At 32.0% G+C, this 142,107-nt stretch overlaps 19 protein-coding genes and 3 long non-coding RNA genes across 41 annotated transcripts; 12 read left to right on the forward strand and 10 right to left on the reverse strand.

Annotated features, from left to right (window-relative positions):
• Positions 1-1,523: 1,523 nt before the first annotated feature.
• LOC123891427 (ACT domain-containing protein ACR6-like) lies at positions 1,524-5,685 on the forward strand. Its single transcript, XM_045941301.1, has 7 exons — positions 1,524-1,798; positions 2,635-2,680; positions 2,784-2,898; positions 2,994-3,061; positions 3,462-4,067; positions 4,296-4,400; positions 4,971-5,685. The coding sequence occupies exons 1-7, from the start codon at positions 1,752-1,754 to the stop codon at positions 5,310-5,312; spliced, it is 1,329 nt and encodes a 442-aa protein (XP_045797257.1). The 5' UTR covers positions 1,524-1,751; the 3' UTR covers positions 5,313-5,685.
• An 18,042-nt stretch (positions 5,686-23,727) lies between these two features.
• Positions 23,728-25,555, forward strand: LOC123891428 (licodione synthase-like). Its single transcript, XM_045941302.1, has 2 exons — positions 23,728-24,670; positions 24,760-25,555. Exons 1-2 carry the CDS (start codon positions 23,777-23,779, stop codon positions 25,426-25,428), a joined length of 1,563 nt encoding a protein of 520 aa, XP_045797258.1. The 5' UTR covers positions 23,728-23,776; the 3' UTR covers positions 25,429-25,555.
• Positions 25,556-27,335: 1,780 nt separating this feature from the next.
• Positions 27,336-29,557, forward strand: LOC123891430 (protein FORGETTER 1-like). 3 transcript variants are annotated; one of them, XM_045941305.1, is made up of 6 exons: positions 27,336-27,540; positions 27,636-27,713; positions 27,796-27,914; positions 28,036-28,089; positions 29,094-29,146; positions 29,233-29,557. In XM_045941305.1, exons 1-5 carry the CDS (start codon positions 27,358-27,360, stop codon positions 29,128-29,130), a joined length of 471 nt encoding a protein of 156 aa, XP_045797261.1. In that variant the 5' UTR covers positions 27,336-27,357; the 3' UTR covers positions 29,131-29,146; positions 29,233-29,557. The 3 variants fall into 3 exon arrangements, with proteins under 3 accessions (XP_045797261.1, XP_045797260.1, XP_045797259.1); XM_045941304.1 differs by having other exon boundaries at positions 29,094-29,134; XM_045941303.1 differs by lacking the exons at positions 29,094-29,146; positions 29,233-29,557 and adding an exon at positions 28,162-28,816.
• A 4,937-nt stretch (positions 29,558-34,494) lies between these two features.
• LOC123891431 (cytosolic sulfotransferase 5-like) lies at positions 34,495-35,496 on the forward strand. Its single transcript, XM_045941306.1, has one exon. It carries the CDS (start codon positions 34,495-34,497, stop codon positions 35,494-35,496), a length of 1,002 nt encoding a protein of 333 aa, XP_045797262.1.
• Positions 35,497-37,179: 1,683 nt separating this feature from the next.
• On the reverse strand, positions 37,180-43,579 carry LOC123891433. Of its 15 annotated transcripts, XR_006803121.1 has the most exons (17): positions 43,105-43,489; positions 42,900-42,989; positions 42,713-42,793; positions 42,553-42,610; positions 42,285-42,362; positions 41,583-42,172; positions 41,396-41,508; positions 41,281-41,315; positions 41,134-41,174; positions 40,333-41,053; positions 39,520-39,657; positions 39,213-39,341; positions 38,758-39,088; positions 38,575-38,675; positions 38,343-38,485; positions 38,140-38,253; positions 37,180-37,950 (listed from the first exon to the last, which is right to left on the reverse strand). It is a non-coding gene; the product is annotated as an uncharacterized LOC123891433 (long non-coding RNA). The 15 variants fall into 15 exon arrangements; XR_006803108.1 differs by having other exon boundaries at positions 37,180-37,627; positions 39,213-41,053; positions 41,134-41,508; ... (1 more) ...; positions 42,039-42,172; positions 43,105-43,508; XR_006803112.1 differs by having other exon boundaries at positions 37,180-37,627; positions 37,763-37,950; positions 38,758-41,053; ... (2 more) ...; positions 42,039-42,172; positions 43,105-43,498.
• Positions 43,508-47,095, forward strand: LOC123891432 (pentatricopeptide repeat-containing protein At5g14080). Of its 2 annotated transcripts, XM_045941309.1 has the most exons (4): positions 43,508-45,287; positions 45,840-46,085; positions 46,299-46,430; positions 46,633-47,095. In XM_045941309.1, the coding sequence occupies exons 1-3, from the start codon at positions 43,604-43,606 to the stop codon at positions 46,301-46,303; spliced, it is 1,935 nt and encodes a 644-aa protein (XP_045797265.1). In that variant the 5' UTR covers positions 43,508-43,603; the 3' UTR covers positions 46,304-46,430; positions 46,633-47,095. The 2 variants fall into 2 exon arrangements, with proteins under 2 accessions (XP_045797265.1, XP_045797264.1); XM_045941308.1 differs by having other exon boundaries at positions 43,533-45,287; positions 45,840-46,430; positions 46,643-47,095.
• A 2,088-nt stretch (positions 47,096-49,183) lies between these two features.
• Positions 49,184-50,673, reverse strand: LOC123892083 (protein ENHANCED PSEUDOMONAS SUSCEPTIBILITY 1-like). Its single transcript, XM_045941929.1, has one exon. The coding sequence runs from the start codon at positions 50,671-50,673 to the stop codon at positions 49,285-49,287; it is 1,389 nt and encodes a 462-aa protein (XP_045797885.1). The 3' UTR covers positions 49,184-49,284.
• A 2,784-nt stretch (positions 50,674-53,457) lies between these two features.
• On the reverse strand, positions 53,458-61,892 carry LOC123891435. The gene is made up of 11 exons (XM_045941310.1): positions 61,523-61,892; positions 60,726-60,785; positions 60,545-60,636; positions 58,827-59,645; positions 58,606-58,705; positions 58,376-58,522; positions 57,505-58,287; positions 54,824-57,178; positions 54,673-54,745; positions 54,175-54,323; positions 53,458-54,090 (listed from the first exon to the last, which is right to left on the reverse strand). The coding sequence occupies exons 1-11, from the start codon at positions 61,602-61,604 to the stop codon at positions 53,759-53,761; spliced, it is 4,992 nt and encodes a 1,663-aa protein (XP_045797266.1). The 5' UTR covers positions 61,605-61,892; the 3' UTR covers positions 53,458-53,758.
• Positions 61,893-63,167: 1,275 nt separating this feature from the next.
• LOC123892084 (potassium transporter 11-like) lies at positions 63,168-67,819 on the forward strand. Its single transcript, XM_045941930.1, has 8 exons — positions 63,168-63,182; positions 63,294-63,507; positions 64,545-64,790; positions 65,074-65,124; positions 65,249-65,509; positions 65,611-65,778; positions 66,447-66,701; positions 66,786-67,819. The coding sequence occupies exons 1-8, from the start codon at positions 63,168-63,170 to the stop codon at positions 67,817-67,819; spliced, it is 2,244 nt and encodes a 747-aa protein (XP_045797886.1).
• A 1,247-nt stretch (positions 67,820-69,066) lies between these two features.
• On the reverse strand, positions 69,067-71,510 carry LOC123891436 (60S ribosomal protein L7a-2). Its single transcript, XM_045941311.1, has 6 exons — positions 71,371-71,510; positions 71,027-71,282; positions 69,929-70,098; positions 69,700-69,828; positions 69,525-69,617; positions 69,067-69,416 (listed from the first exon to the last, which is right to left on the reverse strand). The coding sequence occupies exons 1-6, from the start codon at positions 71,371-71,373 to the stop codon at positions 69,285-69,287; spliced, it is 783 nt and encodes a 260-aa protein (XP_045797267.1). The 5' UTR covers positions 71,374-71,510; the 3' UTR covers positions 69,067-69,284.
• Positions 71,511-71,776: 266 nt separating this feature from the next.
• On the forward strand, positions 71,777-73,719 carry LOC123892085. The gene is made up of 4 exons (XM_045941931.1): positions 71,777-71,889; positions 72,312-72,862; positions 72,923-73,208; positions 73,347-73,719. The coding sequence occupies exons 1-4, from the start codon at positions 71,777-71,779 to the stop codon at positions 73,717-73,719; spliced, it is 1,323 nt and encodes a 440-aa protein (XP_045797887.1).
• Positions 73,720-74,836: 1,117 nt separating this feature from the next.
• Positions 74,837-82,014, forward strand: LOC123891437 (actin-related protein 2). The gene is made up of 15 exons (XM_045941312.1): positions 74,837-74,998; positions 75,237-75,347; positions 76,352-76,486; positions 76,575-76,646; positions 76,738-76,816; positions 77,205-77,254; positions 77,727-77,830; positions 77,935-78,003; positions 78,083-78,146; positions 78,836-78,904; positions 79,105-79,188; positions 79,801-79,859; positions 80,762-80,828; positions 81,073-81,156; positions 81,570-82,014. Exons 1-15 carry the CDS (start codon positions 74,957-74,959, stop codon positions 81,648-81,650), a joined length of 1,170 nt encoding a protein of 389 aa, XP_045797268.1. The 5' UTR covers positions 74,837-74,956; the 3' UTR covers positions 81,651-82,014.
• Positions 82,015-83,380: 1,366 nt separating this feature from the next.
• Positions 83,381-86,055, forward strand: LOC123891438 (omega-hydroxypalmitate O-feruloyl transferase). Its single transcript, XM_045941314.1, has 3 exons — positions 83,381-83,599; positions 83,722-84,196; positions 85,010-86,055. Exons 2-3 carry the CDS (start codon positions 83,747-83,749, stop codon positions 85,874-85,876), a joined length of 1,317 nt encoding a protein of 438 aa, XP_045797270.1. The 5' UTR covers positions 83,381-83,599; positions 83,722-83,746; the 3' UTR covers positions 85,877-86,055.
• Positions 86,056-87,704: 1,649 nt separating this feature from the next.
• Positions 87,705-88,101, reverse strand: LOC123891439 (protein GLUTAMINE DUMPER 6-like). The gene has a single exon (XM_045941315.1). The coding sequence runs from the start codon at positions 88,086-88,088 to the stop codon at positions 87,705-87,707; it is 384 nt and encodes a 127-aa protein (XP_045797271.1). The 5' UTR covers positions 88,089-88,101.
• A 3,521-nt stretch (positions 88,102-91,622) lies between these two features.
• On the reverse strand, positions 91,623-93,940 carry LOC123891440 (major pollen allergen Ole e 1). Its single transcript, XM_045941316.1, has 2 exons — positions 93,517-93,940; positions 91,623-92,230 (listed from the first exon to the last, which is right to left on the reverse strand). Exons 1-2 carry the CDS (start codon positions 93,698-93,700, stop codon positions 91,893-91,895), a joined length of 522 nt encoding a protein of 173 aa, XP_045797272.1. The 5' UTR covers positions 93,701-93,940; the 3' UTR covers positions 91,623-91,892.
• An 8,090-nt stretch (positions 93,941-102,030) lies between these two features.
• On the reverse strand, positions 102,031-102,796 carry LOC123892086 (zinc finger protein 3-like). Its single transcript, XM_045941932.1, has one exon. It carries the CDS (start codon positions 102,794-102,796, stop codon positions 102,059-102,061), a length of 738 nt encoding a protein of 245 aa, XP_045797888.1. The 3' UTR covers positions 102,031-102,058.
• Positions 102,797-106,547: 3,751 nt separating this feature from the next.
• LOC123892087 lies at positions 106,548-107,393 on the reverse strand. The gene has a single exon (XM_045941933.1). It carries the CDS (start codon positions 107,391-107,393, stop codon positions 106,548-106,550), a length of 846 nt encoding a protein of 281 aa, XP_045797889.1.
• A 3,160-nt stretch (positions 107,394-110,553) lies between these two features.
• LOC123892088 (zinc finger protein 3-like) lies at positions 110,554-111,285 on the reverse strand. Its single transcript, XM_045941934.1, has 2 exons — positions 111,156-111,285; positions 110,554-111,071 (listed from the first exon to the last, which is right to left on the reverse strand). The coding sequence occupies exons 1-2, from the start codon at positions 111,283-111,285 to the stop codon at positions 110,554-110,556; spliced, it is 648 nt and encodes a 215-aa protein (XP_045797890.1).
• Positions 111,286-116,388: 5,103 nt separating this feature from the next.
• LOC123891441 lies at positions 116,389-117,305 on the forward strand. Its single transcript, XR_006803122.1, has 2 exons — positions 116,389-116,928; positions 117,074-117,305. It is a non-coding gene; the product is annotated as an uncharacterized LOC123891441 (long non-coding RNA).
• Positions 117,306-118,199: 894 nt separating this feature from the next.
• On the forward strand, positions 118,200-120,380 carry LOC123891442. 3 transcript variants are annotated; one of them, XR_006803125.1, is made up of 4 exons: positions 118,200-118,575; positions 118,792-119,762; positions 119,888-119,964; positions 120,047-120,380. It is a non-coding gene; the product is annotated as an uncharacterized LOC123891442 (long non-coding RNA). The 3 variants fall into 3 exon arrangements; XR_006803124.1 differs by lacking the exon at positions 118,200-118,575 and having other exon boundaries at positions 118,582-119,424; positions 119,693-119,762; XR_006803123.1 differs by having other exon boundaries at positions 118,204-119,762.
• Positions 120,381-126,621: 6,241 nt separating this feature from the next.
• On the reverse strand, positions 126,622-127,461 carry LOC123892089 (zinc finger protein 7-like). Its single transcript, XM_045941935.1, has one exon. The coding sequence runs from the start codon at positions 127,459-127,461 to the stop codon at positions 126,622-126,624; it is 840 nt and encodes a 279-aa protein (XP_045797891.1).
• An 8,100-nt stretch (positions 127,462-135,561) lies between these two features.
• Positions 135,562-138,169, forward strand: LOC123891443 (GRAS family protein RAM1). The gene is made up of 2 exons (XM_045941317.1): positions 135,562-136,443; positions 137,012-138,169. The coding sequence occupies exons 1-2, from the start codon at positions 135,562-135,564 to the stop codon at positions 138,167-138,169; spliced, it is 2,040 nt and encodes a 679-aa protein (XP_045797273.1).
• The last annotated feature ends 3,938 nt before the right edge of the window (positions 138,170-142,107 follow it).

Below are 142,107 nucleotides of genomic sequence, written 5' to 3' on the forward strand. Positions count from 1 at the left end.
TTTTTTTTTTCGTATTATCAATAGGTCTTAGTTCATTTGACAATACCAATATAATTAGGTTGGACGTCTTCACACGAGTTAGAACTCGAAACCTCACAATATATGTGAATTTCAATGTTATTTATCATTCGTCTACAAATAAAATATAATATCTTTCGTAACTCAACTCATAAATGTCAAAATTGTTAAGGCAGAATATGTCATTTTTCAAATTTGAATTCTTTCCAATAAAATTTTCTCAAAGTACAAAAATTAATGATCAAATATCTAATCACTAACTCAGTTAATGATCGAATATTTAATCATTTGCTCAAATTTCTTACCACTTGTACTAATCCATTAATAATAAACTTTAGGAAAATGTTAAACAGTGTCCTATGACACTAGTTAAGTATAGCAATATAAATTTTTTATCTTGAAACTTGTGTATGCAACTAGGGTTGGGAACAGGCCAGGCCAGGCCAGGCCTTGACAGGCCTAAGCCTGGCCTACGATTTTTTTTCAGGCCTGAGCCTGGCCTGCGGCCTATCAAATGTTATTTTTTTGGCCTGGCCTAAGCCTTTTAAAAGCCTGGCCTGGCCTTATAGCCTGTTTAAAAGCCTGTGTTACATTAAAGCTTCTCTATATAGTTTTTTTAAATAGGCTAAACAGGCCTTAAAAAGTTTACATTTAAATTTTTATAATTTCTACAACATTAAGAAAAAGCTAATAATATGATTAACACAATAATTAAAAACTAATAAAATAAAAAATACGATTACGAAAAATAATAATTATTATAAATAATATTTTTTATAAGATATAAATAATAATATTATATAAATAATAATTATTATAAACAGGCAGGCCTATCAGGCTTCGTAGGCCTTTTTAGAAGCCTAAGCCTGGCCTATTTATGTAAACAGGCCGTTTTCAAAGCCTAAGCCTGACATTTTTAATAATCAGGCCAGACCAGGCTTATACAGGCCAGGCCGAAGGCCCCTGTAGGCCACCTGACCTATTCCCAACCCTATATGCAACAAATTAAATATGTGAAAAGTACTACATCCGTCCTTAATTATAAGACGGTGTTTGACCACTGCACGTACGTCAATGCGCAATTTTGATTACTAATATCTTTAATTGTCTATTAGTAAAATTTATAAAAATGTAATATTTTGAAAATACCCACAAAAACATATTGAACAAAATCTTATAAAAATAAGGTCAAAATAAAGTAAATGAATAATATATTTTTATCAAACGGTGTCTTATAATTAGGGACAAAGGTAATAATATTTTCCTACCATTAATTTTATCTTTTTATTTCTTTTTTAATATGTATGCTCCAGAAATACTGTTTAGCATGACCTAAAGTCTCTTAGCAAAGGAAAAAAAGCTTATGGTTATTATTATCCACATTTTAGAGGAGTGGAATATAACCAATAATAATAGCATAAAGTTGAAATTTTTATTGGGAAAGGTATCTTTTAGATCTATTTTTGAAGCATAAATTATTACCATTACCTTTACCTTACCACTCTATGCATGATGCACTTTCCCATCCCCACAAACCGCCAATTAAATTCTAATTCTGAAAATAGATTCAAAGTACCACTCACCTACTTCACTTTTTATTCTTCTCTCTCTCTTTCTCTTTCCTTGCTTGTTGGAGAATTTCAGAATTTTCTTCTTCAATAAATACCACTCACTCCAAATTTATTGCCTCTACATATATTTCTTCACTTTCTCTAATTTGTAAATACATAAATATGGATGATGAATATGCTAAGCTTATTAGGAGGATGAACCCACCTAGGTAATTCAATTCATTCATGTTTCTATTTTTTTGTGTGCTTCTGTTTTGTTTCAATTTTTTTTTTTATCTTTTAAATCATTATTTTATTGTTATGGTTTATTAGAATTGTAGTTATTTTATTTTTGGTTTTGGAAGTTTTAATCAAGTTGGGCATGAAATTAAACAGGTTATTAGCAGTATTGTAGTCTTCAATTTTTCTCTGACTGTGTAGATCTTTGCTCGATTCTGATTATTTTTTGCTCAATCTTTCTACTTTCTACTATTTTCCTATCTGGAAAGAGTCAACCTTGAGAAGTAAGTAAATCTAGCTAAGAATTGTTCCAGCTAAATTTGAACTCGGATACTCCTGAACGATTATTTATGTGGGTTTGTTACTTTTATTTGGTGGAGATTTTTGCTTGTAATTAGATCTTATTATATGACGTTCTCCCTGGGAGGAATTGTTCGGAAGAACCCGAGTTCGATTCCTGGTGGAAACAATTATTGACCAGACTTTACTGGATTTACCAGAGCCCCATTCCCCGGAAACCAGAGGGTTAATACCAAAAAAAAGATCTCACTCTCCATATATGAATATGTGTAAACAACTTGTTGCAGTCAAGTAGTTAATGAGATTCGGTTAAGGGTTGAATTGATTGGGAGTGTCGGAGTTCAAACCTAGCTGGAACAATTCTTAGCTAGGTTAACTTATGTGTCACAGACTCTCAGCTGAACTCGGGATTACCAGCCTCTTTTCCATGAGAATCACGGGGTTAATTAAAGACGAACGAAAATATATGAATATGTTTGTGTGTTATAATGATATTGTTTTGTCTAAATATCTTCTTTCCATGTAGGGTTGTGATTGACAATAATGCATGCGAAAACGCCACTGTTATTCAGGTATGCCTTGTGCTTCTATTTTTTCTTTTGATTTTGTAATGATATTCTTGATTGTAATTTACTCTTTTTCTATCTTAATTCAATAAGATTGTTTGTTTTGTAGGTTGACAGTGTAAACAAACACGGGATACTCCTCGATGTCGTTCAAGTTATTTCAGATATGAACCTTGTGATAAAAAAGGCCTATATCTCCTCTGATGGAGTTTGGTTCATGGACGGTAATTTCCTCTCTTTAATATTGCTAATCTAAATTAGGGAAACAAAAAAATTATTAGTGTTATCCGAGTATTGATTTGATTTTTGTTTTTTTCAGTGTTTAATGTGACGGATCGTAATGGAAACAAGATCAAAGATAAAGAAGTCATTGATTATATTCAGAGGGTAGGAAGTTGTCTATTTGCAATTTCTAGAATGCTTCAATTGACGCTTATTTTTGTTGCTCCATCCATCTCTGTGGAAGGGTGATTTTACCGTTCTTTGCTAGAAATCTTCAAGTTAAGTAAGCAGGACAACAGTATTAGCATATATGCCAATCTGAATTTGGTTTTGATAACATAATCACACGTGAACTTTAGCATCGTTTTACCCTCGTTTTCTACATGTTGATTGCATGATAGCTTTCGACTAATTCATCGAAGTGGATGGTTGGAGGAGATCATGCTCATATATAATTGATGTTCAAATTTTGGAGGAGAACTAATGTGTAGTTCTGTAATTATAGATTATTAAAAATCCTTGTAGGTTCTGATTTTTTTATTTACCTTTCTTTCAAATTTTGTAGAGACTTGAAAAGAACCCGAGCTTTGCAACTTCAATGAGAGAATCTGTTGGAGTCGTACCTACTGAAGAGCACACTGTTATTGAACTTACTGGCACAGACAGACCTGGTTTACTATCTGAAATCTGTGCAGTTCTCGCAGACCTTCGCTGTAATGTTGTTACTGCCGAGATTTGGACGCATAATACTCGAGCTGCAGCAGTAGTTCATGTAACAGATGATTCCAGTGGTTGTGCTATCGAGGATCCGTCCCGTCTCTCCACAATAAGGGATTTGCTATGTAACGTCCTAAGGGGGAGTGATGACCCGAAGACAGCAAGAACTGCACTTTCACATCCTGGAGTTACGTATAGGGATAGAAGATTACATCAGATTATGTTTGCTGATAGGGACTATGAAAGGGTTGAAAGGGCAGGGCTCAGAGAGAGAGATAAAAGTCCGTTTCCTCATGTAACTGTGTTAGATTGTGTTGAAAGGGATTACACTGTGGTTACCATGAGAGCAAAAGATCGACCGAAGCTGTTGTTCGATATTGTTTGCACTTTAACTGACATGCAGTATGTAGTTTTTCATGGTGTGGTTCAGACAGAAAGGACAGGTGCTTATCAGGTTAGTAGAACATATACTGTTGAGTTTCATTTGGGTAGAACGTGGCTTTAAGTTGTGGTTACGCTGCAAACCTTTATACTGCGGCTGATGCGGTTGAAACTGCCATTGAAGTTGCGATGCCGCACTTTAAACCCATCAGGGCATGAATTGGTCTCTTACAGTTTGGATATCTAATTTACATTTACTGCATAAGTTTTTATCTGATTGAGAATTGTTCATGTTTTCTAGGAGTTTTATATTCGGCACGTTGATGGCTTTCCCATTAGCTCAGAGGCTGAGAGAGAACGACTTATTCAGTGTCTTGAAGCTGCGATTGAGAGGCGAGCATGTGAGGTATGATAGTAACTTGCCTAGAGGCTGTTTGGCCTATTTATTTATTTCTGGCATTAAAAGCTACTGTAAAAGTAAAGCTAAAAATAACAACTTCAGAAATAAGGCTAAACTTGTTTGGTAATTATTGTTATTTTGTAGCTTAAAATATTTTTTTAAACAATAATAGAATGAGTTAAATACTAATAGAATTTGAGTATTATAAAAGGTCTCCTACTTTATTTGAAAAGTTCATCTCAACTACTTAATTTGAAAAGTTCCTTATATCAAGTTTTTATACATGAAAGGTAAGCTCATCTCAACAACTTTTTGAAATTATAAATCAATTTTTTATAGAATTTAAATCAAATAATAAAATTGATGAAATTATAAAATGCCCCCTACTTGATTTGAAAAGCTCATCTCAACAACTTTTTGAAAAGTTCTGTATATATTTTTTATACATTAAAATAAGCTCATTTTTTAATTAATATATTTTTTAAAATACTGTTTGGCCTGACTTTTTCTCTTAACGAGAAGAGGCCAAACACACCCTTATTCTTCAATGGTATACTAAGATATGTTCGTATGCAGGGGATGGAGCTGGAGTTATGCACAGAAGATCGTATAGGACTCCTCTCAGATATCACAAGGATTTTCCGAGAGAACAGTTTATGTATCAAAAGAGCTGAAATATCAACAGAAAATGGGAAGGCAAAAGATACATTTTACGTCACAGATGTAACCGGTAATCCAGTTGATCCAAAGATTATTGATTCAATCCGCAGACAGATAGGTGACACGGTACTGCAGGTGAAACATAACTCTAGTCTTTCACCAAAGCCTCATGAAGGAACAACATTCGGATTTCTCCTTGGAAGTTTTTTCAAAAATCGATCTTTTCAGAATTTTAAGTTGATCAGATCCTATTCTTAAGTGTCCTCTCGTGTATATTCTCGCTACTTTCATCTTATTTTAAGTCAAACAGAAAATCGATACATGTAAAAGAAACTGTAAGTAGGAACCTCCCTTCAGCAAGAGGGGCTTGGAATTCATACTGCACAGTAGGAACATGAAATATCTATGTATTAGTTTAGTGTAAGTAAGTTTGTACAGTAACTTATTACTTAGGTTGTGTGTGGTGTAAATAGTCCTAGATTATCAAATCCAGAAGGGTAAAATGGTACTTTTAGTTTGTGTTTGTATATGGTGTAAATAAATAGTCCTGGATTATGAAAATCCATGAAAGTGAATAATACTTTTAGGTGGTGTAATTTGGAGTCTTGTAAATTTGAATCTATGTTGTAGATTTAAATTTTAGTATGTACATGAAATTGAATAGGAAAAATGTAATTATGTATAATTATAATTGTACAGTAAGCAATGTTATATGAATAAACGTTGTAAGAATGTTAATCAATAATTTTCTAGCAATGTTATATGTGTTAACTGTTAAAGATTCAAATGAGGCTGAATTTGAATTTCTAGCAATAGTTTCTAGACTGCTATTTGGCGAAGATTAGCTTAAACAATGTGAAATAATCTTTGAATCGGATTCAATGAATGCTCTAGCGCGGGCGAACAAAGTGGACTATTGTCTATGCAGGAAAGAAGGTTCAAGGATTGATGGATACTATGGAGCTGATTATATGATCCTTTTCGTCTATGCAGGAAAGAAGGTTCCAGGATTGATGGATGCTATGGAGCTGATTATATGATCCTTTTCGTCTATGCAGGAAAGAAGGTTCCAGGATTGATGGATGCTATGGAGCTGATTATATGATCCTTTTCGAGCGCTGGTCGAGCTATGTACATGGAATGAGGGTTCTGTATTGGGACAATGTTCAGAGGGCGATGCCTAAAGAACCTGCATTAGGATAATTTAGTGCAGCAAGATGGCCGAAGAATTCACCCAAGAAAACCGTCGGATGCAGATCGATTTTTAAGATCAAACACCTTGTTGCTGGAACAGTTGAGAAACATAAAACTTGTTTAGAAAACTTGTTTAGTCGCAAAAGGATTCACTCAAACTGAAGACCTCGACTATATGGAAACTTTTAGCTTTGTGGTTAAAATGACAACCATCACATTGTTGTTGTCTTTTTTTTTTTTTGGACTGATACTGTTGTTGTCTTCTACTGTCTTCACTTTATGGTTCTTACACCGGTGGATGGTAATACAATACCTAAACAGAATTAACACATATACACCAGACACGACAGTGACACAACTTTGATAATAATTTGAGAAAATAAGTCGATAGTTAATGGAATGTTAAACAAACTGCCACCATTATATCTTCTTGTCTTGTTTCATCCAATCTAAATCAAATTATTCTCTATTCACCAAATCTGTTCTTCCTCGTTCACCATGATATTGCAGAGAATGATTTGAATGAAATCACTAATGTAAAACATGCCATGCATCATAAATTTAGTATCAAATATTTTGTATCTCTGAAATATTTCATTGGGATCAAATCAAACAAATTATATAATTACCCTCGATTAAAGAAAATTAATATGCATCATTCCGCTTGGTATGGACATTGCTTATTCACATTATAGCCACTAAACTATTTGATTAAATATGCATTATCTTACTTAATGCAAGCATGATTGAATCAAAACAATGCTACATTCCTATTGATCCAAACAGGGGCGGCCTGCACACATGTGCGGGATGTGCGACGGCATCGGATCTCAAAATTTTGAGGACCTCAACTCAAAATTTTGAGGTCTATAATATTCCTTATAATCTTATATATTATTTATACCTATAAAATATCAGGGGTATATTAATAGATTAATTTTTAGGCTCTAAAATAATAGTTATATATTGTTAATATCCATAAAATATCATATAAGTATCAATAGATTAGTTATCTATACTCGTAAATATAGTTCTAGTCCATTTTAATCATTGCATAAAATTTAATCTTAGATTATGATGTTTCTTTTTTGACGTTATATACAAAGATGATTATTTTGTATTTTTTGTCCGATTTAATTTAATGCAATTGGTTTAATATTGATAATTTATATGTTTACAAGAATAAGAATGATTTTTTTTATATATATTATATGCGATTTAAATCGACAATTAATTTTTAAAAAAATTATATTTTTTTATTAAGGGGTCACTTTTATATTTTGCACAGAGCCTCCTAAAACTCGGAGACGCCCCTGAATCCAAATTAGAAAATCAGTAAAAAGTCGGGAACAAAGTTGATGAGTCTCTTTCATACTGAAGACACTTGGTTCAATTGTTGTATCTAACTCATAGTAGACCAAATATTTGTTATTAGCAAACTTAATTCTTTGATTGTTCCACAAACATTCATCAATAAAAGAGAATGGAGTCTTCAAATACTTCAAAATTTCCTAAGGACACCGATTATTTTTTCCTAAACATCATTCTTCCATCATCCTGAAAAGGTTTTGTAGATTCTAATTGTGGTGCTTGCTCATACTCCAATTAATTCGCTATCTCTATAAGTAATTACTACCACTAACCACATATTTATATATTATATATATACAAAAGTATTGTAACCAACCACGGTTCGATCACAAGCATTGTAACTCATACAATATTGTAACTGGTGGTGAAAGCCGGATATTTTGGGTTAGCGGTGAAAGCAAACAAAAAAAATATTGTAGCTTATAATGATTTGATTAAGTCTTTTATATTTTGGATTAGTGGAAATTTGTTGTAGCGTTTAGATGCTTCGGTCATTCTTAGATTACATATTCTTAATTATATAATGTTAAACCATTTCGTTTGTAAAAAAAAAAATGTTAAACCATTTCGGTTATCCTTATGTGAAATGTAGAGAAATACTTGCATGAACCATTAATATTTGGTCACAATTTGGTCACACTCACAAAATTGAGAAAAATGTACAAAGAAAAAATAATTAAATAATATGTATGTTTTGTTATGTGTGCGTGACCAAATGAGACCAAGACCATACAAGTATTTCTCGTGAAATGTAAGTATTTAACATTTATGAATTTGTTTTTTCCCATTGGATTCAATTTATGCATTATTAAAGCTTAGTGTTTCTTATACTATTATAATAACAAATAATGCTTTTATAAATAGTTGATTTTTTTCATTCATGATTCTTATATTGGAAGAAAGTTGATGTATTTGCTTAAAAATTTGGGCTAAATACATCATCTTTGTTTGATCAATTTTTCCTTATATTTTGGGACAGAAGGAATATTTATATTGAGAATACCCAATAATGGGTTGGGCTATTCTCATAAATAAACCCATTGAGAGGTCTATTCCTCCACTTATGAGGATATATATATTAATCATCTCATTATGTTAATATATATTCCGGAAGAAACATGTATCTTTTATATATGCTATAATATAATTTTGTATTTAACTGCCAAATTTTTCACTATATTCAACTTCAGTTGATGATCATGCAACCGTAGGTTGCTTTTTGCATTGTTAAATATGTCTTGATCTCAATCCCAAAAGCTAGCTCAAAAGATGAGGTTGTTCTCACATATTTATACACTTAACCGCCTGAAATTTAAGTAATGTGAGACTTCAAACAAACTCCGACAACACAACTACATATTCCAAGACACTCACGCCGTTCTGATACCATATAAAAGGTTTCAAAGTAATAATTCTCATGTTTACTAATTTCTCTCCCTATATATTGCTCTAAAATAGTTATTATTGGTAGTGTGATCCTGTAACCCTCGTTATCAATACATATATGATGTTCTATTTGTTTCCACTTGTATCTCTGTTAGTAGATTAACTTTTTATAATTGAGTATTGAGTCTAACTTATCCTTACAAAATCAGTCTGTAAGGTGAGGATTGTCCTCACTTTATAAACACATATTTAGATTATCTCGTAACCGATGTGAGACTTCTTAAGTATGCACTAGTGAATTTCCTGTTAAACGAATCTCCAGCCCATTCTGCATCATAAAAGCTGGCGAGACTTATCACTTATATTATGAAACTTGGTGAGAGGAACTCCATGTGATAAGTGGACTTTTTCAAGGGGTTTGCATATAACGATCACCTGAGTAATTACTCCTGTACTAGGAACTTTTCTAGTTTAACATAAATTCTATGATTAAGCAGCCAGACCAGATCTATGGAACCTAAATTTTTAAATCAAAACCATGTGGAGTATGCAAATTAAAAAAAAAATAAAAAATTACAAAATCTAACTTGAAGTCGTCTCTGTATCAAAATAATTAAAAATTCGACGACTTGGAGTATGATTGTTGAATTATTGTTGGCCAGCTCTAGCGTAGATGGTACTCTATGTTGAATAACGAAATTTTTTCATTCATATGTAATACTACGGATATTGAACTTCTATAATTGATGAAATGTATAAGTTCATTTCCAAAAAAAAATAAAAATTCCACCGTTAAGAATATTTTATTCTATAGGTTATATTAAAAACTGTCTTTACAGTAATAATTGTTAAAAAAAAATAGAAAGAACGACCACTAGTATTTGGTCTATCGGACTATCTAATCTGATTTGGGGTCAGTTATGGCGTCAAGTGTTTCAACTTTCTTTCGATTATAATTACGGGATGATCCTCCCTACCAAGTCCAACGCTCATCACCACTGAAACTACCAACAATTAATACAAAGATTTATTTTTAAACTTTTAAGACATTGAATGCACTATTTTCATAATTATATTATTATATTTTTATTTTCTTAATCATTGTCCACCGTAGTCTTTAGCATTACCCTTATTCTATTAATATCTATGGGTTTCGGACTCAGCCAAGTACAATCTAATAACAGATCGGATCATCCGTAATGATCGTGTCATCGTCCTTATCAATACATGATGTTCTATTTGTTCGCACTTTGATTTGTAATCTTATCTTTGTCAGTAAATTAACATCTTAGAATTGGATATTATGTCTAATTCATCCTGATAAAATTGACTTGTAAGACACAAATTACCTTTACTTTATAAACACACATTCAAGTCATCTCGTAACCGATATGTGACTTCTTAATATACATGACCAAGAGATAACATTAGACCCAAAATAAATTACGCATGAACCAGTGAATTTGCTTTTAACGAATCTCCAACCCATTCTAGATCACAAAATCCGGTGAGACTTTTATTATGGGCAAAATTACAGGTTCTTTATCTTAATTTTTTGTAACATTTTGGTCTTTTATAATTTTTTTTAACATTTTGGTCCTTTATCTTTTTTTTTGTAATACTATGCTCCTTTATTATTTTTTATTTGTAACATTTAGGTCCTTTATTTTTATAAATAAATAAGATAAGGATCAAAGTGTTATAAAAAAAGCGCTAAAGTGTTACAAATAAAAAAGATAAAGGCCCAAAGTGTTACAAATAAAAGATAAAGGAGCAAAATATTACAAAAAAAATAAAAATAAAGCACCAAAATATTACAGAAAAATAAGATAAAGAACCTGCGGTATAATTTTGTCTTTATTACGAAACTTGGTGAGAGGAACTCCATGTGATAAGTGGACTTTTTCAAGGGGCTTGCATATAACGATCACTTGAATAATTACTCCTATACTAGGGAACTTTTCTAGGTTAACATAAATTCTAGTTTTTATGATTAAGCAGCCAGACCAGATCTATGGAACCTAAATTTTTAAATCAAAACCATGTGGTGAGCGAGTAACCATACAGTGTAATTGGTTAAGAAGAATAATAAATGTAACTACCTTAAAATATTGGGTGATGTTAACTTGTGTCCTAATAGCACATGTTAAGCTAACTAAGAATAGAAATATAATATTTAATTATACAAAGAATTTAATGTTTAGAGAATTGAATACATCACAAGTTCAATAAATTCATTTCATATTTATCTTCTTAACATGTGCCCTTAAGGGCACATGTTAACATTCTCCATTATTTATAATATTATTTTTGAAAATTTAATTTATCTCTAGATTCCTACCCTGCCCGATGCAAATTAAAAAGGAAAGCTTAAATATATTTTGGTCCCTATAGTTTTTCAGAATTTTTATTTTAGTCCCTGAATTTTTTTTCACAATTTTTAGTCCTTTTAGTTTTTTCTGACAATGTTTTTAGTCCATACTTTTCATTCAACTCGTGTATACTTTCACATTTTTGAATGATATTTTGTATTCATGTTTATAATATTATAAGAATATCTCCGATAAAAATTTAGAATTTTTTAACATAAGATGAATTATTTATGAATTTTTATGTGCAAAAAACTAAAAAAATTCATATTTAATTCGTCTTGTTAAAAAAATTTAAACTTTGGTAATAGAGATTCATATAATGTACTATACACGGCCGCAGAAAAAAAATTTTAAAATGACATGCACGAGTTAAATGAAAAGTAAGGATTAAAAAAATTGGCAGAAAAAATTTTAGGGACTAAAAAGTGTAAATAGAATCTTCGGAGATTAAAATGAAAATTCTGAAAAACTATACAGACCAAAATCATTTTTAACTCTTAAAAAAAATAAGGGTCATGCTAACCGGTGTCCCGAGACAGTGGTTAAGGAAACTAAAAAAAGAAACTTTTAAGCTAAAAATAAAACTTTTTAAATTTTCGAGGAGTTGACTGCACAAGTTTTGATGTCATACTATATTTGCTTCCTTAAACAGTATCTGGGGATACCGTTTAGCATTTTTCAAAAAATAATTAGAAAATCTAACTTGAAGTCGTCTTTGTGTCAAAATAATTAAAAAATACGACGACTTGGAGTATGATCATTGAATTATCGTTGGCCAGTGTAGATGGTACTCTATGTTGAATAAAGAAATTTTTGCATTCATCTATACTATATATAAACTATATATAAAGAGGATCAGGGCCGGTCCCGAGTATTTGGAGGTCCTGTTTGAAAATTAAAAATGAATCTTTAATAAAAATATAATTTTTTTAAAATAAAGTCATTCTCTATTTAAATTATAAATAACATAAAAAATAGTCATCATAGTAAATAACATGTAAAACCAACATATTTTAATCAAGGGTAAATGATCATTTACCCCCCTGCAAAATAAGCAAATTTTCGTTTACCCCCCTACGCAGATTTTTTTTCTGTTTACCCCCCTGCAAAAAATAGATTCACTCATTTTGCCCCCCGTGTGTACAGCAGGACATGTGAATGTGCAAATATGCTGACATGGCTTGTACACGTGGAAAAAATAATTAATATTTATTTTTTAAATTCCACGTCAGATAATATATTTTTTTTTTAAAAAAAATTCTACAAAATAAAAAAACGGATTTTCTTTTTTTTTTTTCCCAAAAAAATCCTACAAATAAATTTTTTTTCCTACAAAATTTTTTAAAACATTTCCTGCAAAAAAAGTAATTTTTTTTCCTACAAAGAATTTAAAAAAATTTCCAACAAAAAAAAAATGAATTTTCTTATTTTGCTCCCAAAATAAATATTTACTCCAAAATAAAGTTTATTTTCAAAATAAAAATTTTAAAGATTTATTTTCAAATCTTTTTGAATTAAAAAAACATGATCTTTATTTTTTAAAAACAAAACATTATTTTTTTGTTAATCTCTTTGAATTAAAAAAAATAGAAAAAGAAGTTTATTCGTATTTTCCTCTTATACCAAAATCATTTGTCCTAGAACTAGAAAAATAGAAGGAAGCAGAAGACAATAACGAAGTAGAAGACGATTCCGGTGATTGAAGAAGATGACGACGAATATGATCACGACGGTGGAAGCAAACCGGCGAAGATTCTGTTTTTTTTAAATAAAAAAGATTTGAAAATAATTTTTTAATATCTTAAAAATAAACTTTATTTGGGAGAAAAATATGAAAATTCGTTTTTTTATTTTAGGAAAAAAATAATAATTTTGTACGAAAAAAACTATTTGTAGGAATTTTTTAAAATTTTGTAGGGAAAAAAATTCGTTTTATTAATTTTGTAGGAAAAAAAAATTTAAATTTTTTTTTTGAAAAAAATATTATCTGACGTGGAAGTTAAAAATAAATATAAATGTTTTTTCCACGTGTACAAGCCACGTCAGCAAATTTGCACAATCACATGTCCTGCTGTACACATAGGGGGCAAAATGAGTGAATCTATTTTTTGCTGGGGGGTAAACAGAAAAAAAATTTGCATAGGGGGGTAAACGAAAATTTGCTTATTTTGCAGGGGGGTAAATGATCATTTACCCTTTAATCAATAACATTAAAATACATCTTCAATATAATATCATTATCAACTTTACATTTCCTTCGGAAAAAAAAAAAAAAAAACTTTCTTGTAATGTTGCTTCGTTTTTTACAATCAACCGCAAGTTACTTATAAAATTAAAAGTGTATCTATTAAATTTTCTTTTTCTTGAGTAATAAAATATTTTTTTGTAGTAACAAAGTCATTAATTTTTTTTACATATATAAATTTTTTAATAAACCGATATAAACAATCGGAGGTCCCTAAATGTTTGAGGCCCTGCGTGGTGGCACACCTTGCACACCCACAGGGCCGGCCCTGAAGAGGATACATAAGTTTTGGTGTTAACTTTTCATAATACCAACAATACCCTTTATTTTTTTTTAGTAGTAACAAAAATCTTTTATTAACAAACTCATCATAACATAAAACATATTTTTTTAGCCACAAAATTTTTTTATTAACAAACTGGCTCTAACATAAGATATTTTTTTTTTACATAAGTTAGACACAGGTAGGCGCGGAACGCGCATATCTGGCCCGCTAATATATAATAAACAAAAAAATGTAGTCTATGTGGAATACACGTATATTGAACTTCTATAATCGATGAAATGTATAAGTTCATGGTCCGCCTCCGCCGTACTTTTTAGAATTTTCCTTATTTTATTTATGTGTAGTCAGCCAAGTACAATCTAATAACAGATCGGATCATCCGAAAGTCACTAATTGTTGTTGTTGATTTTAATATTATTGAAATAAAAATATCTATCAGCAAATTGTCAACAAATAAGATGTTTAAATTGGAGTCTTCAGTCCAGGGACGGATCTATGAGGGACAAGTAGGGGCTTCTCCATGCCAAGCATTTTTATTTTTATTTTTATAATATTGACAATGAGTTTTGAATCTAGGACCATGTATACTATCTAAATTCTCCTCCAAGCATTTTAATATTATAGTATATATGTATCATATTATTTGTACGTAGTATAATATATGTCATATTATTATTTGTACTATAATATATATACAAGTTTTATTTTATTAGTCATTTTAGTTTTTAAATATATTATTAAATAATAAATTTAATCTTTAAATGTGTTTTTCATTGGCCAGTTTAATCCATAAATTTAATAACAAAAGACACACTATGAATGTGTTTATAATTTTAATATATTTAAAAACTTTTATGACAGCATCTCATACTCAGAGACCAAACTTTTAATTTGTTCTTTATCTTTCTCCTTGAGCTACCACCGCACATGTAATTTGACATGCTCATTAGTTGTTTCAAGCTTTCGGTATGCATCTCAATATTATGAAAAATAAAATTATTACACACTTTCAAAATAAATCAAATCTTAGTCAAACAAACAATGGTTTGAAAACAATCCTTAACTTTTAGAAATCAAATATGGAACGTCCTAAATTGTTAAGCGTGAACATTAGCATTATTCGATGAAGCATTTTAAATACCCAACCATTTTAAAATACCACTTCACACCTTACAGAAAACTGGACGTTCAAAAAGAGAGTGAGATGTAGGTTCCTCATCACCACAACTTGGAGAACAAAAATGTGAATCATTTCGCAAAATTCCTTTTTCAAGGAGATTACCCTTCACCATATATAAATCGATTATCCTTCACAATAGACAATGAGATATATAGTTAACTTTCAAACCACGAAAATAATTTTCAAATTGACCCGTTCCCCGCCTCCCAATACCACCCCCGCCCCCGCCCCAAAACCTTGCGGGGGATATTAATTTACCTCCCACCACCAACCCTAGCGAGGAACAGGTCCCGCCCCATGCCCACCAAACAATCATTTACAAATTTTTTTATTTTTTATTTTAAAAAAATCATGTTTCAAAGCTCCTTCTTTAAAAAAAAGTGAAAAAAAAAACAAAAAATTATGTTTCAAAACTCATTTTCTTTGCAACAAAAAAAGCTCACTTTATTTTTATATATATTACTACCTTAAGAATAATAAGTAAGTAAAAATGTTATTAAATATAAGGATAATATGGTAATTTTATGTAGGACGGGGGCGGACTAGGGTGGGTGTAAGCACACCCCGCCCCCCACACCCACACACATTTAAAATTAAAATTAAATAACAAAAAAATATTTTTGAAAAAAAGACAACATTTCATTTTTATTTTTAATGTTTAAATTAAAATTTGCTATATTTTCATAATAAAAATTATTGGCTTAAATGCAGTTTTGACCCCTCAGGTTTAACAATTTTGTGATTTTGACTCGAAGTTTCAATTGTGCAATTTTAACCCCCTAAGTTTCACAATTGTTTAACCTTATTATTAATAGGGATATCAACTAGGCGGGAAATAAGCAGGGAGTATTTTACCACACAATTCCCCGCCATTTAAAATGACTCTCATCTCCGTCTCCATTCCCAGCAACGAAGAGTATTGTTCCTCCATCCATGAGGATCCCCATAGTTCCTGCGAGGATCTATCAACATTAAAAAACTATCAAATTTATATTATTTGCAATCAAACTAGTTGTAAAAAAAGTTTAATCATAAAACAAATAATTAAGATTTTTTTTTTGTGAGTCTTGTGAGTTGTAACAATAATAAACATCGCATATAAAAATAAATTTAGGCACAAATAAAAATTATTTTAATAAGGTGTTCAAGTACGAAGTCTACGCGGTACGGATCCCCAAACATCTTTGGAGGGACTTTTTTCCTTCATCCACATCTCGCAGCCGTCTTTGGATCATCAAACGAGACGATTCCCACAAAAATCTTCATTTACGGATCAAATTGATATTTTATTAATTATTAATAATGGAGAGGGGTATGTTGACTCAAAGTATATGACTCTATTTTTTTTTTTTGACAATTATATGACTCTATTGTTTTTTTTTTTTTACAAATATATGACTCTATTGTTGAGTAGTAAGGCTTTGTTTGGCAAAAATAGCTTATGGCTGATAAGCTAGCTGATAGCTTATGTCTGATGACTGATGGCTTCTAGCTTCTAGCTGATTGAAATGTTTCGTAAAATTAGCGGTTCAACTGACTGATAAATATAAAATGACATAAAAGGACATCTTTAATTAATAATTTTTTTTTATCAAATTAATACTGTTTAAGATATTTAGAATTTAATATTTGAAGTTTATTTTATTTTTTTGTACATTATTTTAAATTTATTAATTCAATGAATATATCTTTCAAATATTATTATTAAACTAATTTTTATATGCTGAATTTTTTTTAAAAAAAATTATTTTCCTTTCTGTTGATATACTTTATGAAAAAATAACAACAAAATATATTCACAATATAGTATAATGGATAATTATAGTAAGGAACGTTGTTTAAAAAAAAATTATAGTAAGTTACGTACCTATGAATTGATAAAAAAAAATAATTTGTTTTAGCCTTCATATTTGAAAATAGATAATAAGACAACGTTAAAACATACTATATACATGTGATTTTAAAAGAAGCAACGTTAAAACATGCATTTACTTATTTTATTTTAAATTATAATGATAATGAATTATAAAGGGTAAATATGGATTTTAGTTAAAATAATAAGGGTAAAAGAGGAAGAAAAAATGAAAAGCTAGAAGCTAGAAGCTCAGAAGCTACTTGAAATAGCTTCTGAAAAAGAAGCTACAAGTCAGTAAAATAAACTAAAAGCTCTTTCTGAAAAGACTGTTACCAAACAGATTTTTTAGCTTATAAGTCATAAGACAAAAGTTAAAAGTTAGCTTTTTTGGCTTGCCAAACAAACCTAGAATTTCACGGAAATACATCAAAATTTCTCATCGGTTGAAAAATTGCTTATTTATTCTTTTTTAATTAGTACTTTTCCTCTTTGGCGTCTGTTCCTCCTAAACACATGTTTTTGAAAAATCTTTGGTTGAATGAAATTGCCCTAATTTCCACCTCATTTAGTTCATGAATAAGACGTGTGAGAAGACTGAGGTGTTCTTGTTTGATCGATAAATTTAATTTCAGAATTAAGTGATTATGATTGATTGGTTAGTTTTTGCTAATTTGGGTTTAGTAAGAAAGTTTGGAGCATTGTTCTTAATTGGTTAGGGAAGACTTTACTATTGGGAGCTGAAGGATGCTATCATTTTACTCTTGGTGATCTGTTTGTAAAAGATAAAGGGTGTTTCAGTTACTTGGTTTGGTTGGCAACCACTTGGAACATATGGAAGTTCCGTAATCTAGTTATTTTCAAAGGAGTAATTCCGGATGCATAGTCGGTTGTGGATGCAATCAAGCTTTCTTCTTGGGTGTGGTTTACTAATCGTTATGGTCGTAAATCTTGTTATCCATTTTCTAGTTGGTGTTTAGATCCTTTGTCTTGTATTCAAAACTCTTGATTTTGTGTGTTTTATTGTAAGGGTTTTAGTATCCCATGTACTCCCTTATAATATATTTTGCTTATAAAAAAAAAAGTAGCGTAGTTTTTGCTAATTTGGGTTTAGTAGCGATGTTTGTCAAATGAGTTTAATTGATATGCACCGTTACACCATCGTCCAATAAATAACCATCATTTTGCCATGTCATGTAAAGAAAGTGGGATAAAATAGAGTGATGTGGCGAAAAACATGATTGGTATTGGTTGACAGTGTAAAAAGTGGAGTAAAAATCAAATAAATCAAAGTTTAGCCAAACAAGTTTTAGTTTTGAAACTGAATTTCAAAAGCAAAAATCTAACATTGACAACCACCGCAAACGAGTCTTAAATTTTAATTTTAATTTGACTTTAAATATTTTTTTTGACTAATTTGACTTTAAATATTGTTATGTATCATTAGTGTAAAAGTTATTTTACACATGCATATAATATTATATTGCCACATTCTTTAATGAATATGATATCTCATGTGTTTTAAAATATATTATATGATCTGTCATTATATTATTGAATACACATGTAAAATAATTTTACACTGATAGTGTACATAAATTAAATTCTTTCAATTTTTGATAAAATTTTAAATTTTTGCTGTTTTTAATTATTTAATAACACCAGTCTTATTCTTAAGACGGTTTTTTCTAACATGAAAGAGTTGATCAAGTGGTTTTCTGCACACCACTTGTCAATATCTCTATAACGAATACAAATTTTTCAAAATTCAACGTTGGATTAAAAGTTTATATTATATAAATTATTCATACAAATTTTTTAAACAATTGAAAATCATTTGATATGTTATTGAGACACACCGTTAATCTTGATGAGTTTCAATAACATATCAAATGATTTTCAATTTTTTTTAAAATTTGTATGGATGATGAGATGATCTATATGATATAAATTTTAATTCAACGGTAAATAAATTTTATAAAATTCATATTCGTTATAAGTTACTCCCTCCGGAATCCGGATACAATTATAAGCAAAAACCACTTTTTAGGTTCATTGAAAAAGTAATGTATCCAGTCTATATTATTGACCAGATACATTACTTTTTCAATGAACCTAAAAAGTGATTTTTGCTTATAATTGTGTTCGAAGGGAGTATTGACAAATACATTGAATAACTAATGTATTTAGTCTACTTTTTTGATTAGATACATTAGTTATTCAATATATCCAAAAAGTGATATTTGTTTATAATTAAGACCGGAGAGAGTACATGATATGATATGTGGGATATGTGGATCACTTAATTATCTCTTTCATGTTAGCCTTCACCTCTTTAAGACTTACTAGTAAGAGCTTAATACCGGTCACGAACGTCAAATATACAGCCACATCAGCAGCATGCATAAATCAATTTGATTTTGAAATAAAGGACTTTTTTGTCTTTGACAAAAAGGTAGTAAACCAATTTGTTAAATACCTCTGATATCTATGTTGGATTATTAATTAATAACCATATTTTTTTGGGGTTAACCTTTCAATTTTTAGGAAGCATCATGGCACTTGTTAGAATATTCAAAAATAGAAAATTTCATTAAATAATACAAGAGAATTCGGGAAATTAGGCCAATCCTCGAGTAGAAGCGAAAAAATACAACTATCTCATTAAAAATCTTACTTGAAGCATCTTTGACCATATCTTTAATTTTCTTACCTTTTAGTATGAAGCTTAGAGTCCGGATTTTTTTATTACTATGATATTGATGTAAGGTTGTTGGAACATGATGTGAAATTGAAGGAAGAAACTCGGTAGAGTATAAACATAAGCTATGAACTAAGTGGAGTGTGAATTTGAAAAAAGCAATTTTAAGTCCTACATTTGAGGGAACACAACCCTTAGTAGTGTTTATATATTAAAAAATGCCCTCTTAGGGTGTGCCCCAAGGGGTATCCAGTTTTGTAAACGGGTAACCACACACTCCTTGTCGAATATCATACACACACGCGCCGCTGTCGGGCCGGGCTTGAGCTTGGGTCCTGGTGATATATTAATTTTTTAAGAAAAAGAAAACAATTATTTTTTCTTTACGTGAGTGAGCTTTTATTTTTCGCACATGTTAATTGTGCGTGAGACCAAGTCATCGATGCTGTGTCAGCAAATATCTTTTGCTCAATTTGTATTTTGATAAGTTTTTTGAAATTCAACTGATTCCTAAAATTCGGCCGAAAACCCAAAAAATCGGCCGAAAACCTAAAATCGGCCAAAATCCAAAAAATTGACTATAAACCCTAAAATCGACCAGAAACCCGAAAAATCGGCAGAAAAACTTAAAATCGGCCAAAATTCCAAAAATCGACTATAAACCCTAAAATCGTCCGAAAACCCAAAAAATCGACTGAAAAACCAAAAATCGAGTGAAAACCCAAAATCGGCCAACATCCAAAAAATTGGCCGAAGAATCTAAAATCGTCCCTGAACCCAAAAAACTCGGCCGAAAACCTAAAATCGACCCAAAATCCTGAAATCGGCTATAAAACCCAAAATCAGCGGAAAAACCTAAAATCGACTAAACACCCATTTTTCGGCCGATATTAGGGTTTATAGTCGATTTTTGGGTTTTTCGGTCGATTTTTCGTTTTTCGGTCGATTTTATGGTTTATAGTTGATTTTTGGGTTTTTCACTGATTTTAGGTTTTCGGCCAATTTTTTTGGTTTAGGGACGATTTTTGGGTTTTCGATTAATTTTTTGGGTTTTCAGCCGATTTTAGAGTTTATAGTCGATTTTAGGGCTTTTGGTCGATTTTAGGTTTTTCAGCCGATTTTGTGTTTACTGTCGATTTTAGGGTTTTTGGCCGATTTTATGTTTTTCGGTTTTTCGGCCGATTTTATGGTTTATAGTTGATTTTAGGTTTTTTTAGCCGATTTTAGGTTTTTCCGCCGATTTTTTTGATTTTTCGGCCAATTTTTGGGTTTAAGGTCGATTTTAGTAAAATAAATAAAATTAAATGAAGGAAATTCAATTACATTACCCAAATAATTTTTTTTACAATTGATGGAATTTCAACACTTTATCCAAACACTGGAATTTGAAAATCAAGGGAATTCAATTAAATCAATTGAATTGCCTAATATTTAAAATTCCTTAAATTTCTAGAATCTCTCCTCCAAACACACTCTTAGAGAATGGAGATGCTATAGGACAAGACAAATGGGCACTTACGTAGGGGTTGAGTGGGATTGGGACCTCAAATGGAGGACTAGGACAAAAGCCAAGGATGAAATCCAGTGGCGGAACTAGGGGAGGGCTGAGGCGGGCCGCGGCCCTCCCCCAAAAAATAGGAAATTACTAATATACCCTTGGTATTTTCATAAAATTACATATTTATAATACTTTATATATTTGTGAAGGTAAATTGGAACAGAAGCGCAAGGTTAGCCTAGATGGTAGAGGTTTCAATTCCTAATGCATTTGGAGGTGATGGTCATGGGTTTGAACCATGCCTTCCTTGGTTTTGCTTTTTTTTTTTTTTCCCCTTTCAAAAATCAACTTTAACACACACCCTTGAGGATAAATGTCGTCTTAAACATGTAAAGACATAATTTTGAGATTAATGTTTTTCTTATGATATATCAATTCACAATTTTTATTTTTACCAAAAAAATAAAACACAATTATTTTTAATTTATTTAATCCGTGTCTAATTATTATCTTATATTTATTAATGAATAAATTTCAATCTAAATTTTTTTTATTGTCTAATTAAGCAAGCATTAGTTCAAAGTCAATTATTGATGATTTCAAGTCACTTGACATACGCAGTGTATTATTTTCTGGTATGTAATTTAATTTTTTAATTATCAAATTATTGCTTATTATGACTTAAATTTTTATACGCAATATAATTTTTTTTATTTAATTTATATATTATAAATTTTTTTAACGGCCCACCCAAAAAAAAATTCCTGGTTCCGCCACTGATGAAATCCCTACCCATAATTAAAGGGTCAAGCACTTAGACAATAATTTTTTATCAATAATTTTTTTTTTTCGGTATATTTCTTTTCACAATTTTATTTTTGGTCAAGTAACTTAGTGGTTAGAAATTCCACCTTAAAGGTTAATAAATGAAATGTTTGTTGTTCGAACTCCGACTCCTGTACATATAATACGATATTCCTAACACATACGTTAAGCTCACGAAGACTCTTTAATTTGCACAATTTTTTTCCTTGGCAACAAAATGTCAATTGATTAAAAACATAAGTAGAGATATAAAGTAGGGGAAAAAAATACGGCATATTTTTTTTAGATTACTCTTAAAGAATTTTGGATAGTTTACCCAACAATCAATAACAATTAATCACATAAGTAAATTTATAAATGGAATAAAAATTAATTTATGGATATCATATGGTCATGCTCTTGTTTGGATAAATTACCCTCAATTTTATTTTTTATTTTTCATTTTTATGAAACCAAGCTTAATTCATTTCATTCATAACAATAGTTTCAATACAAAATGGACAAAACTCAAAAATTTGGGAATTAACATATAAACGAGCTCTTTTAGCTAATTCATGAGCCACTCGATTACCCTCAATTTTTTAAGGAGTAATTAATGTATGTCTCACTAAATAAAAAATAATTATTTTTTTTTTTGGAAAAGGCCAAGAATACTTTATTAATAAGCATCAGAAAAAATCAAATTAAAACTCACTAAAAAAATTTAAGATCAGATGCAACTTTACAAATAATTTTTAATTTTTTTTCTCAATTATTTTCATTTTTTTAATTAAAAAGGAACTGATGATCGAACTCGAAACCTCACGTATATTACTTAAACTCCTCAATACTAAACTAAATCTAATCACTTAATTTTTTCCTTATCCACGTATTGTCTATACTATAACACCAAACTGAACGGAAATTTAATTTTAAGACTGTCGTCAACTTTTGATATCACATGCATGCACGCCGCCTCATAGACGAATTCCACAACACCTTCACTAAAATCATAATAGCAAATGCTATAAGACGCTAAATACATGGCATATCATATGGAATAAGGAAATGGATGTTCCACTATATACCAGGTCAAATATTAATCTCATAATAAACTCAAATGATCTTAGTACCACATGATACTTATAATAATACACTTATAATAATATAGGCGACATACAATGACAAAGATGGTTTGTAGCTTTGAAATTTCTATCTCATTAATGACATGCATGTAAAAAAATCAAACGAAGTTATTAAAATATTTATTTCTTGAACCAAGTGGAGAACTCAATTCACCAACTACGGCAGCTATAAACAGTGACGTCTCCGAGTTTTAGGAGACTAAGTGCAAAATATAAAAGTGGCCCCTTAATAAAAAAAATTTAAAAAATTATCGATTTAAAATGCATATGATATAAAAAAAAAACATTCTTGTAAACATATAAATTATCAATATTAAATCTTACATTAAATTAAATGGTACAAGAAATACAAAATAATTATCTTTGAATATAACGTCAAAAAGAAACATCATAATCTAAGATTAAATTTTATGCAAAGATTAAAATGGACTAGAACTATATTGATACTCATGATATTTATGAACATTAACAATATACATCTGATATTTTATAGGTATAAATAATATATAAGTAATATTATAGGACCTCAAAATTTTAAGTTGAGGCCTTCAAAATTTTGAGGCCCTATGCCGTCGCACACCTCACACATGCATGCCAGCCTCCTCTGGCTATAAATAGCAAGCCAATTTGAGAAATGTTATGAACTAATAATTTGATTGTAACACATTCTTAGCTCCAAAACCAAATCATGGAACATCTACTATTAGCCTTCACTTTCTTTCTTTCATCACTCATTTGCTACATAATTTTCCGGCCAATGTTAAGCCGGCACAAAAACCTCCCTCCATCTCCGTTTTTTAAATTGCCGCTCATCGGCCACATGCACATTTTAAGTCCCCATCTTCACCAATCATTTGACCGTCTCTCTCGCAAATACGGACCATTATTCTCTGTTGATTTTGGTTCCGTTCCTTGTGTTGTTGCTTCCACTCCTCACTTTGCAAAACTAATCCTTCAAACAAACGAACAATCTTTTAATTGTCGATATGAATCAGTGGCCATTAAACGTCTCACATATGATGCATCTCTAGCATTTTCGCCCTACGGAGACTATTGGAGATTTGTTAAAAAGCTTAGCATGAGCGAGCTTTTAAGCTCTCGTAACATTAACAACTTCCAACAATTACGTTTACAAGAGAATCACGTCATCCTTAAACTTTTTGCTAATAAAGCTAAAAGCTATGAGACTGTGAATGTGACACAAGAGTTTCTTAAGGTGACAAACAGTGTTATTTCTAAAATGATGTTGGGGGAAGCTGAGGAAGCTAGGGATGTTATACGAGATGTGACCGAGATGTTTGGAGAGTTTAATGTGTCAGATTTTATTTGGTTGTTTAAGAAACTTGATATACAAGGGCTTGGAAAGAGGATAGAGGATTTGTTTGTAAGATTTGACACATTGGTGGAAAGAATTATTAGTAAAAGAGAAGAGATGAGAAAGAACAAACGAATTGTGAAAAATAAGAGTGAGGAGGAGGATGGCACTGAATCTAGAGACTTTCTTGATATCTTGCTTGATTGTATCGACAATAAGAACTCTGAAGTAAAAATTGAAAGGGTTCACATTAAGGCACTGGTTATGGTAAAATTCAATTCCTTCTATACTTCATTCTTTTATTTAAATTTCATTTATCAATGCTCAAATCTCATACTTTTTCTCATTCTTGGCAGGATTTCTTCACAGCTGCAACAGACACAACAGCAATTTCAACAGAATGGGCATTAGTAGAACTAATGAATAACCCTTCATTGCTCCAAAAAGCTCGTGAAGAAATAAACAAAGTAGTTGGGAAAAACAAACTAGTAGATGAATCTGACAGTCCAAATCTTCCTTATCTCCAAGCAATAGTAATGGAAGCATATCGTCTCCACCCACCAGTACCAATGGTTGCTAGAAGATGTATCAAAGATTGCAAAATTGAAAACTATATGATCCCAAAAAATAGTTTAATCTTTGTCAATACTTGGTCTATTTGTAGAAATCCAAAATATTGGGATAATCCATTGAAGTTTGATCCTGAAAGATTTTTACAAAATTCAACAGATTCATATATTGATGTGAGAGGACAAAATTTTTCACTTTTGCCATTTGGGTCAGGAGCAAGGATGTGCCCTGGAATTAATTTAACTATGCGATTAGTGCCAGCTTTGCTTGGTGCTATAATTCAGTGCTTTGATTTTCATGTTTTGGATTCTAAGGGTCAGATTATGAAGGGTGGTGATATTGCTATTGATGTCAATGAAAGGCCAGGATTGACTGCTCCTAGGGCTCATGATTTGGTTTGTATTCCTGTTGAAAGGATTGGTTACCGTGGACCTCTTGAAACCCTTGGATGTTGATTGTTCCCTCCTCATTTCATCGGTTGATTATGGATTTCAATTTCAATAATCTTGTTTTATGTTGTCCTTTTCATTTACTAATTACTACAAATTATAATAATTTCGACAAACGAACATCTTCTGTTCATGTTTTGTTGTTCGAGTAGTGATCATGTAATTTTGTCTTTTGTATTGTTTTACTATTTAATAATATAATAATATACTGTGGTCACCTCTCTCTCTCCACCTTCTCTCGTAAAGGATTACTTTAGGCTTAATTAGTAAAATGGTCCCTTTACCAAAAAAAAAAAAAAGTAAAATGGTCCCTTAAAGATATTTTTGCACATTGGTCCTTAAAGAAAAAAAGGTCTGAATAGGTCCCTTAAAGAGAAAAAAGGTCTGAATAGGTCCCTTAAAGACATATTCGTTAATCAATTTGTCCTATTCAGACCTCTTTTTAGAGATAAAACTGATTAACGGAGATGTCTTTAAGGGACCTATTCGGACTTTTTTTTCTTTAAGGGACCTATTGGGACCTTTTTTTCTTTAAGGGACCAATCTAAAACCAAAAATGTCTTTAAAGGACCATTTTAGTAATTAAGCTATTACTTTACTAACAATTCTTTCCTTTTTCTTTTTATGACACTACAAGAAAATATCAGATTAGCTACCAAAATCTTGCTATAGATATCTTTTCAAGTTAACTTGTAGTTGCTTAGCCACAAATTTTCCTTCATCCATTCATTCCTTCTGGAATGACAGTTTCCAATAATAAAAAAACATTGTAATGTATTTTTTTGGCAAAATAAATTAAAAAAAATAACATTTCCTCAAAATAAATAATAAATAATAAAATACATATTTTCATTAATTTAATTCCCTTTTCCCCAAATTTCTCTCTCTCTCTCTCTCTCTAACCGTTTTCGATTCCACCAACATTGCGCTCGCTCTCCATCGTCATTCGTCACCGCCGTCGCCGATTGCTCTCCGTTGTCACCGCCGTCGCCGATTGCTCTCCGTTGTCACCGCCATATCCGATTGCTCTCCGTTGTCACCGCCGTCGTCGATTACTCTCCGTTGTCGCCGTCGTCGTCTCTCATCTCACCACCGTTGTGAATCGTGCACCACCGTTGTGGCTCATCTCACCGGATTTAAAAGTGTTCTCGATCTAATCTAGCTTTCGATCTACACTGTATCATCGTCAAGCTCTCAAATCTCACATTGACGTTCTCATTCTTCCTTTCTCCATAGCTTCCGTGGTAAATCTCACTGGTATTGACGTTCTCATTCTTCCTTTCTCGTACTTTTGATTCACAAAATTGGATAAATTTGCCCAATTATGAACCCTAATTTCATATTATCATTTTTAACTTGATACTTTTCTTTGATTGAACATGTTTTTGGTACTTTCTTAGCTTGAACTCTTTTAATTTTCGGATTTCTATTTCCAATTTGATTAATATCGTGCTTTTTTATTCGATTCAGGTTTGGGAAATTGTCAGTATTACTGTATTACTTTATTTTGTTCTTGGTTGTTGATCATTGTTAGGAGAATCATACGACGAAGATATGGCGGAGACAACTTCTGTTGAAGAGATAACCTAGCTAAGGTTGCAACCATAAAATAAACTTGTGCTTTAATTTTCATTTAATTTTTCAATTGTGCTCTAATAGTTTTGTAGTTTTTCTAATTGTGCAATAAATTATTTTCTAGCATTTGAAATAACTTGTAACATGACATGGTATTGAAGCTTGCACTTCAGCTTGTGTCATCTATCATATCTAATAAACATACTATTAGAATACATTTAGTTTAGATTATGTGAAGCATGCCATAGTTCACATTGCATAATTTTTGTTTCTATGCAATAGTTCACTCTTCTCAACCGGATTTTGGGAATAGCTCCTGAGACTCAGAATAGGTTTGTATTTTGTGAATGAAATGATTTGATGCTTCTATTCTACTTTCAGCATTTTGTTCTATACACTATCTTTTGCTGTATCAACAGGCTATTTGAGTTATTTGTGAATATCTTGGATCTTCTTGTTCAAAAAGCTCGGATTGAAGGTAACCTTGACACAGACATTATTGACTTGAAAGCTAATGTCATTAAACTGAAAGAGACTCCAAAAGTATGTATTTATGTCCTAAACTTCTTGCTGCCACTTATTTTCATATGTTACTGTATAGAATATTTAAGACTGAAGATAACTTTCCTTTGGTGCAGAATGTCTATGTTGATCAAATGTACGGGGCTTCAACTGTTCTGTACACATTCATCTTGGATCGTGGGGTTTCATGGGAGGTGTATATGCTTTCTCAGATGTCCTAACTAAGTTTTGCTTTACTCTTACATACATATTTTGCTGATATCATTTATGCTTCAGTTGGAAAATACCATGCTGAATGAGAAGCAGAAAGCTGGATTTGGCTCATATGGTGATGGCTTCTACAAGTCCAAGAGGGAATGGTTGGGAAAACGTCATGTAATTTTATCATTTCAAAGGTATTGTTTATGGTTTTAGAGAAATTAAAGTTATTTTTATGTGTATTTTGCATCTGCGATTTATTTAGTCTCTCGATTTCTGAATCTGTAGATATCATTATGTTTGTTGTTTCTGTTCCAGTTCTGCCCCGGCTATGTATAAGATAGTTCGTCCCACTACCAAAGAATCACCTCGGTATGTGTTTCAATTACTTGGCCTTCTTTTAGTTTAATTTTCTTGTTTACCTATTTTCACCTGCAATTGTAGGGATATGCATCTGACAGAATTAACTAGAAAATATTCAAAAGTTTCATCTTTAGAGGCGGCCAATTTACTAAGTTTGTATATATTTAGTGTAGTTTTAAAATGTTATCTTTGACATAGTTGTTAATAGTTTTTAATTTGAGAAAATAAGAATTATCTAGTTAGATGTTTTTGTTGTGTTATTTTTAGAGATGTGGGAACTGTGGCATCACCTAATAATTCCTTGCATATGACTTATCTTGTGTTTTTTATTTTGCAATTACTCTAACCATAGATAAGATGAGAGCAGTGAAATTATTCATGCAAGTGATACTATTAGAAAAAACTGAACTAATAATAAAACAAGCATAAGGTTCCTTTGCAAATCTAATTATGCTAGTCCTAGATATTAGAAATTGGTCAGAATTGAATAAGGGCAAATGGGATAAGATTCCACTTTTACACTCTCTTATTAATCGAAATAGGTCCTTAATTAAGATGGTTGATTCTGTTTCTCTTATTGGTAATTTACCCTTAATCGAAATTGGTCATGATTGAATAGGGGCATGAATTCTGAGTAAATATGTGCTTTTAGGTTCTATTGTGTGACTGAATTATGGTATGTTTATTAATGCTGGGTTGAAAGAATATTTAAACTTTATATTCAGTTCAAGTTGGTAGGTGCTCTGCATTTCATTTCATTTATTTCATCTTCTGCTTCGATGTATTTTGATTTGTCATCAATGAAATCAAAGTGCTGTTTATTTGATCTTTTTTTTAATACTAACTTTTACTTGTAATGTTCATCGTGTTCATAGGAACTCAATGGACTGGTATAGTAACAACCATTGCAATTTTTTTTGACGAACCATTGCAATTGAAATGCTTAAATCATGCATGGTTGAATCAGTTAATAGCTCTTTCTCACTATGTGCTTTTAACTTTGTATATCATAGTGGTCCTGATGACAGATTTGCTCCAGACCTGTTTTAGCGAGGTTTGCATCTTGGTATTTCAATTTTAAATGAATCAGTTAATAACTCTTTCTCACTATATAGGTTCACTTATTAAAATACTTCATTTGTTTACTTCCAGGAATTTATTTCAAGACATCAGAAGTGTTGACTGCTAAAGGTGTCAAGCCAACATTATCTCCTAACTTTAATACCCTTGCAGTTGATGAGGTGTGTTAATCCCTTTCTATTGTAGAATATGTCATATAAGTACCGTTTATGTTTTTTAATTGCATGTAGAAACAAATCTTTGTAGATACCTTTTTATATCCTTATGTTGCTGTTTGAAGTAGTATCTAGAGGAATAGCGAACTTTCAGTATATCACACAAGGTTGATTACAAAATGATGCAAGGGCTTGTTGCGTCTTAATGCTAAACCCTCTGAAAATATTTAGACCTCATGTATTCATGTCAGAAATAGATCCGGCATATGGAAGTATCATTCGAGTTGTATTAATTATGATTAAATTTCACTCTACAATTTAGCCTAATCAGTTTTTATTAGAAGAAATTTATGAAAGGGCCTGATAATATATGATAAATTGCAGTCTACAATTTAGCTAATCAGTTTTGATTAGCAGAAATTTATTAATTATAAAAAAAATTCTAAAATGCTTGGATTTTGCTGCGATATCGCTAGGAATACGTAGCTAGAGATTTATTGCAAAATCGTTGTGACAATATCCTAGCGATTTAGTTAGGAAACACAAACTTTTGAACATTATTTAACTAGGTATTAATTGGGAATTAGCTAGAATATTCTTTATATTAGTTGCAAATTAGCTAGGAAATATTTTGATAGGTGATTTGCCGCCCAATCCATGCTACGACCTATACGACAGCTAATTCACAACAAATCTGTAGCTAACTCTGTTTTACTAGCAATTAGCTACGAATTAACTACAAAATCCATCGTAGCTAATCCTGTATTTTCTTGTAGTGTGAGCTTATATTACTAAACTTAAAAGATTATTTTACTTCAGATAAAAAAAAATTACTAAGAATTCTTTTCTTTTCTCTTTTGAGTAAAAAGTAGCTTATTGACTAAAATTTTATATTTTAAAATAAATAAACAGATGTAACAGTATTCAAATTTTGATCCATACATATTATGTGTAACGTTTCGATCATTTACTATAATAATACCAACCATTCCTATTTATATAATACATTATTTTATGGGGCTGCTAACTTAACCCAGTTGGGTCTAAATTAGCAAAGTGCACTTTTTCAGTTGGACGAAAATACCCATTCTTTTTAATTAATTAACCAAATTACCATCAATGGACGCGGATCCAGCGTCGCGCGCGTACCGCAGGACCATGGTTACAGGCCGTTGATTTGCATCAGACAGCCAAGATCTGATCTCATCAAGACTGTCTGATCAATCAGACATCCCAGATCATCCGAATCCATCAGATTCCAGCGCGTGCACCACACTGGATTACACCCTGGAGAGAGAAGAATCTACTTTTTAAAAGCAGGACACGTGTCGCTGTCTGATTGGCTGGGCGTGATTTTTTTTCATTTAATACTTTGAACTCAATTATTTCGTTGTAAATTAATTTTTTATTTTTATTTTTTTATACCAAAATTCATAATTTTTTTTTCTCTACAAATAGAGACTTGGTTCGTTTGATTTGGACACAGAAAAAAAACCCAATTTTTCACTACCTTAATCTCATTTTTCACTACCTTACATCAACTCACTGAAACCATTCTACCAGGAAAATGGTTTCAGATTACAACTCTCTGAAACCATTGTACCAGATAAATGATTTCAGAAGCAAACACAATTAATAAATTACTCACTGAAACCATTCTACCAGTAAAATAGTTTCAGAGTACAACTATGTGCAACCATTCTACAAGCTAAATGGTTTCAGAAGCAAATAACTAATAATCAACTTACTGAAACCATTCTACCAGCAAAATGGTTTCAGATTACAACTCTCTGAAACCATTGTACCAGATAAATGGTTTCAGAAGCAAACACAATTAATAAATTACTCATTGAAACCATTCTACCAGTAAAATGGTTTCAGAATACAACTATGTGCAACCATTCTACCAGTAAAATGGTTTAAGAAGCAAACATTAGTTTTTAATTACCGTTTTATCTCATTTAATTAACTAAAAATAGTTTCAGGTCTCCAAAAATTTCATAAAATATACCAAAAGTTTCAGAATATTATCTACTATTTTCCTGGTATAATGGTTTCAGTGAGTTGGTTGAGTGGTGCGTGTTAAATTACAACACACAAGTAACGTATTTAGTAGACAAAAAATGAGATTAAGGTAGTGAAAAATTGCATTTTTTGTTCGGTGTCCAAATCAAACGAACCAAGTCTCTATTTGTAGAAAAAAAAATTATGAATTTTGGTATAAAAAAAAAAATAAAAAATTAATTTACAACGAAATAATTGAGTTCAAAGTATTAAATGAACAAAAATCACGTCCAGCCAACCATTGTGTGACACGTGTCCTACTTTTAAAAAGCAAATTTTTCTCTCTCCAGGGTGTAATCCAGTGTGGCGCACGCGCTGGAATCTGATGGATCAGGATGATCTGGGCTATCGGATTGATCAGACAGTCTTGATGAGATCAGATATTGGCTGTCTGATGGAAATCAACGGTCTGTAACCATGGTCCTTCGGTACGCGCGCGACACTGGATCCGCGTCTATTAATGGGTATTTTGGTTAATTAATTAAAAAGAATGGGTATTTTGGTCCAATTGAAAATGTGCACCTTGCTAACTTAGACCTAACTAGGGTCTAAGTTAGAAAACCCCTTTATTTTATTATCATTATTTTTTTGGTACAATATATATTAACATTACTTGCTGGGAGGATAAAAAAATATTGGGGATAATTTTTTTCCTATGAGTTTTCTATCTAGGAGTTCATTATATTTTTATTTTTATTTTGAGACTTACTACTTCTTATACTATCTTTTATGGACTCCTCTTTAGTGTATTTTTAATTATCTCTCGTATTTATATAATTATATTTGCCATTAAAAAAAAAAAAACAACCGCATGATCATACCAGTAAAGAAATTTACGTACAACTACTCGTCCTTAGAATTTATAATAAGACCAACACGAAGTTCACAAGTACAGTACACTAAGGAGCCAAAGTAATCCCGACCAGAATGTAAGTTTAAGAATGCAACCTATGAAATGGGTGAATTTAGTTCTATAATTTTTCGGTTATTTTAGAGATATTATGGTAATTATTATTTTTCTAGAAAGTTTATGGTGAATGTATGAACAATGTGCAGAAAAATAAAGAGAGAAAGAAAAAGAAAAAAAAAGACACAAAAGATTTATACTGTTTCTCATCCTAACCTAACGGTACGTCTAGTACCTTCACACTCCGTAAAGAATTTCCCTATATTAGAATTCTTGTTACAAGACAATTGACTCCAAGACTTCCCTATAAAAATATTGATCCCAATATAACACAAGATAACAACTCACTATCTTAAACAATAAGAATTTTTACCAAATCCTATTATAAAATTCTCATACAAACCAGAAAGGACACCACTTTCGGTTATAAAAAACAAGTCACCACACACTTGGTAATCAAATACAAGACTTCAACAAATATGAAAATAATGTTCTGGAATCACCAAAATAGAAAATTGATCTTTCTCTTCATTATGATAAAAAAGTATATACTTAAGTGCTCAAAATAATATAAATAAAACTCTTTTTAATAATATCAAAGTTTTTTTAAAGCTTCTTTTTAATGAACATGTACACTTGAAAAAGTTTGTTTGAATTGTATGTAAACAATTGTATATGAAAGAGATTATTTGAATTCTGGCATGGGATGCAACTGCACACCCTGAGGTTTGTAAATTTGCACAAATAAATCTATATTTTTGCATTTTGACCACCCTCAATTTTTTACTTTGCACCTTAAGTATAAAGATTGGCACTTGCACCCCAAATATCAACTACCTCATTTATGACTATCAATTTTTTTTTTTGTTTATAATGAGATGTGAATCGAACCCAAGACCTATAATGTACTAACCAAATCCTTCACCACTAGATCAAATCTAGTGGCCGACTATCGAACACATCTCATCAATCTGTTTGTACCCTAAATATCAACTACCTTATTTATGACTCCATCAAAAAAAAAAATCCTCATAACCTCATTTATGACTATATAATCTTATGATCAGATACGGATGTGAATCAACGATGGTGATGAACGGCGTTGGTGATGAATTGGAGAATGCGATTTGGTAATGAATCAAAGATGGTGATGAACGGCATTGGTGACGAAGGAGATTTTGAATGAGACCGAGTTAGGGATTCAGTGTTGATGGTGATGAAAGAGATTGTTAAGAAGTGAAGAAACAATTGTGAATAAGTGATTCTGAGAGATTAGGATGAGATTTTCTTCTTTCAATTGCGAATAAGAGATTCTGAGAGTGGATCCAACTCCTATAATTAGACTGCACACAATTAAATCCAGTAATAACTAATAAGTAAGAAAAATAAAATAATAAATAATGGAAAAATAAAGTAATAAGTGATGGAACAATAAAAAAATAAAGAAAAAATGAGTTAATAGAAGTTTTTGAAGTTAATTGGTCAAATGGGTCCAAAAAAAAATGCATCGGTCAAACAGTGGGATTTTTAATTGGGATTAATTAGAAATGCAGTTTGTAGCAAAATTCTAGCAAATCATACATTTTCTTGTAGTGACTTGAAATATTGATGACACTTTAAATCCAATCTAAACTATACATTTTAATATTAAAACCATAAACATGTAGAAGTGAAATTGATCATTGTTAATAAACATATGAACAGAACAAATGTAATGCAGGATGCCAGGATGTATCATTGAGAAGAAGATGGTCCCGTTTAGGAAACGAGAAGAATTTTAGGAAAGGATATATCAAATACTGAATGTCCACATTAAGATTTTGATGAATAATTACTAACTTTTGGATTAAGAGAAATCAACGCTTAAGATTTGGTGTCAAAGTTTAGTTTGACACCTGATGTCAACGGATCCTGACTCATATAAGATCTTGTTCAATTTTTAATCTAATGCGTCAATTATCAGTTCTCACCGGATACACTCCATATATATTAGGAGATATCCAAATATGAAAAATTAACATTTAATAAAATAGAAAAATTAATGCTTAAAACATAAAACACACACAAATTTCAAGATAATATTTTCATATTTGCTTGCCCTTAAGGCATACATTAATATTTCCCTATATATATACTCCTCCTATATCAAACGCCAAGATATCCAACTAAGCCAACAAAGAGCAAACCGTTCTATTTTCGGCCTTCACCATGGAAAAATTAACCGAAGAAAACTCTCTTGAAGCCAAAGACTTGGAAAATGATTCCATTGGCCAAGAATGCAAGGAATTGATATCAACCTTGCCATTAGAAAAATCTTGGATTTTTAACCAATGCCATCAATATCAAGGATTTTGGATTGTCACAAAAAATCTCCAAGGTCTTTTATCTTGTCAGAAGCATTTTCAAACCCTTGATACAGATATCCTCTTAGCTACTGCTCCCAAATCAGGTACCACTTGGCTCAAAGCATTAACTTTTGCATTGCTAAACCGTCACAAATATCATAGCAAAAACCATCCTTTGCTCACTTCCAACCCTCATTCTCTTGTTCCTTACTTGGAGCATCTTTACCTTGACAAAGATGTTGTCCCTAACCTCAACTCATTATCCCCTCCAAGACTCTTCTCTACACATGTTCCATATGAATCAGTGCCAAAATCTATGAAAGAGTCAACTTGCAAGGTTGTGTATTTGAGTAGAGATCCTAAAGACATGTTTGTTTCACTTTGGCATTTCACAAACAAGATAAGAGCACAACAGAGTAGAGGAACAGTTCCATTAGAAGAGGTGTTTGAGAGTTTTTGTAAAGGAGTGTCCCCATTTGGACCCTTTTGGGAGCATGTATTGGGATACTGGAAAGAAAGCTTGGAAAGGCCAGAAAAAGTTATGTTTATAAAATTTGAAGAAATAAAAATTAAACCTACTTTTTATTTGAAAATGATAGCTGAATTTTTGGGCTTTCCATTCTCCAATGATGAAGAATCTAAAGGTGTGGTTGATGATATATTAAATTTGTGTAGTTTTGAGATGCTGAGCAACTTGGAGGTCAATAAAACTGGTACTAGTGTACCTATTACCGGTATTGAAAATAAAGCTTTTTTTCGTCGTGGTGAAGTTGGAGATTGGAAAAATCATCTCACACCAGAAATGAGTGAGCGGTTAAACACTATCATCAAACAGAAATTGGGTAAATATGGGTTGAGTTTTTAGATTTTTTAACTGTTTCAAGTGTTATATAATTGACACTTCTAAGAATAATAAATGATGCTTATGTCTAAGATCACTTCTAAGCAAACTTCGCATTGATCAAGTTTTTTCTTTTGTGTTTTCTTTTTTTGTGATTTTGCCGTCTGAGTGCGGCGTTGTGTTGTTGGTCGTCTTGTGCGACGCTTTTGTTGTCGGGTATTGTTTGATTTCTATTGAAAAGATCGGCTTGGGTCGATTACAGATTCAACTAATGATATTTGGGTATCAACGTTGCAGATCCGGAGGCATGGATACTTTAGTGACTTTAACTTTATCATATTATTTGTTGTAAACATTTTGTCGTTGTATGCTATTAACTTGGATGCTGTGAATTTTGTTCGCAGATTCATCCTTTATGTTTTTAGCGATGCTGATTATGTAATTGTATTTGATGTATTCTATCAATTTAAATGAATGAATAGTACATTATAAGTCCTGGATTCGATTTTCAGCTCATTGTAAACAAAACAAAAAATTAAATAATATAAAATAAAATAATATTTAAAACATAATTTGGAAATCGACTCAAGTCATTCGACAATTAACTCATTGAACTTCCATTTTGTGGGATTTGAACTTTGAACCCCACACAAAAAGTTTTGTGGAGTTTTTAAAACTGAAGCTCTCATATCATTCCCATAAATTATTTGCAGGGGTTTTAGAGAACCACCGGTATCACACGTGTTTTAGAAAACCTTCGTAATAATCTGCTGCAAATAACTAGTTTTTGACTCATGCTGTCGCACGGCCCACTAGATTTTTTTTCTTCTCAAATTTTTCTTTTTTATAACATCCACTACTTAAGTAGCGGACAAACCCACTACTTAAATAGAGAAAAGATTAAAATCTTGAAATTTCATGTAGGGTATTTTTTTTCCTCAAAATTTTTCATTTTTATAACGTCTGCTGCTTAAGTAGCATAATGATATAAATAAAAACTCTTAGGTCGGACGAGAAATTGAATGTGTACCAAAAATGAATCTCTTATCTTACCAACACAAAAATCAATCTTAACTATATTAGCCCTGAGACATCAATTTTTTTTCTTCATCATATAATATAGCCAACTACACCTATTAAAATTCTTAACACTAAAGCATATCTCATCTCCATGACTATGAATTTTAATATTTTCAATATAAGGTACACTTTTTTTTTTTTTTGAATGGCTATCAGGAACAGGAACACTATTTATTTAAAAATATTTAATGCTAAAATATCAAATTTGAGAAACTTATATAATAAACATGAATCAACACTATTTTATTGTGTTTAAAAGTTTGCCAAAATACAATCAAAGAATCAACACCATTTTAGCTATTACTTATATAAATTAGTCTGCAAACTCAAAACATTAACAAACACATGATTAAGTGATTAACATCAAACTCCATATCAGGATAAAAAACAATAAATCAAAGTCACAACATTAGGTTCTATAGCCACACCTTTTTCTATCATTTTCCAACCTGTATCATGGCCTAAGCATACATGCTAAAGAAGCTATCAGTGTTGCAAATACAATCGCATATTCCAGAGAATGATTTCACAAATCATGCAGATCAATTTCATTTTGTTTCTATATAAAACTACCAATGAAGAGTAAGAAATTGACTCTGCAGCAAAGTTTAATTAAGAAGTCAAATATAAAATAGAACTAAGTAGTTTCATTATCATAACTTATAATACATTGAAGATCACTGCATGCACATCAGAGCAATACAGGAGAACACATAACATTCAACTCCATATCAGGAGACAAAACATCACTGCATATACATAAACGCAATGCAGTGGAACAAACAACTATTATTTAAGGCACAATCACAATGAGCTCAACATAACACACATACAATACTAAACTTAATAAGAGGTACAACCAATTATTTATGATAATCAAGGATTCATGAAATCCATAGAATTCATTCCTTCTCTATCTTGACTTTCCTCAAATGTTTTTTCCCTTCAACTTGAGCTACAACATTCAAAGATTCATTGAGGTCCCTCTTCATGGTCATTGGCACACACTCATTTGTATCAATCTTTTGGACTTCAGCAGGAGAGGTCACAAAATCAACATCATCTACTATTTCATCTGAATCAACATCAATAATCTGAGACACAGCCTCCAAATTAAGATAGAAAAAATCATGGATTTGTGAAGAACAGCAAAATGAAGTATAGTGACAAAGCATATAGGTAACAAAAACAAAGGGTGTTTTGTAAAAACCTTGACATGAGTAACATATGGCCCTGGGCAACAAAGATTTCAATAATTTTTGCATCTAAGCAAACCCTTTTGACCCTAAATGATCCATCAAATTTGATTGTTTGCTTCACACCCTTATCGATAGTAAAAACCATCTTCTTACCAACCAGAAAATCAAATTCAATGGGATAAACCCCTTCATTTGATGCCTACATTAATGCATACAGATATAAGAGAGTACCCCTTAATTTTGTTTTGGACGGAGATAGAAATAGCAGCAACAATCGGATTTATTACGAGACAGCTACTTGTTAAATTTATCTATCTCAACTTGGATTTCGTGAGTAGAACAAACTAAAAATATTGCAGCAAACTTGTAACCAAAAAATTTTATATACCTTTGGGCAACAAAGTAAGCACATGACTTCTCCATCAAATAACTTATGTCAGAATCAAAGAGAATGAATCCAGCAGTAGAATCACCATCGCTCACTTCAATCTTGACCTTGAACCTATGATTCAACAAATATATTTCCAAAATTAATGAAACTTTCACAATAGAGTATACATTTGTAAGAGAAAGTGAAGTAACTACATATACCTAGGAACAACTTGAAATATATGTTTCACACATCTATTTTCTTTTTAGGATGCATCCGTAGAAACTCTTCATCAGGTGGAGGTTTTGCACTCCCACCAATCAAATGCACATTGGAATCAACATCAACGCCATGAAGAGCAATCCTACCAAAATAAGATGTGAACATTAGAATCTTAATACCAACTTACAAAAGTATGCAGGAAAACATAAATTCTTCCAGTCAATAGCTAACCCATTCATAAAACTTATGCAGGAAGGCCTTTAGAAGATTTTCCCATCTTCTTATTCAAATCATCAACATAGTCACCAAATAGAGCACACTCACATTTCCCACTATTCAAGCAAATAAAACACACAAATAAGCCTATGAACACATAAACATCATATCAAAATGGGCAGCATGAAAAACTTATACCTTGGATCCATAACCTCAATCACAACCATTTTTGTTATCTTACCATCCCTAACATACTCTTTTTCAGCAGAAATTCCAGTCATTAGACCAATTACATCTATTAAATAATAAAGGAGAATCATGTCAAACTAAAACAAACATAACTTAATTATTTCTAACCTTAGAAACTAAGTGGTGCATATAATGAAATTCAATGGTTAAAGACTCATATATCTATACACTTGACAGAATTGACTTTATCACGGGCTGGGTTGTTCTGCATTCTATCTGGTCTATTTAGATGGTGGCTATCCAGACCGCATGATACCAACTTCAGAAGCATGGATTTTACCTTCGTAACAAATGAAACACACCATATAAATTATGAATAACAGAACATAATAAAAACTCCAGCATGATGGAACATTTATTTAAGACATAACATGATTATCGACGGAAAAAAATGTATGTCGAACCTTGTCATCCACGAGCACCATTTCAATTGAACTGTCTCCGAAGGATTGAGGAAAGCCGGGACTTTCCACAAGCGCAAAACACAACCTTAATACGAATCCCCTCTTTCTAAGGTAAAATACCGCTTAGAGCTTTTCCATGATTAAAGAAGATGCAAACAGATTTGTGTGAGCAACCTTGTTTGTTTGTCCAAACCTCCCAATTTATAGCAGAAAAAAAACTAATAAAAAAACCCAATTTTTTGAATTTGAAAAACGCTCTCAGATTTGTATCCAGTTTAGGTTGAAAGAGAGAATAATGACATCTCACCTTAATACAAACATTTTATTTCCCAGGCAATATATCTGCAACATCATCGAACTTGACATCCACCTTCGCCTTCTCGTTATGAACCATCATGTCCAAGCCAAACTATAATTTGTTGGTCTCAATTTCTGCATCTCGACTCTTCCCCATCCTCAATTTATAGACAAGTGGATTAGAAGAAATTCAATCAGGAGGGAAAATTATAGAGAATTCAAAATTCAAAACTACACCAGATGAGATTCGACCTACACCAGAAGAAACTACACCAGATGAATCTACTGCACAAATCAAGAACAAAACGATGCAATTCGACCGGATTCATTGCATCTCCTGAGTCGCAAAACCTAGCATCCACCGATCTATGGATAATAGCTCTAGACACAACGCGAAAAAGAAGAAATAAAAAAAAAAGAACAGCCAAAACAGTAGAAGATGGCCCACCAATTTCTATCCTACGTGGCATGGCTAAATGCAATCTACAGTAGCCAAAAAACGGTTCTTTTGTGTCAATACTAGTTTTTCTACCCGTGCATTCGCACGGCCCAGTATTTTTTTTTTTTAATTACAGTCATTATAGTTTTAAAATATATTTGATGATTTTTATTCTTTGGAGCAACACAAAACAAACAGTTTCCAGTAACTACTTAAAGTAGTAATATTTATTGTGCAGGGCATACCACTAAAATTGAATAAGAAATTAAATGCTCAATTTCAACTCTTAGTCAAAGTACTCCTGCACATAAGGGCTATAAATTCTATAGATAGGTGATGGAATTGATATCATGTAAACACTATTTTGTTCAAAAAAAAACTCACTGTTATTTTGCTTTCCATCAATTGCATTTTCAACAATGTCATCCTCTTCAAACAACTTCAATAACATGACTCCATTCAATAGCACACTGGAAATAAACTACATTACATTTCTTCAAATTAACTTAAACCAAATTCTAACTTAGCTATATGTCAGATGAGAACACTACATATGCCATAGCTCATCAATGAACCAAAGGGAAAGGGAATCCGCTGAGGTGGAGGATAAACCACAGAAGTCACTGAATGAGAAACAACAGGAGAACCAAGAGTTGCTCATTAGATGTATTGCAAAACATCTAGGCTTTGCTGGGAATAGACCAATTGCTGCCTGTATCATATACAAATGCCTCCTGCATTGGAGATCATTTGAAGTTGAGTGTACCAGGGTATAATCCATACTATAGGCCATGCAATTGAGGTTTAAAATGCTCAACTTTCATGTGATAGTTCTTTTTTCTTCTCACACTCCTTCCTTAACAAATTTATTTTCACTAAAATATATTTTTTTTTTTTTGCTCTTGTTCATAGCATCTTCACCATTATCATCAAACCTAAACCTAAGCTTTCTTTTAACACAGGTTTTCCTCCTAGAATAAACAAACTTCTCAATATAGGTTGACATGCCATTCTTTGAGTTTCTTCTTTCACGTTGGAAGCAAGAATGACCTGGAAATGGAGTTCTACTCTTATCTCCATTGTCCACTTGGTTTGCAAATGACACCTGCATAAAAATAAATAAGACATAAATTGATATTAACTCAAACAAATTAATGATACAAACTAATATAAAAAATACAATACATTTTTACGCACTCGTCCATCAACAAATTAGGAAGAAAGACCTGAATCAACATCACCATCAGCAGGTTCTTTAGATTCACAGGAAGAATAATAAATAATTTCTTGACCAAAAAAAAAGAATAATAAAGAATTTGGCCTTCACTCAACTCCTCTTTGATAGACTCATAATTTGGAGTTTCAATCTGTTTGAGTATACCATAATCAGCAGATAAATCAAACGATGAAACAATACACAACAAATTTAGAGATTCAAGATACCAACAAAGTTATCAACATTTGGGATAAACTCATCAAAGAACATGTTCACAACACCAACTTCATTGCATCACCGTAAAAGCACTCCATCTCATCTGGATAGAAGGAAGAGCTCTCTCCCTGCAAAACACATTAGACAATGTCTTTAAATATGAACAGCTATAACCATAAAAATAAAAGATTTCACAACCCACCATTGATAACAAAAGAGGACAAGTCTCCACAGCCAAATTCTGAACATCTTTATCAAAGACAAACACAACTACACGATCACTCAACATCAATAATTTATTAGAAATGAAACAAACCTGTTCTTGAATGCTTCGACCTCAGGTATATCTGGATTAATCAATATCCTTGTAGTGTTAATGACATCTTGGATGGATGATTTGTCTGGACACAACTAATTCAATCAGTGGAAAATTTGAGAAGTTACTAATTCAAATATAATAATACATTATCTCTAAAAAAAATTAAAATTTTGCAAGTTTTCCCCATTTTCTTGTTCAACTCGTCAACGTAATCACTAAACAAAGCACATTCACACTTACCACTGTTTATCATAACCATGACCAAAATTAAACAAAACAATTATAATACTGCAAAATAAAATTTGCGATGATTACACTATAAATATAAATAACATTTACCTATGATCAGTAAGCTCAACGACGACCATTTTAGTAATCTTACCATCCCTAACACCACCAGAAAGCTTGGCCAATCTTTCTTGCAATTTCTCCTTGTCATAATCTGAAGTACTATTTTCAACCGTCGACCTAATCTGTAAACAAAACCCATCACATGAAACACGTCACAAGAAACATCAATGAAAAACCAGACCTATTTCTATATGAAAATGGTAAAATCAAATTGAATAGGAGATTCAAACAAACCTGCTCACATCTTTCCTCGATAGCTTTCTTATCACCGGCACCGTCAAGAATGACAGTGTCATCTTTGGAAATTGTAATCTAAAAGATTAAGAAACTTAGTTTAGGTTGTCTACATTATTTGACCTTGTATTCTCATATTATAATGCTAAAGATGTTAAGGAATTAGTGAAAAATTAATTTTAGCTAATCCAAATAACTCAAGGAAAGTCTGCATCCTTTACCAAAACCAAAAATTCATGAACATTAACCAATAAAGCAAAATCGTTACCTTTTTGCAAGAGCAAAAAACATTTCCAGATCCACTTTCTCGAGATTGTGGCCGAGGTCTTCAGTGATAAGCCGAGCATAGATAAAAAAAAACATATCATCAATCGGTTTATAAGATTGGAGGGAATACACGGTTGCCTTATTGTGAATAGATAACTTACTTGACCTCCTGTTAGAACAACAAGATCCTGGAGACCAGATTTCCGATTTTCACCAAAACCATGGACTGTGATGGCACATACCTAAGAGTAAGACCATGCAACAAATACCAAATCAAATAAGCAAAACTAAGAATCCAAAATTTTAAAGTACCTTAGAACTAATATGCTACATATAGGGAAAACAAACCTTGATTCCAGCGCGAAGCTAATTTAGGATAAGAATTGCAAGGGCATCACTTTCCACATCTTCAGCAACAATCAATAAAGGTATAACCATCTATGAACAATAATCAACAAATCAGAATATGCAGAATACATGTGTAAATAAAGATATAACCATCTATGAAATTACAACCAAAGATATATAAGATAGAATTGTAAAAATCACTAACCTCACTATACTCTGTTGGTCTCAATTTGTGCATTGCAACTCTTACCCATCCCCAATTTATAGACAAGTAGATCAGAGGAAATTCAATCAGGAGGGAAAATTATACATAATTCAAAATTCAAAACGATTCTAAAGTTGATTAGGGGGGAAAATAAGAACATGCAATTCGACCTCCACCATATGAAACTACACCAGATGAACCCATCAGACTAATCAATCAAAAAACGATACAAAAAGACCAGATTCATTGCATCTTCTGAGTCGGAATCTAGCTTCCTCTAGCGGCAGGAAAAAAAAAGGGAAAGAAAAGATATAAACTTGCAAAAATAGCCACCAATTTTCAATCCGACGTGGCATAGCTAACTACAATCTACAGTGATCATTTTTCTGTTTCTATGTGTCAAGTATATGGATTTCAAAAATTCAGAACAAAAGTATATGGATGTTGTCCGTACAATATTTCAAAAATTCAGAACAACCAAAAACAAAAGTATCTAAAGATGAAAACAACAGCAGCAACAGAATTAGCACAAAGAATAAGCAGAACAATAATCACAACCTCAAAAAAAAATAACACAAAACCCAAACATCATCATTATTCATGGAACTCACAAATCGAACAAACCCTTCACAACAACCTTAACAATCACAATCTAACACCATCACTTGTTTCATCAATCATTGACCCTTTTCTCCTCGATCATCATTCTCTAGCTTTGGGCTTTTTCAATTGGGCTTCTCAACAACCAGGCTTTACCCACACTTCATCAACCTTTCATTCCATTCTCAAATCACTTTCTCTTGCACAAAACCATTCACATTCACATTCTCTTCTTTCACTTCTCAAAAAAGCTCACTCTTTTAATTTCCCAATTCACCCTTTTGTTTACCGTTCTGTTATAACTACCCACATTTCCCGGAACAATTTAAATCAAGCATTTTTAATCTTTAATGATGTTGTTGAATTACGATTAATCGATCAAATCGGTGCTGCTACGTGTAATTCGCTGTTAGCTGCACTTGGTTCTAATGGTAATGATAATGCACGTAAGGTGTTTGATGAAATGATTGTTAAGGGTGTTCCGTTTAGTACGTTGGGTTTTGGTGTTTTTGTTTGGTGGGTTTGTAAGGAGGGTGATTTGGGGAATGTGATGAGTTTATTGGATGAGGTTGGTGAATGTGGTTTGGAGATTAATGGTTCGGTTGTGGCGGTTATAATTGTTAATGGTTTGTGTGAAATTGGTAGGGTGAGTGAGGCGATGATGATGTTGTCTGAGTTGAGGAGTAGAGGATGGAAGCCTGATTTTATGGCGTATTGGGTTGTTGCCAAGGAGTTTAGGAAAATGGGGAATGTGGTTGATGAGATTAAGGTTTTGAAGATGAAGAGGAAGTTGGGTGTGTCTCCGAGGAGTGGTGATTATAAAGAGTTTATATTTGAATTGGTTTCGGAGAAGCGGATTTTGGAAGCTAAGATGATTGGAGAGGTTATTGTTGGAGGTAATTTTGTTGTTGAGGATGATGCTTTTAATGTGTTGATTGAATGTGTTTCGGATATTGATCCTGTTGGGGCGATTGTGTTTTTTTATTATGTTGTTGAGAAAGAGAGGTTTTTGAGTATTTCGAGTTTGAATAGATTGAGTATGAATTTGTGTAGGGTGGGTAAAGTGGATGAATTGTTGGAGGTGTTTCGTGTTTTGGAGTGTAAGAGTTACTTCAAGGATGTTGAGGGTTACAATGTGATGGTGTCGTGGTTGTGCGAAGCTGGAAGAGTGAAAGAAGGCTATGCTGTTCTTCAGGAGATGAAGAAGAAAGGGTTGAATCCCGATGTCTCCTCTTATAATTATGTGATGGAAGCGTGTTGTAAGCAGGATCTACTTCGCCCTGCAAGGAAGCTTTGGGATGAGATGTTTGCCGGTGGATGTTGTGGGAACGTGAAAACATATAATATTTTGATTCGTAAGTTTTCGGAAGAGGGACAAGTTCAAGAGGCTCAGATGTTGCTTAACCGCATGTTCGACAAGGGAGTAGAACCCGATAGTTCAAGTTACACTTTTCTTTTGCAAGGACTATGCCAAGAGGACATGCTTGAAGAAGCTTTTGAGCTCTATAGCAAGGCTGCTAAACAGGATATCACCGTTGCAAGAGACATATTGAGCTCGTTTATATTATCACTCTGCAAGAAAGGTATTATTAATCCACTGTTCCATTTTGTCTGTCGCTTTTGTAGGGAAAAAAGAAAATTCCTATCTATTTGTCGTTTTCAAATTTCAATGTGTCATTAACTACTGTTTTGTCAATAATATTCTTAGTTATTAAGTAGAATATGATAGTAAATATATTGTAGGAAAATGATAAACAATTCCATCAAAAGTAACAAAAATTATTGGTTTTCTTAGCATGTGTAAATAACTTCAAAATGCATTAAAAAGAAATAAAGGGAGCAGTTTGTAATCAACAGCATAGTTCCATTGGGATCCTTGATATCGCGGAGAGTCACAGTTAAATGTTGTAATGCAGACTCAATCAAAATCGGGTTGTAGTTGCAGAGACACCAAAGGGATTGATGATGCGGCACAGGTTGCAGTCGTGGACCTTTTTCAAAATTCTGCTAATATAGATTTTTGTAACTTGGCATGTTACGTGCTAGGATGTTTTTTACTTTGTCAAATACTTAGCTTGTCAGCCTAGTGCGACATTTAATATCATAACTTGACATGATGTGTGTTTTCCGTGCAGGACATCTGACAGCTGCTTCCAAATTACTCTGCAGTCTCAGTCATGATATAGGACGTGCAGAATCCCACGTAATTTTGTTGAAATGTTTGGCAGATGCAGGACAGAGTCCAATTGCTATTCAGCATTTGAGTTGGGTTCAGGACAAATCACCTTCAATGCTTCAAGATATATGTACTGGACTTTTAGCTTCCCTTTCGGTTTCTAAATGCCCAGAGCCGATATTACAGTTTCTTCAAAGAATGCAAGGTGTGTTTTGATCAGTGAAGTTCAATGTAAATTGCATCTTAAGAATCTATTTTTGAATTTACCTTTAAAAAGGAACAGTTTCTTAATTGAATTTTTACTCAACAAATGTAAACATTATGAAATTTCAATTTTGATTCATTAGAACAACAACAAATGTCGCCTTTTCCGACAGTGACTTTAAAATTTTGATCTGCGGTGGAAATGTCTTTGCAGTTTGACAATGCTACAAACACTGAATTCTCCTCAGATGTGAACCTTGTAATAACAAAGGCATCCATGTCCTCCAATGTGGAGTGGTTCATGGATGGTAACTTCCTTTCTTCACCTTTGGCAGGCTAAAGGAAGGTAATAATGGTTAATATTATATCATCTTTGTTTCATATTTTAAATTTTGAGTGCTTTAATGGGCGCTTTTATGTTTTTTTGGTCCTTTGCTGTAGAAATAGTCAAGTTGAGTAAACATGAGATTTGTATTATAATATGCTGATTTGTGTTAGTGTTCTTTTGTTTTGCTCTCATTTTCTGCATTGCTAATTGCATGATCTAGGTATGAACAGGTTTATTTAAGTGGAATGGACAGTGGAGGAAGAACATGATCATCATTGATTGCATTGATGTTTACTTGTTGGTTCCTGACAAAATTGTTGTATGATCCTGCTGTATCCATCTTGCGGTGACACGGTTTGAAGTGCATATATTGGAAGATCAGAGTGCCAAACAATTTGGAAGCTCTGTAAAATTAATTTCGACTACAATTAAGCTGAAAGTAAAGTGATTTATGTTTGAATACTATCGGACGTTTAGCTTAGCTTCTACACTATCTAGCAAATAACTAACTGAAAAGGTTGGTTATGCTAGCTGTATTAGCAACTGGATAGTGCCAGTCAAAAATATGTGTAACCTGCTATTGCAGATAACTAGAAGTGGATCTATAAATGTAATGCTTCAATCATTTGTAACTAACTTCAACAGAAATGAAAACAAAAACTTTATCCTTCTACCTTTCTTAACAGATACATTCATGTAAAAGTTAATTGAACAAAAAAAGTTGAGAGTAAAAATTAATTGTAGAATTATAAGCTACAATTTATAATTTCAAGTAGAACCAATTTTGGAGATAGAATCAATTCTACTTTAGAGAAAACAAAACATGTCATGATCAATTATACACTTCTAGAATCAATTTTGGCCCTTCTAAAAGTAGAACTAAATATACAAAAGCCATTTTTCATTTGTAAAGATGCAACAAGAGTTTGGTATTTGACTCGTTGAAGTGTGACTTTTACTTTTATTTTTTAAAACTTTAAATAAAATGTGTATCACACGTGGGAAATATAAGAAGTGAATTAAAAGTTGCAAATTTGAACTTATATTCCAACGTATCAAATATTTTTGTAGTCAATTATCTAATTTATACTTACTAGACTTATTACATTTTTTTTACTCTCGCATTTTCTTTATATAAATTCTATTTTATTTCTCATATTTTTCCATTGTTCTACTACTCATTTTCTATCTCTATTATTTCTCTTTTATCTCATTATTCTTGAATTATTCTTTTTCCACTCTCTTTTATCTTCTAGTACTTTTTTGTTAATGATTGCATATGTAACATCCCAAAATTTGACATAAGTTATGGTGCATAAGCCTTGCTTGCTTATGCACACCATGCATAAATACCCCGGATTGCTTAGCGCGCCCCCCAATTTGCTTAATGCGTCCCCAATATTGCTTAGCACACCCCCCAAATTGCTTATCGCTCCCCCAGTTCACTTAGCGCGCCCCAAATTGCTTTGCGCGCCCCCCACCCCCAACATAAATAACACGCAAAATCATTCCACAAGCAGAATGATTTTGGATTACAACCCTCTAAAACCATTCGACAGTAAAAATGGTTTTGACATTATAAGTACACCTAATGTGAAGCCATTTCGCAACAAAAATGGCTTTTGGGGGCGCGCGAGAAAATTTGGGGGGTGCGCTAAGTATATGGGGGGCACTAAGCAATTTGGGAGGTGCGTTAAGCAATTTTCATTATTTATACATGGTGCATAAGGAAAAAGCTTATGCACCATAACCACTCCCCAAAATTTATCCAATAGGAAATACTCATTTATTAGCAAAATCACATTTCATGTTACTAATTCCACTAAGGGCAATGCGGTACATTAGCTAAGTTAGTTAGGGAAAGAAGGTAAAAAAAAAAAAAACATGGCTAAAGGAGAAAACATAGTAGTGAATAGCATAAAAGATTCATTATTTCATTTCCTTATTATGGCTGAACTCATCATCATCTTGCCATGCATAAACCCTATTTCTTCATTTTCTCCACCAAGTTAGTCTTGCATGCAAATAGATCAGTTTGTTTATTATAACTCAAATGAAGAGGAGTTCTTTATTAGGTTTTTAAGAATTGCAAACTGCGTGTTTGAATTTGTATCACGTGCCAGAGCGAACTGTGAATCGTGTGACTATGGTCAAGCTTTGTCTTAACTAATATATAACATGCGCTACATGGCCCTACATACAACAAAACTTAAAGCAACTTATCATAAGTGATGAAGAAAAATATATTCAAGTCTTCGACATTTTTTTTTAAGCGCAAAATATCTAGATATTAGGGAAAAAAACAAACTTCATCTCCATCCTTTGTCTATAGCTCCTTAATAACATAAAATAAAATGATTTTTTTTAATGGCAAATAATATTATATAAAATAAATAAAAAGAACAAGGGAAAATTCATAATAAAAAGGGGTATCGGAAGTACACCCTGACAACACTTATCAATCTGTAAAAAACATACACAGCCCTACAAGAAGGCAAACCAAAAGCTAAACACTTCTAACTCACCACCAAAAGAAGATCCAAGGACCCCTCAGAAAGAAAGGCAGGGATCAACCACCGAAGGACAGACACAAGAGGCCTCCAATGAACCAGAACCTCACGAAGACCCAACTCAACACTCCAGTAGACTCTACTGCTTCCAGCAAAAAATAGGGTGCATACTCCCTCGTAAAAGGAGCAGGGGCAGCCAGAGTTTTTACCTGAGAATTATTTTTAAGATGAAATTTCAACCTATCGACCAGACACTCGGCAGAAAAAGCTTATTCCGAAAAAAGGACATTACGAGAGTTCCATATAGTACACACAATAGTTTGCCAAATTAACATTCGCCGCAATCTACATTAAAAGCCACATTAGTTGGACACGACACCCATAAACTCAGGATCATTTTCCATTGCTTCCAAAATCTCATAAGGAAGACAAACTTCAATGTCGACACTACCTTCTTCTGCACCAGGGTACACACTAATTTTTCCATTTCTTTTATTTGAATCCCCACTTCGAACTCTCAAAGGTTTTCCCCATCCAAAATCACATTCATAAACATTGAACCGCGGCGAACTACTTACGACCAATGAATTACTATTGGCCACACTACCAAGACTAATAAAACTTGGTGTTTTCAACCAAGACTCATAGTGATTCTTCAACTTCTCATTAGTGTGTGAGGCAATCATCTTGTTCATCTCCTGAGCACCCTTTCCTAATCCACCTTCCTTTAATAGCTCCCCAACTTTCATGCTAACCCCAGAAAGTATAATCGCATTTCCAAAATAATCCTCTGGTAATGGTGGGAAAAATCTCGATCGTGTGTCAATTACTATCATAAATTGAACTTCTTCTTGTGGGTCAAATCCTCTGGAAAGAACCACAGATCGCCAGATATGAGTGAGAAGTGCTTGTAAGGAAGATATATTGTTTGATTCAGCCTCTATGTTAGCTTTCGACTTTAGTTCCATGATTTTCTCCTTTGTGAAATGGAATAATCTCTCTGGTGGGTTGAGTTTTTCTTTTCCATCATTATCAGCATGGTTTTTCTCTATTGTGAAAGGAAATCTAATAGGAAGTTGAATTGCATTTGGAAACCAGCGTTCAAGTGTTGGTTTTGGTTGTTTGGATATTTGAAGGCAACCATTTAACTTTGAGATTTCAGCCCATGAATTTATGAAATTCCAAGTTGGCTTACCATCAATGACGACATGGTTGATTGTTAAAGCAAGGAAGATGCCGTCAATTAGCTCTGTTACTTGGACCGCAAGTAATGGTTGTGACGTCCCTTCGTAGTTTTTAATTCCATTAAGTGGAAAAAGTGATTGGATAAATTGAGGAGGGCATGTGGATCGAAGGATGTCGGCGACAGCAACATTCTTTTCGACAGCATGGACAAACAGTACACCTGCATTGTTACATTTTAGATAACACGAAATAGTGTTGTCATTTTCGTGTTCCGTAATTTCGAGACGACCAGCTAAGAGTGGGAAAAATGCAAGGGTGGAGGAAAGAGAGCATTTGAGTTGATGGATTATTGTGTCAATTTTTTCTAACGGATGTTTATAAAGAAGACCAGCAGTTTGGTTGGCTCCAAAAGGGAGGAATTGGAGATCCCACGGATTCAAATGGATTTTGCGATCAGTTGTTGAGTCGCCAAGACTTTGATTTGGTGCATTGATTGTAGTGGTAGAGAGGATTTTCATGTTCAATATGTAACAGTAGTAGTATAAATGTGTTGGTGTGGAGAACATATGCGAATGATATCTATTTATATATTATTTGAGACCTTTTTTTCAAAGTTTGACGTACACGTGTCATCATACAAACAATTCTCTTCTACGGTTGTTTTTACATTAAATTCTCATATTATAATTTATGAAATTGTTGACCAATGAATAGTTGAAAATTCCAAGCATATTAATTTTTGTACGTACTATATATATAGCAAGCAATTATTTTTATTGACCGAAAATAAAAAAATCAATTATATTATTAGGTTGGGTAATTAATTTTTTTGGTATAATTTTTAGAGGATTTTCCTTTTTTTGGGTATACTTTTAGAGGATTTTCCATTACCATTACTTTGAATTTTAATTTTCCATAATTATAGAGATTGAGATTTCCAATATACACTTCAAATTCAAAAATAAAAATCAAAGAATTTCCAATACAAATATGAAAATATATTAACTCTCGGTTTAATATTATTTACTATATTTACTATATAATAGGGTTAAATTCAAAGGCCTCTCTCATCCTTTCCATCTCTGGATCTTTTCCTGATCAAGTTCAAAACAAGCGGTCAAAATAGCCAACAATAATGTCTTTTCTTAAAAGTTGTTATTTTTTGTGTTCAACATATTGTCGGTGTTTTTGCCATTTGTTTAGTTTAATTTGCTCTTCTGTATATATTTTTATCCTTTTATTTTAATTTGAAGTTAATTAACTCTGCCTTTTGTTTTTGCTTTGATGTTAGATGGTTGTAGAGGACGAGGATTTTTGAATATTGAAGTTTAGTTTATAATAATAATGTTATATTTTGTATTGTGAACTCGGAAGTTTGACGTTAATTTTCTTATATATAACTTGTACTACTTAAATTATAAGACAAGTATTTTTTTCTTACCATCAAGAGTATAAGTTTAGTTAGTATAAGAATTGAAGGTTAGTTTAAATTACTCAAATCTCAATCGACTCAATTTAGTGGTGAGTAAGTTGGATTGAGTTGGGTCAACCAATCATTACATATAATTTTAAAAAAAATTAAAAGAAATATAGTTAATGTTCTATTTCATACAAACTTCAAAATTTAAACTAAATTTTACTATTTAAAATTTAAACACGTAGAAAATTTAAGATTTTAACACATACAAATTTACTTTACCTATAGGTGGATCCTCTTGGGTAGACGCCCAAGAGTATTTGTTGTAAAGCAACTAAGATGTATAATGAAATTATAATTATATCACGATACCAATTAGATGAGACTTCTAAGGTTGACTTATTAATCTTAGTTATCCGAAGATGGTATACGTACGACGAAATTATGCTTTAAGTTGTGTTTATAGTTACTTACTTCTAAATCCTTTGGGGAATTGGATAGTATACAGAATTCATAGAAGACATTATCATTTGATAAACAAGTTTAGATTATCTTATAACATCAAAGAACAAAGAAAACCATGCAAACAACACGAGTTTAAAACCAATTTACTCAGGTGTGTGTAGTTCGTACTATTTGGAAACGAACTCTTCTCTCCCGACCCTCCTCATTTCTTTTCTATCTCCCAAAAATCTCATTTTGCTCCTTGAGGTTTGAAAAAAATTTGCCAACAAACTTCGGTTTTTACGAACCGAAGTTTTTAAACATGGAAAAAAAATTGGTTTATATAAACCGAAATAACATATACCCCCCAAAAAGAAGAAAAATTTATGTGAAAATTCGTGTAGAGCTACCTGTGATAAATTTAGCATATCTCTAGGAATATAAGTCATATGCTAATGATTTTTAATCTAGTGTAAATAAGACAATTTACTACAAGATTGAGACTAGAATTGTTAAATTTCATTAAGTATAGTATGAGAAAATCTACCTACAAGTTTGAGAAAAGTTTATGCAAAATGTTGTAGAGATATCTGTGGTAAATTTATCACAGCTCTCTGAATATAAGTCGTATGCTAATGATTTTTAATCTAGTGTAAAGAAGACAAAATTTACTACAAGATTGACACCGAAATTGTTAAATTTCATTAAGTAGAGTATGGGAAAATCTACCTGCAAGTTTGAGAAAAGTTTTTGTACCAATACCCATTATTTGATCAAACTGAACTAATTGGATAGTTAACCCTCAAAACAAAAATTATATTTGTATTCTTGACACCCTATTGGATAGTTAACCCTAAAAAAAAAATTGTATTCTTGACACCCTAAGCTTTCCAACAAGTGGTCGTTTACTCAAATCGGACATCGTTTAATATTTCAAATAAATTGTGAAAGTTGAGGGTTTCATGCAGAATTTATTCAGGAAATCTGGAAAAAAAAATTGGAACACAATATTTCGGTTTATATAAATCGCAGTACACCCAAGGACAAAAACAGAAATTCAGGGATAAAAAAAAATGCGGGGTGTCGGGAGAAAAATCATCTTTGGAAACTCTTGGTTTATTTTTGACTCTTGGGGTCCATGAAGTTAAATTTAAGACTGATCGACTTCGAACTCGATTTGGGTCCATGAAGTTCATGCTACCAGGACAAATGATGCCATTGAGTTTGATGATACATCATAAAAGTTTGTTTTCTCATCAATAGTTAATATTACATTTACTTCTCTTTTCTTCCCTTTCTTTTTTTTTTTTTTTTGCTTACGTCAAACACCACTAAAACTCACAATTTAGAAGTTTTGACTTCGAAGCCGGATGAAAACGTCCAGCCATCCAATTCCGATATTTGTTAATTGAGTTAGAACTTATTGACATAAATATTACATTTTCTAATAAAGCAAAAACTTTTCCTCAACCCAAGAACAATCATCGGCTATTAGAAACTACTCGAAACTACGGTAATTTAATAACCTTGGCATTAATTTTGCCCAATAAAAATTGCAAAAACGCATAGCTTCCTCATATATACAAACACTCTTCAGTGACTGCACACCAAGTCAAAGCTGAAACCGGTTTTCGAAAAACATACAACACCTATTGTAAAAAACTGTTGTATAGAAATATTTATGGCTATGCTCTAGTTGACTATACACCAGTATCCCTTACCCCCAATAAAAAAATATATGAAAAAAAAAGAATGGAAAAAACTTATACAGAATCTACATGCATCAAAAATTAATCATCAGGGCGTTGAATCTCACCCATCATGATCCGGTTACTCGAGACCTTGAAACCCAGAAGAGAAGGATCTATCTGTTTCCCTTTCTTTCCTTTCTTTTTGCCACCTCGCCCTGCTTGACCACCATCGGTTGATTCTGCCCCAGCTCCACTGATTGGATGTGCATCCGCTTCAGGGAGAACGGGCTTTTTGAGCATATCTATAAATGATGCTTCTGACATAGCACCTTCACTGAAGGATGAAGATCTAAACCGAGCCTCCTTCTTCCCAGCTGCTTGAGCATCAGCCATGTTTGTAGTTGACAAATTTCCAGACGGTTCTCTCCTCCCTACCATCACATCAATCTTATAGTTCACAAACTGCTAAAATGTTAACAGAAAAGGGTAAAACAGGTAATTCAAAAATCGCATACCTTCATTGGATGTGATGTTTAATAAATGGTTCTGATTGGCAGGAGGTACAGATGGTTGGTCTGACTGAACATCTGGGGAGGACAAAACCCGAGATACGTGAGGGCGCTTATGGAAAGCATTATCAAACCCTTTTGTTGAAGGAGGAATCCTGTCACAAAAGACCAACAATCAAAGTCAAGGTTAATAATCCTTTTTTAATGTCAATTTATCAGTTAATGAAGAATGCCAACAAAACTTTTTTCGACAAACTATAGGCTTTTTAAGATTAGTCTATTTTTAAAAAATTATTTGATCCACACTAACATAATGTATTATATATAGAAATAGAATTTCAACTGATAGGTCTAAAGCAATTCTTAAACACAATCCAGACAGATAAAAATTGCATGTTCCTAAATAAAAAGAAAAAAGCAAAGCATCTTCTAGAATGACTAGATTAGAGTATCTTAGATAACCATTTTTAGTTGAAAAAATAAGGCGTGCCAAAAACATGTTACCTGTCAATAGACACCTCATCCCCTCGTGAACTATTCAAACCCATCTCACGACCAAAAGAGCCACCATCACCACCTGCAGTCTCGCTCGTTATATTCTAGCATTATATAGAAGCACAAAGAAATGAAGGATAGCAGGTATATGAAGTATTACCAGCACTGCTTAGTGAGCTATGTCTACTGTGGGCAATAGGCATTTCCATTGAAGGCATGGTGCTTTCCACTTGTTCTGACAAGTCTGACATCCCAGGAACAAACTTGCTCATTGTGCCCATAAAATCATGCCTGTGTCCCTTATTGGTATCCAACTCAAGCATGTCTTTTTCCATAGATGATTTGCCAATCTGAAAAGGAATTCTGTAATTGGGATGCAGAGCATCCTTATTCGTAGATAACAGTGATTGGTCTTCAAGTAGTGAACCAGATCTTGACCGAAGAGGCACTCTTTCAGTATTCCCTAGATTGTTGTAATGCTCATTCATATGCATGTTGCTTAAATGATCATGCATTAGAGCATTGGAATTTGCACTTTGAGCCCTCTCTAGAAACGGATCATTCAGATGGGCTTGCTGATCCGGAGGAAGCTCAAAAGGATGAATTAATGTACTAGCCTCAGGAACATGCCAAGATTTATCATGACTTCTTGACGAGAGGGGATGATGCCACTTATCAACAGTTGATGACTGTGCAGATTGAAGACCCAGTTTCTGATGAAGAAGGTCCACAAAACCTCGTCCTGAACTATCTTCATGACCTCCAGCAGATGCAGATATGTTAAGATCTGCCGATGTAATATTATCCCCTAACTCTCTTCTCTGCCTCATAGCTTCAAGATGTTGTAGCTGGACCCGTGGATCAACCCAGTTATTATCCACATGCCCATTGTTCCCAGAGAGGGAGTGGTGACCAAAAAGATCATCAGATGATTGCAGGTTGTGGTGGGAAGACAAAGCACCTAGTTGATCAGTTGGGTGCATGTAGCGACGGCGTTCTAGTAATTCCCTTCCTTGCACAGAAACAGGTGATGACCTCTCAAACATCATAGAACTAGGATCATAGAACCCTCTTTGGTTCTGCTCAAGATGATTCCTCCCCAGGAAATTTAATTGCTCCTCTTGTGCAACAAGCCTCTGCTGTTGTTTGTGGATTTCTGAAACATTAAATCCAGCTGAATGACCCAATTGGTGGTTTGATGGATTTCTTACTAACTGTCCGGTTTCATTGATTGGCCACGACCTGCCAAAATGCCTTTCCCCATCCAACCCTAACTGCTGTCTAAGAGCCAATGACAATTGCTGAGCTTGAAACTGATCTTGAAAACGAAGCTGTTGTTCCGATGGCAATATATTACCATGCCTTGCTTGCAACAAGAGCTCTGACAAATCAGCTTGCCTTCCTTGCGCAGCATTGAGGCCAATATTTGCTTGGATAAACTGTTCCATCGATGGATCAAGGTGTCCTAAAGAATGTGAATTCTGCTGCAAGTCATGTAGATATCTCCTCAATTGTACCTGATCTAACAAGTTATCCCTAGTAGGGTCATGTTTTGATTGTCCAAAATTCGGATCAGATATCTGCTGATGCATTAATTGTTCAAGAAGCAACTGTTGAACTTGAGACTGTTGTTGGGGCTGTAGTTTCAATTGTTGGTGAAGTAGTTGTTGATGGTGCATATCTTGCTGTTGTTGAATCTCAAGCTGGCGTTGAGCTTGCAGTTCGAAAAGACGTTCAAAATCTGACCCAGGATTCTGCATCATTTGCTGGATGCCAGAGTTATTGCTATGAGATGGAGAGAAACCAGGAAATCTATCTAAATCCGTCCCATTAAGATGTGCAGGGAAATGATTAGATATATTAGCCTGCTGCTGAAGTCGTTCCACCTGCTGCTGCTGAAGTCGCTCTGCCTGCTGCTGCTGCTGAAGTCGTTCCGCTTGCTGCTGTTGAAGTCGTTCCGCCTGTTGCTGCTGAAGTCGTTCCGCCTGTTGCTGCCGAAGCCGTTCGGCCTGCTGCTGTTGTTGTTCCTTCTGCAGCTTTTGCAAAATAAGATGGTCTGCCACCTCAAAATTATTGAAGTTTGGTCCCATCCGAGACAAGAACTGATCTTCTAATGAACCAACACGCTGATTAGGATTAAGAGGCCTATTTATCCCATATTCATCAGTCCAAGTATCCCTGAAAGAAGACTGATTAACCATGCCACCCATAGAGCTTTGATCACTAAAAGGACCATCTCTATCAATTAATGGATCAGTAAAATGACCCTGGTCACCCAATCTCAAAGAACTATTGGAGGATTGTGCGCGCCTTAAATGAGAGCCATCTCTGAGTTCAGACATCAATAAACCAAAGGGATGCAACTTATCTGCCTCACTATTATGAGTATCACTCCCTATAACTTCATTTGTGACAGGTTTTCCAATATGATGATGGGAATATGGAGCATTGGCATCCAGAGGCCTCATCAAAGGGTTGTCATTGCTGCTTCCCGCCAATTTCGATAATGTGATACCTACAAATAAACAATATAAACATAAAGTAAAAATAACGTACACATAACAAATAAAGACATAGAAGTTAAGGTTTTTTTAATGGCGCAAGTTAAGGTTATTGCATTGTTATTTGTATAGTAACTAGGAGACATTTAATGCATCGTAAATTGAATCTTATTAGCCATATGATACATACAATATTAATACAAATATGTCATTTTTTAAGAAAAAATGGGTGACATCAGCAAGAATTAATAATGCATCGTAAATTGAATTGTGTGATACAGATAACATCGATACAAAGCAAAATAAAAATAGATAATGAAATGGAAAAACAATAACTTACCCTCGTCATGTGCAACAATATTGCTGAAGCACTGCTCATCAGAGAACTTGATTTCTGGGAGATAACTTTGATTCGGTGTTTGAGACTGAATACCAACACTGGATGTAGCATCAGGACGGGATGAAGACCATGGTTGATCATCACCAAAAGAAGACCCATTATAGTCAAATGTATTTACATCAATTTTTAGGTTCCTTCCAATGGCATCGGATGGTTCTGACTGAATAACCATGTTACTATCAGAACCTAACCCTGTGTTGACTTTCAGTTGAGGCATAATGTCACCAAGCTCTAGAAATGGAGATCCTTCTGGGGCATCAGACAATCGAACAGGCAAGTCAATCCCAAAAAACCCTTGTTCAAACCACAAAATGATGTCAATCCCAAGAAAGGGTCCTTGAATCATCCCTTGAGGGTCCAGATAGCACAAACTCAACTCCTCAGGAGCAGCGACACTTTCAGATGGATATATCTTCTCATTAATTTTCAAGTCATGTTGATTAATGCCTGGACTTTGTCGCAGAGATGAAAAATCAAAGAGAGAGCGGGAATCATCAGGTAGGATTTTACTAATTTCTGAAGCCATTGACTTGATCGCATCCTGATTAGCATGTTCCTCAAAAGCAGAAAGTTGTCCCTGATGGTAAGCAAAAGCTTCTGATTCAGCAACCTTGTTTCTAGGAATGATTCCCTCCCTAATACTACTACCAGAGCTCTCATCTTTCCAATGCATTCCCATAGTTGGCACATTTTTCTGCTTGCCCTCTTGAAATTTTGCAATTTCTGAAAATGAACCATTGTAAGTATAGAAAATGAAATTTTCTTTTTAACTGATTAAAGCACAACATAAATGAAGATTATTTTCACACACCTGCAGCTGCATTTGTCAATGAACCACCAGCAGCTGATGCTGATCCAATAAAAATTTGATCAGATTCATTTAAGATTTCGTTTCCTGATATGACATTTCCTCCACTGCTGATTGAAGGTTGTTTTCCTTCACTTAAAGCACCAGAACCTGAAATAAGCCAAGGGAGACAATCAGGGGAAAAAGGTAGACTATTTCACAGGAACAATTAAAATACATGTCAGATGTATCACCAGAAATATCATCAATTGACCCTCCATCCTTTCCTTTACCGGAGTAGCCTGAGACTTCACTGCTAGTAATTTTTCCCTTCCATATATCTGTAAGGACAGCCTGAAAGAAAGATGCAAAACTGTTAGATCAAGTGGCAAGTGGCAGTTGAAAAATAAAGAACAAAACATTACATCAATGAGGCATAATAAAATTGTTTCTTCATCTTTTATATTCTACATACCTCCTCCTCAGCTGCAGGAGCAACAAATGCTAATGGTTCTACAGAATCAATTTTAGTTATTGGTGATGTATGCTCCACCTCAGATGGCATACTCTCAAAAGTTGGATCTATCTTTTGCTTCCGATATATGTCAAGAAGCTTACCCCTTGGGTAGCAATATGAATCAGCACCAATAGACTTCCCCAGTATAGTTTTATTATTATCCAAAAGTACAGATCCAACACTAGAGCCTATGGGAGGCTTTCCAATTTGTAGGTTTCCATTGAAATTTGCCCTTCCTCTTCCAGGTGAGAATCGCACGATGGAGCTCTCTGTACGTCCTTTCTCCAGCCCAAATCCAGGTGCGGCACGGTATGTAGCCACACCAGCTGATTGAGCTTCCAAGCGATGCCGTGGCCTCCATTTATCACGAGAATCAGTGTCACGGTCGGAAACTGCACGGTTGCTAGCACCAGTAGATTGTTTTTCTGTGTGGCCATCTTCCTTCTCCACATCATTCCTTTTCTCACTTCGAGAATCCTTCTCTTTTTCTTCAGGACCCCATCTTGATGACCACTTATTCTCTCTTCGAGAGTCATGGCCAGAACCCCGGCTATCACTCCAGCGATCAGCAGGCAAGGGTCTATTCTCGGAGGTTGAAGTGTTCTCCACACGACGATCTTCTTTTCTACGATCCCTTCTCCCAGGTAAACTTGGTTCTCTCTCCTCTTCACGCCACTTACGATTGATGTCATCAGGAGCAGTCTTTCTCCAATCTTTCTTGTCCAAGGACCCCTCCAAACGCCAATTATCCTTCAGTATAGGATCATTGGAATTCACCTAAGACAGCAAAATATATTGATATCTATCACTTACCATTGCATTAGACTTCACAACATATAAAAACAACTCGTTCACACTTAAAATCAAGAATACATACATAACCAATTTTAGTATATATATATATATATATATATATATAGGCAACAGAAACTGCTGAGCTCCATGGGAAACACAAGTGCTCTCTTTTGTCTTGCAATTTCATTTTTGCATTACAAAATTTCTAATATTTGCAAAAATATATAACTTCCACAATGGCTTTTGTTATACTAATAGAGCACCTAATCATCATTAGTAGTTTTGGGAAAATGCTGAGTGTAAGGAATTAAATTGGAAACACATCATTGAAAAATGTAGCATTTGTGTTTCAATAAAAATATATTTTTTTATTGTTTAACCAGTGCCCTAAGGGAACTAGTTAGAAGGACCATAATCTTAATAACAATTCCATGATTTTAAAAAAAGCTGTATCAAGAAAGACATTCACGTAATTTTGGCAAAATCTTCATGATCAAAGGAATCAGCTGTTAGTCCAGACAGAAAAATATGATGTATTGTCACTGCTATATATTATAACAATGGCATCCCTAAAAATAGTAGAAAAAAATACTAAATCTTAAACTACAAACAAAACTCAACGAAGGGTAGTGGTCTTAAGAGTTTCTCCCACTTGCTTCATAAAGAAGATGAATGCATTATATTAAAATCAAAAGCACTAAATAAGCTTAGGAGAACAGCAATGTCATCAATGCCATGTTAAACACTACAATCTCCAGAATGATAAAGAAAAGCAACAGAGAGGACAAACTGACATACTGATTGATTACTTGAAAAGTAAACAAAAACTAATAACGCAAATATATAAAATAAAAAAAAATAAAAAATCAAGAATTTCATACCCCTGCTGGGTTGGCAGTTGGCTTTGCATCAACAGGTTTGGAATAAAGCCACTGTGGTGATAACGGTATGCTGCTGTCAGATGACAATTGCTCTGAGAATAAAACCAGCTTTTGTCAACTAACAGTTCTAAACTTACAATATATGCAAAAATGAGAGAAATACAACACATAAACAAGATACCTTTCGAAACATCGAGTAGTCCTGCAATGCCTTTCTCCCCGTGTCCTCCTGACGCTTCATCTAATACAACCAAAAAGCAAACATTAGCTCTTCTTATTCAAAACATTAGCTCTTCATCTAATTCAAATTAGTATTCAATTAAAAAATATCTAAAACATCGCATGAACAACAGCCGTTTTGATTCTTCATTTTAAACAAAAGATATTACAGATAAATGCTTAATGACAGGATCTACAGTATCCACCACCGATTACACAACATCAAATCAAAATTTAAAAAATAAAACGCAAATCAATTCAAACCAACCTCACTCAATATTCAAAAGAAAAACAAATTTCCAGATTCAGATTAACAAGAGCAATAGCATACTGAACTTCACTCATTCATCCACACAAATTATAAAAACAAAAGAAAAAGAGAACCACACTTCAAATCATACAAGAGCTCACAAATCACACTCACTAAAGCAATAACGAAAACCCTAAAATAAACAGAAAAAAATTAAACCGACATAGATCAACCTTCAATCTAAACTAAAAGTCAACATAAAAATTTGAATAAAAAAAATTACACAAACACGAACAAGCATTCAATTAACACAGACACCGAACAAATCACACATCATAAATCACGAATTGAGATTCAAACCGGATCCATAAAAATAGATTAAGTAACAATTACGAATTGAATTAACAAAACAATGAAAAACGAACGAATTAGCAACAAAAAAAAAACCCTAAAAACAATTGAATTCGGGAAAATATTGTTAACAATAGTTATGGATCGAATGAATTGACCTTTGAGAGAAGAGTGCGAATCGGAAAGTTTGGAAGAGAAGAGATCGTCGGGGAGATTCATTTTTGCGTCGTTCATCGCCATGGAAGTTCGAGATTGGTGGAATTAGATCGGAAAACGAAACGGATTCGATTGAAGAATGCGAATGCGAAGATGAAGATGAAAGTTCGTTGGGAGAGATTTCAGAGAGAGAGAGATTTCAGAGAGAGAGAGGGTAGGGTTTGAAGATTGCAGGGTATAAGATGATAGATAGAAGAAGAGGAGACTCAGAAGAAGAGAGAGAGGGTTTGGGGTGTTAACAAACATAAGGAACAACCACGAGAGACACTGTGATATATTGTTGCTTTTTTTTTTAATTAAATTATGTAAATTAAAAAACAAAAATTGTTGATCATGTTAATTTCATTTTTATCCAAAAAAAATATATTGTTGATTTCATTTCTTGAGTCAAAAATGTTATTTTCATTTTTTTTAGTCAAAGAAATGGTATTTTCATTTTTACAAAGGCTTGGACGTGGATAGTGTAAATTTATTTACCGCTTTAATTTTCATAATTTTTAAATTATTCTAAATGCTTTTAATTTTGAGTTTAAAGACTATGTACAGTCAGTGTAAATTAATTTTATACTGACAACCAATAAAATGAAATATTTTTTCATATCATATTAAAAAAAGAGTTTAATTGATATGCATTGACGGTGTAAAATAGTTTTACACGATCGGCCAATAAGTAACCATCATTTTGCCATGTCATGTCAAGAAAGTGGGATGAAGTGGAGTGGTGTGGCGGAAAACATGGTTGGTATTGGTTGACAGTGTAAAACTATTTTACACCGTCGGTGCATATCAATTAAATCCTTAAAAAAATAGGGTGATGTGACAGAAAACATGATTGATATTAGTTGTAGTGTAAAATACATTGTCAGTGCATATTCTTTTTTCTCCTTAATTTTTAAATTATTCTAAATGTTTTTAAATTATTATAAAACAACTTTCTCTCTACAAAAATTCTTTCTCCCTTCTCTCTATAACAATTGGCTTATCACGCTTCAATCCAAATTAGTCATCATGATGTATTAGTGGAGCATGGAGGAGCCAGAATTCGAATTTGAACTCAACACAACATTTGACGTATTAATTTCGACATTTTTACTAGATGAGTTAAAATTTATAAATATCAACACATTATTATTATTATTAGAGTTTAATTGTTGTGCACCGTTGGTGTAATTTTTTTTTACACATACATCCAATGACGTTTTGCCACATCATTTAATGAATGTGACACATTATGTGTTTTTAATGACCATTGTTTGTATATTATTAGACGCATGTGCAAAATATCTTTACACCGACGGTACATATAAATTAAATTGTTATTGATTGTCAGTATAAAATTAATTTAAACTCACTAAACCACACTTTCTTAATATAATGTGAAAAAATACTACATTCTTATTGATTGTCAGTATAAAATTAATTTACAATGACGGGTGCGTGCTTTTTAAACTCAATATTTATTAAGTTTTTGGTATATAGGAGTAATTATTATTGGTTCCATTGAAATAAACATGACAATTCTTCTTTCCACTTTTGGATTTCTAGGAATATGTTTAGGATCTATGAAACAAACACCCACTCAGAAATATGTCAAGAGAAAATGTCTGATGCAACAACTTCTTTTAACATTCTTGCTATTTTTTTTCTTTCTGAAATTCCATTTTCTATGTATTCTCATTCATTTCTCATAGTTTTTATTTTGTTTTGTTTCAGCTTTTGATTATACGGTTTGCATATCAGAGTCTTGGTGTAGTTTATGGAGATTTGGGAACTTCACCATTATACGTTTTCTATAACACATTTCCTCATGGAGTTGATGATCCGGAGAATGTGATTGGAGCTCTTTCTTTAATCATATACTCTCTTACTTTTGTGCCTCTGCTCAAATATGTTTTTATCGTATTAAGAGCAAATGACAATGGTCAAGGTATATATATAGATAAATATTTTTTTCATTCTTTATGTTTAATCTATGAAACACTAACACGTCGACACTGTATAATCATATGTACTGGTGTTGTATTGGTGTCTAACATTAGGATATGTCTAATTAGAAGAGTGATCGTGATTCATAGTGTTTAATGTGTGTTCAGGTAAACAAAATAATTAAGCATTTATTGAATAATTACTTGTTATATGTTGAGATATATCAAATGTGCATTAAAACTGGTGTGGAGAGTCTCTCACACTTGAGGGGATATATTGAGGTATATCAAGTGTGATTTAAAGTTCTCATTGAATGGAAGAGTTGATGTTGAACAATATATAAGTGAGATGACTCATAAACTCAATGCTTCAAGGTTTTGGGTGAAGGTGTGATAATAACTTGTATGGTTGCTTTTAGTCCAATGTCTTGATTCAACCCAGGGAGACTTCTCATCATGGCCCAAGAGGTATTAGAGCAGTGGGGGACAAGCCGATTTTGTATGGTGGAGTTTGGTTTAACCCAAAAATTCTAAGATGATATTAAAGAAACTCTCAAGTATCCATTCTCAAGTATCCATTTGGCCACCAGCTATCAGGATTTCGCTATTGTGTCACCCACCATTTATATCCACATATATTGGATTAGAGATGACCCGAATATATGTTTATAAGTGGGGGCAATCTTCACCTCACAAGTTAGTTTTATAGTGTTGAGTTAGATTCAACCCCTAAATTCTAAGAAGTTGTTTTCATAAGCTATCTTGATCTCAGATGGTTTAACAAAATAAGCTAAAAACAACTTAGGGTGATATCGTAACCTATTTTTATATATATTCTGAAACATCTATATAAGTCATTATGCCTTAAGAATACACTTTAGTAAACTCTTTGTAAATAAGTTATTCCATATGCTCCTAAGTTAAACACATATTTCTACCAATCCTAAGTTAAGCACATTACTATTTCCATTTATGGTCTATTTGGACACATCATGTATCTGTGTTGTAATGTTTTACTAAGCTTTCATCTATGGAGCAGGCGGAACGCTAGCTCTTTATTCCTTGCTCTGCCGACATGCAAATATAAAAATCATGCCGAACCAACATCATACTGATGAAGAGTTGACAACATATAGCCGGACGACCTCTCTTGAGAAATCATTTGCTGCAAAAACTCAAAGATGGTTAGAGGGACGATCATTTATTAAGAAAACCATTCTTGTTCTTGTCCTTGTTGGTACATGTATGGTGATTGGAGATGGTATTCTTACCCCAGCTATATCTGGTATGCCTTATGTTGTTACTATTTATTTGTTATGTTTCTTTAAATGCAAGCTTTCTTGTTACTTATCTAAATAAGACATTTATCGATTAATGTATATGCTTGTAAGCTTTTATGCACGATTAATAGATTAAGTTATTATAGTTATTTTATTTCATTTAATAGATTAAGCTTATGGCTCTAGACAAAAATGATTTTTCAACATTTGGTGCTTTTTAGTTATGTATATACTAAGATACTTCTCCACTCTATTCAATATATTCATTTATGCAATTTTCTGATGTAGTTTTATCAGCTGTTGGTGGCATCAAGGTAAATCGCTCTGAAGTGGATAATGGTATAACCTCGCAACTTTAACATTTCACTTCCCTTTTATGTCTACCATTATATATATAAGATAAGATTATATTCAAATTTAATTTTTCATTAGTCTTGAAAACTTTTTTCTCCATGTATTACAGATGTAGTTGTGATTGTTGCTGTTGTAATATTAGTAGGACTATTCAGCATGCAACGTTATGGTACAAATAAAGTTGGCATGCTATTTGCTCCCATTGTTCTGCTTTGGTTTCTCTTAATTGGAGGTATAGGTATATACAACATCTCAAAATTTGGTGGCAGTGTCCTAAAAGCCTTTTCACCTTTGTACATGTATCGATATTTAAGATACGGAGGCAAAGATAATTGGCTTTCCCTTGGTGGAGTTTTGCTTAGCATAACAGGTATGTTTAATTTTCTTAACTTGCTTATCGTGTTTCATAATTATAGATTACGATGAACAATAAATTTAAACTCAAAAACTTGTTGCAATGATTGCTTTCAGGGACAGAAGCTCTTTTTGCCGACTTGGCCAATTTTCCAGTTTCATCAGTACAAATTGCATTTACTCTTGTTGTGTTTCCTTGCCTTCTTTTAGCATATTCTGGACAAGCTGCTTATCTGGTGAATAACTTGAATCATTCACAAGATGTTTTTTATCGTTGTATTCCAGGTTTGTTTTTTCTGTCACACTATACATTGAAATTTCCATCTGTGAATGATTACACATGTGGTGTTTGGAATATCATAAACCTATTGGAAAAACTCTTGTATACAAATTGATCCTTGAAATTGTAAGCATAAGTCAAAATAGTCTTTGATTTTTTTGAATTGGTGAATACATTCCTGAAATTATTAGGTATAAGTCAAAACCGTCTCTCCGACTGTAATTTTTATCGTTAGGGACTATGATGTGACATCTTAATTAAATATATGTCCCCTCCATGTTGATCCCACATCAACGCCACCACATCGGATACTACTTTGCTTGTGAGATTTAGATATTTTAAAGATAATTTGCCAGTAAAATAATTTACTGATAAATGTAACCTTGCAATCACCTAAATTTCATTGGCCAATTGGTCCTTAGTAAAATGATATCTATTGAGATCAACGTGCAATGTGACATATCCAATTAATGTGTTACTCCATAATCTCTAATGAAGAGACTATTTTGAGCGATATTTTACAACTTTAGGAATGTATTTACCGATTCGAGAACATTAGAGTCTATTTTGACCAATGTTTCAATTTTTATGACCAATTTGCATATTCACTCGTTTTTTTAGAATCCGTGATTTTTTTTCTTCTGTTAGATGCTGATTATTATTAGGTATGCAGACGCAATATATTGGCCAGTATTTGTTATTGCGACATTGGCAGCAATAATTGCAAGTCAGGCCACAATAACAGCAACCTTTTCAATCATTAAACAAGCCCTTGCTCATGGATGTTTCCCAAGAGTCAAAGTTGTACATACATCGAAAACGGTTGCTGGCCAGATATATATTCCAGATATCAATTATATCCTTATGGTTCTTTGCATTGCTGTTACTGTTGGCTTTAAAAATGAAAGCCAGATTGGAAATGCTTATGGTAATTATTTCCCTCGTTGAATGTTGTGAGCATTTTTTTTCAAGCTTATGGTAATGCTTATGATAATTTTCACTGTCATTACAGGCACTGCAGTTGTGTTAGTAATGTTGTTTACAACACTATTGATGACTTTGGTGATGATATTAGTTTGGCACTGTCATTGGATTCTTGTTTTTTTATTCACCGGCTTATCATTGATTGTCGAATGTACATACTTCTCTATTGTACTCTTCAAAATCGATCAAGGTGGATGGGTTCCACTTGCAATTGCCGGAGTATTTCTTACTGTTATGTATGTTTGGCATTACGGTACAGTGAAGCGCTATGAGTTTGAATTGCATAGCAAAGTCTCAATGGCATGGATTCTTAATCTCGGTCCTAGTTTAGGACTAGTCCGTGTCCCTGGAATTGGTTTAGTCTATACTGAGCTCGCGACCGGAGTTCCCCACATATTTTCTCATTTCATTACAAACCTACCAGCCATTCATTCAGTTGTTGTTTTCGTCTGTGTGAAATATCTTCCTGTCTACACTGTCCCAGAAGGTGAACGGTTCCTTATCAGGCGTATCGGACCAAATAATTTCCATATTTTTCGGTGTGTGGCGCGATATGGATATAAAGACCTGCATAAGAAAGACGACGATTTTGAGAAGAAGCTCTTTGACAACCTTTTCATGTCTGTTAAACTCGAGTTGATGATGGAATGTTCCTCGGATTCGGAATACAGCCCATGTGAACCGCTAAGTGAACAGTCGAAACATTTCACAGTGAATAACAATGAAAACACAACTTCATCGAGTAATGCGGATTTCTCAATTTCATCGGTAGATTCGGCAATTCATTCAAGATCACCATCTTATGTGAATATTACTATTCAATCTTCTGATAATTGTACTGAGGTTGATGAACTTGAATTTTTAAACAAGTGTAGAGAAGCTGGTGTTGTTCACATACTTGGAAATACAGTTGTGAGGGCTAGTAGGGAATCAAGTTTCTACAAGAAAATAGCTATTGATTATATATATGCATTTCTTAGGAAAATATGCAGGGAAAATAGTATGTTCTTAAATATTCCTCATGAGAGTCTCTTAAATGTTGGTCAAGTTTTCTATGTATAACCCCTTTTCTTTACTTTGGATAAAGAACAATAAGATTATTAATCATTTTTTTACTGCAATTTTGTGTAGAGTTAATCTTCTTAAATGTTGTTTAGATTTCATGTGTACAACATCTGTTAAGATATTAACATTTGTGACAACTAAATATAGCATAAGAACATTACATTATGATAAACTGGTGTAAAGATTTTATCTGTACATTATATGTATTCAGAAGAATGATTTGGACATTCAATTATATATCTATTGAAACCAAAAATTCATAAATTTGCTTTAGAAATTATCAAACAATTGTAAACTATAAAAAAGTATCATTAGTGTCTTAATCTGAAATAAATTGCAATACCATCTCAATATTACCTTAAAATATTATAAATTTTTGTGGAAGATGTTCCTCATAAAACTTGAGAAATCAGAAGATACTGAATTTACAAAAGAACCTCAAGAAGTCACTAAGGTAAGGAATATACCTTATCTTTTGGCCATTAACATTTGGGGGTTTGGAAGGATGAAAACTTACATGCTAACCCATATTATAAGAAAAAAAAATTCAATTTCTCTCCACCGTCTCAAATTATGTCCCAAATTATAAGGAAAAAAGAAAACTCAATTTCTTTGTCACAAATTATAAAAAAAAAAAAAAAAAAAAACCAAAATTTCTCATGATAACTATGTTCAAAATTATTAACCATCATTGTACGAAAAAAAATTATTAACCATCACAAATCCAAATCTCATCTTAGCCTACTTCGAGAAGAGCTATCAAAGACTCTTGAAGCTTATATTATCAAAATATTCCTATGTGATGTTGAAAGCTCCACTATCATCTCTAATTATTGCTTAATCTACAGTTAGCTAGCACATCTCAACAATTACTTTTTTATCACTTCACCCTTTACAAATGGTTAGTCTCAACACTAATCTAAAAAAGAAAGAGAATAATTTCGAAATGACATGATCCAAAAATCATAAACATTAATCTCAAAAGTTATTCAAATCTGTACCTAAAAACACATTTATAAAAAAAAAAATAGTGTAATGGAAATGTGTTGATCAAAACATGTTATATGAATATATCAAAATGATAACTTTAATTTTGTCAAAAAAAAATGATAACTTTAATTGGTGATAAAAATCAGACACAGGATTAACATAAAATAATAGACAAAAATTTAATAATGCATCAACAAATAACTGAAAAAGGTTAAGGATAAATAAATCAGTAAATTAGAAAGTAGCCAGGTTAATTTTGAAGACAAAAAAACACAATCCATATTTAAGTCTAAAACAACTACTGAAATAATTCAGCAAAAGGCGCAGGTAATGAAACCATGGTTGTGAATTACAAGCTAACAGCAGAATGAAAGGAAAATTGCACATTATACTTGTTTTTAAAGCCTCCACCAAAAATATAGAAGAATAACAAAACAGAAAGTTCTAAAATAACCAAAAGCATATGAAATTTCTAGGTCATTCTTTGAGCAGCTTCCTTGGCAATGAGTCTTTCCTTGGCCTTGGTCTTGGCTTGAGATTTGGAACCCATAATACCACCACCCCACTTCTTCCTGTATTCATCATACTTGTCGTTGAAGTTGGCCTAAAAAATAGCAAGAAAAGATAGATCAGATTAAGTTAAGTTATTAATCTATTAGAGAATACACAAGCAAACAAAAATGAACAATCAAAAGTGAAAAGTTTGTACTACCTTAATGGCTTCTAGGATTCTGCTGAATTCCATTTTGTCTTCATTCTTGACAGTGGTCAGGCACAAAACAGCAGCAGTTTTCTTGTGAACAATCTGCAAAAATAGCAATCAACCGAATAAGTCACATTATAAATCCACAGGTGAAAATTCTATAGAGATATAGGGTAATACTTACAGTTCCCAAACGTGCTTTGCCCTTAACAATGCAGTAAGGAATTTCCATCTTCCTGCACAATGCTGGAAGCCAGACGACAAGCTCAATTGGGTCGACATCATGAGCAATCACAACAAGCTGTGCCTTGTTCTGAGATAGACAATGGTCATTGTTTAGTAAGAAATCACTAAACTAAGGTGTGAATATGAGACTATGCATAATTTTGCATAAACGTCATAAGTCACAATACCTGCTCAATAAGATATGTAACATGGTTGAGACCATATTTCACATTAATAGGCTTCTTTGTCTCAACGGTTTTGCCCTCAGTTTCGGCTTGAGCCTTTTTCAAAAGACGCTCTTTCTTCTCAGCTTTGTCCTCTGGCCTATACTTGAGGAGCATCTTGAAAAGGTTTGTGGCTGCAAAGTACATTAAATAAGATCAATAATCACATACTAGAAGCAATTACAATATTATTCATAACCAATGTACATTGAAAACAATGTCTCAAAATCATCAGTGACATAAACAATCATTTCATAAAGAATCTCAATAGTCATTTACAGTAAATATATAATACAACAATCACAAAACAAATGAATTTGAGCGAATCAGAATCAAAATAAAATGAAAAATTACGTAAACTAACATGCAACAAATCATACAACAACAAATTGTCTGATATCACATCATTTTCATAAATATTAATGAAGCATATTAGCCTATGTTTGGTACCACAGCAAATATGTCAAAGTCGGTGATTCAGAAGCTACAACGTGTAGCTTTTAGAAAATCACCGATTATGATACCAAACATAAGTAACAACAAAAGTGAAATTTGTTAAAAAAACAACAAAAGTGAAACTTCAATATATCAATTATTCACAAATTTTAACAACACCCATCAAAACACTTCATGTATACACCAAATAAAAACCAACATTTGTCAGTCTTCACCCATTAAACCTAATATCATATACCATTTCCAAGCATTAAACAAAATAAACAAGTTAAAACTAAACACAATCAAAATCAAAAGTCAGAACAAAAGTCAGATACAAGTAGCAACCAACAAATCATACAAAATCAAAGAGTCATACAACACACCCTTATCTTAAAACATCATATGAATCTGCATCATGCAATAAATCAACAACAACAACAACAATTGAAAACTGTTTATGTAACTTCTATATGAAACAAATCAACAACAAAAAAAAACCCAAATTTTATTGACCACACATAATTAATTAATAATTTTGTTAACATTTCACAAACACACAAAACTAAAACCAAATCTAAATTCATATTCATAATTCATAATGATTAATGGATTAAATATAGTTACCAAGGTTCTTATCAAGAGTCTTAGTGAACTGATTAAGTGCTGGTGGAACCTTCAACCTCTGCTTAAGGATTCTCTTCTTCCTCTGGATTTGAACATTCTTAGGCCATTTCACAAACCTTGTTAAATCTCTCTTTGGAGGTAAAGCACCACCGATCCCAAATTGCTTAGGTCTTTTCTCGAAAAGTGGGTTCACCACTTTCTCTGGCTGCTTCTTCTTAGCAGCTGCAACTGGTGCTTTTCCACCGCGCTTTGGTGCCTGTAATAATAAAACATAATCGCGTTTCAGAATAAGTTGAAAACTATTTAGATCGAATTGAAGAGAGAGAGAGGGAGAAGGGTTATACCATTGGTGCTGTTGTTGTTGTTGATGGAAGTGGCGGAAGGAAGGAGAAAGCTTTTATACGAAAGAGAAACCCTAATGCCTTGTATGTTGAACTTAAAGGGTTATGAAAATGCGGGCTTTTAAATTATGGGTCGGGTATGGGCCAGAAGAAGCGATTATGTAAATATGAACTTTTACTCTCATACCCCCCCCCCCCCCCCTCTTCATTTTTAGATTATGCTTTTTTTTTTGTTTTTTGTTTTACTAAAGATTAGATTATGCTATTTTTTTTTTTGTTTTTTTTTATACTAAAGATTAAGGTTTCAAAGATTGGGATGTTGCAAATATAAAGTTAATTTTTGGACCACCACGACAAGCAACAAGTGTATTAACCCAATCAGGTTTCCGATTAACAATAGTTTTACGAAATGGCCGAAGTTGACAAAGGTTCGGGTGTGGAGTTATTGAATGACCTGGTGTCTGAAATTGATGTGGAGAGAGTATTTCAAACGCCGTTGTTGGAGTCGATAATGAAAAATGTGTTATATTGGTGGCCATAATTGAAAGGCATGTTTGCAGTTAAATTTACTTATAAATAATTTAGTAGACGACTCCAACTTACGTATAAATGGTGATTGGTCTTTAGCCTAGACGTTGGAAGTGCCTTCGAGTTTGTTTACTTACAACAAACTTGACACCAAAAAAAGTACAATATTCTCAAAATTGTGTTAGATGTGAGAAGCCCCCTTTGGGAAGTCGAGATGCAATATCGATGCATGATTCTTGAATAATAAAGTGAGAATTATTATGTGCATTTAGGATCGCAACGGAAATTTCATCAAGATTAAAACCGTGTTTTTTTTAGTATGAGCTACGATAAGTCATTTTGAAGATCGACGCTATCTCATCTAATAGGTATTTGGGTTGTGCTTGTGCCCATATATATAACTTTATTCTTTATAGTATCTTGCCTGATGTGGTTGACGAGGAACAAAGTGCTTTCTTTAAAGGTCGGTTAATCACTGATAATTCTCTCATTGCTATGGAATGTTTCCACTGGTTGAATAAGAAAGTTAAGGGGAAAAGAGGGACTATGGCGTTGAAGATGGATATGGCGAAGGCATATGACAAAATGGAGTGGGCTTTCATCAGAGGTGTTCTCCAGAGCATGGGATTCCCAGAAAGGATTTTGCAGCTTATCATGTCATGTATCTCTACCGTGTCTTACCAAATTCTCATCAATGACCAACCTAACTCGAGTTTTTCTCCTAATCGGGGGATCCGCCAAGGTGACTTACTTTCTCCATCTTTTTTCTGTGTGTTAATGTCTTGTCTGGTTTGTTGCATAAAGAGGCTCAAAGCCAAGCCATTCACAGTATCCAAGTGGCTAGGAATGCTCCCAAAATCACACATCTCCTGTTTGCGGATGATAGTCTCCTCTTTGCAAGAGCCAACCAAAATGAATGAAGCCAATACTATTATCCAAGTTCTTAACAAGTATCAGTTAGCCTCAGGTCAGTTGGTTAGCTATGAAAAGTCTGAAGTGTCTTTTAGCTGAAATGTGTCTGATATAGAGAAAAACATTATCTGTAACAAGATTGAAGTAAAGCCTGTGACATCTCATTCTAGATACTTGGGGCTTCCGGTGATTTTTGGAAGATCCAAAAAAGAAGTGTTTGCTTTTGTTCAAGACAAGATTTGGAAGAAAGTCAAGGGTTGGAAAGAAAAATGTTTATCCAAGGCAGGGAAAGAAACTCTAATCAAGGTTGTTGCCCAAGCCATTCCTAATTACATTATGAGTTGCTATAAGATTCCCGAGGGAAGCTGTGCAAATATTGAATCCATGCTCTCTAAGTTCTGGTGGGGCTCCTCAGATCAGAAAAATAAAATTCACTAGTTGAGCTTGGATCGTTTAGGGAGAGCTAAAAACAAAGGTGGAGTCGGATTTAGAGGATCCAGTAATTTTAACAAAGCTCTTTTGGGCAAACAATGTTGTAGGCTGATGTCAAATGAAGATTCTCTTCTATCTCGAGTATTCAAGAGTAAGTACTTCCCTAGATCATGTTTTTTGAAATCCAAATGTGGCTACCAACCCAGCTATGCTTGGCGAAGTTTATTTAATGCGAAGTCTGTGATTGACCTTGGCCTGAGATGGACAATTGGAAATGGGCAGCAAGTGAAAATCTGGAAAGATTCGTGGCTTCCTGAGTTATTAAGTTTCAAAGTTTGGAGCCCTGTATGCAATCTAGACGAAGATGCTGTTGTTGCGGAATTAATTGATGTTGATTTAAAGAAATGGAAAAGAGAGCTCGTTATGAACAGTTTGAATGAGTTTGAGGCAAACCAAATCCTCAATATTTCTCTCTCTTAGAAGAGATAATCCGGAGCCTTCAACAGCGGGAAACACCATAATTAGGAAGTCGATTTGGAAAGTTCAACGTATCCTTCCAACTAGATGTAGGCTGGAACAAAAAGGAGTTGTTTTGAATCCTATTTGTCCTTTGTGTCATGATGGAGAAGAAACACAAGAACACCTTTTTATGCACTGTCAGGTAATTCAAAGGTTTTGATTTTTGTCACCTCTAGGATTGCATGTCCCAACAGATGTGAATTTTTTGCAATGGATTGTTAGTCTCACTTCATGGCAACTCAATTGTTAGTCTATCTCTGTGGACTATTTGGAAGATGAGAAATGACAGTGTCTTTAATAAAAAGTCCCCTAATTGTATGATTGCTGTCCAAAATATTTCTGTTATGGATGAAGAATTTAACTTAGCATGTAATCTAATAACTAATGTTGTCAGTGAGTTGATTATCAGTTATGATGTGGATAACAAATGAGAACCGCCTCCGGTGGATTTTGTTAAGATAAACATTGATGCCGGATGTTTTAAAAACAACTACACTTGTTGGGGTTTAATAGGTAAAAATCATCAAGGTGTTGTGCAGGTTGCAGCAACCAAAAGAAAAAGAATGTCTTGCTCCCCAATGTTGGCAGAAACTCGTGGCTTGAGGTGGTGTCTTCAATGGATCAAATACCATAATTTTCAAAATGTTGTGGTGGAAATGGATTCTGAGAATGTTGTTAACTATTTTTTAGGAAAAATTAACATTGTTGAAATTGATCTAGTTGTGGCTGATTGCTTAGATATTTTATTTAGCTTGTTAAATGTTAGTGCTTTGGCCGTTAAAAAATGTAAGAACAAGGCTACTCATAGCCTAATATGTGTAGCTATGAACTTAGGTTCTCATTTATGATTTGAGAATATCACTGTCTCATCTATTGTACTTTCTGAGCTTATTGTTTGCAATGAATGAGATATTTTCCGGTAAAAAAAAAAAAACTTTAATCTTGATGATTTTGTTATTTTTATTTTTAAAAAGAAAAGAAAAAAATAAACAAAAATACAGGAAAGTTTATTGTTGGAAAACACTAAAACGACAAGCATGAAGTCGTTTAATTAACTTAAGTTCCATTGATTTGACTAGACGTTCTAACAAATAGAGTCCCCACCACCCCTCTCGGTGTTTACTTTACTTCTGCTTTACTACGCCATCTCCGGCCGAACCAAAACTGAAACTCAAATCCACCGATCGCACCACACACCATGGACAGCAAAAACGTCGTCGTTTGCGACAACGGAACCGGAGTACTTCTCTCTCACCAATTTCTTCATTTCATTTCTAAATCAAACTCGCATTGCAATGGATCCATTTTCCAAAGAGATCTTGGAACATTAAAATCAAAATCTCATATTAGCATAAAACTTTAGTTATATATATATATATATATATATATATATATATCATGAATTTTGTTTTCGAATTTTATGTTTAACATTGTTTTATTTAATTAATTAGTTAATTTGTGTTTCTATGTTAATACAGTATGTTAAGTGCGGTTTTGCTGGTGAGAATTTTCCCACTTCCGTTTTTCCTTGTGTGGTTGGGAGGCCAATGCTCCGTTACGAAGAATCGCTTACCGAGCAAGAGTTAAAAGTATGTTTGTCATACCTTTAAAGGATTATTATATGTACTTTGTTTGATCTATGATATGAAATGTTGCTATTATTATTATGATTATTATCACATTAATATTTTAGTGATCCGCCGTGTTTAGTTGTTTGAGTTGCGCGTTGATTAGAGATATGACCGAAGTAGTAGTGCTTATAAACTAGTTTTGTGGGATGAGTTAGACCTTAAGCCCAAATTCTAAGATGACAAGAGAGCTTATTCGAGACCTGGGTCCTGTTCGGATAAACAACTTAATTAAGCACTTACGAGTTACAACATTGTTTATATATAAGCTATTTCTTCAACAAAAAGATAAATAAACCAATCCAAATAGTCTCACAAGTGTTTATGCTAGTAGACAAGTTCAAATAAGTCAATCCAGACATACCCATGTTATTGGGCCAAAATCTTTGTTATTCTTCCCCATTTGTCAACACATTAAATGTCGGTTTTGTGGGGTTTAGTTAATTCGCAAATTATAAGATGGTATTAGAGCTTATTTTAGATCTGTTAATGATTAAAGATTTTTCGACCTGCATTTGTTCATCCCCCAAATTGGTATTAGAGCGCTTATTTTAGATCTGTTAATCCACACTTTAGAATTCAGATGTCCATTTCTGAATGTAAGTGGGTGTGTGTTAGGACTTAAGCACGTGAGGAGAGCCAAACCCAAAAGACTAGTCCAATTGGTGGGAGAGCCTCATGGCTTAAGTACCACATTGAACACTTTGATATACTTGATGTGGGACTCCTAACAGTGTGTTGAGAGTCCCATATCAACTAGAACTGTGTTCTGAGTACTGTTTACAATGCTTGGGCAGTCTTCATCTTACAAGTCAGTTTTGTGGGGTTGAGTTAGGTCTTAAGCCTAGTTAATCATAAACTATAAATATTACATACACTTAAATTTCATGTTTTTAGGATGTTGCTTAGGTCTTTGTGAGATTTATTTATCTATTTATTTACTTTTAAAATCATGTTCTCCGTAGGATATTGTTGTTGGCGAAGGATGTGAAGACCTGCGGCATCAGCTTGATATATCTTATCCTGTGACCAATGGAATCGTTCAAAACTGGGATGACATGAATCATGTGTGGGATCATGCATTTTACAATGAATTAAAAGTAACCTTCTATTCCTTCTTTCACATTGTTCTTTCAACTATGACTGCTGATTTTGTAGCTAACTACGGTACACGATTTTCCTTGACAGATTAACCCTCAAGACTGTAAGATTCTACTCACAGATCCGCCTCTTAATCCCTCAAAGAATCGAGAAAAAATGGTTTGTGTGGACCAATTGTGTGCTTCCTTTTGCTGATTTCTTACATATTAATTGTTTTAAATATTATTGTTTATTTTATTTGACCTGGCAGGTTGAGACAATGTTCGAGAAGTACAATTTTGCTGGAGTGTTTATCCAAATCCAAGCTGTTCTAACATTATATGCTCAAGGTGCTTATAGAGATGAGTGAAGGTTGATGTTTTGTTTTTTTTTTTTTATCTAGAGTTTACACCCCATAATTGCTGTATCTCATCCTAATTAGAGTTTTGGAAATTACTAACTCATAATTATAATAACATATAGGTATTTATGAAAGAAAAAAAAATAGAGGTATTTATAAACCTTGGATTTTTTTTTTGGAAATTAAACCTTGGATATTTTATAATGTATAATTTTATTTTATACACCATATGTGTCGGCATCATATATCCTAATTTGCAAGGCTTTGAAATAGGGCTAACTTGCGCTACCTTTATTATTCGGTCTCTTGGAAAATTTTCTCTTCCTTTATCAATATGCATTCTTTGTGCCTTCATAATATTTCTTTGTTTGTCTCAGGTTTGCTTACTGGATTAGTTATAGACTCGGGTGACGGTGTCACTCATGTGGTAATAATTACTTAACATCTATGTTTCTTAATTATGTTTATCATGCGGATCACTAAGATGGTGCTACTGCTAGATTAAGATTCTATCTTTTATTTCGTATTGTATCATACGATGATACGATACATCCTTAATGGTTCCATGCAGTTTTGAGATAAGAAAATCTAATATTTGTGGTGAAGTAAATTTAAACCGATTCCCTGAAAGAAAATGACTACTCTCCTGTATTGCGTTTGCTTGAAGCAAAATTGAAATGGTGAAATGTTGTGTGATTCATCATTTCTATTTCTTGAAGCACGTTTTATGAATATGATATACTAATTGATCACCCATTCACCAATTATAATCTTGGCACACAAGCAATGTGTAGATACATGGTTTATGGAAGTTAACACGTTTAGTTTTATGACAAAAAAAATTATTTTAAGTATTCATTCTTAAAATGTTAGTAATGAAAGGTTTGATTTTGATCCAGGTTCCAGTTGTTGATGGCTATTCATTCCCTCATTTGACGAAACGGATGAATGTAGCTGGCCGACATATAACTTCCTATCTTGTTGATTTGCTTTCAAGGAGGGGGTGAGGGCTATTTTCTTCTCATTTCAGTCGTAATATCAGTATTATGAAAAGCTGAGCCTTTTTATGCTTCAATTCTAACTGGAACACATTTTTCTTTCCTCAAGATATGCAGTGAATAGGACTTCTGATTTTGAGACTGTCAGGGAAATCAAGGAGAAGCTATGCTATATAAGGTTGGTAACAAATCTCAAGCCAAAATTGGTTTTGTGTGCTCTACAATGTTTTCTAAATAACTCATCTATTTTAATGCAGCTATGACTACAAGAGGGAATATCAGTTGGGGCTTGAGACCACTATCCTTGTTAAGAACTATACTGTAAGTTGATATCCTGAAATCTGTATATGATTAGTTCTAGTCGAAATGATTTGTCTGAAGATAAAGGCAAAGACGACTCAAGTTCTGCTAATCTGTTAAAAATGTTCTTAGCAAGTTTCTTTTTCATATGCTTTTCAAACCAATTCACAGTTCTTGTGGCTTAATGCATGTGTGTAATATGTAGTAGGATTAGTATTATTCTAATTATTATTATTGTTATGGTGAATTATGGTTTTAGTCCCCTAACTTGCGGTAATTGTCGATTTTAGTGTCTAAACTTTCAAAAGTAGTTTTTCATCATCCAATTTCTGAAATATGCTACAACTGATGGTCCTCGATGATATATTTTTGTCCCTACATTATAAGTTTTTTTTTTCCTCATGTTCAGGCCTTGTAATATTTAATTTATGTTCAATTACTCGTTTTAAAATGAATATTACATGGACTAAAATAAGAAAAAAATTCTATTATAGAGACTAAAACAAAACAACTGGAACCAATTGTAGCACATTTCAAAACATCTGGGACAAAAAGATATGTTTAAAACTTTAGGGATTAACTGCAATTACCCCAAGTTGTTGGAGGACTAAAAACATAGGGTTCATGTATGTCAAAACAAAAGGTGTTTTTTTTTTCTTCATATACTGTGTATGTTGATATCACTTATTGATTTGCACTCTCTAAATCAGCTTCCAGATGGAAGGGTCATTAAAGTAGGCACTGAAAGGTTCCAGGCCCCTGAGGCTCTTTTCACTCCGGTACGTATTTGGTGCCCATTTAACTCATGTTTTCTCTAAATCAACTTTTCAAAACCCTATCAGAATGATTATCCTATTCCTATAGGAGGGTTTTTTAACATTTAGTATTTTTATGATGTGCCAGTGTAGTTTTAGCAAAATATATAGCGGGTATAATTTTATGGCTTATGATTTCTTTAGCGTTTTCCCCCTTCTTGCAGGAACTTATAGATGTTGAAGGTGATGGAATGGCTGACATGGTGTTTCGTTGCATTCAAGAAATGGACATCGACAACCGGATGATGGTATGATGCTCCATTTGGAATTATATTCTTTAATATCATAAGTTATTTGTTTTACTTATCTCCATTTAAGATTTAAAAGTATGTAATGGTATCTTATCTTAAAATTTAACTACGCGGGTGTGAAATAATATTAGAACTTAGCCACCATTTCTGAAACAACATCTATGAAAGCAATTAGATGCATCACCTCAGCAACTCCAATGTGATTTCGTTTCCCCCTTCTAGTTGTCTTTAAATAGCAGTCATCACGTTATTTAGTTATTCTTCTTTTCTACTTTTAACCTGCTATCATGATTCATATCTGTTGGATGCACTGTGTCCTCTCTTTCTTTTGCATGTGTCTGTGACCGAATAATTTTCAGATTCCCTTGTTTTTTCAATTAATATGGAGTTGAGATGTGATTAATACTGAGTTAATACACTTTAAAATTTCCCCATCTACCCTTGCTCATGAATAAATATGCCTTAAATTGAAGAACTTACACTTATGATTAAAACCACTTCTAGAGGATCTTGTATATAACTTGCACAGAGCATTCCTCTTTCCTCTTCTGTATTTTGAAAATGTCATGCAATTTATTCCATGTAATGTTCTGAGCTTTTGTCTTGCAGCTTTATCAACACATTGTCTTAAGTGGAGGGAGCACCATGTATCCTGGATTACCAAGCCGGTTGGTTATTTCTCCTTTACATAGCTCTAGTTGTCCTTAATCTTTGTCGTGCTGAGTTTCTTTATTATCACCAATATATGTGTTCTTTGAACATGTACTGAATGACTCTGATCTGAATCCATTAGTTTATTTTTCAGCTAAATCCATGGTTATGATATTTTAATTCTATATAGTAGCGAGTTAAATGGCATGCACTGTTAATGTAAAGTAGTTTTACACCGACATCCAATAAGAACTTACTTCACTAGTTTACCACTTTATTATACAATCAATTTCAATGTACATTTACAAGAGTGGGATGATGGGGCAATACAATGGACTCTCATTAGTGTCAATGTCAAACTGGTTTACACTGATATACATGTTCCGTCAAACTCATATAGTAATAGGTAATGCATCATATGTATTACCAATTAAACTCACCCATTGTCCAATACTCAAATGTTTAGGGTACGTCTCTGTATATTTTTCTTTAGCCAAAAGTGTCTTCTAGAACTCTATACTATAAGTTGGTTATTTGAAAACTAATAATGACAGTAGATTCCCTTTCATCTCAGTTAAATGAGAAGCTTTTCTATACAGTTATAAACTGGACATACAGCAAGCTTAGTTACATACCTAACCACACACCATTTTTGTTTTTAGGAATAAGCATATTACCATTTAAAGATGCCTAATTCTTGCTATAATGTTATGCATCGAGTAGTATACTTCTAGAGTCTAGATTGTTTCGTATAGCAAATTTTGATGTAAATAAATAATTTTGGAGGCCCCCTTTTTTCTGCTTTTATATTTTTTATCTGTTGGACATGATATCTGGTTCTCTTAAAAAGGTTTGGATTTTCTTTGTGTTTCCAAAATAAAGTTGGCAAATCTGTTTTCTTTCTGTCCCCCATTTTCAGATTGGAAAGAGAAATACTTGATCGTTATTTGGATGTTGTTTTGAAGGGCAACAAAGATGGTCTGAAGGTAAACTTCAAGTTTCTTTTCTTTTTGCTTCTGCATGTATATCCTGTGTGTATTATTTATGGTACTATTTTTCTTCCTGTATTTTGACATTCATCGAAAACAACTTATCAAGTGCTTATCTATTATGCACTTGCTGTATAAGTGTTTATGTCTAAGCTGTTTTTATAGTCAGAATGAGGGAAAATGTTGCTTAAATTTGTCATTCAATTTAACTTGTTCTCATTTTTCATGTTATGATGATCAGAAATTACGATTAAGAATTGAGGATCCACCACGTAGGAAACACATGGTGTACCTTGGAGGTGCTGTCCTTGCAGGAATAATGAAGGTTTGAGTTAAATATTGATCTTTGGCTTGTTGCATAATGCATATACACCTTTAGTAGCTGTGAATGTTATTGGATTTGACTAATCTCAAGTGCAAAATTAGAAACCGTTGTTTAGAAAGTTATTGATGAAAATTGGTTAAACGGTGTAAACATTTTTGACGATCATAAAAGACTAATTTGACACGAAAAAAAGATAACTGACCCGTTTGAAACTTTTAATTAAGTTAAACGACCCCAAGTGTAGTTTTTTCTTTACTATATGTTGGCATATTTTCATCCGATCAAGGTTTATAGCTCTTGCAATTTACTCTCTAAATTATCTTTTACTTCAAAGGATCCAAATAATTTGGGTCTTTCTTAATTTGAAAACAAGCATCATCCATGAAAGTTTGTCTCTGGTGGTTAAAACACAGGATGCACCAGAGTTTTGGATTAACAGAGAAGATTATCTAGAAGAAGGAATTGCTTGCCTGAGTAGGTGCGGCCAAGCTTGACTTATCGAGTTCCAGCTATCAAACTGAAAATAAGAGATTATTTTGTGAAGCAGAATCACATTAGAGGCTGAGTGATGAATACTCAAAGCTATTGAAATTTCAAAACTGCCTTCAACAGCTTTGCATTAAACGCTGTTCTCCTTGTATAGCTGAAGGCTAGTTGTCAAATCACAAGAAGTCTTGTTTCTTGATAGACACACAAAACACACAAAAGAATTCATGTAACTTGCTACAAAAATTGTTGTAATAGTGAATAAAATAGTTTCATACTCATGTTACTTTGTTGAGAGTTTGTACCAACACTAGTTCCAGTGTTACTGCTTGGTAAATATTAAATCACTCCAACTAATACCTTTAAAAAACATTAACGGTTTGGCGATTTATGCATTTTTTTCTTATAAAAAGAATTAGAGACTCTTTGCTATGTGGGACTCGCACCTTAGAGAAAAGAGACAAAATGCTTCTAGATGTTGTGCTCTATATGTTAGTTATTCCATTTTATTCATTTCTAGATGGGGTATACATTCGATTTTTTTGCGATCACAAATTCTTGCATTCACGCAGTCAACCTCACCGGTAATTGGTGGATCAAGACATTACAGTGCAAATTTCAAACAAATTTTGATTTCTTATAAAAATTTCAAAATCGAGTTTAAAAGTTGTATCGTTCGATCTCGATTCAACAATCAATATGACTAACTATGATTTTCGTACAACTAACTAAATATAGAGAATCCAATTTCATGAGCGTACATAAGAAGTTGTGCTTTCTATTAGGTAAAAATAATCCCCAATCTATGGTAGATGCTCGTACAAAATTTGTACATGAAAAGCAAGTTGACAAGGGGTGTGCCAAGTATGTAAAGAAAATGGGTTGTCTCTAAAACCCCAAATCTCATAAACTCAATTAAAGATCTTATTTATGGAACCAAAATTAACAAGAACTATATAATCAATTTAATAAATTTTTATTGGTTTATATTAATAGTTCTCAAAATTTTCTAAATACTACCAATCAAGATAAAACATTCACTAAACAATTTAGATGAATTCGTTACTCAATGATGCAACTTTTCCTAACACTGCCAAAAGCAAAAATGATGATGTAAGAGGAAAGAACGGTTCACATTTGTTTCATCATCTAGGAAGCAACAACTATTTATTTTACTTTTCCTTTTGTTTCAAATGAAGTAAAATATTAGGTTATCAAATGAGATGGTCACCAACCTCACCAAATAAGGCCATTGAAACATTTCTGACTTGGTCCTTTTGGCTTAGGTCTCTTTACTAGTGGCCTAACCTCACCCATATACATAAACATAATCCAAGAGTTCACAAAGAGAAAGCAAACTAAAAAAATTAAAATAAAATTAATTGAGATTCAATTTTTTTTGACAAAGGTGTCCAATATCATATTGAATCGGCGAGAGTTTGGATCATGAGTCAATTGGTTTGATTAATAAATAAATAAATAAATAGAAAAATATTAACAAGATGTCCGTAAGACCTACTTCAATTGATAAATGCTATAATATTATTAGGTTGTATGCCTTTAGTCAAGTTCGAACCCAAAATCTTAGAATTATGTGTGTGAGTTTCTGATGATAATTGTCACTTCATCTGTAAAAAAAAGTGGGATTATCGGGATTCAAACCTCAACCCCAACATATATAATGCAATGTCCCTGCCTACCGACCTAAACTCACGAGACATTATTTTGCTAAACTATTACCTGTAATTCGAGAATACCTTTTTCCAAAAATTTCATGTTTTGTAGCTTGTACCGTTGTCCAAAAACAACTAACTCTCACCTCTTCACATTAAATTATTTTCAATCATAATCTTATATTTAAACACCTAAGATACCATTCCATATCATACAATATATAACAACTACTCAAAGAGACATAGTCACATTTCTCATATCATATTTGTGTGAAGCAATTCAGGTATGATAACAAACACAAACACATACATTCCTTAAACACATACATTTCATGTGACATTTCCAACATTTATCCTTAATCTCTAAACATTTTTCTTTTGTTATTTTTTTTTTTTTGTGATACAGGTGAATTAATCAACAACATTTTGAGATGGAAAATTCTAATGAAAATGGTTTCCACAAAAAAATTAATGTAAAGCTAACAAATGAACCAACACTTGTTCAACCATCTGAAGAAACAAAGAAAGGAATGTATTTCTTATCAAACCTTGATCAAAATATTGCTGTAATTGTAAGAACTGTTTATTGTTTCAAAAATGAAGAGAAAGGAAATGAGAATGCTAATGAAGTGATTAAGAATGCATTAAGGGATGTTCTTGTTCATTATTATCCTCTTGCTGGGAGATTAAGTATAAGCTCAGAAGGTAAACTTATTGTAGATTGTACTGGAGAAGGTGCTCTTTTTGTTGAAGCTGAAGCTAATTGTTTAATGGAAGAAATTGGTGATATTACAAAACCTGATCCAAGGACTCTTGGTATGTTGGTTTATGATATTCCTGATGCTAAACATATTCTTCAGATGCCTCCTTTGGTTGCTCAGGTATGTTTTGTGACTACTTATTTTTTAGGCTAAATTACACTTTTAACCTGATCCCAACTTTCACAAACTTACGACTTTAACCCATAACTTTCATAATAGTACTTTTGATCACTAACTTCAAAGACCGACCCCCACTGATTTTGACCAAGTCTAAGTTCAAAAGTATAGATACTAGATATTTTTTTTGGTTCCTACAAAACGGGAATCCTAATAGTGTGGAGTTTAGTTAGGAGTTAAGTAAAATTTGGTTAAGTTAACCCAGAAGGGGGTCTTAGTCACGTTGTCATTTCTATGTAGGAATTCTTAGAATTTGGGTTGAGCCGGTTTAACTTTTATAAAATTGACTTGTAAAGTGAGGACTGACTCCATTTGTAAACTCATGTTTAAACCTTATCTCATCTAGCTCTTAATGGTAATCTAACAAGTCATAGTTAAAGTTTAAGTTATGGTCGTGGTCACAAATACAGAATCAGATTTGTCGCAGTTACAAAACAGGATGCTGTAATAGATCTGGGCCGTCCGATTTCTAATCGATGACTGAGATCATTTTACAGTATAAAACTGATATTTAAATCTGGCCGTCCAATCACAAATCAATAGTTAGGATTAATTACAGTATAAAACTGCGTGCTTAGTATACACCAATGAATCTGCATCCCACAAATACAGTGGTAACATGTTTTTATTGAAGCTCAAAAATACAACTTTTGTCAAAATCGCGGTGACACGCCATAATTATGTCAAACTTACCGTCAATCCAAACATGCACTCAATATAGTATTGTAATATTGAAGTGCAAATTCTATATTTCAGGTAACCAAGTTTAAATGTGGAGGTTTTTCTCTTGGACTATGCATGAATCACTGTATGTTTGATGGCATTGGAGCTATGGAGTTTGTGAACTCATGGGGAGAACTAGCAAGAGGCCAACCACTCTCAATCCCTCCAATTCTTGACAGAACCATTCTAAAGGCGCGCAATCCGCCAATGATAGAGCATTTGCACCAAGAATTTGCTGACATTGAAGACAAATCAAATACAAGTAGCTTATATGAAGATGAAATGGTGTACAGATCATTCTGTTTTGATCTTGAGAAACTAAAAGAATTGAAGAAAAAAGCTATGGAAGATGAAAATGGTGTTCTTGAATCTTGCACAACATTTGAAGTTCTTTCAGCATTTGTTTGGATAGCTAGAACAAAAGCACTTAAATTGTTGCCAGAACAAGAAACAAAGCTTCTTTTTGCTGTTGATGGAAGGGCTAAATTTGAACCAAAACTTCCAAAAGGGTATTTTGGGAATGGAATTGTACTAACAAAATCGGTTTGTAAAGCAGGTGAAATCACGAACAAGCCCTTTTCGTATACCGTGAAGGCTATTCAAGAAGCAATTAAGAGTGTCACTGATAGTTACATGAGATCAGCTATTGATTATTTTGAGGTAACAAGAGCTAGGCCTTCTTTGGCTTGTACACTTTTGATCACAACTTGGTCGCGGCTTCCGTTTCATACCACTGATTTCGGTTGGGGAGAACCTGTTCTGTCCGGACCAGTTTCGTTGCCTGAGAAGGAAGTGATATTGTTCCTTTCACATGGTCAAGAGAGGAGAAGCATTAATGTGCTTCTTGGTTTGCCTGCTCCTGTCATGAAGATCTTTCAAGATTTGATGATGCAGATATAGGGTCTTATTATTATATTTAATGTGATATGAATGATTATGTTATTTTTTACTATATGGTTCTATCATTTCATGAAAAGAAAAGTGAGTATTTATTATGTTTATGAATTTATTGGTACTAGTCAATAACTAAGGCCTTCTTTGTATTGTTGATTAATGATGAAGTTAGTTTATTTCAAATTCATGCATTCTATATATTTTTTTTGTTTTAACTCTCAGAGGAAATTATCTCCAGTAATTTATATAGTTCGGCACAAATGATAAGGATGACCTAACTAAAAATTGTTATAGATAGTGGTCGAACTATGATATTTCCAATTTCCAAAGTGGCACAAATGATAAGGACTGACCTATTTCCAAAGTGAGGGACCTACATTAATTTCAACAAATTAGACGGTAAGTGTTAAAAAAAGAGTGTTTCTATCGCTTCTCTTTAAATTTTTAGCCGGTTACAAATTGAACCTAACTCCACCTCAAAACTATGTTCAAAGAGGAGGATTGTCCAATCCTATATAAACTCTCACACCGGATTCATGACTTTCGATGTGGGACTTCAAGTTGAGCTCATTAAGCCCAACTTGCACATGAAAATCGACAACATTAACAGACCGCAAAGGGTGTTAACCTAGAGGGGAATGTTTATCACATTGAAAATTATATAGGGGAGGTTTGTATCTGGTTAAAAAATAGAGAGTATGAGTGACATTTTAACAAACCTCAAGGCCTCAAGGAAGGTCAATGCAATTTATATCATATATGTTGGTAAACCGCTTAGGTGGATATTTTAATAGGTTCACAAATAATATTTATTAATTTTTAAACTTGTCACGATTATTCACCTCAGTAGTACATCGATACATATTCAAATAAGATGTATACGCATATTTTAAAAACGAATGCAATAATAATGTTAAAAAGTAAATATGGTCCCCTATTAATAGAGATTTTGATTTTTTTTTTTTACTAAAGAAATTTTGAATTCTTTTGATCTGGACAAAATAATATAATTTCACCATTCAATTATTTTCTTTTTTTTTTTTATAAATATTATCAGTAAAAGTATTCTTATTCTAAGCATTTTCTTTTTAAATAAAAATACTTATATATAATTTTAAGTTCGTTGAATAACTGATATATTTAAAAAGTGATTTTTTTTAGGTGAAAAGAAAGTAATTACTTCTAGAAAATTATTTTTAAAGAAAGTAATTACTTTTTTGGTTCAAAAAAAAAAAAAGAGAAAGTAATTACTAATTACTTCTAGAAAGTAATAACTATTTGTTTTTTTAAAGAAAATTATTTTGCTAAAACAACACTTTTTTTTTGCTAAGGAAGGGAGCAATTGAAATCTATTAGTCACATTTTTTTTTTTGACGCATTAGTCACATTTATATTGTGATTGAAATCTCTACATACTAATTACTTCTAGAAACCTATTAGTCACATTTTTTTATCATCATCACTCGAGTTTTTAGGAGAAAAACTCTAATAATTTGAATTTCAAAGTTTAATCAGAACTTAAATAAAATTTGTCTAATAAATTGTTCTGAGTCAAAATTCAAATTCATATACATTGAACTCCAATCACTAGACTAATCGATTAGTGACAATAATAATATAGTAAGAACAACCAATATACTCAATAGCAAAATCGTCATCTCTTCATTATCATAAACAAAAAGTCGTCACCGAAACACTTCTTAGCATGGCTCAATAAAAATTCATAAAACAAAAAAAAAAATCTCATCATCATATTCAGTGCTCACAAAATCACTGGAATATGTAAACTACATCAAAATTTTGTTGTTATTATTATAACAATAACAATTACAAGTTAATGATTCAATGTTTGATCATTGGTTAAGCTTGATGAAGATATTGTTGAACTTGATTGAGCTCCACAAGTGCAATTAGGCAAAGAAGAAGAATTGATAATTGGTTTAGCTAGGAAAGTAGGTTTATCTTCTCCCGCCATAATCACAAGTATTTCTGGCTCGGAATTAATCTCTACAATTACGTGCTTCATTTCTTCATCTAAATTTGATGATTGAGAAGAACCACGTTTTCTAAAGGAACATACAAGGAGTACCAATGCCATTGAAACTAAAATTATCATTAGAGCTAAACTTAAAAATAAGTAAGGAAATGGAGATTTACTTATCTTAATCTCATTGGTTGTTGTTGTTGATGATGATGAATCACTGTTAATTGGCCTCATCTCTCGCTTTCTCTCTCTCACTCTATGGATGGAAGTGAAAACATGTGATGCGGCGGCTCAAGATTGTTTTGGATTTTATAGTGAAAATGTTATTCTTTAATTGACAAAAGTACCCTTTGGGTGTAGAGGAAGATATTCCTTTTTTGCTTAGCTAAATGGTTCATAGTGTACATGCATCAACACTATGAACCGGTCACAGTGTTCATTAAGTAAATCTGGAACATTAAGTAAATTTTGATAAAAAATTATTTTAGTCACAATTTTAGTTTGAATTTTTTTTAAATGATTTGTATTTAGCTCAAATTCATTAAACATTTTAATCCGATTATTTAGTAATTTATATGTGAATGTGGTATATTGGTCAAACTGTTTATTCAAACATTATATTAGTAAATTTTAACAGTTTGGTCTATTACTAAAAAGATAAAAATATGCTTGACCCAAAATAAAATTGAACAAATTATAAGCATTGAATATATATACATATTATAGAAACGTTAAATAATTTTTTTTGGATGCATTGAACTAATTTTATTTTTTTGGATGTATTTTATTACGAGAAACACAAAACTCTGGGACACAAAACCTAGACCCGAGAAAAAAGGACAAAAAGAGAAACTTATTAAAAGGAAAAGAAAATAAATTACATTACATAGTATTATGAGAATCATTCATAATAAATAAGGGTTAAATTTAAATATGTTTTTCGCCCAATTTGTGAATTTTGGTTTTTGTTTCTATAAAAAAATTTATATGTTCCTTAAGTTCCTTCTTCAGGCTATGTCCCTCCAGGTGCTTATCTGCATAGTCAGCTATCCTTTGCCATGATGCATCTAGAGATTTAATTTTTCCACGGTATTCATTTTCTTGCACGCCTTACAAATTTACTAAAATACTTTGTCCGCTATTTAAATAGCGGACACATTCCTAAAAACACCTTACCTTTATAACATCCGTTATTTAAGTAGCAGAAAACATTTTTATAAAAATTTAATCTTGATAACATTCGCTACTTAAGTAGCGGAAAGATAAAACTAGGAAACGCGTAGGACGGGTGACTAACCGATGAGTGGCAAAAAGAAATCTACCCGGTAGAACTTGCCAACGGCAGAGTCATCTTCGGCTTTTATACTTGATTTGATATCTATCACATGGGCCAAGCTAAAATGAACATAACTGAGGCCCAAAATATTCCAGTAACCTTAGCTATGATGTTTTCTCTTCGGGCCCTCCGTGTTTCTTTTATACCCCCCAATATTCCAATTTTGCCCTTGTGAAAAATTCGGTTCGCAGAAACCGAATTTTTTCTAGTGCAAATTCAGAGTAAATTTCGGTTTTTAGAAACCGAAATTTGTTTTCAAGGCAAAAAAAAACTTCGGTTTCTACGAACCGAAGTTTTTTTAAGGGCAAAATTGGAAACTCAGGGGGGATAAAAGATTCACGGGGGGTGGGGAGAGAAAACATCCTTAGCTATATCTCTCTTAATTTCTACTATGTTCTTTCCAACTTAACGGATTTTCCTTCAACCTGTTGATCACCACTATCGGTTTCAAGCTTAAATTTTGGAAGATACATAAATTTTGGAAGATCATATTTTGGCTGATTTTTTTTTTCTTTGCTTAAATGGTTTCTTTAAAGAAATTAATTATATCCCTTTGTTCTACACTCTCATAGAGTATGATCAACACATTGACAAAAAGAGCAAAACGAAGAAAAATTTTCAAATCCAAATCAATAAAACGAAGTATAATCTTGTCCTCCCACCAAATTTCATAATGCAATTTTTTACTAGATATAAGAAAACTTTTGTAGCTTCATCCAAGGAGTATAGGAACTCCAATGCCTCCAACAATAGAAAAAAAGTATTTTGGAACAACAATATTCTTGCGAAATTCATAAAATCCTAACCCAAAAAGTAAGCACAACAACTTAAACCAAACTAACTAATTTCAATTTGCAAACTACTTCCTTCATCCCAAAATCGGCTTAATCGCATATTTAGTCCCTTACATTTATTTTAGGTTTCAATTTGGTCTTTTATATTATTGATCTCAACATAAGTTAATTGATCTTTTTCGTTAAATTTTGAGTTAATTTTTTTTTAACTTTTAGTTAAATTTTGAGTTAATTTCTTCTAAAACTTTCACATAGTACTCTTTTAAGTGGTCCGCGTATGCAAATTCGTTAGACAAGTCGACGATTTAGACAAAATTTTGACTAAAAAGACCAACTTGTAATTTTTTAAACGTAAGGGACCAAATTAAAACCTAAAATAAACATAAGAGACCAAATATGCAATTAATCATCCCAAAATATAAGTAAAAATTAGTCAAAGACATTTGATGTATTTTGTTCAAAATTTAGACCAAATATATTCACTTTTGTTGACCAAATTTTTATTTATATTTTGTGACAGTATTAGTCACAATTTGATTCTTTTGCGTGCGGTTTAGTGGTTCAATTTGGTTTTAAAATTTAAATGAACATCCCTAGTTTTATTTTTCCTTTCCCTTATGATGCACCACAGTCATTGGTTAATCCTGTTTTCAGTATGCCATATGCCACATTACTGGCACCAACACCAACACCCAGATTGGAGTTAATGTGGACCAGAGAGACAATATGTTATTATTTTTTTGAAACAAGCACAAAGAGACAATATGTTATTATTATTACTTTGACATTTTGCTTGCACTGGGCTCTGTCTAATTGCAACTTGCATCATGCATGCTTCAGGGCCCATGTATATTGGATAAAAAAAAAAAAGTTAAGTTTCATGATACTATTGAAGAAAAAAATCAAGAAAGGCCATTCTAGTCATGATTTTTTTTTCTTCAGATTCAAACTATGTAATATCAAGATTCCGTCGTTTTAGTTCCCCACTAAATATGCTAGCTTATGACTGCACATAAAATGATGACATTGGGGGCAGAGCTCCTCAAGGCATGGCCTGAACATAAAGTGAAAATTATTTTTATTACTATAATATTAAAGTAAAATTATCTCCGTGAATTTAACTTTATTAGCAGATACATCACACTATATGTGCAGGAGTTGGGGTTCAAACCCTGGACATTCCACTTATTCACATTTAAGGTGAATTTTCTAACAACTAGACTACTTGACAAAAACAAAATATTCTCGCATTGTGGTATGTTTCTCGGATTGTGCCATTGTTCTGGTTTATAAATGTCTCATCTATGCAAATTGGTCCCTAAAGGGATGAAGTTGATTTTTTTTTTTTTTTTGATAAGCAAAGGGATGAAGTTGATAAATTTAGAGAGCAATCTACACTCTTTCTCACTTCTCTCATAAATATGTTATTTTACATAGTATATAATTACACTAATATTATTTGTCAAAAAATACACTAATATTATGATATGCATAACTTTACAATTTCACAAGAGAAATTATATACACATATACATCTAGTACATTTCACCGGTACCTAATCACTTAAGTAAATCAAATGTCTTCAAGAAGTAACTCAAGTGATTGAGCTAAGATACGAGAATGAGAGTCAGAAGGGGGTTAAGAATTCAAACTTTGACTACTAATACAATGTATTAACAACTAACATTTACCTATAAAAAACTCCATAAATCAAACAATTTTTTGCACTCAAACTCTACATGCATGTTATTTTTTTTACCATAGCATGACAAATGTTACCAAACAAAAAATGCAACAAAACAATGAACAGAATGAGAGAGGCAAATGACATCTTTGCCCTCAACAGGCTAAAAAAAAGATAACAAGTAGCCAAGAACAAGGCTAATTATGTAATCTTACTACTTTTAATTATTTACCACATAAAGTAATATCCTTCTTAGTTGGTCTAAAATTTAAAGCATTAAGACTATATATGCATAGATTAGTTCTTCTTGCTTTGACTGCTACAACATTAGAAGTGCTTTTGTAGCCAGGAACATTGCAAGATGAAGTTGAACTTCCAATTAAATTTGCTTGACATGTAGAAACAACTTCAGAATCTTCAGCACATCTAATTCCATCAATTGATGGTATTTCAAGCTTATACATTCCATACTTGTTTGTTGTTCTGTTCACTGAAAGTGTAATTTGTTCTGAAGTTTTAGCTGAAAGTGCTTTGAACATGCAATCTACTTTCACCTCAGCACCTGAACATTATATGAAAGCAAAATGTTTAAATAGGTGAACACTATGTTCATCGAAGCATAGTGTCTCTTAGTAGTGAGTAAAATGACGATTAGTTCAAATCGCCTCATATAGTTGCAAAAATATTTATAAATATTTTTCTCTGTCATCTCATAACTTCTAATTTTTTGATTGGGATAAAGATCCGTTATCTTGCATTTTTAGCATCTAATGACTTTTTTCAGAATTGTAAGAGTTAAGTATCTCCGTACTCCTTATAATTTATTCTTTGCTTATTAAAAAAAATAAATCTGTGACTCAAAATGACCAACCTATTTGTAAAAAAAATTGTCCCAGAATGACCGACTCATTTTAATTTTTAATACAAGATTATTTTTTATTTATTTTTCTAATTGTACATTTTAATTATCACTCCTTATAACACTTTCAATTCAATATTTTTGTTTGAAGCAAATATCTAAATATAAATATACCACGTGATATGGGTAATTTAGTAAAAGCACTTCTATCTCTTTTATTTATACATTTTTCTTAATTTGTGTGAATTGGTCAATTATATTACCCCATCCGATCCTTTTTCTTTGTCATTTTTAAAAACAATAAATAAATTAAGAAAGTGTATTTTTGCATCTTATCTTCTTATTATACCCTTATTTCAATTCACCAATAAATTCCTTTTATTTTTTTTGCACACACTTTATCTTTTCAATAAATTTAATATATTATGTACAAAAAAAATTAATATGTTATGTACAAAAAAACAACTTTAGTTTTTCAAATATATATTAAATCTTTTACGGTTTGAACAACTACTCCTAAATATTTAGAATTTATATGAGGGTATAATAGACAAAATATAATCTTAAATATCAAAAAGACAAATAATTTGAAACAATTTTTTTTTTCTTTCTAAAACGACAAAGAAAAAGGAACGGAGGGAGTAGTTATTTTGAAACGAAGGGTGTCCCCAATTTTTTTACTAAATTAACATTAATAGAGATACATTTGCTTGGACACAAGCATTTGAGCATAAGATTTAAGGGCGCGCGTGGACACAAATAAAAAAAATTAAAAGAAAAATAAAATTGTATTTTTTTTATTTCTGTGCCTAACAAATATTATTTATTTATGTGCCCATAGAATAGTTACTCACATTAACATTAGATGTCTCCAATTTTTTTTTTTTAAAAGAAGGTAAATAAACATTAATCACAATATTTGAACTCTTTGAGAACCAAGTAAGACATGCAAAGCAAACCATAAAATTAAGTTACAAGTTATACATTACCTGGCAAGAAGTAGCTATGTCTAGAAAAGCTGTTATTTGAGCAGAAATCACAATAAACAAAACCCATAACACTGATTTGAGAGATAGGAAACCTTGTTTTCCCTAACACTTTTGGTCTTGCAGGTTCAACTTCCAAAAACTGTGTAAAAAAAGGTAAAATAAGCAACATAGTAAGAGGATTCATTTTTCAAATTTTTGAATGATTTCAGAGCAATGGAAGATGGGTTTGGTGTGTGGATAAAAGAGTAGTAGTAGTTGTTAGTGGAGAATCAACTTCAAGGAGAAAAAAAGTTTGAAATAATTTTATCTTGTTTTTATTTATTTTTTTCTCACTAGAAACAAAGACATGTGAATGTTATTTGGCAAGACATAGAAATTATGAGTAGGAAAGAGAAGGGGTAAGAGATTCTTTTGTTTATGAGATGAGATTGTGTAATGTGTTAGGGGGTTTAAATAGAAGATATTTGTAGAGAAAAAAAATCAAAAGTTAATGCACATTAATGGATCTTGTGAGTAGTTATTATTTTATTTTTTTTGACAATATGAATAGTTATATTATGAAGGATTATTTATTGCTATCATGTTTTTTTTACTACCTTATCTTGAGTATAGAAATAAACAGGAAATAACTATTTCAATGTTAATTGAGGAATAGTTTTTACTTTTTAGTAAAGTAAGAATTGAGGTTAATTAATGAGTGTTTTAAGAAATGACCTCATCTTCTCAATCCTCATACAAGTTAGACGATACTAAAACTTTGTTTGCGAGTTAGAGAATACTTAGTTCGATACTAAAGTGGTGATATTTTTAAAATTTTAAGAAACACAATTTTTCAAACATTATAGATTATCATTTTTCAGTAAGTATACAATCTAAAATGGACAAAAAATAATGCAATAATCGGATATCATTGATCACTTAATTTGACTATTGGGTGATTGATTTTGAATGACACAAAATTGGCGGTTAACTAATATTAGAAAAATACTTGCATGGACCATTAATATTTGATCTAATTTGATCACACTCACATAGTTAAAAAAAAAAGTATAAAGAAAAAAGAATTAAATAATATGTATGTTTTGTTGTGTGTGTGACCAAATGATAACTAAGATCATACAAGTATTTCTCCTAATATTAATCGAGTTTGATTAGTTTGATTTATACTAGAATATGAAAAAGTCCAAATAGCCTATGTTTAAAATCTCCGGAATTAATTTTGAAGTGTAAATTTAATTTTAATATGTTTGATTACTTTTGAGTAGAATTATTTAATTTTAATATGTTTGATTCCTGATGTTATTTATTTAATTTTAATATGTTTGATTCCTTATGCATGGTGCATAAGACATGTTTATAGTCGCATATATAGGCGCAGATCCGGTGTACGTGCGTCTTGCAAAACTCTTCTTACAGGCCGTTGATTTTCATCAGACGGCCAAGAGTCTGCAGCATCCTGATCTTATCAAAACTGTCTGATCAATCATACGGTCCATATCACCCCCCTATTTTTTGTTTGTTGCTGCGCCCTGGGTTTTCTTGTGGGTCGGGCCTGTATTATTTCACAGCTAGCTGCACCCCTCCTGCTTACTTTCTGCACCCCTGCGATGTTATTTTTTTTGTTTTTATTTATTCATATAATTTATTTAATTTGTTTAATTAAAACAAAAAAATATAAAACGATAAAAACTTAAAAAATAAATTGTAATAAATAAAATGTGGATTAAAAGGGGATCGACGGGTTTACATCCGCTCATCCCTCGAATGACCGAACATTGACTGTGCGCTTAGCCTACCGGTTGTTTGTCTTCCGCAAATAAAATTAATAAATAAATTTGGATTAAAAAGGGGACGGGCGGGTTTACATCTGCTCATCCCTTGAATGATCGAACGCCAAGCTAGACAAATTAATATTAATCTTATTTGGTATTTTCGGAATCTCATCCTATTTGGTATGTTAAATGGTTTCAAGATGTTATACACTGAAACCATTAGTATTGTTAAATGGTTTTATATAATCATTAGTATTGTTAAACCATTAATATTGACTATGAGGCTAAAATAGATTTTTGAAATATTTTTTTTTTGGTTGATAGACGAAATGAAAAAGCCAATTTTTTTTTGTCTTGATTTTATGTAAAAGTTCTATTACAATTACTAAAATGATTTTATATAATATTTTAATTTTGCAATGGTACTCTAAATCATCTTAAAAAAGAACAATTAATGAGGGTAATTTTGAAAAAATAGCATTAAATAAAATTGGTTTTGGTGACCTTTGCTTATATTTAAGTCCAAAAAATTTTGTTGATTTTTGCTTATAAATAAGGTTGGAGGGAGTATATTTTTAACATATATATGTCCTTATGGCACATGTTAGCATAGCATGAAGCTAAAATTAATTGGTTTGTTTCTTACTAGTACACCTTAACTGAGATCTTAGGTGTTCACCAACAGGATTCACACAAAATTGGGTAGGATTGTGTTTGAAAACATTCCTAAGCATTAATCATGGAGTAGATTCTAGATCTCTACTCTAGTGTGTCCTCTGCATTTAAACCATTCATTCATCGAATTTATTTACTAGCTAGTACATTACAATTATGAAAAGTACCTAAAAATAGTAATTTATCAATTATAATAATACCAAAGTGAGCCGGATACTGGCGGTGAAAAAAAAAATTCAATAAAATATCACTACATTTATTTTCTTAACACGTGCCTTAACATTCTCCATATAAAAAAATGAGTCAACAAAATGAATATTTTTGCTTAAATTTTAAACCATAGATATTAAACCAAAGACATTAATATTTTTTTAGGTTATTATGATATCTGTAGAAGTTTTCACCGCTGTTAGTGAAGACTAATTAATCTCCGTCAAAAAATATGTGGGACACATAAGGTGAGTTCTCTCATTTCAACCGGATTTTCTACCACATTCTTAAGGGAACCAAGACCCTTACTACAACTTAGACCAATTCATTGTTAGTAGACATCAATATTTTTTGTTGTTAATAAATTGGATATCTCTACGCGTAATTATAGAGATGATTTTTCGAGTCTTGCAGCACTTAAATGAATGAAGAACTTTCTCTAAATATTCTATCACAGATGCATACTCTAATTAGAAATTGTATCTAGAAATTTGATTAAATTAGAATAAATCCACAATATTTCATCTAAATATTCTTGAAGTCATAGACATCAACTTTTATCGATACAATTTTTTTCTTATATTCAAAACCGAATATGCCATTTGTGTATCTTGGATGTAACTGAAACTGACATAAAAAGATGAGGCATTGAAGTAAAAGCATGAAATTGGGTTGGAGGAGTGTTAAAGAGCATTCATGTCATTCATGTGCACTTCAGAGCAGAGTTACTGCCATTGGAAGCCACTGGAAAGTGTCAATTTGGTGAAGGCATTAAAAGATGAAATTACTCACTTCTTATCCCTTCCCATAACAACAAAATAGTACTCCCTCAGTCCCAATTTGAATGAGTCATTTGCTCATTTCACATATATTAAGAAAAATGTATGAGTGAATAAAATATAATATTAATTTTACCAAATTACCCTTGTACTAAAATCCAATTTTAAAAAAGTAGATTCTATGCACTTTTCTCCAAAAGCATTTATAAGGGGTAAACATGGAAAAATGATATAGAAAAGTGAAATAGCTCAAGTATTATGAGACAATTTTTTTTTGTAAATGACTCATTTAAATTGGAACGGAAAGAGTAATACTGTCTGTTTATGCATTCCTCAATTTCTTAACTTTTTCTTTTGTATTATTCATTTATTTGCATTACCCATAATAAAATATAGATAATTATTGTGTGAAACACTTATTTATAAGTTATCTGGTTTTGCGAGTGAATATAATGATGCAAATGAAACGATTAACTGTTAGTTTGTTCTTCTTAGTTGCTAACTCTATAGGTAAATGGAACCACACTGAGACGAAGTGACTGTCTCACCCCTCACATTTTGTTTCAGTTAAGCAGGTTGAGCAAGTTAGGAGTAAGGAAAAAGCAGATGACTGATGTAATGGCCGAATTTAGCTCATGATGACTGATTTAATCTTTTCCTTCTTTTGTCATAGTTTGATGTTATTAGAACTAAGCATGATTGTTTTAGTTGTGTATTAAACATCTTAGACCTATGTATTGGATGTTGTCTGTAATTTTATTGTATCCAGTACTAATGATTAATGTCCATCTGAATTATTCTAGACAATTTTTTTGTATGGATGTTACAATAGTTTCCAAATTTACATACAATTCTCATAAAAAATTACGGCTTGATTATAGTTTTGATCTTCTTATTTTTCCATACTTTTAATTTCTTTCCAAATTTATACTTTTTCTTTTGTTTTTTGGATTCTGATGGGCCAATCATTTTTTATTCGAGATCGGGAGTTATAGTCGATTTTGTGGAAACTTTTGAGGCTGAGTTGATGTCTTCTGGTGGCTTGAAATCTGAGGGGTGCGTTTTTTATTTTGGGTTTAGGAGGTGGACCTCTCTTAGGTGGTGTTTGTTTTTGTGTTTATTTTTGGCGTTCCGCATATATACGACACCTTATTATGTAGTTACTTTTATGTCGGTCTCTGTTTGTCTTATGCAGAGACCTGATTATTGATATATTTGCCGTTAAAAAAAATTTATACTTTAAGTAATATGTAAAATTTTATTCTGCTCGATTTTGTCTGGACGAGTGGTGACATGCAAATATGCATGCATGATTTTTATTAAATAAATTTATATATAAGTTTATTAAAATATTTTACTTATTTTTATTTTTGTTTTATTAGAATAAATTAAGAGAATGTGAAGAATGAAGTGTCAATGTCATTGATGCATTTTAGCCTTGAAGTCCAAATGTCCAATATATATTTTATGGTACGTAGTGGGATCATTTCTTAATGAAAATCAAGTGAAATCAAGTCTGAACGCAACTAAAAGGTCAAGAAACCGTCGCCACAAGTTAGAAAAATACGAAAACTCAAGTGCTCTCTAACCGGAGTTTGGATTGCCTGCAGTTAAAAATCAACTGCAGGGTCCTGCTGTACACTATTTTTTATTTATTTTATAAATTATTTAAATTATAAATGGACAGTTTGCTCTATTGTGTGGGCCTGCAGTTGAACTCAACTGCAGGTGATCCTGATCCCTCTAACCGTGGCAAGTATTCCATAATTGTTTACGTGTTCTTTATTGGTTTTTGTTCGTCTTGTACAGATATTCGGTTAATAATATATTTACCGTTAAAAAAGTAGAGATGCACAGATCGTGTAAAGTATTTTTACACAATCATCCAATAAAAAACGATCAATTTGTTATGTCATATCAAGAAAGTGGGGTGAAGTGACAGAAAACATGATTGTTATTGATTAACAACATAAAATTATTTTACACTGTCAGTGCATATTTATTTTTCTCTATTTATTTTAAATCCAATGGATAGCCACTTTTATTAGTAAACCAAACCATTAAAAAATTAAAAAGATAAAAATATTACCGATTTTTTTAAAACAAAAAACATTAAAAATTGGATTTTTTTTAATTATTTTAAAAATAACTATTTTCTTTTTAAAATAAATTAATAATTAAAATACTATATAAATTATTAAATATTACGAGGGTGGATGACAGCAGTCGACCGTCGGAGCTCCGCCGCAATTTGCCGAAAAATCGCCTTCACTATCATGTTCGTCGAAGCTCCACCATACTAAGCCGCCAATGGTCCGACATTGACCTTCGCGTTGACCACCCGTCCTCGATCCACCAACAAATTTTAAATTATTAGGATGGTGTAGAAAGAAATTTTTTAGGTTTAGTAGAAAAATTGTTTGGGCCTAGTTAAAAATTTGTTTTGGACTGATTATACATAAATTCAATCATAATTATTTTTTCCTACCCCTACATTTAACTCTTTACCCCTACAAACAAACAATTTAATATTTCCATTATACCCTTTTTATTATTTTAACTCACCCCTACATTTAAGCAAAGTTACAAACTGAAAAACTCAAAAAATGAAATTCGAAGCTTAGCCATGGGTTAATCGTGGCTAACCTGGAAAATTTCGGAATTTAAGTTGCTTACGTTGTTTTCTTGAGATTTCCAGATTCTATAAACCTTGGCTAAAACTTTACCAGAATTTTTTTTATAATTGTTCCGGTTTACAATTATCTTACCGAAAAACTTCACTAAACCATTCCGAAATTTTCCAGTTTAGCCACGGTTTAACCGTGGCTAAATTTCGAAACTCATTTTTTGAGTTTTCCGGTCTGTAGCTTTGCTCAAATGTGGGGGTGAATTAAAATAATAAAAATGGTATTATCGGAATAATGAGTTGTTTGCAAGAGCTAAAGAGTTAAATGTAGGGGTAGAAATTTTTTTTTCTTAATCATAACATAAAATAAAATTCGGTTTTTAAGATAATTAAAAAAAATGGTTTGTACCAAAAAAATGTTTTAATTTATTTTTAAAAATCATATATTTTAATAGATTTTATTTTTATAAACAAATTGTGAGTATATAGAACTTGAACCTTGAACCTCAAACTTCTTAACTCTTAACTCAACTAGTTTAACCAATTGAGCTACCTATCCCATTTAAGATATCATAATTAATGGATAGATTGGACGAATCATATGTTTAATCATGGATGGATTGAATTTTATTTTTTAAAAAATTTACTGAATTCTAATGAATTAAGGGATTATCTTGATTCATCTATTAGTATTCAAATCCAAATCTATCCATTTTGCCACCTCCTTAAAATAATCCAAAATTTCAATAAAATAATTTAACTCATTAACTACAACCATTTATAGTCCTATTGAAAATCATAATTTTTTAATGGATTTTTTATTTTTAAAATCTATATCCACCCACTTGCCCGACCCAACCTACTTTTTTGGGTTGGATTGAGTGGGTTTGACTGGGTTGATTAGATTTGCCCAATCCATGTACACCCATATTCAAAGGTGAGGGAGTATGGTGTGCAGCGACTCTTGGTTGGTTTAGGGATTGTCGTTTCGGTTGTGGCTGATGCGACGAAGTTTATTGTTGAGAGGGATGGTTGGGGTGTTGGCATAGGTGGTTCTTTTGCTTTTGTTGTACTTTGGGAGCAATTTGGTTAGGGGTTTTTAAGGGATGTAATTGGTATTGGCGGATTTAGGTGTTTCCCGTTTATATTTCTTACTTTGTGTTGTACTCTTATGTGTACCGTGCTCGTCTTGAACTCGGTTCCATTATCAATTAGCCGTTCAAAAAAAAAAACCCATTACTTTAATATATAGCACCAGTATTACAACTTAAAAATTCATTTTCTCTTTGTTATTACACCAATTTGGTCGTAGCAAATATATATTGCTACACACCTCACCTATACCAACAACCAACAAGATGTAGATTGTATACAATTAATTATGCATGACTTTCTGAATAATTTCTTTCACGTAGCTAATGAACCATCAAATTAACTTATTATTGATACACACCCTAGCTCCCCCGTTCCTTTCATAAGTGGGGTATCCACCTTATGCTAGAACCGATAGAGTTTATTTGGGTGACGTGTTAGGCCTCGATGGATCAGAAGGATTACATGCCGTCTTGTTGCTTTGTCCTACATGTAGTTGATTCTTGACTCTCTTTTCCTGCGGATATTCTTCATCTCGTGGTGGTGCATTCGAGACGTTCTAGTTTACTGGTGGTATGGTACCTCGTTTTCTTATAAATTTTTTTTTTTATCTTAGAGATTGTAGTGTTCCAATGGAGTGTATTTCTTGTACCTCATTGATTTATCAAACTTTCTCTTATATTTTTTTGTTTTTATATTTATATATAATATATGAGCTTAATTGTTGTGAACTGTCGGTATAAATATTATTCTTTACACATACATCCAATAATGCGTTGCCAATCATTTAATGAATGTGACACATCACGTGTTTTTAAATATCATACATGATGTGTCAGTATATTATTGAATGCATGTGTAAAATAACTTTATTATTATCCTTAATATCACCACGGTAGACATCTAGTACTTTATTAAAATAATACTCCCTCAGGACACAATTATAAGCAAAAACCACTTTTTAGGTTTATTGAAAAAATAATGTATCGTCAATAATATAGACTGGATACATTATTTTTTTAATGAATCTAAAAAGTGTTTTTTTGTTTATAATTGTGTCCGGAGAGGGTATAAGGTATTAAAAACACGATTTATACTAACACATTTTTTAAAAAAAATATATAATGATAATACCAATAACTTGAGAGAACAAAAAACTACTCATATTAAAGAGTAACAAATAACATTGATTGCAAACATGTCATAATATTATTATTAAACGAAGAGCCAAATACATAACCATTCTTCAATAGAATAAAAAACTACATAGACAAATCCAAAATGTGAAATTGATCCCCCAAAGCACTTTCTCAATACAATTAAAAATAACATTGACATGAAAATAAAATCAAAACTGAATCATTAAAAAACAAACACAAAAACTGAATTTAAAGTTTAAGCGACAGATCAAGCCCAGAAGATTCGGAATCAGATGATTCTTCTTCAATAGGAGCCAAATTATTTGCAGAAGATTCTCCAATTTTTAGAATTGCACCATTTCCATTATTTGTATAACCAACTTCATCTTCAGTTCTTGAAGTAGTTGCACCACCACCAATGCCTAGACTTGCAACCCCACTATTAATACCCAGCATATTATTTTTGAAGCTTACAAGAGAAGGATTTAATATATCATGCAAACTCAAAGTACCATAACCAACCCTAGGGCCAAAATAGGGTGATTTTTGAATCATTGACTCCATTCTAATTCCAAGTGGCCTATAGTAGTTATAAGTTGGAAAGGGAGTAATAGGATAATTTAAATAAGGGTTAAAACGAGGTTGCCCTAAATTAAAAGCACCACCTTCATACCTTTGTTTAATATGTTGCATGTGTAACGCACGTTCTGCTTTGTGAGCATTTTGATGCCCACCTAATGCTTGTAAAGAAGAATATTGGCCCTTGCAGTAAGAGCATGAATAAAACTTTGCAGAAGATGAAGAACCAACTTGGTCAGGGCTAAAAAAGTTGTGCTCTTGCACTTTAGACCCACGATCCAAATCATCTTTCGATAGATTCACAAAGTCAATTGATGACTTGTTTGAATCAGAGTCTGGAAGTTGATTTTGTTTGTTCTCATCTGGATGTTGAGAAGTGGAAGAGCTATTAGATGATTCAGACGTCATGTTATAAATTGTATATCACAAACTATACTTTGTGTTTTTCTGATTTAATGATAAGAAAAGCCATAAGAAGGGTTATATTTATATAAAAAAAAAATGTTGGAGTTAATGTAAATATCTTTAGGAATATTTAAGGAAAAATGACATCTTTTGGAATATATAGATTGAAAGTTTGAAACGATGCGAGTAAAAACATTGCACCGAATGATATGTACAAGAATATATTTGCCTTCCTAAATTGGATGTAATAATTTAGACTACATTAATGAAAAGAGAAGCTTATAAGATAGGTTATTTATTAAAAAAATATTTGAGTTAAAGCAAATATTTTTTACTAATTTTTGACGTATTACTTTTTACTAATTAGGATGGAAAATGTGAAACGATATGATATGGCTCATATTTTCTGCTATACAGGCTGGCTTAAGGCTTCAAACGTTAGTAAAAATTACTACCAAAATTTAGCAAAAAAATATTACCAAATTAAAATTAGGCCTTTTTTTTTGTTTTAGTTAATAAAATTAATGCTTTAAATTTTTTAAGAAAATTCCAATTTAAGTAAGGCTTTGAATTACTACCAAAATTTAGTCAATAAAATAATATTATCAAAATAAAAGTAAGCCTTTATTGTTTTAGTTAATAAAATTAAGGGTAGATTAGAAAAAACTTAAAATTAAGGGTAGATTAGAAAAAACTTAAAATTAATGCTATAAATTTTTTAAGAAAATTCCAATTAAGTTAGGCTTTAAATTACCACCAAAATAAAAAAAAATATGACCATTATAAAATTAAGCCTTTTTTTATTTTAGTTAATACAATTAATGCTTTAAATTGCGTGTTGAAATATTATTAATGTTTATTTTTTAACAAAATTCAATTCATAGTACCAAAAAGAGTTTCAAATACATATTAGGCTTAATTCATTTTTATGTATTTTAATAAAATTGCAATTTTGGCCTCATTTCTATTTACGCAATTTTTGTCCCTAACTTGAAAATTTTGATCAACGTCATGATTTTGCTCATCAAATTTGACGACGTTGCAAATAATTAAATAAAACTACAAATTCTCAATAAAATGAAGTTTTCTAATTAATAAATTAAAATCATCAATCCCACCAAATTTAAATGTTGTGTAAAATTTGTATGTTTTTTAATCGATTAACTTGTTTAAAAAAATTGATTAATATAAAAGTTCTACTGTATAATATTTGTTTTACTCTATTAAATTTGCTTAAAAAAAACATTAATGCATAATCAATTTTAAAAATTTTGCTTACACCTAATTAAAAATAAATAACTGTTAGCTAAGCTCAGCAAAAGTCAAATTTAGAATCAATCAATTTCTCCTTAATTAACCGAGTTCCCCTCATTTGAATTTTTGAAGCGATCCAATATGAGTTAGTTAAATATTTCCCAACTTTACAAAGGTCCACGAAGGTTGTAGGAGTGTTAGAATTAGTCAAAGCTCATTAGAATTTCATGTTTATCGTGTCACTAACTGAATCAACTATTGACACATTGCATGGACGTTCTAATGAGAAACAAATCCATGATTATTTCATTGCATATGTATATAAACCGTCTGATAAAAATCAACGGCTCAGATCAGTTACAGCGTGAAACTGCATGCTTTTTCCATAGCAGCAAATCCGGATCCGTTCTAATGAGGTAATGTACTTGTGGATAGAGGAAATGGAAAATGCAAACCGCTAAGGAAGGATGACAAAATAGTTGAGTCAGATTTTGTAGGCAAAGTTATTTTAGTGTTTGAATGTAAATAATACGTACGCTTGTATATTGTAAAGAATGAGCTTTGTGCATGGTGTATGCTATAAATGTGAGCTACAAGAGAAATCAGAGAATGACGCGGAACAAGCTTAAGCCAAAGATGAGAAAATTCTTATTCATGCAACTTAATGATTACAAGCACTATGATCAATGTCATATACTAGAGGATGAAACTAACTATCTTTTTTTTTTTGAATAACAAACAGTTTATAAACCAACAATCAAGGCATAAGAAGGGCCAAGAGAGGGGGAGGAAAAAAAATACAAGTATTAGATGTGGTCATCTAATTCTAACAAGAGAACAAACACCACCCCCACCTAAACAGAGAGGAAAAAACACCCATCCCAAAAAGCTAAACTTCAGAACACCTACACCTTAGGATCATCTTAATCAGTTGGGAACTAACTATTACATCCTAATTAACTAACTATTACAACCAACTTAATCAGTTGGGAACTGCCTAACTAACTCCAATTGGCAGTTAGCTTTTGTGGCAAGTAAGTGTAGATTTAGTTGTTTTCTTTGTCTTTCAGAATATAGACAAACATACAAGTTATTTATGTTTTTTTTTTATTTTTTTATTTTTTATCCCTTTAAGAAGCCCCGAAAAATTTGGCACACCTATAGAGGCCCTAAGACATAAATAAGTTCATGCCTTTTTCTTTTTATGGCCAAACATGTTCATGCCTTGGTATAAATAAAATTCAGTTTCATCATAAAATGTATTAATACTAGTTAAATAATAGTAGTCTATTAAACCCCATGATTTTTTTTACCATGTTGTTTTGGTACGAAATTTTCACTGTCGTTAGCGATGACTAATCTCCGTCGAGGAACCTGTGGGGCACACAAGGTGCGTTCTCCCCTCCCAACCGAATTTTTTCCATACATATGAGTTAGAAATCGAACCCTTGACCAGATGCTTACTATTAGTATACTATAATTTATGTTATGTGAATATAGTTTAGTTGATAGGAATATTGCACGTAATATGTATAGACTAATGTTCGAACTCTGGTACATCCAATTTTTCTAAATGGTAAGAGTGTTTGGTCCCTCAAGTAGGTGGTCAAAAGTTCAATTTCGGACTCATGCATATGAAAAAAGTTCAATTGAGAGAGAATAATTTAGTACTTAAAACATGATAGCAAAAAAAAAAAACATCGACAATGTAAACAAAAATAATCTCTATAAATAAAATAGATTAGTTAGTTTTCGACCCCTGGTGTTATACGTTTCTGGATCCATCACTGCTTACCACTTAGACCAATCCATAGATTCACTTTTTATTTTGCAATCAGACAAACCCATAGAAAACTAAACACATGCTAGTTTACTATTACAGTTTTTAATAAGACAAATTCTAAGTTTTGGTCTATTCACCTCAAGTTTTGTATCTTCTTTTTAATCTATGAAATCAAAAAATTTAGTGATATATAGATAGATAGGTAACCAAATAAACAATGGATGAAATCTATGAAAACAAAAAATTTAGTGCGGTAATCAAACAATTAATATGAATAAGATGCATGACATCTTTTCTTTTTTGTTGCAAAAAAAATATGAATAAGATGCCATGCATTCAAAAAAAAAATATGAATAAGAAAATATAGTTTTTTTACCAAGACACTAATTACTTCAGTTAGAGATAGCAATTAAATTATCAATAACATTGATTTTAAACATGTAATGGTATTTATGATATAAAAAAAAAAGATATAAAAAAATAAATAAACATGTAATGGTATTTTGTCAAAAAAATATGTAATGGTACGTATAATTTACACGAAGAGGCAAATACATATCCATCCTTCAGTAGAACAAGCCTACATACATAGCCAAATTCAAGATGTGAAATTTATCCTCCAAAGCACTGTCTCAAAAAAAATTAAAAATAACAACATTGACATGGAAATAAAATATAAAAACTGAATTATTCAAAAAATATAATATAAAACTGAATTTAAAGCTTAAGTGACAAATCAACCGTAGAAGATTCACAATCAGAGAGTTCTTCTTCAATATTTGCCTTTGAATTATCAATATCATTCATGGTAGATGTAGAAGCCACAATATTTGTAGAAGATTTTCCAAGTTTTAGAATATCACCATTTTTATTATTTCTTCCAATTTCATCATCAATTCTTGAAGTAGTTGCACCCCCAATACCTAGACTTGCAACCCCACTATTGCTTCCTTGAATATTTTTTCTCAAGCTAACAAGATTTGGGTTTAATATGTCTTGCAAACATAAAGCACCATGATCAATCCTAGGGCTAATATAAGGTGATTTTTGAATCAATGATTTCATTCTAATCCCAAGTGGCCTATAAGGTGTAAAAGGAGTAATAGGATAAGGTGTAAAAGGTTCAATAGGAGAAGGTGTAAAAGGAGTAATACGATAATTTAAATAAGGGTTAAAAGGAAGTTGCCCTAAACCTAAAGAACCATCTTCGTACCTTTGATGAATTAGTTGCTTTTGTATTGCACGTTCTGTTCTATGAGCATTTTGGTGTCCTTTTAATGCTCGTAAAGAAGAATATTGGCTCTTGCCGTAGAAGCATGAATAAGACTTTGAATTAGAATTATTCTTTTCATTGTTGTGATTAGGAAAATAAGATGAAGAACCAACTTGGACAGGGCTAAAAAAGTTGTGCTCTTGCACTTCAGACCCACGAATCAAATCATTTTTTAATAGATTTACAAAGTCAATTGACTTGTTCGAATTAGAGTTTGGAAGTTGATTTTGTTTGTTATCATCTTCATGTTGGGAAGTGGAAGAGCTGCTGCAGGAGGATTCAGTTGCCATGGTACAAATGACAAACTATATTTTGTGTTTTTTCTGATTTTATGATAAGAAAAGCTTATAAGAAGGGTTATTTATATAAAAATGTTTGAGTTAGTGCAAATATCTTTAGGAATATTATTTAAGGAAAGGGACATCTTTAGAAATAAAGATTGAAAGTTAATTTGAAACGATGTGAGTAAAAATATTGCACTGATTGATTTGTACAGGAATATAGACTACATTAATGAAATGAGAAGGTTAGAAGAAGGGTTATTTATTAAAAAAATATTTGAGTCAATGCAACTATTCATTACTATAAAGATTGAAAATTTGAGACGATATGAGGAAAAAATATAGCACCGATTGACTTGAAACGATTTGGGATGTAATTTTTGCTTCATTAATGAATGATAGGTCTTATATTTTCTTCTATACTCTACTTAAATTTTATTTTACCTCGCGGTCGAACTCCGAATTATTAGGCCCTGATCTTCCCTTACAAGCTAGAGGGTTAATACCAAAAAAGAAATAAACTTTTTTTAGTTAATAAAAATAAGGCTTTAAAAATCTTATTAATTTTTCTTTTTTGTAAAAAGTTAATATATATATATATATATATATATATATATATATATATATATATATATATATATATATATATATAGTTTTGGTCCCAACATGTTAGCAGAGAGATTGCGTAGGAATGGAGAGTCTTTTTTTTTGTCTTGGCAATGGACTGAACAATTATCAGAGAGTGAAGAGTAAATGGTGGTGGTTGATCTTAAGGAGCTGTTGTTTGGTTTTTCTTTGTTGTGGCAAGTGTGAGTGGTTAAGTCCCACATTGTTTAGAAAAGTGGAGGTTGAACACTTTATAAAGTGAAATGACCCATAAACCTAACACCTTAAAGTTTTGGGTAAGAGTGTGGTGTCCAACTCACTTGTAGAGTTGTTCTTAAGCCCAATATGGATGATCCCCGACTGCCCCCTCGTGATGACCCAACAGTGGTATCAGAGCCGATGGTTCGACGAAGGGTTGAACTGGCTCCTTGTATCGAAAGTCTTCCTGACAAAGGTGGTCAGGCGGCGAGTCCCGTGGTGCAGTGTGACTTACGGCGGTATAAGTGTAGGATGAAGAAAGCTTCCGCTTGAGGGGGAGCATATCCAAGAGTGGATGAACTCACACTTGAGGGGGAGATTGTTGTGGCAAGTGTGAGTGGTTAAGTCCCACATTGCTTAGAAAAGTGGAGGTTGAACACTTTATAAAGTGAGATGACCCATAAACCTAACACCTTAAGGTTTTGGGTAAGAGTGTGGTGTCCAACTCACTTGTAGAGTTGTTCTTAAGCCCAATGTGGATGATCCCCGGCTGCCCCCTAGTGATGACCCAACATTCTTTACAACTGAATTCTCACGATTCTATTGGCGATGGATTTCTGGAAAAACTGGTCTTTTTGTAGTTAAGTCTTGCTATAATTGGTTATCAGAACATCGTCAGGTAGTTGATCTGAATCCCAATGTTTTGGCTGCGATTCAAAAATTATGGAGGAATGATGTACCATCTAAAGTTCTTGTTTTTGGCTGTCGGTTATTATTAGAGAGATTACCGATGAGGATAGCGCTCAACCATAGAGGTATTTTGCTTAATCCGCATGATCTGCCGTGTGTATTCTATTTTCTTAATAATGAGGACTACGACCACCTCTTTTTTTCTTGCTCTTTCAGTAAGGGGTGTTGGACGGTGTTTAGTTGGTTAGGGAAGAGCTTACCGAAAGGTGTAGAAGGTTGGAACCATTTTATGTTGTTTGGTGACATGGTAAAAATGAAGAAGCACGGGCGTATTCAACATTTGTTTTGGTTGGCTACTACGTGGAATATTTGGAAGCTTAGAAATAATGTGATATTCAATGGAGCAATCCTAAATACTTCCGCCCTTTTGGATGATATTATAGTTAGCTCTTGGGCGTCGTTTAGTTGTCAGCATGGTCGAAAAACTAGTTTTTCTTATATCATTGGTGACTAGATCCCGTGAAGTGTATCAAAAGTTTGTAATTTCTTTTTTGAGTTGTAAGGGATTGAGTATACCCCTTATACTCCTTATAATATATTTTGATTATTAAAAAACAAAGTATTAGTTTACATTTATGCATTTCATAATCCAGTAACTAAAAAAAACTACCTCCTTATATATATCACTCGTTAGAGGAGTTAAAGAACTCATGAATGAGGGACAAAGTTGCACACACAACTAATGGTTTTGATCGCATCTTTTATAGGACATCATGGGAATACATGACATCATGTATCAAGTCTCACACAACTCTGACACTGTCAAATCCATGATACATAATGAAGGTTAACAAGCAAAGAATTTGGGGGCCAATTTTGATGATAATTGTGTCAACTAGACAATTTCAGATATTCAAGGCCAAACATTATGACGGATAACACTAAAATATGCATATAATATTTCGTAGTATGTTACTTAAATAAATTAGGTTTTATTTAAATTTATAAGAATTTGTTACTTGTTTTTGTTCCTTTTATATTTTTAGGGCTTAATGCTTGGAATGTGAAATTTGATGCATTTTAAGACACCTTAGTGACCAAAAACTTAAATCATGATACCGGAAGTATTTCCTTAATAAAGAGAATGTGGAGGGCTCCGTTAATTATCCTGAGAGGAGACATTTATTATGTAGTTTATTCTTAACTATATATATTATACCATTATTTTAATTTGCTGCTATATTACAAAGTTCTTTTATTCTTCATCATTGTGTATCTTGTCATTTGATCAGATGCTGCTAGGATGGATTTTATGCAAAACTTAATCTATCATTAATGAATAAAACTAATGTAATTAACCACGGTAGATATCATGAAACAATTATAAAAATAATAAGGTATTAAAAATACGATTTATACGGATAAATTCTTGAGAGAATAATAATATTAGAGATTAGCAATTAAACTATCAATAACATTTTGATTGCAAACATGTAATAATATTATTATTATACGAAGAGGCAAATACATAACCATCCTTCAGTAAAAAAAAAAGTACATAACCAAATCCAAAATGTGAAATTTATCCTCCAAAACTTCTCAATGAAATTAAAAATAACATTGACATAAAATAAAATAAAAACTCAATTATTAAAAAAAACAATAAAAACTAAATTTAAAGCTTAAGTGACAGATCCAGTCCAGAAGAATCAGAGTCAGATGGTTCTTCTTCGTTGTTAGGAGCCACATTATTTGTAGAAGATTCTCCAATTTTCAGAATAGCACCATTTCTTGAAGTAGTTGCACCACCAATACCTAGATTTGCAACCCCACTAACAAGAGAAGGGTGTAGTATATCATGCAAACGCAAAGCACTATGACCAAATCTAGGGCTAATATAAGGTGATTTATGAATCATTGATTCAATTCTAACACCAAGTGGCCTATAGTTTAAAGGTGTATAAGGAGTAATGGGATAGTTTAAATAAGGGTTATTAAAGCGGGGTTGCCCTGAATTAAAAATATCACCTTCATACCTTTGTTTCATCCGTTGCTTTTGTAATGCACGTTCTGCCTTATGCGCATTTTGGTGGCCTCCTAATGCTTGCAAAGAAGAATACCGACCCTTGCAATAGTTGCATGAATACAACTTTGAATCAGAATTTTTCTTTTCATCGTTGTTCTCATTTTTTTCTTTGTTGTTGTGATTAGGAAAATAAGATAAAGTGCCAACTTGAATAGGGCTAAAAAAGTTGTGCTCTTGCACTTCAGACCCACGAACCAAATCATCTTTCGATAGATTCACAAAGTCAATTGACTTGTTTGAATCAGAGTTTGGAAGTTGATTTTGTTTGTTCTCATTTGGATGTTGTGAAGTGGAAGAGCTATTAGATGATTCAGACGCCATGTTACAAATTGTATATCACAAACTATACTTTGTGTGTTTCAGGTTTTATGATAAGAAAAGCCATAAGAAGGGTTATATTTATATAAAAAAATGTTTGAGTTAATGTAAATATCTTAAGGAATATTTAAGGAAAGGTGCAACTTTAGGAATAAGGATCGATGTGAGTAAAAACATTGCACCGATTCATCACTTGTACAAAAATATATTTGCCTTCCTAATTTAGATGTAATAATTTTGACTACATTAATGAAATGATAAGCTTATAATATAAGAAAGGATATTTATTAAAAAATATTTGAGTCAAAAAATTAAAATGGAAACAATACGAGGAAAAATATCGCACCGTTTGATCTGAAACGATTTGGGATGCAATTGTTGCTTCATTAATGAATACATCTTATATTTTTTGCTACACGGGTTGGCTTAAAACTTCAAACGTTCCAATTTTTTTTGGTCAAAACAAATCTTACAATTAAGTTAGGCATTAAATAATTACCAAAAAAAAATTAAGACTTTTTGTTTAGTTAATAAAATTAGAATTTAATTTATATGCACCGTCGGTGTAAAGTTGTTTTGCACATGCGTCCAATAATATACCGACACATCATGTATGGTAATTAAAAACACATGACGTGTCACATTCATTAAATGATGTGGCAACGCATTATTGGATGTATGTGTAAAAAAAAATTACACCGACAGTGCACAACAATTAAACTCATAAAATTAAGGCTTTATATTGTGCGTAGAAATCTTTTTAAATTTTCTTATTTGTGCAACTTTGTCGCAAATTCAGAAATTTTTATCGAATTCGTGACATTTGAGCATCCCATTTGATGACGTTGGAATAAATTGGTAACCTAACCAGAAAATGAATTGTCTAATTGTTGAGAGTCATAAAATTGGATTGTTAAAAAATGAGTTGTAACCAACATACAAAGTAAAAAAGAAGATTGACTGAAATGATACAGGGGACTAGTAGTGAACATTATCATCAAATTGGATGGTCAAATTCATGACACATATTTTGTCAAAAAAAAAAAAATGTAATCTATTAACACATAATCAATTTTAAAAATTGCTTACACTTACAAAATAAAAACTTTGGTTAGCCGAGCTCGACAAAATGTCAAATTAATTAGAGCCAGCCGAATACGAGTTAGCTGAATATTTCTAAACTTTACTAAGGTCCACAAAGGTCATGTGAGTATTCGAATTAGTCAAAGCTTAGTAGAACGTGACATTTTCGCATTTTATTTGTGCATCATATTTATAGTGCACAAGTGAAGACCCCATGTTAACACATTCTATTTGTTGGTAATTTTTTATACATATTCATTTTTCATAAATTTAAAATGAAAGACAACAAATTCATTTTTCTGGTGTGATTCTTTTATTGATCAATTTTGTGTTCTTTTTCACAAAAATAATTTAGTTCATAGTATATGAATTTTATGTGATTAAGGAACAAAATACCGGTTGGTAATCCAAAGAACGTTCTTAAGAAAAGAAATTATACAACGTCCCTAGATCATGGAAGGTTTTACAAGTGTTAATTCAACTTCAAAAGTTTCAGCTTTTATGTGGAGGCTTCTACACGACAGGATTCCGACCAAAGCCAATCTTTATAGAAGACGCATCATTCAGCTGGAAGAAGACCAGACTTGTGCTTTTTGTGGAAACTGAGTTGAAACCTCGATACATCTTCTTTTATAGTGTAATTTTGCAACTCGAGTGTGGCGTCATGTGCTACACTGGATGGGTATGAGTTTAATATTCCCTCACAACTTTGTGTCCCTTTTAAATTCTTTGTTGGCTGTCCAGGGGCTAAACAGATGGTAAGATGAGTGATGATGATTTGCGGAGCTGTCATTTGGTTTTTTTGGCAAGACCGAAATTCAATTGTTTTCGATAACGGTAACACGGATGTGGCGGAAGTGATTGAGAAATTGAAAACCTCCTTGTGGAAATGGTGGGTCGGGAGATCTAAAGGGAGTCCTTGTTTGTTATACATATGGTTGTTGGAGCCTACTCTTTGTATGCGAGGTGATGAAGTTGGAGTGATGCGTTTTGCTTTTGATGATGCTGCTTTTGTGAAAGGCTCTATGTTTTTGTTGTTGGCATGCCTTTATTTTTTCCCTTCCTGTGCTGCATTTTTAGGCTTTATTGTTGCTACTATAGGCCTTTTGTTTGTAACTATTTTTGAGTTTTCCCAGCACTTCTTGTGCCTGGTTAACTTGTTCATATATATATATATATATATATATATATATATATATATATATATATATATATATATATATATATATATATATATATTGAATAACCATACATGAGAGAGAGTGTGTGGTTATAATTTGTAATGTTAAATATTTTCACAAAAATTCTTACTAATAACATTTTCCTTTTCAATATAAGGGAATTCAACGATGATTTTATGTTTCAGAATTTGGGGAACAACTGAATAAGATTCATGTGCAACTTTTAAATTTAAATCTTGTTATAAATATTTCTTCATTGAGTAACATTCAAGGTTAGGTTTTCGTTTGAAAATCGAAGATGGTTTCTGACACTAGTAAGAAGAAAGTTGCCCTAAACGAGGTGGTAAAGTCGTCGTTGCAGCTGCTTCTTCTAAAACGACTGATAAAGTTGCTGATAAAATTGTTGATATTCGAATATCAGATCGAACTTGTCTGCTTTGGAAGTTGTCATAAGCTGCGATGAAGAAAGGTCGTTGAAATTGGAGAAAGAAGCTAAAACTTTGGCAACTCAAAATGACAAAGGTGGTGAATCCCTCGAACATATTTACAAATGATTGGATGCCCTATATTCATCAACTTCATAAAAGCGTTCTACTGAAATCTTACATGTTATTGGTTTTGACAAGGCAATGTGGGCAAAGAAGACACATGATTTTTCTGGAGGTTGAAGAATGATAATTGCATTAGCAAGAGAGACTTTTGTAATAAATATTTGTTATTTTTAAGATCCTTAACATGTGTCCAAAGGTACATATATTAACATGACTCATAATATAGTTGGTCTTTTTGTTTACTCGTATGATTAGACAATAATAACTAGACAATATTCACGATATGGTGAATATGTTTATCTTTCAAAAATTGTACTAAAAAAATTATTACCCAAAAAATAATAATGAAGAATTTAAATAACGAATGTTCAAATCTTATTAATTTTTTTTCTTTCAAAATTCAAACCGAAAATTCAAATTATAACACGTTAAGTTGGGAAAACAATTAAATGGGTATCATAAACAATAACACTTTAATTGAATTTGAAGAGATGGTTAATATAAAAAAAAAAAGTAGTTTTTTTTTTAATCGGCATAGTCCTAACTTTTCATTCAACTTTACAGTCATTCTATTACAGACAACGTTTGAAACAGTAACAAAACATTACACTTTATATGTAGAGTTTGTGATAATCTTCATATATCGAATATGAATATAAGTTTCTTTTAATAGTATTTTGTAAATAGTTAGAGAATATATATTTTTGTTGCATTTGTAATAGTAAGTTTTCACAACTGTATTTTTCTTTTATGAATGTATGAAAGGAAAGGAAAGGAAAGAGTAAATACAAAAGAAAAAATGAACTTCCTAATTGATAGGTGGTGTCATGTATATATTTGGTTTGTGGTATTCTTGGTGATGGATATGTATATGAGTTCAAGACTCATATATAATATATGAAAATGAAGTAAAATAAATTGTGTATTTTGTGTAAAAAAACAAATTGTGTATTTTGTATCTAATATTAAAAAAATTTAAATGTTCTGGTATATTATTTGTGATTTTATCATTTATTTATTAAAATTTGTAATATTTCAATTTCTAAGTGAAAATTCAATTCTCAAACATCTATATTATCTAATATTTGTCGTGGACTTTTCTTAATAACAACATTACCCTTGATTTTATTTTTTTTGAGCAATAAAAATTTTTTATTAACAAATTCACCATGACATAAGACATGTCTTTTATTTTTAGCGGCAAAAATCTTTTATTAACAAACTTGTAATGACATAAGACATGTTTTTTTTTTCTTCATAAGTTTGCATAATAGACACAGTCAGGCGCGTTCTGCACTCTGTCTGGCCACTAGTATACATAATATTGTTTTGTTTATAAAAAAAATTATAAACTAAAAGTATATAAAATTTATTTCAAAAATAGACAAAACAAACGCGATTTCGGATAATTAACTTGACTGATACCTGTAAAAAAAAAGGCAAAGTGATTTCTTGTTTCATGGGATGACTTTTTTATTTTGCTAATATTGCCAACCTAAATTTCAAAAAACGAAAACTTACTAACCTATATATTTTTTTTAAATAGCACACTAGTGGAAAAAACTCTTTATAGAAAACTTCTTAGGTCAGTTAGCGTTGCCATCTGACTTAAGAACATGTGCGGTGGCAATTTTGTAAATAAGTTAAACCTTTTTAGGTCGGTTCTGTTTTCAACAGACTTAATAAAGATTAAAAAAATAATATTAAATTCAAATAAAAATCATTAATTTGCAAAACCTTCTTGTTAAGTCAGACGTCTCTCAACTGACTTAAGAAACCTCTTTTGTTAAGTCAGGTAGCGCTCAACTGACTTAAGAAATCCTGTTTGTTAAGTCAGACCTCCCTCACCTGACCTAAGAAGTATCATTTATTTTTTATAAATTATATTATAATGGATTTCATACGAGAATCAAACTCAGCCCTTTAACATAAAAAAAAACTCTAATCTATTTTTTTAAAGAGAAATCTTAATCTCTTAAAAAAAAACTAACAATGGTAAAAATTAACAAATTAAATTCCAATTTGTTATACGAGGGAATCAAATTCCAACTCATTGGAAAACAATTTTATATCAAAGTAAATATGTCAAAAGTAAAATAAATAATTAAATCATCAATGAAAAAAAAAACGCATCTCTTATAAAAACACAAAAAAAAAAATAAATAAATAAATAAAAAAAACGCATCACCAACTAAAAAAAACGCATCGTTCATTCATTCATAGATATCTCTTATAAAAAAACAAAAAAAAAAAAAACAAAAAAAACAATAAATAAATAAAATAAAAAAACGCATCATCAACTAAAAAAAATACGCATCATTCATTCATTCATAGATATCAGAAAAACGCAAACCCTTCTTATTCTCAAACTCTTTTTCACGCAAAACCCTCTCTCACTGCAAACTCAATCTTCACTATAAACCCTTCTCTCACTGCAAATCCTTCTTCACCGCAAATTTCTTCGTCAAACACTTCTCACGAACCCAGAAATCTCTTCGTCGAGTCCTTCACATAAAACCCAGAATTCGTACTGTTCTCACCAACCCTTCATTGCAAATTTGAAACCCTAAATTTCTGGAAGGTGCTACTCATTCATATGTATGTAATTTGTAAACCCTAACTTTTTTTTTGTTTTGTTGTAATATTTCAATTTCTGTTTCTGTTTTATTATTATTTTCCTGCAATGCTATATGGTATCTGCTACTTTACATAGCAGATTTTTTGCCCCCAATGGTTAACACTATCCATCTGGCTATTATGAGTGTGGCTATTATGTCATGATACACATGTTGAACATTGTATCTACTGATGTTGTTGGTTCATGGACCCAAGTAAGTAATATAATTTTTGTATCAAGCTGTATCAATTGATTAGTATTATTGTTTATCTAATTGGTGCAAGAGAAAACAAGCTACAGTACATGACGAAATTTGGAGACAGATCTAAGTTTAACTATTTTTTATTCTTTTTGTCCAGGTACGGTTACAATTTTAATGATATGCAGTTGCCCCAACACATTAAGGAGGGATATGAAGTTTTTTCAAGACTTGGAATAATTCATTATTGTGTTGGTTCTCTCTGTGTTAGAATTGTAATTAGTTTGTAGTTAGTTACTTATTTCTTCATGAGTGATATTACCCCTTAAATTAGTTTGTAAATTTGTTCTTATGTAATTTAAATTGGGGAAAATAAATTACTCTCATTTGGATATTTGGTTGGCAAATGCAGAGCTACCGTATTTTTATTATTTTTTTGTAAAGAATTGTTTGCCACGATTTAATTGTGGCTATTTTTTTTTAATTTACAGTAACACTTTTTAGGTCGGTTAAACCTTTAACTGACTTAAGAAGTCAATTTTTAAGTCAGGTCAAAATCTGACTTAAAAACTTCAAACTTCTTATGTCGCCTTTTCTTAAGTCAGGTATGGACCGACTTAAAACATCATTTTAACCGACTTAAAAAGTGTTTCTTAAGTCAGGTCCAAATCCGACTTAAGAAGTCAATACTTCTTATGACTGGAATTGTTAGGTCAGGCTCGGAACCGACTTAAGAAGTCGATTTTAACCGACCTAAGAAGCGTTTTTTCCACTAGTGGCACGGTGAAACTAAAAGGAATATATTCTACGGAAAAAAGCACAATATTTCATTTGTCACCAACTTGCAAACCAATCAAGCGGATATCAATGTGTTCCGAATTAGCCAAAACTCATTACTTGAAGGTCCAATACATCTTAAGATCCAACACGATTCATGATACAACTACGCATGTGTTTGGTTGTGCGTTGGCTTTTACGGAATTACGGTAATTTTTCATGTTCTAGTACAAATATGACATATTACACAAGTAGTTTACATCTGACAAGCATATGTCAGATGTAAAATGTTATATGGAGTAGTCTTTTCATCTGGTTTCAATATCCACAGATGTGAAAAATATATAGACAAAACATTTTACATCTAGCCACAATATCCCCAGATGCAAAGCTAAATGCGGTGGCAATCCTGTAATTATGGTAAAAATTGTCTAAAATAATTTCACATATGACCATAATATCCCCGGATGTAAAAAGACTTCAAGTGATTTTTTTTGTTTGAATAGAAATTATTAAGTGTGGAAGGAGTAAAAAAAAAAAACATAATATCTTCTCTCTCTCTCAGATGCACGCACGCGAAACAACCTAACTTCGGATTCACTCGATCTATCGCTCCCTCTCTCAATCACGATCGAACTCGACATCTCTCTCTCACACTCGTTCTCTCTCACCCTAGATTCACGATCGAACTCGACATCTCTCTCTCACACTCGTTCTCTCTCGAACCCTAGCCTCCAATCCGTTTCACTGAATCACAAATTCCAATTCCTAATTGAAGAATCAAGGCTTACTGAACCCAAATCAAAGCTTAGTGGAACGAATCAAAGCTCTCTCAGCTCGCTACAGAGTCATAATTCCACCGCATCTTCTCTCGATCTAAAACTGGTGAGTTTTAACGATTAAGGGTTTTTAGGTTTTAGCATATGTTTATCTTTCATTTTAATCTTTGATCTTTGATTTTGATGACTAAGGGTTTAATCCTGTGTAATTTTCTGTAATCTCTTCTACTTTTGCTTTTAGTGTTGTGAAATTCATTGTTTTTTGCTTCTCACCGCCTCTGGTTCCCTTTACATAGATGTTCAATATTTGTGTATCTTGTAGCCACTAACCATTACATAGATGTTTGGGTGGGGAACCAATCTCTGGCGGTACGCTTCCCTCGGTTGTTTTCTATTTCGATTCAGCAACAATGTAAAGTAAGTGATATGGGGATGATGGATGGTGACGGCTGGAAGTGGAATCTGTTATGGAGGAGGGATTTCTTCTGGGAGGAACCTTTTTATCAGTAGTTGTTAGCAGTAATTGATGGTTTTCAGCCTACAGCACAAGATGATGGTTGGAGTTGGAGGCCTGATCCTGCGTCGGGGTTTACGGCGAAGTCTGCGTATCAGAATCTTATCTTGCTGCATCGCTCTGAAACTGAGATGGATCATCTTCGGAACTTTGTCTTCAGTAATATATGGAAAAGCGACGCGCCGTCAAAAGTTGTAGCTTTTTCGTGGCAATTGATGCTTAATAGAATTCCAACAAAGGCGAATTTGACGTTGAGAGGGATTGGTAATGATATGGTCTGCTCCTTCTATAATGTGACTGCTGAAAATACACTTCATATGTTCCTTCACTGTGGAACTTCGGTGAAAATCTGGTATGAGCTTGTGCAATGGATTGGCCAGGAGTTGCTGCTTCCACCGAGTTTTAGCCTCTCCTTCTCTATGATGGTAGGGTGTGGGACTGGTAAGAAAGGCAAAAAGGGGCTTATGTTAATTTGGCACGCGTATATTTGGAGATGTTCCTTCTTTATATTTATTTACTATTGATTATACTTAATCTGTTAACATAAGATATATTGAAAGAAAGTGATCAGTTCAGGCACACTTTTTTCTCACTATTAAGCTATATATGCTTCTCTGTATGACTATCTTGTGTTTCAAAGGGACTTGTTGATATGCAGATCTCTGAATGTAACTTATATTGTTCACTTGTCATTTTCTGACTCAAGCAGTGCTACTCTTGAAGTTTGTAGATCATGGACAATGGCTGAATTATTTACTACGTTAACAACTATCACATGGGTAAAAAACTACATAACCTTAAAGTCTATTTATTTACACATTGTTATTTCCTGATGTTTGTTTCCTGTTCTATTTTACTTGAAGATACTGCTTCTGATGTTTTTCTAATGTTATTATTGTTGCAGATTATTAGGCTAACATAGTCATCAAACTAAAATGTTCCTAGAAATCAAAGAAAAGTTTAAAGAAGCTGATAAAAATGGTATTGTTATAATAATATTAAAGTTTTGTTTAGTTTTTTTGTTCATTTTTTTCCCTAGTATAAACTATTTGTGTACTTGTAGATCTTGAAGGCATGTTAAATATGAAGATTCAAGATTTGGATACTGTAGAGGAACTTAGAATCAAAAGAGCAGACAAACATGGAATTGTTAATTATGAAGATTTAGAGATTGCTATTGCATCCGAAACCGTTGTTCAAGTCTGTGGCTTTGTCAACATCACCTTGGTAATCATAGTTTTGATAGTTGATTTACACTTGATGTATGTGTTAACTGTACTCTAGGCTATGTTAATTACTTAAGTTGGTTAGGATGTATTCTAGCTAGCTAAAACCATTTTAATTACTTAAGTTTTAGTCATGTTTTAGTCATTTTAATTACTTAGCATGATATCTCTTATTCACCAGGTTCTTTAGGAAGTGTATTGTGATTTTGTTAGTTTTTAATTTAGGTCAGTTCTTGATTATTGTATGTTGTGAAGTTATGTTTTGGATGCTGGTATGTGGGTTGGATTTAAAAAAAAAAATGTAGGATTTTAAAAAACAAAAATGCAGGATTTTTTAATTTTTTTTTTTAAAAAAAGTGACGATTTTACATCTGTGGAAAGCTTGGCCATACGAAACAGAGGTAAAAAGTGTTGATTTTACATCTGGCGTAAGTCAGATGTAAAACGTGTAAACTTACTACTTCTTGTACGTCTACCTCTGACAGGCTTCAGATGTAAAATGGGTTTTTGGCCAGATGTAAAAAGTGTTTTCTGTACTAGTGTTTGGACAAAAGCTTAGTTTTGTAGCTTCACCATTTTCACGGTGAGGTTGCATTGGGACTCGATATTCTATCCCCAAACGTGGATCCAAACACATAGTACATCATATTTAACCTTACGCTCGCGGATAATGCACGGTACCATTCTGAATTTCACTCGTAGTGGAATTGTGAGTACTCTTCATGCATATATTTGCACGACTCAGCCTATAAATATAAATATATATATCTTAGATACACACATTCAACCTCATTCATGCACACACTCATTCTTACATAATAAATTATATCAATTCAACAAAATAAAATCAAACTCATAAGGGCCAAAATGGTCAATAATTATTTTTTACTTTTGTTTGTAGATTAATGAGATTTTCTTATAGTGTTAAAAGAAATGTCCGATCTCTGTCGACCAATGAAATAACCATAGTTTAAATCTCAATGTAATTTATCATATTTATAATAGAGACAAAGCTTTGTTGACCATAGTTCAACTAATCACAATATAAACTTCTCTTTGTCGACCGATGAACTAACCACAACCGGTTAACCATGAGGTAAATCTCAATGTAGTTCATCTAATTCATACAAAAATTAAGAATAATTTAAGAAAAAGAAGAAAAAATAAAAGAAGAAACAGAACAATCCAAATGGGGTGGATAATAGTCTCTACCTATAAAATTGTTGAAGTTTATTAAATTTTGTTAATAAAAATCCTGCAAATTAGGAATCAGCTGTGTTGTTATCCTAGTAGAATTAGTCTTTTAAATATTCTTTTTTTTAGGATATTCAGTTTGTGGTGTAAGGTTAGTTAAAAGGCAAGAAAATTTCAATAACACAAGAAAATTTCCCTTCATATTTCTTTGATTTTTTCTGATATTTAATTAACATATAAGATCAAATGCAAAACAATAAATAAAAAAGGAGAGAGAAGGAGCAACCAAAGTTGAGTTTAGAGAGTGAAAGTGAAAGTCATTCTGATTAATAGGTATTCAATTTCATTAGTCACTTGTTATGGCTTTTTGTTTTATTTTTACTTACCAAACTTTTTTTTGTGTGTTTATAATCATCTGATTTCTAGGAGAAAGGAGTCTTAGTAGTCTAGAGATCAGCCGCGAGGTAAGTAAAGACTGACCAAGAAATTCTTCCACCCAAGAATGAAACCCGAATTCTCCCAAAATTCGTCCTTTTTGGTGCCAAACTTGTTTCTCTTTTCATGAATTTCAACTTTATGTGCCTATATAGATCCATGATAATTAAGACGTGTTACCGTTTTGCATTTAAGTCTATCATTACTCCGTATGTTTCATAAATTTTTCGAAATTAGTTATCTCTCTTTGTTTTCTACAGTAAAATTAGTTATCTCTGTTAATGCATGTTAACATGTATCTTAAGGATGACTCGAATTCTCGGCTATAACTATTTCACACAGTTACATGCAGTATGAAATCAAACCGTTTACATTTATACACTTTCATTTAATATTTTAATACATCTTTTAATCTCATCCATTCACTTTTGATCAAACTGTTTACAACAGTTAGTTAAGCTACCTAAAAGTAGAAAGTTAACCTTTATTAGTATTTGAATGAGTTGAATTTATTTGATTATTATAATTTGTAGTACAAATTGTTGTATTTGCTCTATACTTGTTCTTTATCATCATCGTTTCTTATTTTCATTTTGGTTTATTTGTAGAAAAATCAAGATGACCTACAAATCATTTGAAAAAGCAAGAAGTTGCACCCAAACTCAAAAATCCTCTGAAGATTTCGATGCATGTTGTGGAATAACTTTCTTAATTATTGTTGTCCTATTTATTGTCATACCTATGGTCCTAATTAGAATTAGTGAACCATCTCAAACCAAGTTCAGCATAGTTGAAGCCTCAATCGTGCATTTAACCTCGTGAGCAACAACACCTTATATTATAATTTTAGGGTTACCATTGCAGCAAAAAACTTCCACAACTACATAAAATCTTATGATAAGGCTACTGCAATTGCTTCGTATAAAAATAATCAATTAACTTTGGTGAAAATGGCACCCTTTAGGTTAAGTAGTAATAATATTGTTAGGCTTGAGCCTATAGTGTTTGAAGGAAATAATGTGATGATATTAGAGCCTCAACAAATTGCTAAGTATAATAAGGAGACAAAATTGGAGATTTATGACTTAGATGTTGACATAGATTTGGTCTACGATAGAGTTTATATTCGTTGCCCAAGTTTAAGAGTTTCTTTGATTTCCAATGGTAAAGTAGCACCTACTTTCAAGGCCACCACATGCTTGTACAAGAAAAATTAAACTTCTAATTGATATATATTAGAATTTGAGAGGCCTATACTCAACCACAAAAGCTAGCTTGAGAGTTGAGGTTTGCACTACACTTATAAAGGCTATCTATGTCATATCTCTAGCCAATGTGAGACTTCTAACAATATATTGATGCTATAAATTCTTGAATAAATAAATAAAGCAATAGCATTATTTTATTTTATTTTTAATATATTACTCTTTATTCATATATATAGTTCTTTATTTTGTTCAAAGTGGTAATTAAATTTAGTTGAGTCGTCGTACTAGAATTCTATGTAAACTATTCATCACATGCACAACATTAAGCCATAATGGGATAACAAGAGGGCAAATGCAATTATGCAGGACACGCACTTGTTGTATGTTCCTTAATATATGTTAGATGAATTTTCAGGTTCTACCTCATGCACGAGACGTATGGAATTTTGAGAAATGGTGGCTATTGTCTCATGCGTGCGGGGCGCCTGGACTAGTAGCAGTATAAAAACTGCACTTTTCTAGCTATCAGATTTGACAGCACAAAAAAGAGAGAAAAAGAGTGCTTTTGAAACACTTGGTGGCTACGGGAAGTGTAAAACCTGTACCCGACCCTACCCGTTGTCATCCCTAGTTGGAAAACACATTGGAAACAACTTCAGAGTGAGATCCATTGTTCATCTTTGTTCATGAGTGAAGAGGGAAAAGTAGGGAAAATGGATATTGCATTGAAGAGCAATTGTGAGCATTTTCTTGGTACCTTTTTTTCCGTCACCAAAACATACATGTTTCCAAAACATACATGTTTCCAATGTGGTAGAACCTGAAAATTCATCTGACATATATTAAGGAAAGACAAAAGAAAACAACTTATATGTCAGATGAATTTTCTTGGTACCTTTTTTTTCACACTTGTTGGAAGTCGTTTATTTAGGACTTTAGCTAGTAATATAAGTTGTTTTCTTTTGTTTTTCTTGTTTATCCGTAACATACATGTTTGCTACTTAATTAATGAATGGTAAAGAAATTTAAAAAATTGTTAAGGATTCTTTTGGTGTGGCGTGAAATCTTCAACCATTCTTGCATTTGAATACTTTTACCCTATTGTTCTTTATGTAGTGAATTGTGTTTGCTAGTTAACTAGTAGTATTTTTGAAAATCCGCAGGGTGCGCAAGAAAATTCAGGGGTGCCCGATGAAATACCCTCTAATCAATCTATAAATTTGCAAGTCATAATAACACTCATAAAATCTGGCCAAAAGTCAACAAGGTTCATCCTTGAAATGCAAAAGTCACACTGTAATAACGAGTGCAACATAACAACATTTATTCCATTTCATACAGTAAATTGAAGCAGTAATATCAAGCTTTAAAGCCTCCTCTGCTTTAACCATATCTCAAGTACCTTAGAAATATGTGGCTCTGTCATGCCTCCCCTGCCTTAAAATATGTTAGATGCATGAAGTTTCATGTTCATTGAATATGTGTGAGGAAAAAATGATGTGTATTGAATATGTGTGAGGAAATTAATAGTGTTGAAATATGTTATGCAGTACTTCAAGCGCAATATTTCATTTCATTTTCTCCTATATAATATAGGAGAAAACGAGGGAAAACAAATTATGTATTATTTATCTAATATTAAAAAAAATGTTATTAAGTACTTCAAGCGCAATATTTCATTTTTCACCAACTTGCAAACCAATCAAGCGATCAATGTGTTCCGAATTGGCCAAAACTCATTACACTTAAGGTCCAATAATCTTAAGATCGAACAAGATTCATACAACACATTCAACCTTAGCGGGTATAATGTACCATGCGTGGTACTATTCTAAATTTTACTTATATAGTGGAATTGTCACTCTTCATACATATGCATTTACTTTGGTCGTTGGAGAGCTAACATTGTTGCAGGTATCTTTCCCCTTCGACTCCGTGCATGAAGCTCTCCACTACTGCAAGCTACACCTTAACCAACACTTTCATCTCACCATATGAGTTGTCCGTTTTATCCGTTCAGAGCAATATAAATAAGAGAAATAACTTTTTTTTAAGGATAACGTTAACAAATGGATAAATTTAAAATTTTATAGAATTATTTGGATATAATTTGTTAATGTAAATTAATTTTACAGTGACGTCTAATAGGAATCTTCTATTTATCCATACATATCATTAAAGTGGACATAGTGGGGTGACTGTGTAAAATAATTTTAAACTAGTCGGTGCATTTTTTTTTAATTAAAAATGTATTATAAGAGAGTAGAAGGGGTATTCAATCCCTTATAAACTAAAAGACTTATTAGATGCTTTGTAAGCAAACTAAGAGCGTGTTTGGATGGAGGAATTTTTTGAGGTAAAATAATGTTTTGATGAAAATTCTATTGTTTGGATGAAAATTTGAAGAATTTTCAAAATGATGAAAATTTATGAAGTATTTTGTTCAAGTTAAATTTAGAGAATTTCAAAATGACACATAAAACCAAAGAATTTGAAATTCCTTCTTCTCTATAAAGTTTTAAAAATTACTAATTGATTGTAAAACCTAAAATTAGCCGAAAAACCTAAAATCGGCTAAAAAACCAAAAATTGACCGAAAATCCAAAAATCGGCAGAAAAAACCTAAAATCGGCCAAAATCCAAAAAATCGACAATAAACCCTAAAATCGGCCGGAAACCCAAAAAATCGGCAGAAAAACCTAAAATCGGCCAAAATTTCAAAAATTGACTATAAACCCTAAAATCGGCCAAAAACCCAAAAAATCGGCCGAAAAACCAAAAATCGACCGAAAACCCAAAATCGGCCAACATCGAAAAAATCGGTAGAAAAATCTAAAATCGTCCCTAGATCCAAAAAACTCGTCCGAAAACCTAAAATCGACCCAAAATCCTGAAATCGGCTATAAACCCCAAAATCGGCCGAAAAACCTAAAATTGTCTATAAACCCATTTTTCGGCCGATATTAGGGTTTTTAGTCGATTTTTGGATTTAGAGTCGATTTTATTAAAATAAATAAAATTAAATGAAAGAAATTCAATTACATTACCGGAACAAAGAATTTTACAATTGATGAAATTTCAACACTTTATCCAAACACTGGAATTTGAAAATCAAGGGAATTCAATTGAATCAATTGAATTGTCTAGTATTTAAAATTCCTTGAATTTATAGAATCTCTCATCCAAACACACTCTAAGGGATTATTACATCAATCAGAAAATGAGAAATTTACATGATAACCCGATCTCCCACTAAACCACAACCAAGAGATCTTAATAATGTTTAGAGGTGAATTTAGGGATACCATACGGTTGTTTGATAACACTAGTCGGTGCATAGTCTATTTTCTTAATTCTATAAAAATAATAAGGTAGAATAAAAAACATGATTTACACTAATAATTTGAAGGAACAAACCATGGCATTTTTCAATTAAAGAGTAACATTGATTGCAAAAATGTAATGGTATTATTACAAGAGCAGATAAATAGTTCACCGCCCTTCGGTACAAAAGGCTACATAGCCAAATCTAAAATTAAAAAAACAATGACATGGAAACAAATACAAAATTGAATCTAAAGCTTGAGTGTTAAATCAAGCTCCGATTCAGATTCAGATTCAGAATTAGAGGATTCTTCTTCATTGTTTGAGTTCAAATTAAGGTCCATAATATTTGAAGTTGAAGCAACATTAGAGGAATCCCCAACCTTGAGAAAATCAACAAATTTGTGACCAGCATCATCTCCAATCCTTGGAGTAGTTTCGCCACCAATACCTTGAACTCCAACCCCATTACTACAACCCTCAATATTGTTTTTTGTGCTAACAAGAGATGGGTTTAACATATCTGTCAAACCCAAAGCACCAAGACCAATATTAGGGCTAGCACTAGGTGGTTTTCGAATGAATGCTTCCATTCGAACCCCAAGTGGCCTATAGGTACAAGGGGGGAAAAAACTAGTAGGATAAATAAAATTAGGGTTAAATGGATGCCCTAAGCTAGAACCTACACCATCATACCTTTCTTTCCGTTGCTTTTCTAATGCACGTTCTGCCCGATGAGCATTTTGATGTCCTGCTAACGCTTGTTGAGTTGAAAATTTGTGGTGGCAAAAGCTGCATGAAAAAAGCCTTGAATCTGCATTCTTCTCTTCCATTGAGTTCTCAATTTTCCCTTCATTGTTGTTAGAAGAGATTTTGGGTAAATTCTCTTCAATTGTGTTCTCATTTTTCACTTCATTGTTGTTAGAAGAGATTTTGGGTAAATTCTCTTCACTTGTGTTCTCATTTTTCCCTTCATTGTTGTTAGAAGAGCTTTTGGGTAAATTCTCTTCACTTGTGTTCTCATTTTTCCCTTCATTGTTGTTTGAAGAGCTTTGGGTTTTTTGTTCATTGTTGCTAGAAGAAGATGTCATGGTTAAAACCTAAGTATCGTATACTATATCTCTTGTGGTTTGATATTGAATTTGTGATGAAGGAATATTGAAGAAGGTTTATTAATTTATATAAACTTTTTTGATTTATTAATACAAATATCTAGAATATTTAAGGAAACTGGTATTTTTTTTATAAAAGGAAACTATATCTCTTGTGGTTTATTAATTTATATAAACTTTTTTGACTTATTAATACAAATATCTAGAATATTTAAGGAAACTGGTATTGTTTTTATAAAAGGAAACTGGTATTTTAAGTAATAATGTGGATTGACTGAAAATTTGTAACGATGTCAGAAAAATATAGCACCGATTGATTTGTACATTGAATATATTGGCCTTCATAATTTGGATGTACTAATAATTTTGACTTCATTAATTAACAAAAAGAAAAGCTTATAAGAAAGTTTATTATTTCTCGGTCAAAAAAAAAGGTTTATTATTTTAAAATTCTTTCATTCAATGCAAATATTATTTTAAAAATGTTTATTATTTTAAATATTATTTTAACCGATTAATGGATATGTCTATATTGTCTGTATTCAAACGTTGCAATTAATTAAGGTTTAAATTATTACCCAAAATTTAGTCAAAAAAAAATTATTACCCAAAATAAAATTAAGTCTTTAGAGAATGTTCAAATCTTATTATTTATTTTTTCAAAATACAAATTATTTGGTAAAAAAAAAAAATCAAATTGTAGTACCAAAAACCAAAATTCAAATGTATATTATTTACTTCTTTGTAATTTGTGTGTGGGAAAAAAAAATTGAATGTGTATATATCACACATAGAGCTAAGCATTGTACCAAAGAAACAAAGAATTTAATTTGTACCAAAAAATACATATAGAGCTAAGTATACCGATTGACTCACCCAGTTTAATATCCGCCCGCATAAATCTGCACGTTAAATCGGTCGGGCTAACCCATCTGTAAATGAAAATGGGATATTATATTTTGGCCCAAGTCCGACCCGTGTTAAAAATTGATATTATAAAAATTATTATCGTTAATAATTTGTTATAACATATACACTTGTATGTAACAAATAAAAAAAAATAATTTGTGACATTTTTTAGTTTTTCTATCTTCTCTAGACAATCAAAATTAACTCGATCCGTTCTCATTGACATTCGTCCTCTGCACGCACACCTCCAATTCATAAATAAAATAAAAAAACACAAATGATTTTTTTAATTTGTACTCAAACTAAAGACCTTAAGGAGGAGCACACTCTCAGATCTCATACTAATACCATCAAACTAACTCAAGTGGGTTTAAAAAAAAAAACCCACAAATGATACTTAATAAAAACTTCAATAGTTTTTGATTCAAAAAAAAAAAAACTCTTCAATAGTTTATTTTATATTTAGGGTTTAGACTTTTTTCTAGAGAAAATGTTTGGTATCAGACATGGATAAAATTATAATTTATAAATAATAAAAGGTGAAATTAATTATAAATAAAAAATAGACGGGTCACGTGTCAATAGTGGCGGAACTAGAAAAAATTGTTTGGGCGGGAAAAAATAAAAATATATAAATTAAATACAAAAATTATATTCCATATAAAAATATAAGAGCATCTCCAATGGTGATACCAGTTTGGGTATCATAAATTACTAATAAGTGATCTCTACAATGTCATGTAATACTTATGCAACTCATACATATTTTGCTACAATGGTGATATCATTTGGGTATCATACATTATTAACAAGTGGTCCCTTTTATATTTATTTTTTTAACTAAAATTAATAATATTAAATTAATATCTTAAAAAAGGTACCGTATCATCAATTTTGATACTCTCTATAAATATCTCAAAATTCGTTTTTAGCCCTATGACAAAATAAATCTTAGTAGATATTGCCATTGAAATTGCTAGCATATTTGTTACTCCCTCCATATATAAATATAAGCAAAAAAACTGTTTAGGCGGTGTTTAAGAAATTTAGTTAAGTGTAATTAATTTTTTTGATTTAATGTAAAATATGAGTTAAGTTTACTATATTACCCATTTTGAAAAGTGTAAAAGTGAAATAAATGTCTAAAATAAAATAGAATTAAATAAGGGTATATTAGGAATAGTAGTATTAATTAATTTAAAAGTAGTTAACTTTTGCTTATAATAGTGACCAAAATTTAAAGTATTTTTTTGCCTATATTGGTGTCCGGAAGGAGTATATAATAGTAGATATCGCCATTGAAATTGCTAGAATATTTGTTATATAATAGATTGATGACAGTCAATTATATGATGTTTTTAGTAGTAATTTAAGGTACTTCTAATAGCAATTGAAGCCCAAAAGCAAGCAAATACCTGGAAAAATGAAGTTATTTGGCCCAGAAGCAAGAAAAGTGGAAAAAGCAGCAAAAAAGGGAAAAAAATGTAATAAACAACACAATTCATTGTACCTACGATGAGATCCAGCGTGGCGCGATGAGAAGACAGTTTAAATTGAAGAAAATCTGCAACAAATCTTTATCATCGTACCACGATGACTTGTCATCGTGGCACAATGAAAGGCGGTTGAAGAAAATAGAAAATCTGGAGAAGATTGACGCATATAAAAAGTCCAAACCTAGCTGAAAAACTATAAATAAAGTTTTCCTCCTTCACTATTATTCATTCCAAAATATTCAGAGACATTGAATATTCACTCTAGAGTTAGGAGAACTCTAAGGAGGAGGCAAGGAGGCCAATAACGTTTTTTTTTTCTGTTCTGTCTTTGTAATTTATTTTTCCTAGTCTAGGTGGAGTCGATGAACTCCCTTACGAATGCTTGGTTTTGTATAATTAGGGTATAAATTCAGTTGTTCCTATTGAAACTCTTTTATCATCTGGTTTTTATATTTATTTTAATATTGATCACATTAAAACAAAATCTAAGGAAATTAGTGGATATCAGATAGGAAACGAAGCTAATTATCCCGAACGAAGGACGGTGTGCTAAGGTCCAACATGAGACCATTAAATTCAGTATCTGAGGTCTTAGTATAGGATTAAAAGCTTAGTCTAAAACGATAAATTCTACCTGAAGTCAGAGTTAGGACTAGTTTGAGACACACGTGGTAGCTTGCGACACATTGAGCCTTAAGGGTAATGATACCAAAGTTTAAATGAGTAAGTGGAACCGACTTGGACGAGGATATTTAAGCAGAGTAAAGACAACCCTAACAAGACTCTGACCAGTTTGTAATAGAAATAAGAAACGAGTGCTTCCAAACCTATTTTATAAGACTAATCCTGATAGAGGGGAACAAGAGAGTTAACCACCAAGCAGGAGTAAGGGATGGATTCGAAAACACTTAACCACCCCACGTGGACACACACACGCCTTTATTTACTTTTCAGTCATTTACTTTCCTGCAATTTACTTTTTACCCGCACCACTATCTCTAAAACAACAAAGTGAATGCAAAACTATCTAAATTTCTAAGCGAAACTAGTAATTTTGGCACAATTCCTGTGAAGAACAATAACTTATCACTTTATTATTTGGTTGCAATTATGTGCACTTGCAGAGTCACCATAATAGATGCAATATCCTCTATAGTGCCTCTTTTACTCTTACAATATACCTTAACCTTTGTATAAAAAGTTAAAAACCATTATAGATCTTCATCAGCAAAATAAACAAGAACTAGCGAATCTTTTTCAATTCTATATCCCGCTTCATCCGAGTGTTAGTATTCCCAACCGAAATTTAGATAATAAAACTATTTCGGATCCTTAAGTATTAATTATTGATCCTTTTTTAATTTGAAATTTAGATGATAGACTATGTCGGATCACTAAATCTAGATTGTTGAACATGAACCCCATTGTCAGATTTTAGAATTTCCAACACCCATTGTAAGGGAGAAAACTACGGGTGTATGTGGGATGATTGGATTGGATCGGCCAAAACCAAAACGCAAACCATACAGAGTACTATATAGTCACACATTATATCATTACGTCGGATTAGATAAACCCACTAATTTTTGGGTTGGATTGAGTTGGGTAGTAGGTTACTCAAATTATTTTTTTGTTTTTTTTTAAATTAAATAACCAAATGACAAATCATCATATTTTTTCATAAAAATAACTCAACCATTGTATTTTCTTAAAAATTAGTGTAATTTATTTTCACTAAGAAAAATAACCATCCATTTTGGTCGGATGAATCCACTAATTTTCGAGTTTGATTGTGGAATACCCGAATGATTTTTCTGTTTTTTAAACGAACAAACAATGAATATTCATCATTTTTTATAAAAATTACTCAATCTTTTTATTTTCTTAAAACATGGTGTAACTATATCAAACGGCAAAACTTTAGGTATTTTTATAAAATATATTTCAAAAAACTATAATAGTATTGGATCAGTAAATTTTTAGGTTGTGTCTAATTTTACCCGGAACCCGATATTTTTTTTATGGGTTTTTCATTTCTAAAATTCATATTCACTCAATTACTCGATCCAACACAATTTTTTGGATTGAGTTGATTTGGTCAGATCGATCGGGTTTGCCCAATCCATGTACATCCTATAAATAATGCCTACACACATTCCAATAAGCGTGGAATGTGATATGCATTATGATTTATATGTCACATACCTAACGTAAACCATGAGTTAGACTTTTATAGATAAAGAATTAGAGTTTCTGAGACCCAAAACTTTCTCTTGGACACCTGTTTCGAGAGACATGCGTCGGCGGATCATTTGTTGAGTAAAACCTTATAGTAGTTTACATGCATAAATGGATATTTAGTGCTTTTTAGAGTGTGCCTACGATATAGTCTATACAACTTTATTAAATTCAGATGACCCAATTCTATTTGCGAATGGAACGTAATCCAGTCTGAAACACTGCTATTTCTTTTTGTCACTAGTATTCACCCTATGGATTGCCTAATTTGGTCCAGATGTCAGTTTTGGAATCAAGTGGTTCTAACTTCCTGATCATAGTTGCGGGAATCGGACCGTATTCCTATTTACCAAATCGAACGCCAGTCAACACGGACCCAACGAACGATAGATGAAACAATTACTATTTGTTTATTGAAATGCAGAGGAATATTAAAAGAGTGTAGGGTATATGCGACTTTTATCGTTTCTTTTTATATAGTATCTGAATGAGTAATTGAGAAATAAAAATTGTTCTAACACACATTAGAGAATGAGATAAATAGATGCCGCCGAAGTAAGAAAAAGGTTTGGAGACAAACACTTCATTCCTTTGGCAAATCCAAAGGTGTTAGGGCGGCCCACCGACGACGTTGCTTATGTCCCTTTTCTTGTCCTTTTTTACGACCTTTCATTTTCTCTTTTCATTTATTTATTTATTATCATATTATTCTTTGATTTATTCAAGAAATTGTCAACACGATGGCCATTTATTTACTATTGTGCTCTACTAACTTTTTATATGCATGTGTGCAATCATATTATCCTATGGTGTCTTCTTAAATATATTTACAAATATTTATTTAATATAATTTGATTAGATATATTTATAAAAATATTTTACATCATCAATATATAAAAATTAATTAATTTTTTCTTAACTTCATTGTGCGCAAAGAAAAAAAACACTATAACGTAAAATTTTTACTACTTTCTTCGTCTTAAAATATAAACAAAAATGAATCAAAAAAATTTAATATATTTAGTTCAATATTTATATTAAATACATTCATTGTTATTGACTAATTTTTGTTTATATTTTAAAACACATGGATTATTTTATATGGACTTTCCTAACATGGTATGATGTAATCATGAACTCATAAGCTAACCAACTACTATAGTAGATAGTATTATATGACATCTTATACATCATTTTCTTTTTTATTACATGTCGCTTTTGAAGAATTTTTTTATCCTACTTACTAGTTATTAACCTTAATTATTTATCGTAGAGAGGAAAATATGCAAAATGAGATACTAAATAGTTAATAATGTTATTTATCAAAATTAACATAATTAATTTTTTTTATAAAAAAGAATAAAGAGAATATTAAGTTAATTTTATGGGTTTATTTTTGAAACTTTTTAAAAGGTCTATCTGAAACATGTACCCAAAAAAAAAAGGTCTATCTGAAACATTCTTATTCGGAATGTGTCCATTTTCTCGTCACTCTGCAGTATGCATTCATCAAGGTCTGGAAAAACCCCAAAACAAAATGAGTTGCATATGTTAGCACATCGTCAGTAAAATACAAATGCACATATATACTAATCGTTAGTTGGTTCGATGGTGATTGGCACTGACTTGGTAGGGAGGACGGTTCGATCCCCGCAACTATGATTGGGATGGAGCTAGAACCACTTGATATCAGAACTGACCTCCGAACCAGATTCAACTAGTGGTGAAAAGAAAAAAAAATACAAATGCACATCTCCGATTATGAGTTGAATCTTTTACCAACCGGATAAATCTCCACTGGTCACATTTCACATTCTCTTACATTTTACTATTATATAATAAATAAATGATTCTTCAAAAAAAAAAATGATGTTTGGACATTAAAAAGTTAATGTCAAAATTTCAAAGGTTTGATTTAGTAGTAAAAAAATACGTCTTAAATTTGATTGAGAGGTGTTGGGTTTGAACCCGCTAATATTTTTAGAGTGAGATAAATGTGAATACCTTTGTAAGTTAAGGTTTTTCGTGTCTTGGATTGAGACATCATTTCTCATATGTTAAAGATAAAAAAAATAAAAAGATAGTGATAAATACTTAATACTTTATTTTCTTTTTTTGTCTTAGATGAAGTGATAATACACTGAAATTAAACTAACATATAATTGTGAGATCCTAGTTCGAATCCGAGTCACGATATCCGACCTAACAATTTCGATATTTTGTCAATTGAGCTAGGATTTATGGGACTAATACTTTGATGTTTTAAGTAACATACTTGTGCTTTCATTTAGCTCCAATGTGTTGAATTAGTTCATGGAAAATAAATTAAAATCATATTTTTGGAGATTAAAATCAATATAATTCATTGTATAAAAAAATCAATATGATTCACATATTACGGTAAGAATATAAACCAAGGATTATAGAGACTAAAATCAATCTCTATGAAATTTAGTTTAGCTGGTAAAGACATCATATATTTAGCCGGGGTTTGAACTCCAGAACACTTCATTTATTCATCTTAAAGGTAAAATTCTACAATGAACAGACTATCTTACTAAAAAAGAGACTAAAATCAAAATAATTAAGCCGAAAAATAATTTTTCCTTAAAACTGATATTATTTTTAAATTAAAACAAACATAAAAGTATTACCAAGACTTAGAAGTATGCATTTTAATATTTTAAATGTGAAATGGTTTTTAAATATTTTCTAATGAGAAGATATTTTCATATTATATAGTTGTATAACGTTGTTATTAAGGTACATGTTCCACCTACAAAGCAACCTATTTGCCTGTATAAAGCTCATCATAATATTTCCTTTTTTTATAATTTAAGATAGTTTAACCAACAAATGCATATTGATGATGCCCATAATTACCAAGGGTGAGTTTAAAAAAGAACCTTGTAGATGGGCCGGCCCAAAGAAAGTGGGGTCCATCCAAAATTTGTCTCCATTGCAAACTAATCATTCCAAATAATTCTAATTGTAAAGAGTTAAACCATGTAATCATAGATGACAAAAATTAAGCCTCTGAAAATACAGCACACTCTTAACACTACTTGAAATAAAGATTATCCAAAGACAAACTCTTGGAATTAAGTGTTGTCTTTCCCTCTTATTATTTTCTCATAAAAATTTGTACTCTTTTACATTTTTTTCACAATAAAAGGAGAGAAAACATAGACATTGCTCTTTCCATAAACCAACCAAACTTCATTAAGCTAAGTGCCTAAGGGAAAAATTCCCTAGCTTAGAATTTTAGATTGAGTAAAACCAAAAGCACTTATTTGTTTGGATTAACCAAAAGTACTTTTATTTAGATAATAAAAGTGTGAGTCTCTCCGTGACCAAAATTTATTGGCACTCGTTTATTATTCTCAAATCTCTGATACCTTATTTTTGTTTTATTGAGAGGGAACAACAACAAAAAATGATCAATTCACTTTGTGGAAGCTCAAATTCCCACAAAGAAAAATGTCTTCAGCCCACATCTTCAAATCATACAAATATACACTCAAAGAAAAATACCACAAATTCTAGTGATGATTTAGATCAAATTAATATTCTAACCCCACAAAGCTTAAACCTTCCATCACTCAAATTTGACTTAGATGGTGACGTGGAAGTCCAATCACCAGATAGTTCAATGTGGGAATCATTTTTCAATGACCATTTAGATATTAATAATGACTTTATGATATCTTCACCTATTAGAAATATTAACCCTAACTCACCACAAGCTTCTACTTACAATAATTGTAGTAACTATAACAATAATAATAATAATAATTATGCTCAAGGAATGCAAATTCAAACTTTTTCACCACCTCGTTTTGGAGCATTAAATAGTAGTAATAATATTAATAATCAACAAAAAGGGAAAGGACTTAGTCCACTACATAGAGTTTTTAATTCACCAAATAATCAATATATGCAACATGTTGAAAATCTTTCTTTGCCAGCTATTGAAGAGTTCTTAGAAGATTATCAAGGTGATGTTGATTTTTCAACACCAAAAATCTCTTCTTCTGATCAATGTTTTGATATGGAAACTCCAATTTCAACAATTTTGGATAGTTTATCAATGCAAAATTCATCATCATCAAGGTATTGTGGTTCTATTAGTGAAGAATCTTCTATTTTGCATGGTGGTAATTCTTCTCAAGATAGTGATATTTATCATCAAATGGGATCTATGGCTAGTGCATCACTTTCACAAGCTTTACAACAAGAAAGGTATCAAGAGAAACACCAAAAATTGCAAGCACAACAACAAAGTCTAACAGTTCCTATTCCAATTGGAATTGAACAGGTAATAAATTTTTTCTTTGTCCTTTTTTTTTTTATGTAAAATATTTCCATGATCCTAATCCTAATACACCTAAATGCTTAATTTAAATTCTAAGTTACATGATCCTTTAAACTAAATTAATTAGCATAAATAATGGTCTCTCTTTCATAATATTATCAGCGCAGTTTATTGTCTGTTTATCATTCATTCATGTGTAATTATTTTGAATATATATAAAACAAAATCTCATTATTTAAAAAAATATTAATTCAATTTGTTTGTGTCTATGACATACCTATCTATCATAATTTATAGTCTTTGTACAACATAAGATTAAAAAAAATACCAAATAATTAATTATCATACAACTTTATTTTCATTTTTTAAAACTTACTTTTTATTTTTTAAGTAACTTTTAATGTCAAAATAAGTCAGGTTAAACGAATCCTAAATCGACTTAAAATTGGTTTTTAATTTTGTTCAATTTTATTTGAGATGATTATTTTGCACACTATAGTTTATCATGATAAATTAAACTTGTGTTAGAAATTACTTAATTAAAAACTATATATAATAATAATATATGTAGGAACAAGACAGTGGACTTCAACTAGTGCACTTGCTTCTAGCTTGTGCTGAAGCAGTAGCAAAAGAAGAATACATGCTAGCAAAAAGGTACCTACATCAGCTCAATAGAGTAGTAACACCACTAGGTGACTCCATGCAACGTGTAGCTTCATGTTTTACAGAATCTCTAAGTGCAAGACTCGCCGCAACCCTAACAACAAAGACATCATCAAACAAAAAGTCAACAACACCATCATCATCCTCCTCCTCCTCATCATCATGTTTCTCTAGCTTCCCATCAAACCCTATGGAAGTTCTCAAGATCTACCAAATCGTTTACCAAGCTTGTCCTTACATCAAATTTGCACACTTTACGGCTAACCAAGCGATTTTTGAGGCATTTGAGGCCGAAGAACGTGTCCATGTTATTGACCTAGATATTCTCCAGGGTTACCAATGGCCTGCTTTTATGCAGGCATTGGCTGCACGGTCCGGTGGTGCTCCGTTTCTTCGGATCACCGGTGTAGGACCGTGCATTGAATCGGTTAGGGAAACTGGACGATGTTTAAATGAGTTAGCTCATTCTCTTCGCATCCCCTTCGAGTTCCACCCAGTTGGAGAACAGCTTGAGGATCTAAAACCGCACATGTTTAACCGTCGTGTAGGCGAGGCATTAGCAGTTAACACTGTTAACCGCCTTCACCGTGTTCCCGGAAATCATCTCGGGAACCTATTGTCCATGATAAGGGACCAGGCACCGAACATAGTGACACTTGTCGAGCAAGAAGCGAGCCATAATGGACCATACTTTTTGGGCCGATTTCTCGAGGCCTTGCATTACTACTCAGCGATTTTCGACTCCTTGGATGCAACTTTTCCAGTGGAGTCGGCACCTAGGGCAAAGGTGGAGCAGTATATATTTGCACCGGAGATTCGGAACATTGTGGCGTGCGAAGGGGAGGAGAGGATAGAGAGGCATGAAAGGTTGGAGAAATGGAGGAAGATAATGGAAGGGAAAGGGTTCAAAGGAGTGCCTTTAAGTCCTAATGCGGTGACTCAATCAAGGATATTGTTGGGTTTGTATTCATGTGATGGTTATAGGTTAACTGAGGATAAGGGTTGCTTGTTGCTTGGGTGGCAAGACAGAGCCATCATTGCAGCTTCTGCATGGCGATGCTGAAAATTAGTCTCATATCTTTTAGTTTATTTGTATTATGTATTTGATAATTATATATCTTGTTGCTTTTATTTTTATATGTTTTTTAATTTATTATTTCAATGACATTAATTATACTATTATTGATCGATGGTAAGAAGTGTGAGCAGAAAATGAGTAAAGGAAATGCTTCATTTGTTTAATATCTGAAATATTGTAGAGAATGAAATCAAGGATATAGAAAAAGTTCTACATATTTATTTGTCAATGGATTTTTTTGGTTCAATTAGAAAAATACATACATAGTTCATCAATTTTTTTTGAATGGCAAATAATATTTTCATTATTGGATAAATCCTGGTGGATATATGTCGTCAATCATTTACTTCATCTTGAACATATTTCTGGTACATCTTTATTTTTTTTAACGTTCTCTTGTGTTTTTTTTTTTTTTTTGTTTTTTATATTTACATATACAATATATTTGCCATTAGAAAAAAGAATGTGGGTTTAAATTGTAAATTTTTAAAATTTTAGCTTGAGTGATGCTTGAGAATAAGAATCAAAGTGGTTCTTATGAAGTATGTATTAAAATGAACTATGTATGAAAGTTTGCAAAAATTGTATTCTCAACTAAATAATTAAAGACCTAAAGATAAACAAAGACTTTAGAATTTTTTATTAGGTCATGCTAAACAGTGTCTCCGGGACGGTAGTTAAGCATACCAAAAGTAGAAATAAAAGAAAAAGTTAATGTTGATAAGATAATTTTTTACACTTTCAATGTATTGAATGCATAATTTTCAAGATAGAATTTCCTTATTTATATGTTTAACTAGTGCTCCGGGGACACTGTTTAGCATTTTCCTTTTTATTATGATATGAATTATAAATATGAATTTTTTAAACGTCAAAAGCTAAAGATAAAAATTACAAAAAATATTGTGACCTAGAAATCAAATTTTGAGGTCGGTTTTTTTAGAAGAACTTTATTTGATATTCTAAACATACTTGCGAAAATGTCGTTCTAAAATACAAGTTAACTCAACGGTATGAACCAAAACAGACTGCATCATAATTTTTTAGGGACTAAAAGTATAGTCTTAATTGCACATATTTGGTCCCTTATGTTTAGTTTAAGTTTCAAATTGGTCTCTTATTTCTAAAAAAATTAAGTTGATCTCTTATGTTATTGACGTTAATATACTAACTTTATGTTATTTTGAGTTAATTCGTATAAAACTTTCCTGTGACACTTTCATAAGTTGTATGCAAATTTGTTAGCCGTGTGGACGATTTTAATAGAAATTTGATTAAAAGGACTGACTTGAAATATTTTAAACGTAAGAGACTAAATTGAAAGCTAAAATAAATTTAAGGGTCCGAATGTTCAATTAAACAAAAAATGTCATAAAAATTAGGTAAAGACTAAACATAGAAGATCGTTGTTTTATGGGACCAAAAATATATTTAACTCTTGATTTTATTGTTTTTTGGGTTAAATATATTTTTGATCTCTATAAATATCTTAAAATTCTTTTTTAGTCACTGTAATTAATTGCAGCAAGTTTTGGTCTTCAAATATTTTCTGTCACAATTTTTTGTCTCTACTTTTCAGTAAACAATTGTATATCATTCGAAATTTTGTATATTTTTCTGCGATTATGTTTCGTACATTATCGAAATCTCACTTCCAAAATTTTACATTTTTTTAACAAGAGATTAATAAAATACGAATTTTTAAGTTTTGTGCTCTAAAATTTCATAAATAATTCATCTTATATTAAAAAATTCTAAACTTTTATCGGAGTGATTCATATAATATTATAAACATGAATAAAAAAATGATTAAAAAATTTGAAAGTATACAATAGTTGTTAAAAAATGATTATTGGTTTGGATTATTTCTCCTAAAACTAAATGAAATTAATCTAGAAGGAAAATTCGGTAGCGGTGTATGCTTTTGTGATAGCATGAATTTCTTTGTCCAAGAATGTACTACGATTTTTTCCTTTATAGTTACGGCTGCTGAATGTGAAGCTATTGTGAAGCATGCTCTCGTGCTCTCTTTGTCTAATGATTTTAAGAGAATTATCTTAGAAAGTGTCTGTCAACATGTTCTGAATGATTTGCATAATAACAAGTTGTATGCAAATGAGCTTCGTACTTTGCTCTCAACTTGTAGTTCCCTTCTCATTTATAATGCTAATTACAACATAGCTTATGTTCGGAAGGAACAGCAGCTCATGACACAAGATTTATAAGGCTTCAATTTTTTTTAGAAAAATGTTAATTAATATCTCTAGGGTACTGTTTAAGTATCTTAGTAAGTTTTTGTGAAATTTTTATGGAAATGTGTGAAGTCAACTAATTGAAAATTGAAATATTTCACTTTTTGAATAAACTATTATATATATTTAAATGAAATATTTAAAGAGTGTTTCGGGGTAGGGATGAGAATGGGTGCCCACGGATGCGGGTTTGATACTACCCAAACGCACGCCTGAAATCACCACCCAAATCCCGAACACCTCACTTATATCCAACATAAGTGTGAAATTTCTATATAAATGACTTATAAATCCAAATAAAAAATTTATAAATCCATATTTTTTTTTTAACCTCTTAATATATATATATATATATATATATATATATATATATATATATATATATATATATATATATATATATAAGACTTATAAATCCAAATAAAAAAATTATATTACTTAAAAAAATATAGGGCATTAAAGTAGACTAATGCTACGGTGGACCACATTCACAAGTGATCTACCGAATATGAATTTTACGAAATTCACTGTTGGATTGAAAGTTTATGTCGTATAGATCATCCATAAATTTTTTAATTTTTTTTTAAAATTATTTGATATGTTATTGAGACCCATCAAGATTTATGTTATTTAATAAATAGTTAATCTTGACGTGTCTCAATAACATATCAAATGATTTTCAATTTTTCTAAATTTTCCTATGGATGATCTATATGATATAAACTTTCAATCCAACAGTGAATTTTGTAAAATTCGTATTCGTTATAATGTTTTTCATGACTGGTCCACCATGGACCACTTGATGAAGTGATCGATATTAGAATTTACCCATTAAGTATAATTTAAGCGGGGCACCTAAAATTTCGTGAACGGACATGATTAAAGATTTTGTCCCGAAGTAGACTAGAATTAGTCCAGTTGCAAATTAAAGAGTGGAGTGCTTTCTTTGTGGAATTTCTTACTGGACACAATCAACTCTTTTGGTCTCATTAGCTTTACTTCTATTAATTTTCGTGTCCATCATAAATTATGCTTACTATACATATACTGACAAAAAAACAGTTGTTGATAAAAATTAAAAATAAAACAACATATTGTATAACACGTACATCACAAATAATAATAAAGCTGTATAATATTTTTTTTAATTTCCCAAATTACCCATTAAAATGACTAAAAATCATTAGAGATATTAAAAAAAATATATTAAAATAATTTTTTTTTTACTCCACTATGTTATGGTTATAATATATTCTGGATGCATTTGATTTAATGAAAAATAATGGACTGAACAATATTACTTCACATGTAACATATTTGATTTAAAAATTTGTTGTGAAAATGAACAAAATGGATGGTAAGAGACTAAATAAGAGCTTAAACTATTACATCTCCAAACTAAAACACAAATACAATTTAACTAAAATATTAAAATATACTTTTTATTTTATTCAAAAAATACTTCTGTCTCCTTTTTTTCTCCCCCTCCATCTCTCTCGATCTCTCTCGTTTTTCCTCTCCTCTCTATTTACTCTTCTTTCTCATTATTTCCTCCCTGTCATTTCTCTCTCTCACTTAAAATTTTGTCTTTTACTATTTTGTCTGTTAGTTACATTTTGGCAAATCAAATAGACCCTCAAAAATATTTAATAATCCAATATATTAATTGAT

This window comes from Trifolium pratense, linkage group LG6 (assembly GCF_020283565.1).
Source record: "Trifolium pratense cultivar HEN17-A07 linkage group LG6, ARS_RC_1.1, whole genome shotgun sequence".
Taxonomy (NCBI): Eukaryota; Viridiplantae; Streptophyta; class Magnoliopsida; order Fabales; family Fabaceae; genus Trifolium; species Trifolium pratense.

Bases quoted from the DNA above. Each gene is read 5' to 3' on its own strand.
- LOC123891427 (XM_045941301.1), top strand. From the start codon at position 1,752: ATGGATGATGAATATGCTAAGCTTATTAGGAGGATGAACCCACCTAG. The intron at 1,799-2,634 runs GTAATTCAATTC...CTTTCCATGTAG, and splicing joins AGGAGGATGAACCCACCTAG to GGTTGTGATTGACAATAATG. The intron at 4,401-4,970 runs GTATGATAGTAA...GTTCGTATGCAG, and splicing joins TTGAGAGGCGAGCATGTGAG to GGGATGGAGCTGGAGTTATG.
- LOC123891428 (XM_045941302.1), top strand. From the start codon at position 23,777: ATGGAACATCTACTATTAGCCTTCACTTTCTTTCTTTCATCACTCATT. The intron at 24,671-24,759 runs GTAAAATTCAAT...CATTCTTGGCAG, and splicing joins ACATTAAGGCACTGGTTATG to GATTTCTTCACAGCTGCAAC.
- LOC123891430 (XM_045941303.1), top strand. From the start codon at position 27,358: ATGCTTCTATTCTACTTTCAGCATTTTGTTCTATACACTATCTTTTGC. The intron at 27,541-27,635 runs GTATGTATTTAT...CCTTTGGTGCAG, and splicing joins AACTGAAAGAGACTCCAAAA to AATGTCTATGTTGATCAAAT. The intron at 28,090-28,161 runs GTATGTGTTTCA...CTGCAATTGTAG, and splicing joins ACTACCAAAGAATCACCTCG to GGATATGCATCTGACAGAAT.
- LOC123891431 (XM_045941306.1), top strand. From the start codon at position 34,495: ATGGAAAAATTAACCGAAGAAAACTCTCTTGAAGCCAAAGACTTGGAA.
- LOC123891432 (XM_045941308.1), top strand. From the start codon at position 43,604: ATGAAAACAACAGCAGCAACAGAATTAGCACAAAGAATAAGCAGAACA. The intron at 45,288-45,839 runs GTATTATTAATC...TTTTCCGTGCAG, and splicing joins ATTATCACTCTGCAAGAAAG to GACATCTGACAGCTGCTTCC.
- LOC123892083 (XM_045941929.1), bottom strand. From the start codon at position 50,673: ATGTTCTCCACACCAACACATTTATACTACTACTGTTACATATTGAAC.
- LOC123891435 (XM_045941310.1), bottom strand. From the start codon at position 61,604: ATGGCGATGAACGACGCAAAAATGAATCTCCCCGACGATCTCTTCTCT. The intron at 58,706-58,826 runs GTATGTAGAATA...TCTTTCTTTCAG, and splicing joins CTCCTGCAGCTGAGGAGGAG to GCTGTCCTTACAGATATATG. The intron at 54,324-54,672 runs GTAACATGTTTT...CTTTTGTGACAG, and splicing joins GATGAGGTGTCTATTGACAG to GATTCCTCCTTCAACAAAAG.
- LOC123892084 (XM_045941930.1), top strand. The intron at 65,510-65,610 runs GTATGTTTAATT...GATTGCTTTCAG, and splicing joins AGTTTTGCTTAGCATAACAG to GGACAGAAGCTCTTTTTGCC. The intron at 66,702-66,785 runs GTAATTATTTCC...CTGTCATTACAG, and splicing joins CCAGATTGGAAATGCTTATG to GCACTGCAGTTGTGTTAGTA.
- LOC123891436 (XM_045941311.1), bottom strand. The intron at 70,099-71,026 runs GTAACTATATTT...TGTACTTTGCAG, and splicing joins GACTCTTGATAAGAACCTTG to CCACAAACCTTTTCAAGATG. The intron at 69,829-69,928 runs GTATTGTGACTT...TGTCTATCTCAG, and splicing joins TTACATATCTTATTGAGCAG to AACAAGGCACAGCTTGTTGT.
- LOC123892085 (XM_045941931.1), top strand. From the start codon at position 71,777: ATGGCCGAAGTTGACAAAGGTTCGGGTGTGGAGTTATTGAATGACCTG. The intron at 71,890-72,311 runs GTTATATTGGTG...TATTCTTTATAG, and splicing joins GAGTCGATAATGAAAAATGT to TATCTTGCCTGATGTGGTTG. The intron at 73,209-73,346 runs GTGGGGCTCCTC...ACAATGTTGTAG, and splicing joins TCCATGCTCTCTAAGTTCTG to GCTGATGTCAAATGAAGATT.
- LOC123891437 (XM_045941312.1), top strand. From the start codon at position 74,957: ATGGACAGCAAAAACGTCGTCGTTTGCGACAACGGAACCGGA. The intron at 76,487-76,574 runs GTAACCTTCTAT...TTTCCTTGACAG, and splicing joins CATTTTACAATGAATTAAAA to ATTAACCCTCAAGACTGTAA. The intron at 79,189-79,800 runs GTATGATGCTCC...TTTGTCTTGCAG, and splicing joins ACATCGACAACCGGATGATG to CTTTATCAACACATTGTCTT.
- LOC123891438 (XM_045941314.1), top strand. From the start codon at position 83,747: ATGGAAAATTCTAATGAAAATGGTTTCCACAAAAAAATTAATGTAAAG. The intron at 84,197-85,009 runs GTATGTTTTGTG...TCTATATTTCAG, and splicing joins TGCCTCCTTTGGTTGCTCAG to GTAACCAAGTTTAAATGTGG.
- LOC123891439 (XM_045941315.1), bottom strand. From the start codon at position 88,088: ATGAGGCCAATTAACAGTGATTCATCATCATCAACAACAACAACCAAT.
- LOC123891440 (XM_045941316.1), bottom strand. From the start codon at position 93,700: ATGAATCCTCTTACTATGTTGCTTATTTTACCTTTTTTTACACAGTTT. The intron at 92,231-93,516 runs GTAATGTATAAC...TATAATGTTCAG, and splicing joins ACATAGCTACTTCTTGCCAG to GTGCTGAGGTGAAAGTAGAT.
- LOC123892086 (XM_045941932.1), bottom strand. From the start codon at position 102,796: ATGACGTCTGAATCATCTAATAGCTCTTCCACTTCTCAACATCCAGAT.
- LOC123892087 (XM_045941933.1), bottom strand. From the start codon at position 107,393: ATGGCAACTGAATCCTCCTGCAGCAGCTCTTCCACTTCCCAACATGAA.
- LOC123892088 (XM_045941934.1), bottom strand. From the start codon at position 111,285: ATGGCGTCTGAATCATCTAATAGCTCTTCCACTTCACAACATCCAAAT. The intron at 111,072-111,155 runs GTGGGTCTGAAG...ACAACAACAAAG, and splicing joins ATCGAAAGATGATTTGGTTC to AAAAAAATGAGAACAACGAT.
- LOC123892089 (XM_045941935.1), bottom strand. From the start codon at position 127,461: ATGACATCTTCTTCTAGCAACAATGAACAAAAAACCCAAAGCTCTTCA.
- LOC123891443 (XM_045941317.1), top strand. From the start codon at position 135,562: ATGATCAATTCACTTTGTGGAAGCTCAAATTCCCACAAAGAAAAATGT. The intron at 136,444-137,011 runs GTAATAAATTTT...TAATATATGTAG, and splicing joins TTCCAATTGGAATTGAACAG to GAACAAGACAGTGGACTTCA.